At 41.5% G+C, this 144,179-nt stretch overlaps 1 protein-coding gene across 1 annotated transcript; it reads right to left on the reverse strand.

Moving 5' to 3' along the window:
- Window positions 1-17,178: 17,178 nt before the first annotated feature.
- On the reverse strand, window positions 17,179-118,794 carry beta-Man (beta-mannosidase). Its single transcript, XM_068228033.1, has 13 exons — window positions 118,620-118,794; window positions 104,877-105,026; window positions 86,232-86,586; window positions 81,898-82,147; window positions 75,983-76,154; window positions 73,445-73,641; window positions 67,572-67,762; window positions 55,900-56,090; window positions 48,298-48,575; window positions 47,548-47,695; window positions 41,554-41,768; window positions 27,311-27,511; window positions 17,179-17,503 (listed from the first exon to the last, which is right to left on the reverse strand). Exons 1-13 carry the CDS (start codon window positions 118,741-118,743, stop codon window positions 17,264-17,266), a joined length of 2,712 nt encoding a protein of 903 aa, XP_068084134.1. The 5' UTR covers window positions 118,744-118,794; the 3' UTR covers window positions 17,179-17,263.
- Window positions 118,795-144,179: the final 25,385 nt, after the last annotated feature.

Consider the following 144,179-nt stretch of genomic DNA (forward strand, 5'->3'; position numbering starts at 1 on the left):
CGCGATGTCTAATCTTCCGCAGAAACCACAGCATAACACGCAGTGAAACTTTCCAAAAACTTAGCACTTTCTGGAGCTCAGCGAGGATGCCAGTGCTGCTCGTACGCGGTGGTGTCTGCATTTTTCCTGAAGTTCACCTATGGAGCTAAATCCCAGTACGTGACCAAGGATTTCAGACCTTTCCTTGTGTTCATCCAACTATTCAGTTTTGGATGTTCAGCAAAAACCTCGACACTTTTACCTTGTGCGAGGACCAGTTTTCAAACTTTCTGTTTCGAAGTATATTCCTCAGCTGACGGCCAGTTAAATTGCAACCATCGTTGGACGAAATACCTAATAACTTCTCTACAACATGCCTCTCTACTTCAGTATTATGAACTTGATGAAGCTGTTCGTCTTCAACATGAGATAATTTCCTACATATGTTTTAGTGTTGAATGTAAGCTTCCCCTACTTTCAGCAGTCCAGGTTCAAGAAATTTCTTGGGGGCATATAACATGATACTGGGGCAGTCATGAAGGAAACCAATTCTCCCCTTGACAACTCCTCGTAGAATCTCATCAACATCGTCTAGAAATGTTGTCTTAATTTTAGACAGGGTAGATTTCGTAGGGGATAAACCAGACCAAGCCATATGTATTCATTCATTATTGAGATTTTGTGATCAGCTTTCAATAATGCAGAACTACATAAGTGGGAACATTATTCTGAATATTTTAAATAACTGATTATTCATTAAGAACAAATTCATCACAGAAACTTACACCAAGGTGTTGATGGATTCTGAGTGATGTGTGAAAGAATGGTATACAAAACTGCTTACAGTTATTACATCCAGAGAAGCAAAACTCCCTTTTTTCACATAATGTATTCTTAGATAGATTGACTTTAAGGCTGGGTAGGCAAGTTAATTTTCTGCTAAATCAATAAGAGCTGTAACGCTGATTTCACCTCTCGCAATTAGGGCCAAATTATTAGCAAATACAACTGAAGACAGGTTATTGAAGTCACTGCACAAGGAGAAGCTATAATTACTTGCCACTTCAGAATCGGTCAGTTCTTTCAATACCCCATCGATTGTTAAATTAAAGAGTGTGAGTTTAGTCACAGTGATTTTCTTAGTATTATTAGGATGGACTTCAATTTGAATTCCGTTGTTTGAGAGTAGCTCATAAATTAATGATTTTAAGTTGTTGGGTACACCACACTCAGATGGTGATTTCCTGATGTGATACAGACTGATGGAGTCAAATGCCTTGCTTACAGCCACAAATGTAATACAAAAATCTCTCTTTTCATGTTTTGCTCTTTGAAGACAGCCATTCACCAAGGAGGTATTGACATGCGTACCAGGTACCAATTCATCAAACGTGTTTAAATATATGTTAATTTTTTCATAATGTTCAATGTATTGTTGAAATGTTTATTATGTTTGTTATTCATATGAGCTTTCCCCGAGTTCTACTTGAATAAATTGTCTTTACTTTACAATGCGGTATCCTAAGACTTAAACATTAGAACAGTATTGAGTAAATAGCTGTCCAACTGGGCTGAAATACCAAAGGACATTGAAACCAGCTGGAGTTGATTCAAAACAACTGCACTGGATATGAGAAATCGTCATCAGATAGAAGACAAGCGAGTTAGAAGAACCATTTGGATGACTGACGAAATCCTTGATTTGATGGACCAAGAAAGGCTGGTAAAAACAAGAACTGCGAAAAGTATAAAGTACTCCAGACCAAAGTCCCCCAAATTATTAGGATAAAAACTGAATATATAGGTAATCAGTGTAAGGACATGGAAGACGGTTAATCTAAAGATGCCATTATTAACATGCACAAAAACGGTAAAGAAGCTGCAGGATTACATACCAGGAGGACAAAATGGATTCTTATATAACAATCAAGGAAAGGTCATCATCGAGTATGAAGAAAAACTGAACAGCCGGAAAGTCTATGTGACCGATCTTTTCCATGTTAATAGGGGACCATGTCCTTCTGTTTGTGGTACACACGAAGGACCATTAATAACTTGCCAGGAAGTAGAATATACACTCAGAAACTTCAAAAACATAAAAGCGCCTCGATCTGATGGTATACCTGCAAAAATATTAAAAATTCTTAAAGAAGCCCAATCATTGCTTATCCTGACAGAGCTAAGAAGTCTAGTATACACCAATGAATCAATCCGTTATGAATGGTTGACATCAACTTCCATCCCTACTCCAAAGAAAACAATGCTAAATCTCATGGAGATTACAGCATCATAAGTCTAGTTAGCCATGTTCTCAAAATCTTCCAAAAAGAAGAAGAATATTATATAGCAAATGTGAATCATACATAGGTAGCGCCCAGTTTTGACTCCATAATGGATTTGACACCAGAAAGGCATTACTGGGAATACAGATTTTGGTGCAAAGATGCGTAGATATATCTCTGGATCTATCGTTTATGAAAAAGCTTTCGGCCACGAAAAACATGAAATGTTGCTGTATATCCTACATGATAGTGGCATGGATGGTAGATATCTACCTACGAATTATTGCCAACCTGTATTGTAATCAGACCGCATCAGATAAGGATGATAACACAAACACCTGTGCTATTAAAATAAAGCAAGGAGTGAGACAAGGCTGTATTCTACCTCCAATCCTCTTCAATATCTACTCTGAAAGGGTATTTTCTAAGCACTAGAAGGAAAGTAGGAGGGCATCATTGTTAATAGGACCACAATACGATATTTAGATGTTACTATTCTGCTTGAGAAAAGTGATGAAGATCTACAACTGTGTGGTCGAACACAGTGGTGTAGCAGGTCTGCGTTTAAACACGAAAGAGACCAAAGTAATGGTCATAAGTAAACATGTCATTCAACCTGTTAACTTGACGGTAGCTTGGCGATCTACGGTGGGGGAGGCTGTGTCCTGTGTTTCCTCGGTGCACTTGGCATGCGCTAACTCGCGCGATGTGGCGCGCACCACCACAAGCATAGACCGCTGCTGCCCGGAGCTGTGGCTCTAGATTAGCCCAGTTGTACAGGCCTGATTTAAACTGTGTTAAGGACTCCTAACCATGTTTAGACTGTTCTAATACACAGGTACGGACGGGGGAGTAGGGGTGCTTTCAGTCACAGATTTAGTCCTGTTTCCTTTCTTCCAATTGGTTACACTTAAGATAAACTTAATTCATTTCGAACATCATTGGATTACTGCTTATAAAGTGATTTAATCGAATGTCATTTCCGAGTAAGCTGTGAATAACCTGCCTTAATGAAATGCGTATGCTATTAGAAGTGCATATGTATGGACCTCACTTTGTATTGTTGACCTGCATGTTTCTATACGTCTTACTCTAATCTTTTAAAGATCTATCTGTGGTGAGATATAGCATGGTATGGGCTATAAAAAGTGTGTTACTTTCATCGATCATTCTCAGTCTTTGACTAAATCAAAAGTTTCTGAGGTATAAGTATTGTCATTTATTCTGTAACGAGTCTGTGCAATGAATAGTGAGAAAGTATGACTTATAAGGTCAATTGAAGATTGATATACAATAGCCACTTCAGGCTCTCTGAGGAAGGCAATCGAAACTAACATCGCTCCTGATTTTCCTAGTACACATTTTCAACGGCACCTGGTTTCGAGTAATTAACCATCCTTTGGGCTAAGTACTCAACACATATAGAGGATTTACCATGTAAGCTAAGACTGTCCAAACGGCGCTTTTACTCTCCGAGTCGTAAACTGCAATATTGGCTCGACGGGTACGCGATGTATTTGTTCAGCAATTTTTTTTCTTACAATTTCGGGAAGTGTCTGCAGACAGACTGATCAGTGCTGGTCTGTTTTTTCCTAGCTCTCAAGATCTAACAGTGTGTGAATTTTTCTTGTGGGGTAAAATGAAAGGAAAAGTGTATCAAACAAATCCTCACACATTGGAGGAACCGAAAAAAATTGTGAATGAAATCAGAAACGTTACAGTGGCAGAACTCACACGCATCAGACAGAATGCGGTCACCAGATACAGTGCCTGTATAATGCAGGAATGACGACACTTCCATCACCTTTTATAAGGTAACATTCCATATAATATTTGTTCCGAGGTATCTGTGGAACAGCAGAGGTGAAAGAAGGTGCGGGCTGGAATAGGTCTCAACTACAAAGTTCGAAAGATGGATTAAAATTTCAACAAAGGTTATACTTTCAAAATTTAACAATGGTGACATAGAATTTGAAAACTTAACAAATCAACAACAAGTCAAAAACAGATACAAAGAATTTACAAGTGTTAGGGGATAGTTACAAGGTCTGGGCTTCGAGTCCCACAATCACAATCCTTGAGCTATTAGCCCAACTTTACCATGGTACAAAAATCGAACCAAGGGGCAGAAAGCCCCATCATGTCAAGGAGCACTTGCTCCAAATTACAATGTTAAGCCTCCTAGAGGCACACAGAAATCAAATTTAGGAAAGAGCAGACCCGCTCTCAAAAATTCAAGCCTATCAAAGGCCACACGAATTTCACTTCTAATTGCCCTCAAGGCACACATACAATGTTACAGGGGTACCTCGTACCCAATCTACTGGGCCTTCGCAGGAAGGAAAACAAAACGGGTTAAGTAGATGGCCCAAAATACAAAATTGAATGGAGGCGATAACTTGCACTCCTACACAAGTTTTTGTCTTAAAACCTATGTGGCGCTAGGCCGATAATACAGGGGCTAATCCCAAGCTAGGGAGGTGACCCGTATGAGAAAACATTGCTACATTAAAGAAGAGAAGAACGGTTATTAAAACGTAGTCACCTCCATTTCAAAATGAAGGGGAGTTCGAAAGGGTTAAGCACACTCTATCCCCACTTTACAGTAAAAGATATTTGTAGATTTTACATAGACAGAAAAGGAATTTACATTTTAAAAGATGGGTTACATATTAAGGATTCGAACCTTCTCCGAGAGTTAAAACTGCTGAGCTAGCAAGAAATAAAGATGTTAACAGGCCATTACCTTGCTGGAGATCTGTTGCCCGAAGAAAGAGGCGCTTCCCGCCCCCTGCTACATATCCACACACTAAGAAAGATGTTACTGAAGTGGCACCGAGACAAGAAAATCAGCAGTTTTATACCCTCGTGGAAAATTCGAGACCTTTCAGGAATGAGTAGACACACCCCCTCAATTTTATTGGATAGCTAAAAGTTACACATCAACATCGAGAAGAAAGACACTATTGGTCAGAAATTGATTACAAAAATTAGTTATTGCTTAAATTCAAAACAGGCGGAAAGAAAGGATAACTGTTGCCAACCCCCAAACCACAGAACAAAATTTAGTAAAAACAAAACTTATGAATGCTAAATTTCTTCAAGAAAGTTCATTCCTTCGCACCAGAGTGCGCAATCATAGTTTTTAGTAGAGACATCTCGTAGAGAATGTCCACACTTCTTGATCAATTACAAACAAAAACACATCAAAATTCACACAGAGCCATCTTCGGAGAAACTGTTCAGTTAATACAGTTTTTTAAAGTTTAGGCTTTCTCCTGTAGAGGAGTTTCAACTGGCGCAATATTTGAATTAGCGGCGTGGAGGTGTACCGCCCGGTACAATATTGTTTACACGCTTAAAGCAGAGCGGCCGCGCGCGACAGAATTTCGGCCAAGGCAACTACCGTAGCGCAGAGTACAAACCCCGTGTATTCGGTCTTAGTTTATATGGGAGACCTGTATAATTTACATACATTGTGGAATTCAGCAAATACATTTAATAGTAACAATAATCTGACTTACAGTCATAGGCTTGAGAAGTTTCATAATTATGTTCCTTTGTACTCACTGCATTTCCAATTTAGCTTTAAAGGACTATATTTCTCATTATCCATGAGTCTGTGGTGTGTACAATCTGTTTCCTCCTGCCAAATGGGCATCATAAGAATCTCATTTTGGCGACTACATATCGCGCACCTACCTTGCAAGATAACTACAAAGGGATCTCAGCCACGCGTTGCGAGCCACATATGGTAAGGCGCTCGTCCTCTTTGACCAATTTCGTACATTGCAGACCTTCTTTCAGAGAACAAATCGGCCGTCTTCTATTAGCACTAACTGAGGATGGTTACCCACGTGTACTTCTTCTTCTTAAAACAATAGTAAATTTTTGCAATAGAAGTGACGGTACCGGAATTTCCACCATAGAATTTGAGGGCATCTCTCTTGACTCTTGACACTTGTCTATCACAGACTGTAAAAAGTCTTTGTAAAAGAGTGACGATACAGGAAATTCCACAGACGTTCAGACGGTCTTGGATGTGGCAAACCAAGTTGAATGAACATCAAGTATGAAAAGAGTATATAATAGGACATTTACAATATGCTCTTCAATATTCTGTTTGCATTTCTAATCTACCAATGCATGCAAATGTGTGATTTTCAGGATGGAAGATCTCATTGTATGGTATATTGTACAATTTACTGGAACATTATTATAGAAAGCAAAGATACGGACATCTTCATACTGTATACTAGGTGGTCATTCGACTGAGAACTTCCTACGTATAAGTGTCCCGCATGCAGTAATGGTGAATGGAATGCCTAACCGCTGGTTTAACAAGGAGAGCTACAATGTGCTATATATTTCGGATGTGAGACAAATAGCAGTCATTTTACTAAACACGTTCTGTAACAGGGTACATTTTTAAATGCACCAAAGAAGAAGAAAATAAAATTTAATGACTCAATAACATAAAACTCATTTATACTTCTTCTTCTTTATCTGCTTACCTTCCAGGGTCGGTTTTTCCCTCGGACTCAGCGAGGGATCTCACCTCTATCGCCTGAAGGGCAGTGTCCTGGAGTGTCGTGTACCGACCTCCCCAAGACTCGAACCGGCGGACTGTCAGATAAACGACAGCCTGGATTCGACCTCAAGGTATCAAAGGAAATAAGCTAGTGCAAGAATAGTATCTATTAATACGGGACATTTTGTAATGCCAGTATATTTGTATATTAATTATATTTTCATAGTTGAAAAGAAGAAGAAACTTTTCAGTAAGTTAGAATTAGTGGAGTGTGTTAGTCAGGCAGAGGGCTTGCATCACACGCTGCAATAACATGTTGACGGGAGAAGATGTTTGTAATTGGCAAACCAGGGTCTAATAGTCGGTACCGAAGGATTCGGCTCACCGACAATAAGATCAAAGGCAGTGCAGTTGTACTCTAGCATAGACAGAGAGACAAAAGTGCAAGGAAAACGATAGAGATACTAGCACCCAGAGAGCAGCACTAACTGGGACAGAGAGCTCATAACAGCAACTAGAGGGCGCCATCTAGCAGGGCGAATAGCTAGGTAACGCCCATATTCCAACCCCTATTGCAGTGGGAAAGGACTGACCTTTACTTGAAGGAGAGCAGATATAAACCCGAAACCAAGATGGCGAGGGGCTCTTTCACTCGATCAGTCATTCGTATTCACATGACAGTGAAGTACGTAATTACCGTAAGGCAGAATTCGGACTTAGCAAGTAGCAGTAGGCTCATGAAGCAAGCTCCCGTCAGACCAACATAGTCAGAACCTGTAAATGTATTTTGTATATAGTGAGTATAGTCGTCCTGAGCAATAAAGGACAGTTACTTTACTTCGTCTATCAATCGGTAGTTCCGAGACCGAGTTCGGACCTACATTTTACCTCCCTACAGAACCGCTCGGCAGGACAGGTAATACGCCAACATCATCGGCCGGTGACCAACCCACTGGAACGTCTCACAGGACAGGTAGGTCACGACAGACCCAATTTTTGTGTCAGGTTTTGCGGGGTCACGAGTTCGATTCTCGAACAGAGTCAACTCACCGAAATAACGTGAGAAAACCGCGACTTCGCAGAATATTGTCCGTAAGAGAACCGCGACTTCGTAGAAGATTGTCCGTGAGAAAACCGCTACTTCGCAGAAGATTGTCCGAACCGTTCTACGGCGTAGCTGCCGTTCGAGTGCCACGCATGAAGAGGAGCATCACTATCGCAGCCTACTAAGCCAGCCCAGCAGAGAGGTAGCAGTCCAGCAGCAGGCGATGCTACCCGGTGAACGAAGCAGCACTACACCGACTACTCATCCCACCCAGCAGTGGAGCAGTATTGAAGACATAAGTTTAGCTGAATATTAATTCAAATGGCACGACGAAATGGTTCAGTACCAGCAGACCAAGGCACTGAGATACTCGAGGACGAGGAATCAGTAAGTATGAGTGGGCCTTATGTAACAGTAGTAGAAGAACATCGCCTCATTGGACGAGAGTTTGATTGCAGTCAACCAGAGAGATTGCACGAGTTTATAGCAAATGTAGATGCTGCTGTTCGTATGATTAAGGATGAGGATCAAGAGTTACATTTTAATATATGTTAACAAAAATTACGGGCAAGGCTCGAGATAAATTATTGATTAGACGTGATATACTTAATTGGGAGAGATCCAAGCGGGCATTAACGGAATATTATGGCGAACAGGGCACACTGGATTTGTATATATCTCAAATGTTCCAAACAGGACAGGCCCCGCGAAAAACAGTCGCTAATTGGGCACATAAGGTAGAGACATTGTCAGCTTCTTTTAGAGAGGCACAATTAAGAATTACTAGAAAAATATGTGTAGCTAGTTTTGTGCAAGGATTAGCCAATCCTCGAATACAAGCCAGAGTTTAGTCATATAAGGGCATCGCTTTTGAAAAAGCAGTTGCAATCGCACGACAGGAAGAAACTGCAATATTATCAAAGAAGGCACGGGAAGGCCTACAACACAAACGTAGCTCAGGGTTTAGTAAGCGCAGGCCGGAACAGGAACGAAGTGCAGCACCAAAGTGGCATACCAAGCCAACACATGGCGGTGTTAGGGTGGTCTGCTATAACTGTAATAAAGAGGGCCATATAGCAAAAAATTGTAAGAACACAGGAACACAAGGGGCTCACACCGCTCAGACCGCTATATCCAACATAACTACAGGGGGAACAACAGTAAGCTAAAATGTCGTTATTGTGGGGAAGCCAGGGCACATTGAACGTGACTGTAGGAAGAAACAGAGATAAGAAAACCGAGGTACGAGAGACGGTGTGCATGATACGCACCCGGCCAAACACAGGGTCAAGTGAGAACCGAACGTGCTATCGTTGCGGCCGGAAAGGGCATATCCAGGTGAATTTTCGACAAGGTACACGCACTCCGGTGATACGAACGAATAGCCGTAGCTGCTATTCGTGTGGCCCACAGGGCCATATTCAAAGAATTTGCCAGAAATCTCAAGACAAGCTCACGGGCAATAGGGCCATGAAAGGCCACGCTCAAGGTGAACGCATAGGGGAAAGGGCCGTAAACTACCGAGCCCAACGTGAACATTGTGATAGGTGGTCACACCGAACTCAGGACTGTTGGTTCGGAACGGGGGCGGCAGTAAGCACGCCACAAAAGCAATGGAGGCGGCAAACTAGAACGGGCCCGTAGCAAGGGGAAAGTTACGAAGGCCCGCAGACCAAAAGGTCCCAAGAGTTCCGACATGGAGGGCACAGTGATAATCTAGGTTGCGAACCAAGGAAGGCCGTTGAGATTCCTGACAGATACCGAGTCCGTTTTCAGCCTGGTGAAGATACAATTGGTACGCAAGGACAGCCAGTTTGACAGGGGCGAAACAATTGAATTAATAGGTGTAAGTAAAGTAACTAAAGGGATAATTTATATCCAAGGTACTGTACGCTTTGCCATTGGTAATACAAGTCACACATTGCATGTCGTAGGGAGTGACTTTCAATTAACACAGGATGGTATATTTGGACGAAACATCCTGACAGATAGCGTGATTGATTATAAGGAGGGTTATATCACCAGAAGACGGCGATAATATCCTATTAGGGCGCGAGAGACGAAGCTAATCCGTCTCGAACCAAGGGCCCAAAAGGTCGTTGTCATAGAAGTAGACCGAAATCTACCTTTGGGAATTATTGAGAAGGATGAGGTGATACCAGGTGTGTACCTCGCAGGGTGCCTGACCAATCAGAGCACAACGAAGCGGTGGTTAGCATGATGAATACCACTGAACAAGAGGTGACTTTACACAGTCCACGAGTGCACATACAGGAGGTAGATAAGACCTGCCTAGCACAAGTGTGGAAGGTAGAACAGAACAATAGAGTGGCAAACGGAGAACCGGCCACCCAGAAACCCCGATCACAGTGGGTAATAGACTGTCTGCGAATTGGTCACCTCACGCAGATAGATAAAGAATGGATATACGCCATCTGTGCTGAGTACAATGATATATTCCATCTTGAGGGAAACAAACTGACTTACACTGACGTACTACAGCACGAGATCCCTTCGCCCCAGGATCAACCTCCGATTAATGTACGACCATATAGACTTCCTGAAGCACAAAATGGGGAGATACAAGCTCAGATAGACAAGATGCTAAGTGGTGAGATAATCACCTAGCGTATCTGGCTGGAATGCACCTTTGCTCTTAATACCAAAGAAATTAGACGCCTCAGGGAAACAGAAATGGAGGGTTGTGATAGATTTTAGAAAATTGAATGAGATAACGATAGGAACTAGTTATCCCCTCCTATTAATTTCAGAACTATTAGATGCCCTTGGCAAGGCAAGGTATTTTTCAACTCTGGATCTCGCGAGCGGTTATCACCAGGTGCTACTGAAACCTGAAGACAGGTCAAAGACGGCATTCTCTGCGCTAGAGCGCAAGTATGAGTTCAAAAAATGCCAATGGGCTTGAAAGACGCGCCAGCCAGGTTCACGAGGCTGACGAATGCTGTACTTACAGGACTAATAGGTATCAAATGTTTATGTTACCTGGATGACGTCATTGTGTACGGCAGCTCAATCCAGGAGCACAACGCGAAGTTAAGGGATGTATTTCAAAGGCTGAGAGAGAACAAGTTGAAACTCCTGCCGGATAAGTGTGAATTCGTACGAACCGAAGTAGCGTTCCTAGGACATGTAATTACTGATGAAGGTATATTACCAGACTCACGTAAGGTACACGCCATTAGGACTTTCCGAGGCTGACCACTAGCCGCCAGATCAAGCAGTTCTGCGGACTGATTGGGTACTATATGAAATTCATACCTAACAACAGTAAAATCGCGAAACCACTATATCAATTAGTGAAGAAGGACTTTGAAAAATATTTCGTTGTTACCACTGATGCCACCAACGAAACGATTGGGGCAGTCCTGCCACAAGGACCTATCGGGAAAGATCTTCCAAATGCCTATTTAAGTAGAACGCTTAATAAGGCAGAAATGAATTACAGCGTGACTGAGAAAGAATTGTTGGAAATAGTATGGGCAGTGAAATATTTCAGGCCGTACTTGTTTGGGAGATATTTCACTGTTATGACGGACCACAAGCCTTTGAAGTGGGTCCTCAACGTGCAGGATCCATCATCGCGCCTGTTAAAGTTCAGGATGAAGCTAGAAGAATACGACTTCGAAGTCGTATATAAGCAGGGCAAGCGGAACTGCAATGTCGATGGCCTAAGTAGGAATCCCAATGAACCCAAGTGCCAAGCGCAAGTGGTTAACTCGGCTAAGCATAGGAGGCAAAAGTAGAAACTCAGACCTCAGACGAGAGTAGAGAGCAGGTACTGTCTTCAAAACCCGACGACGCTACGGTACAGGGACTTGAAGCAGACGGTAGCGAGGTTTCCTAGGACGCTAACGCAGAGGAAATTTCGCCCTAGAATAGCTAATTTGAAGAAGGGAACGAATTAGACGAAGCCGAAAAGCTAGCCATTCTGAAAGATTGTCATGATTCTCTCGTGGGAAGCCACCAAGGAATAGCGCACACGTACGCCAGGGTACGTGAGCGAATTCAGTGGAATGGCATGAAAGGGGGCATTGAGCGCTATGTACGCACATATCCCTCCTGCCAAAAGAATAGGGGACCAGACCAGACGTCAGGGCCCCCATGGTGATTACGGACACACCTAGCACGGTCTTTCAGAAGATATCCCTAGACGTAGTTTGACCTATTCCGATTACGGAGGCTGGGAACAGGTACATCCTGACATGCCAGGATCAGCTGTCAAAGTACCTCGTTGCGAGTGCCATGTCCAATCAAGAGGCAGAAACAGCGGCAGGGACGCTAATCAATAATGTGGTAAGTATCTATGGGATACCAGAGCAGATTCTTACTAATCAGGGCAGCAATTTCATGAGTGATGTGTTCAAGGCGCTTTGCAAAACGTTGCGCATTCGGAAAACGCATACTTCGGCCTTTAGGCCACAGTTGAACGGTAGTGTAGAAAGATCCCACAAGGTGCTCACAGAGTACCTAAGGCATTATGTCTGCTCAGGGGAGCAAAACGACTGGGACAATTATCTGCCCACAGCTAGCTTTGTGTATAACCCCACGAAGAGCACAAGTACAGGGTACACACCCTATGAATTAATTTTTGGAACGAAACCAAATATTCCAGGTGTGCTGCAAAAGCCACCCGAGATGAGTTACAACGAGCACCAGAACGTGGTGGAGGAGCTTAGGCGAAATCACGAGGCCGCCAGAAATACCTTAATTGAACGAAAAGAATCAGAGAAAGAATACTATCTCAAAAAGCAACATTAGGTCACCTTTCAGGTAGGCGATAAGGTTCTCTTGCGCGAGGACGCACTGCAAAGAGAAAAATCCAGGAAGCTAAGCCCGCCATTCGAGGGTCCTTACGAAATAGTAGAAGTTTCAGGGGTAAATTGCACCCTACAGCTAAACAAAACGGTAAGAAGGATTAAGGTACATAATAACCGTTTGAAACTGTATTTATAGATGACTAAAGTGGGAACTTGGAAGCGAAAGTATCCACAGGTAGAAAAGTAACGAATATCCTGTCTACCTTGCAGATAGACAGAAGATCATGGCGCGAATGCTAGAATTGTTCTCCATCAAAGTAGCAGTGATATCCGTGACGTCACCCCGCTACGGAATAACCGGAGAAGTACTGGATGCCCAGGTGACGCCTTATGGGAACACTCCTGGAACATACTTCGACAATCAGGGTGAGATACGATTATACCATACTGAATGGACACTAGTTACCTATGTGAATCTGCATTTTTTTTTGCTATTTGCTTTACGTCGCACCGACACAGATAGGTCTTATGGCGACGATGGGACAAGGAAGGGCTAGGAGTGGGAAGGAAGCGGCCGTGGCCTTAATTAAGGTACAGCTCCAGCATTTGCCTGGTGTGAAAATGGGAAACCACGGAAAACCATTTCAGGGCTGCCGACAGTGGGGTTCGAACCTACTATCTCCCGAATACTGGATACTGGCCACACTTAAGCGACTGCAGCTATCGAGCTCGGTAATCTGAATTTGAATGATGTATATTCGAATGTCAAAAGACACCTACACTAAACTCAATTAGTATGCACGCAGTTAGAAAGAAGTACTAATTTAACGTGTCAACAGGATGTTAAAATGCTAAGTGCACAGTAAGAGAGAATTAAGGAATCTAAGGAATTAATTACTATGTTTACTAAACCGATATGGGAAACTGATAATATTAGACGAAAGCGAGGATTAATTAACGCAGTAGGTACCATCGCAAAGGCGTTATTTGGAACATTAAGTCAGGAGGATGTGAAAAAATACGAGTCAAAATGTGAATTAGAACAAGAGCAACTCTCAATCATGAAAATTGCAAAAGACCAAATGATAGTAGTAAAATCGACACTGCAATCTATGAACAGCACCATTTATGATGTCACTGCAAACGAACAGAGATTAACCAAGAATATTGCAGAAATTAGATCTTATCTTGTCAATGGCACGCTTCAAATTACAGAAGCAATTAAGCAAGTAGAATTAGAAAATTCAGTAAACAGACATTTAATTGAAATTGAAGGCCTTCTCATACAACTGTATGAGCATTACAGTGTTGTATTGTCAGGTATAATGAACGCACAGGTAGGAGTCATTCAAGTGCAAATTATTTCACCAGATGATATCATTAAGGATTATAAGAAAGCTCAGATATATTTCCATTAAGAATTATCCTTGCCATTTGATTTAAAATCAGCATACGGTTTCTTGATTTACAAAGTAGCCACAGTGGAAGTGTTCGCAAATAAGAATTATTTAAAGTGCATTATAAGGACACCCCTTACAGATAGTGTGACTTACAGTTGTATCACATGATCCCATTCCCCACGTATATGAAAAGAAACCCACACCATTTTGTTTATATTCAAGAGACCAGGGATTGTATCCTTATGGACTAAGAAAAACAAACTTATGTTCATTTAGATAAGGATCAGGTAAAGCAATATAAAATAGTAACGCCCAGTTGGAAATGTGTCATGTTAAAATCCCCATTAATACAGTGTACGCCCAAAGCACTTGTGCGATCAAGTTATTCATTCAAATTAGTCAGATTCCAGACAATTGTGATAAAAGAGTACTCCTCGTTCAACAGCTCATGTGGATGCCTATTAGAGCGAATAGATATATATGTATCCCCAGAAGAAACCAAAGTAACATGTATGTTTAAGGATACCACCAGTGATATGAGGTTAGCAGGATCTGGTATTCTTGTGTTAAGTCCGGGCTGTGCAGTATATGGCCTGCATAGCAAAATACAAGGTGTAGGTGAAGTAAACGCTACACAGAGTAAGGATTTTGTACATGAAGTAACACTGATCATGACTATTGTGAACAGATAGGTAGTGAAATCAAATTAGAACAAATACCTGAAATGAATAAGTTGCCGTTGAATAACCCGTTGAATCACATTGACGATTTAAAATGGGCTACCCATAAGACAGATGAAGTGGAGGAAATGCTGAAACAAAAGGAGGAAGAAATGCAGAGACAATGATTTATCAACATGTTAATGTATATAGATATATTGTGTGGATTGTCATTAGTATCAAAAGTTTAATTTTAGAATGCTATTGTTGTAATTGTTGCTGTCTGAAACTAGGGTTTCCAGCAAAGAGATGGTTCGATGATGCACAGGCTCATTGCCCAAATATTTGTATAAAACAAACGGTCATTACGAAGGGAGACAAGGTTAAGACATCGGACGATGATTTAACTATATTCCAACATCCCAGGCGGATCCGGGGATGTTCGGAGATGCCTGAGGAAATCATGGTATTACATTCCAGGCCTACTGGGAGATGCACTAGTACGCCTGTGAGATCTATAGAAGCAGTAGAAATAAATACAAGTATTGACCAGATTAATGAACAAACTTCCCCTTCACCACAGGATCCTCGATCCTTGCGCACAGGCGACATCAGAGTGTGAACAGTACAGGACAGAAATGGACGCAACGTAGGGTTGCATCCATTTCTTCCCTAAGGGAAAGACGTCATATACCGCCCTCCAAAGGCTCGAGCCGGCGGACTGTCAGATAAACGGCAGCCGGGATTCAATCTCAGGGTATCAAAGGAAATAAGCTAGTGTAAGAATATTAACTATTAATACGGGACATCTTGTAATGAAAGTATATTTGTATATTAATTATATTTTCATAGCTGAAATGAAGAAGAAACATTTCAGTAAGTTAGAATTAGTGGAGAGTGTTAGTCAGGCAGAGGGCTTGCATCACACGCTGCAATAACATGTTTACGGGAGAGGATGTTTGTTATTGGCAAACCAGGGTCTAATAGTCGGTACCGAAGCACTCGGCTCGCCGACAATAAGATCAAAGGCAGTGCAGTTGTACTCTAGCATAGACAGAGAGACAAAAGTGCAAGGAAAAGGATAGAGATACTAGCACCCAGAGAGCAGCACTAACTGGGACAGATAGCTCATAATAGCAACTAGAGGGCACCATCTAGCAGGGCGAATAGCTAGGTAACGCCCATATTCCAACCCCTATCGCAGTGGAAAAGGGCTGACCTTTACTTGAAGGAGAGCAAATATAAACTCGAAACCAAGATGGCGAGGGGCTCTCTCACTCTATCAGTCATTCGTATTCACTTGACAGTGAAACTGTACGTAATTGCCGTAAGGCAGAATTCAGACTTAGCAAGTAGCAGTAGGTTCGTGAAGCTAGCTCCCGTCAGACCAACATAGAATCTGTAAATATAGTTTGTATATAGTGAGTATAGTCGTCCTGAGCAATAAAGGACAGTTACTTTACTTCGTCTATCATTTCGGGAGTTCCGGGACTGAATTCGCACCTATATTTTACCTCCCTACAGAACCACTCGGCAGGACAGGTAATAAGCCAACATCATCGGCCGGTGACCAACCCATTAGAACGTCTCACAAGACAGGTAGGTAACGACTGGAGCTACAGACTCTGGGTCGGGAGACAACTGGGGAGGATGACCAGTACCTCGCCCAGGCGGCCTCACCTGCTATGCTGAACAGGAGCCTTGCGGGGGGATTGGAAGATTGGAAGTGATAGACAAGGAAGAGGGAAGGAAGCGGCCGTGGCTTTAAATTATGTACCACCCCGGCATTTGCCTGGAGGAGAAGTGGGAAACCACGGAAAACCATTTCCAGTTTGGCTGAGGTGGGAATCGAACCCACCTCTACTGAACTGATCTCACGAGGCTGAGTGAACCCCGTTCCAGCCATCGTACCACTTTTCAAACTTCGTGTCAGAGTCGGGAATTGAACCCGGGCCTCCGGGGGTGGTACCTAATGACACTAACCACTACACCACAGAGACGGACACTCATTTATACACGTACTCCCACGCATACCATCTGTGGGCTTCGGCTGCATTCATGCCAGATTCTCCATAGATTAAAATTACGTATTCGTCATTGCTGGACACACCAGTTATTGTCGATATGTTGACAGCAACTGCAGTGCAGCTGTACCAAATACTATTCTACTGCTATGCGTTCGAAAACAAGGCTTATGAATGAAAGGCAGTGCATTAGACGGGTAGCGCTGAGGAGCATGCAGCGAGCGGCCGTCCGGTTGATATCTCTTCATATTCTAACGTAACCTTCCTGCAGTCATTAGTACCCCTGTGAAAATCAGTTATAAGGCATTCCATTCATCACTATTGCATGCGGAATACTTACAAGTAGAAAGTACAGCGCTGACAGGCCACCTGGTATAATCACTCAATATGACTGTGTATAGAAGTGGGTCCAGCTACATCTTCTTGACAGGTACAACAAGTATGTGCAAAAAACACAGTGCAGTAGTAATAACACAGATACAGATTCAAAGAAACTTTATTTACACTGAACAGGTACGTGTATTGACAATATGACTTTATAATGTCTTAAACAATATAACACTCATTAAGCATGCTGCAAGAGCGAATGAACCGTTAGTGAACTGCGGAGCTCGTTCGCCGTAATGTTCGCGCTCCTGGCGAATGGGCGGAAGAGGACGGTCCGGTTAGCGTCTGCCATCAAGAAGCCGTTCTCTGAGAAGGTTCCAGCGATACGAGACGTCTCTAGCCACACGAAGGGTGCAACATGGTCCGTAGTGAGCCGCACGGTAAACACGCCGTCGATAGGACCAGTCACATCAGTTACCTGAAACACACCCAAAATCCTCAGCTAAACTGATTTTGCCTTCTCGTGGTGGTCACTTCCTTATACAATCAACTTATTATTCGTATAATCTGCAAGTTATTCGGTTTATGGGATATTGTGAAACCTTAAAACGTGCATCGCGGATCATATTATTCTTCCACACTTTTGAACTAGGGTTCGTGCAATGTACAAAAATTAAAATATACTGTAGGGTATATCGTTTTTCTCATTTTCGAACTAATATTCGTGCAAGTTTTTAAAAAAAAATGTACTTTAGGGTACATTCTTTTTCCCCACTTCGTACAACCTAAAAAATAATAAATGTACTGTACATCAACTTCGCCACTTCTAAACTAGAATTCGTAAAACTAAGAAATAAAATATGCTGTAACGTGCATTACTTTTCCCACTTTATAACTGGGATTCTGCAACATAAAAATGAAGAGTGTACTTAGTGCACATTAGTTTCCCTGCTTTTGAAATAGGATTCCTTTAACCTAAAAATTACGTTACTTTTTCTCTCCTATGAATTAGGATTCGTGTTGCCTAACACATTTAAAATGCACTGTAGCGTTCGTCGCATTTTCTCACTTTTGAACTACACTTGCTGTAATTTGAATCGTTAAGAAATATAGCGTAGCTATTCAATACAGTATCGAATCCATTGTTATCAGAGTATCGTCACTGTAAAATGTTATCCAAGCTCAGTTAATTAATCAGCCAGTATGGCCTTCAGTTTCATCTCGTCATGACAAAAAACCGTAAGGAAACTATTTTTAAAACTCAACAAAAATTAGAATGTACAAATAAAGTTGAGACTCCACTGTTAAACTGGCAGAAGGTTATGGCATAAGAATACAAACTCTTAGCAGTTTTAAGAAACACGAATCAAATCTGCAGTAGTTTGTGCAAAACAGTGTTTGACCCGTTAATCTATTATGTTTTAAAATTCCCTACTATGTTACCTATACATTTTAAAATAATTAAATTTGTCCATGTTTTTTCCATTTCTCTTTATCCTGAATAACTGGAAGTTTAGTGTACCTTCTCCTTTGTATCCTAAACACCAAAATGAAAATAAATCAAACCCCATTACATCACAGGCATCAGACACCTGTCGTGTGGTCACCATAACAAATTATGCCCCTGAGAGAGCCGCTACCATTTGGAATCATTTGGTTCCTTAATGTTGTCCTCGCAAGACTGACTTGACACAGCAACATTACCTCAAAACAGTTATAAATTCCTGACAGAACCTGGAACCTCTCGAATAACAACTTTTAATGCTAACTATTAGACCAGACCAGTCCCTCAATAGGTCTGCAGCTATGAGAACCTTCAAATAGAGAGAACACTAGTACAATTCGATAAGCTATACAATAGATCACAACACATTCATAACACGGATACAGAATGAACAGAACTTGTGGAATAATTAAAACAGTATACGTGTTAACAGTTCGTTTTTGTGCACAAACATAATTTAAGACATTCAGTATTATATACATCTTCTTCGTATTATTTTTCTGCCACTTTTCCTACATCCACTTTTTTTCCACGGATGCAAACTATGTCATACATGTGGGTCTAACTCAGTTTTACGGCTGTATGTTCTCCTGGCACCAATCTTATGTTCAGAAATATATTCAGAATCGCGTGTTTCTGTGGTGGTTAGTAATGTAGTGTTGTGTGTGTAGATGCGGAGGAGTCAGAGTCAGGGAAATTAATCAAACGGGGCTAAAATCCCTGATTCCGAAACCTCTGAACCAAAGGCTTCAAGGCTGACCATTCATCCAAGGATCTGGGCTCAGTATTACATGTCATACACCTTCTTCACGTTACACAGAGTGCGAAATGTATCAATACATATTTAAGGACATTTTAAAATCACACATTAAAAAGTGTGCCTGTAAGGGGAGAAGCAAACTATTACAACAGCTATGGATAATCATGAAACAACACACTATAGGACATTTCGACTGATGCTTTCACGGCCCGTCATGTATATATGGTGAAAAGTTCTATAAAAAGATTTTGGGCACTTGGGCTTATGGGTTTATGGAACACTGATGCCCGGGTGCGTCAACCTCGGTTACGACTTATGGATAGCTTACCAAGGTTAATTTGGATTTCTGTTGCATCAAGCCCGGTTTTGAAATTTGTGACGTTTTACAGTGGTTAAAAGTTAACTGGCTGTGAGCGAGCGGTTAACCGGGGCTTTAAGGCCTACGTAAGCTACATAACCTCACGAGTAAGTTGTATATTACATGCATCAAAATTGTGTCGTGGGTTACGTGAACGAATTGGATCCACGAAATATCACTGTAATATGTGTCTCAAATTGAAGTTACAGTAATAATAGCTTTTTCTCAAATAAAGTGTAAAATCTGCTGTAAATTGAGAAATAGTACGAAATATTTTACTTTCAGAGAATAATACGAACACATACTTTAGTACCTTACAACCGTGTTTTATGCTCCGACGCAGCACTTCCGTATGTGTTTTGTTTGTCTAACACTTTCGTGTGTGATATCTTTGCTCACTGAAGTTGTTTGAATTAATTAAGTGTCATTTTCTTCTAGTTATTCATTCGTTTTTTGTCCTAACTCATTCATTAAGTGGTATACTTATTGATCCAGGGATCATGCTATTTTACTTTCAACAAAAAAAGTAATGTATTTATTGGTCCAGGGATTTTGCTGTTTGAACTGTCAGCGCTAGTCATTTGGACAAAGATAATGAGAATTCACAGTCTTCCTAGCTCGTTGTTTCCACCTAACTAAATCCTTCCCTGCCACTGTAGGCCTATACCTTTCAATACATCAGGCATGTCAAGATCACGTGCTGACTGACAGCTCTGTGTGCACGAGGAACAGCGGTTACTAGAACCAGCATTATTAGACAGCGCAAGCCTGGAGGTTTGTACATGACACTTTCATAACTGCGGTACTCTATACAATACATGTATGTATTCTGTCATATAAAGATGTACATATTTGAATGTGTTCATGTGCGAAACAACATGCTTTGTAATCGCCATGTCTAGCAAAATAAATCATAACTTTACAGGTCGCGATAAGCAATGAAGTGTAAAATAAAAGGCATTTATGTTGTTGTTTTTTAGGGTCTTAGCATGCTCAACTCTCCTATGAGATATTCTGAAGCAGAATAATACCGAATGTTATGTCGTTACTATATCGCTTCCGTAGCAAAACGTCATGCTTTTATAAACGTAGCATCTATTCAAGCAGCCATGTTGATATAGCAGTATGCAAACACACACTAACAAATTACTGTGTCAATCCTTATGCCACAACCTACACAGCAGAATTTTTCAACCATTATATGTAGACCAAAACAGGTAAGTGGAGCTTATCACCACTAGACGCGTTCAGCCCTGAGTCAGCAACGTGGGGAAGTACAAGCCGACTGAGGGTAAACGACTTGCGCCCTCGTGCACAGGCATTTCTAGCACGGGCACTGCGCTTGCGGCAGGCAAACAGTAGACGATCCCCGTAAACTATGAACCGCTGTAAGGACCTTGAAATAAGAACTCATTCTACAGTTAATTCTTCTTCACAAAGCGCTAGCTGACAACGGGGACCATTTCACTACCGGGCCAAAGAACGGAAAAGAACGGACAGCTGAACTGACGTCCGAGCAGCTGATCGTCGGCTCGACCCGACTCCAAGGCCCAATGGAGGAGCAGAGGACAGAAGAAACGCAAGAGGTAAAAGTTTGAGTTTAAAAGACTTCTGGTCCAAGAAAAGGTAAAACATAGGAATGCAATTTGGGCAACGAAATTAATAGTTCACCAGAATACAGTACCTTAGAAGTGCAGAGCGAGAATAACAAGACGTAAGACTAGCAATTTGACAAAGGATTTAAAAAAACTCGAATGACGAATAGGATCTGTCAATATAGAGGTATTTTTGAACAAGATAGGAAACGAACAGGTGAAATTATTTCATTGCCCAAATGTACATTAGTAGCTTTATTGAAAGTTGGATTACACCAGGACATTAAGAACATATTGGACATTTTTTTGCTAGTGGCCTTACGTCGCACCGACACAGATAGGTCTTATGGCGACGATGGGATAGGAAAGGCCTAGAGGTTGAAAGGAAGCGGCCGTAGCCTTAAGTGAGGTACAGCCCCAGCATTTGCCTGGTGTGAAAATGGGAAACCACGGAAAACCATCTTCAGGGCTGCCGACAGTGGGGTTCGAACCCACTATCTCCCGGATGCAAGCTCACAGCCGCGCGCCCCTAACCGCACGGCCAACTCGCCCGGTTTGAAGGATTTTAAACATATAGCAAGACAAGAAGTGCGATTGCTTCTGGTGGAATACTAACCTTAATAAGGCAGAAAATTGAGGACAAAATCGTAATAGTAGAAGAAATACTTTTGGTAAAAACAAAGGCGAACCAGAAGGGAGATGTAAACTTATTCCTTGGTCTTGTCTACAACCCTCTCGAGGGCTCGTCATGTGCAAACAAATATTTTTTTACTGAGTTAGTAATAGGAATTTTCACGAGGACATACGTACTGTGCTGATGTAGTGACGTCAATGCGAGGGTTGCAGATCTAAAACCAGTATACTCGAAAAAGGTAGATGAAGTAGTATTTTTTTTAAAACAGTCAATATAACGGTTATAGTAATTACGGTGAAAAATTACTAGAGCTGCGTGGTTCTGAAGAACTGCATATTTTGAACGCGTGGTGCCCATGAGATGACAGGGCATTTACTGCCTTTTTTAAGATAGTCTGATGCGTTTTTTATCGGGTTGGTTAGTTTCCCTTTAATTTTCCGTTATGTAATTTACGTTTATGTGAACGGCTTTCGTGGTACTCATATTTGCAGTTTTTTGTATTATTATCATTTTTTAAGAGAGTCCTTGCAGGATGTATATTTAGTGATAAATGATCATCTATTTATAGATTGTCTCGAGTGTCGCGGAAGATGCGTAAGTTCAGAAACTTACTACTACTACTACTACTACTACTACTACTACTACTACTACCGCACATTCCAGACTTATAAATTTGCATTTTCCCTATAACTGCATAGCGTTTAGTGGCGTTACTTGAGGATCCAACCAGCCTCTGGGCTGATGACCTAACAGACAGACAGCTCAGAGATTAGGTTACCCCTGTGGGAGATGTTCTTTTCACACATTATTTTAGATTCCAGTTACTTTATTTTCTCTTGTTGACTCAGCTTTTATACTAGGGTTCGGCTGTGTAAATATTTTCTTTCCCTCTTTTGACAAAGGTCTAAGGGCCATTTTCTACAGGATGTTCGGCTGATAAGTACAAATAACCTTACGGAAGTTAGAGATGAATGTCCGCAGTTCGTAATTATTTTTTTTTTTAATTCGGCGAATGTTTTTTCCTATGAAGGAGCTTGAAATAAGTTGCGATACTTGTGAGGTAGGTAGTAGCTTCGTTTCCCCTTCGGCTTATGTAAATGTAAGGGTGTATTCTGCCCGAAGGCAGGTCCGAACCTCCGCAGAGCCGGAGTTTACGTACGGTAGAGTGGCGAGTCCCTTTCCGCTCCTCCATTCCCTTACCCCCAAAAACAGTGCGTGGCAACCGATCCAAATGTTGACCACGCCTAATGTTGCTTAACTTCGGAGATCTCACGGGATCCGATGTTTCAACACGGCTACGACGTATGGCAGTATGCATGTGTAAAATGTGTAAGAAGCAGTTCTAAGTACATTACTGCACTGAGCACTTCACTGCGGCTTCAGGATGTATGCATACGTAAGTTCTATGAAAATGCTCTACGTATAACAAGCAAACGTTTTCACAATGGAAAATATCGCGTAATGTACGTCAGAGATGAATGTCCGCAGTTCGTAAAATATATTTCTTTCTAATTTGGCGAATGTTTTATCCTATGGAGGAGCTTGAAATAAACCGCGATACTTGTGAGGCGACGACGGGTGCGTCATTAACCTGAACTACAAACATGAAGTTTTCAACATTTTCTTTAAATAGGACATTATTTTGACGTCACATGTATTCATATTATGTACCAAGGGGGAAAGAAATTGGCGGTAGGCTGACACTATTGTAACGGCAGCAGAGTTTTGAGGGTTACGTAGACTTATTTATTATAAATACATTTGTTATTCTATACAACTGGCCACGATGTATTTACAACGTCAGATAACCTCCAACAGAGCACGCGAGTCAACACAGCGCCATCTTATAACAGAGTATGAGTATGACGTCACATATTTAGCAAAAAGTTTGCCTTAATTGGAAGCGGTATTTCATAAAAACTACGTTTCAGATATTTATTTATTTATTTATTTATTTATTTATTTATTTATTTATTTATTTATTTATTTATTCAATTATTTATTTATTTTTATTTTTTATTATTATTATTTATTTATTTATTTATTTATTTATTTATTTATTTATTTATTTATTTATTTATTTATTTATTTATTTATTTATTTATTTATTTATTTATTTATTTATTTTTCAACGGGTAGGCCCCTCTTTTATCCGTCAATTGAACCATTAAATATAATCTTAAATGAAATATTCTCGGCGATATACGCGTTCTACCCAAATACTAAAAGCGTCCTAATGTTTTTCCATGCACCCGTCGTCGAGGAACGCAAGTCTACGTTAAAAAGATGTGCAGTTGCCTCCCAAGCACTCTGCACATGACACATTCGTAGGTACAGCAACAAGGAGGTAAGTGCAGGGGCGTAACGGTAAAGTCTGCAAAGCCTTCAATGCAGGCGGGCCCGGGTCTTTAAGGGGCCCCGCAGACTCCTCGCAAATAAATAAAAATAATATAATTCATTTTTGAACGAGCTCTCTCTGTACGAAGTTAATAATAAATTAGGCTTATCAGGAGTGTGATTTTATATTACTCAAACTTTATTTAAGCACTTGTTGATTTATTTTGTAATCGAATAAGTTATTTCATTTTTATTTCGTGTGGCTATTTCTAGCCGAGTGCAGCCCTGGTAAGGCAGACCCTCCGATGAGGGTGGGCGGCATCTGCCATGTGTAAGTAATTGCGTGATTGTGGTGGAGGGTAGTGTTATGTGTGGTATGTGAGTTGCAGGAATGTTGGGGACAGCACAGACACCCAGCCCTAGGTCACTGGAATTGACCAATGAAGGTTAAAATCCCCGACCCGGCCGGGAATCGAACCCGGCACCCTCTGAACCGAAGGCCAGTACGCTGATCATTCAGCCAACGAGTCGGACGAATAAATTATTACAACAGAGACTTCAGTATCAGTTACAGAGTATAGTTCTGTAATTACTGAAAAATAAAACCAATTAAAGTTAAGTTCGAACATCTAAACATCTAACACGGAAGCAGTCAAATAAAACCTATCCAACATTATTTCTTAATAATCTTGATATAACGAATAATCCCTTTGTTATATAACTTGACAATATATTGCATTACTTCTACCTGCTGCAATTACTCTTATATTAGTTATTCTTAGGGTTTTACATTTTATTTGACGGGAGCCCGAATTTTTATTTTGGCAAGCGGGCCCGTGCCACATACGTTCCGCCCCTGAGTATGTGGTGTTAGATATAAACGTGGCTTTATCTTTGACGTCCAACATTTTACATTAAAGGTTGTATATTGCACGTTAATAAGTAGGGCCCGGATGTTTATGCAGTAATAGGTTAGAATGCAAACTTACTGAAGCGAGTAGTAAGTAGAGTCTACCCGCGTGACGGAAAGGCTATAAGGTTTGCATAAATATTAGGAGTTTTGCCCATTAGAATCCCTATAATTTGCGTAACTCCCACTACATTACGTTAGAGCGGGCTAGTCGACCTTTCTTACTAAGTAATTTTGTTACTAAATAATTTTGTTAGTAGGAAATGTCGACTAGCCGCTCTAACGTAATGTAGTGGGAGTAACATAAATTCTAGGGGTTCTAATGGGCCGAAGCCCTCATGTTTATGCAAACCTCATAGCATTACCGTCGTGCGGGTAGATTCTACTTATTACTCGCTTCAGTAAGTTTGCATTCCAACCTATTACTGCATAAACATTAGGACCCTATTAATAAGTAATATGAACTACAAGTTCATTAGTTCATGTTCACTTCCATCTGATTAGGTACAAAATTGCTTTGACCTGTCTGTTCACTACTTCATGGGAAGTCGTGATATTACATCCTACCTTCTGTTATTATCGAATATACCTTATTCGCATTGCATCACGTAAACTAACATCTGCGTTTGTGGATCCGTCATAGAGTGTACGCCCCAGGATTACAATATCATAGGAAATAGTCCCCTTTTTTAATAGCGAAAGAAATTCGCACTTCATTCCGTACGATGTCGGCATATTTGGTGACGCATTTGCGGGGTTACTCGACAAAATGGATACAATCTTAGTGGTAGATCGCCCTACTCAGATCAAGTTTCTCTACCGTCTAGTAGAATAAAACGGAAAGTTGAAATTGACACGCGGGTAACGTAAAAGGTGCCAAATCAAAACTGCTGCTCATATTATTATTATTATTATTATTATTATTATTATTATTATTATTATTATTATTATTATTATTATTATTATTATAGTATATCAGCCACGCCAGACTTAACACAGCTGGAATGTAGGTGTAATTAGTTTTCCTAAAACTACAGTGAGTCAGAAATATGACTACACGTTTTTATAGCATCATGTGAAACAGTAATACGGCTACGTGAAATGACACATTATCACTGGAAAGGCAATTCTTGAAACTGAAGGACAATAGACTATATCACCAATCAGAGTCATTTTGTAGCCTCAAACTGCTCTCAATTTACATCCATGCGTAATCTGCAACGCTTCAAGAAAGACACTAATTGTTTCACAATGCATATCCTTTGGAACAGCTGGAATGTCTTCCTCATTTACCGTTTTTGCCATAAGATGGTTTGGTAATTAACACTTCACTTCACGTGGAACACAATTACATCATAAAAGCGCCATCTGTGGAACTAAGATTTGTTTTCTTATTCGGTTAAAGAGAATTCATGCGGTTCAAACTACCTGTCAGGGCCATCCTGAAGAATTGCTCTCAAAGCACTAGACAAACCGGACGAACTGATACCAAGCTTATGTACATGTTGGCGGTTCGATTTCTGTGGACTATTGGGAAACGCATCTACAATCCTTCTTGATGTTGCTGGATTGTCAGCAGTTATTTTTACCACCCCCACAGCCGCGTGTTTAGTAACATCTTTGATAACGACATAAGCTAAGGCGCATGACTCTTTATCTAAAATTAAAATTGAAATTCCTAGTTTCAAATACCATTCTTCATTTTTCTACGTAATTTTCACTAATACATCAATTTTACTTTCATCGTGAAGTCATATTTCTGACTCACCCTGTACATTAGGTGGTATTTATTTCATGATGGAATATACTGTAATTTCCTTCTGAACATGTGTTCTTTGCTAACTTACAGCAGGATTCATGTGTTATTATTTCTCCATATCGCTTATTATTCTACCGGTACATGTGGGTTCTAAGGAAAATATAACTCCTAGTCTTTTCCTTACTTTCAAATAAAACCAATGAACCGATGAAAATTACTGAAAACTGAATGCCAAGAATTATGAAGATTCTAATGAAGAACGAATTATTCAATTCCTACTCTTTGCTACTTTCGGTGGTATCTGGTAATCATTTCCCTAATTTTATTCACGAATATTATAATAAAGGGCTCGCCTACTAGAAGCATACAGGTAGTGCAGTACACTACAAGAATTATTCCCAAGATCTAGTAATTGTAGTGTAACTTACCGTTATGTTGGGGAGAGAAAGCCCAACAGCGTCCTGGAGTGGCGTGAGGTACAATACATTGTCGAAGCCTATCTGGCTCTCACCGGGTTCATTGGACACTATGCTGAACACAGCATAGCACTGCTCAACATTAGGACAACCAGAAACCTCCAAGAAGCTATCAAGATCCTGCGTGAACACCTCCTCAGACGACTCCGCTTGCTGTTGACAAAAGAATACACATTTAATAAGTTTTATTAAATACTAGGAAATGTACCCGAGCTTCGCTACGGTATTCTACCTTGTACACGGAGTTCTACGTAAGTTACTGCACACACAGTGAGTAAGATTATATTAAATTGCATGTCTCTTAGCGCTATCCGAGAAACAAAGAAGGGAGGACCCCATACGTTGTCTCCGATGTATGGTGCACGTTGGGAAAATGTTGATGATAATGGCAGGCCATATTTCCTACTGTCATTCACAATCGAGTTCGGGAGTTTCTACAATAACGGCAGGCTGACTTGCCAACTGCCATTCACAATAGAGATGGAGAGCTTTCTTTATAATGACAGGCCCCATTTCCTAATGCCAGCCACAATCGAGTTGGAGAGATCTGATTACAACTGAGAAATGCAGCGCTATCTGAAGTATAAAGAATCAAGAATTAAAGTTGAAGATCTCTCCAAATTGAGCAGCGATTAATGTGCTTTGTGAAATGACTCACCGTTTAGAAAGCAGTTACCACGAAACGAAGGTCTAAACCGTCATTAAAATTTCCTCTATATTTCGATATTTTCCGGGGCCTAAAAGTAATACATTTCAACAGCCTGGAATTTTCCCTCAGAGGAAAGAGTGTCCAGTGAGCAAGCGAAATTATGTTCACAACAAAAGTTGTTTAAAATGAAGGGACGTTTCAGATTTAGTCCAGGGATTTTACAGAAAATCAATAGTATAAGAGAAATTAGAAGGAAACTGTTGTGTTTTCCCTATAAAACCCATTCTATTCAGTTATTTTTGAATCATATGCATATCTAAACCTTCTCCTGGATGAGTATACTCCATATATTAAGATTGGTCAAGATATATCCAGCCGTTTCGCCGTGACGGTAAAATAGACGAACAAACAGACACGAAAACTAAAAAAAAAAACACGGATACGGCCTTGAGTTGATCTAAATCGGAAAAATATCTGAAAATTTGGCAAAATGAACGCAACTGCAGACAGCGAACCCACTACAACTTTATTTATATAGATATGCCTGGGCACGTTTATAAGTGCAGACCTTCATTTCGAGATTTACTGCTTTTAAACAGACAGACACTTCCCTTCATATGCAAGAACTGGAAAAGATCCAAAGGAACGCGTGCTGCTTGATCTGGGTATTTCCGACAAAAGAATAGTATTACGTAAAAGTTGCAAAAACTTGACAGTAAGGAGACGAGCTATTCGACTAAGCAGTATGTTTCAATTTCTCAGTGAAGAGATGGCGTGGAATGACATTAGTAAACGAATAAACTTGAGTGGAGTTTTGAAAGGTAGGAAAGATAATAATACGAAGATAAAGCTGGAATTCAAGAGGACAAATTAGGGCAAACATTTATAGGAACAGGAATTAGGGATTGGTCCGCTTCTGTGGTGTAGTGGTTAGTGTGATTAGCTGTCACCCCCGGAGACCCGGGTTCGATCCCCGGCTCTGCCACGAAATTTGAAAAGTGGTACGAGGGCTGGGACGGGGTCCACTCAGCCTCGGGAGGTCAACTGAGTAGAGGTGGGTTCGATTCCACCTCAGCCATCCTGGAATTGGTTTTCCGTGGTTTCCCACTTCTCATCCAGGCAAATGCTGGGATGGTACCTAACCTCAGGCCATGGCCGCTTCCTTCCCTCTTCCTCGTCTATCCCTTCCAATCTTCCCACCCTCCCGCAAGGCCCCTGTTCAGCATAGCAGGTGAGGCCGCCTGGGCGAGGTGCTTGTCATCCTCCCCAATTGTATCCCCTGACCCAGAGTCTGAAGCTCGAGGACACTGCCCTTGAGGCGGTAGAGGTGATATCTCTCGCTTAGTCTGAGGGAAAAACCAACCCTGGACAATAAACAGATAAATAAGAGCAAGAAGAAGAATTAGGGATTGGAATAATTTATCAAGGGAAATGTTCCTTAAATTTCCAAGTTTTTGAAATTATTTTTTAAAGCTAGTTAAACAATTGATAGGGAATCTACCACCTGGGCTACAGACCTAAATACAGATCAATTATGATTGTCTGACAAAGTAAACTAAAAATAAAATTTAAAGCAGCAGCGGGAAAGCCATTTTCAGGACAAATTACCTACAACACACGGCATGAATAAAAAATATTCATTTATTACCTGCGGACCTGTTTATTCATTCGAATGGTGTGAGATATGAAAAGATAGGACGTACTTTTCCATTGTATCCGTACACTCGAAATGTCACAAAAATATGCTTAATTCCCTAAAGTTTCGAATAAAATCCAGCTAAAAAAGGTAACGCAAGATTAGAAATATTGAAACACACAGCGCCGGGCTAGTTGGCCGTGCGGTTAGAGGCGCGCGGCTGTGAGCTTGCATTCGGGGGAGTGGGTTCGGGCTCCGCTGTCGGCAGCCCTGAAGATGGTTTTCCGTGCTTTTCCATTTTTACACCAGGCAAATGGTGGGGCTGAACTTTATTTAAGGCCACGGCCGCTTCCTTCCCACTCCTAGGTTTTTCCTATCCCATCGTTACCATAAGACCTATCTGTGTCGGTGCGACGTAAATCAAGTTGTATTTGTCTTTCTTGAGTTACGATATCATCAAGAACTTCTCGGTCTGACTGACGATACGCTAAGTGAATCGCTACGTTTTTTAATATGTAATAGGTAGGAGTAGTTCAGGAACCCGTTTCGTACTTAACCACATCGATTGATTTTATTTAGCGTACGCCATTTATGGACATAATTACAATTTAATATTAAAGGAGAATATAATTGGCCATTTTGTCGAAAATATTTTTTTTGTCTTTTATGCGGAAACATTATTTGGAATTTGCTGATTAATTCGGTGTATGATTTCTGAAATTTCGTTGTCTGCAAATATGTTTAATTTAATTTAATTTAATTTAATTAGTAGCATAGGGCATTTCTAGGATTTCATAAACCATTGGTTAGTCAAAAATTAATATCTCAAGAACCATGAGGCCTAGAAGGCTGTAGTTTGATTTTAGTTCTAGTGGAAACCCTGCTGTATAAGTTAGTAGGACTGGAATAACACTTGTGATTCTTTTTTAAGTTGTGCATGCGATATTCTGGGTGTTGAGCTGAAGTACTCAGTGAACTTTCATTCCTAACCTCGCTCGCAACCTCTCAACCCGGAACAATATATACCGACGGTATCACAAAATCTTGCTAGAAAAATATACTGCATTTACGAACATTCAGAAACCTTATTCGTCCTATCTGATTCATAATGTGTGTTCCACATCTCGATCTGCAGGAGCAGAGGGGCATCCATAAAAGCTTACGAATCCCCTTTCCCTCCTGTAAAATTCACGATTTCTCCGTGGTAATTCAAATGTCCGACTATTAAGGGACACTCCTGGGCGCAAATGATTATCACTCCGCGATTCATCACTATGTTGACGTTGTGACCTCGCATTGCACTATCTTTCAAAAACCTTCACAATTAACTCACAAAGAAGCACCACTATACTAACCATATTGACAACAGCAATCAAATGAAAATAGTTCATCTTTATTTAGTGACTAGTTTAATTTATATATTAAAAAATGATTATAATACGTAAATACAGGTTATAAGAACTATATAGTACGAAATTACGAAGTATGTATAACTACATCCGAAATAAAAGGTAATGGATTGGTCATCATGACTGATAGGTGACGTTCCTTATTTACTTTATATAGTGGTGTCAACATGAAATACAACTGTCAAGTTCAACCTTACTCCGGCCCGCCTATGAACGTGTTGTTATCTGGAATGTTCATGTGAACGTAGGCAAGCCGACCCTTAAGGGAGAAGGTACACCTTTCGCCAGCTTCAATTTAGAAAAATACAATTTATTATTTCATAGCTCGTCAATAATAAATACTAGTTTAAAAAATATATGTTTAAAATACGTTCATAACCATTAATTAAATTTAGATTTTTAGAAGTCCGAGTAATAACCAGTTAAAATTCATCAACTTTTCATGCGTACTAAGTGGGCTTTACACTATAAGTATGTAGATATTTATAATGTAAACCCCACTTAGCTACTATTTTAAAAGTTCATTTTGTTGAAATGATTCCATAACCTGTATCAACAACATTCTCTAGAAACTCTAACAAAGAAAGTGTTACATTCTTCATACCGAAACCTAACATCCAACCTTTGTGAAATAACCGTAGTACTACGAGAAGATCACATCCAAAATATTCGCTGTCTGTTTCGAATGCAAGGCTCAGAAATAAACCTTTGAATTAAGCATATAAGAAAGTGGAAATTGAGTGATATCAGTCGCTACAGGTTGAATTGTACAGCTCTGACTGTGGGCAAGCCAGCGACGGCAAGGCGAGCAGAAAATGTTTGCTTAATACTTTTTTCGCTATTAAAATGCCCAAATTAGCTTGTCTTGCACAGAAAACATAAAATGAACACTCCTAACTTAGTTCTATTGTTTGCATTTTTTCTCAATGCTAGCACCTTTTTGCAGCTTTTCTTAATGTCAGCACCCTTTTCCACTTGTTTAATACTTTTTTTGGCTCAATTGCCGCATTTTATTCCTGAAGAAATTAAACAAGAAAAGCCGAACATATCGTCTGTAACGCTTGGTTCTATGTAGTTCATTAGATGGTCGGTAGAATTGTAGGCTCCCTATACTGCACTAACTGGGAGCTTAAGTGCGAACCTGGTGATCAGCTTGCCACCCTCCGTCAGCTGCTTATCTGTCGGCCTTGTTAATATTACGTAGGTGACGGTTCAGAATACCCTTTGACTGTGTGTGGTGTCTGCCATTGTCCTAAAAGCAAATTGCTTAGTAATGCACTATTTACTATTACTGTAGTGTCAGTATCAAGTACTCTGAAACGGAAAATGAACCCCGAGAAAATACGTGATACTGCTAAACAGTTTAGTAGTAATGGTATTCAGAGCGACGCGTTAGTTCTGAGGTGCAATGTTTCTGATATATCAATAACAAATTATAACCGAAAAAAATGTAACCAGTCCGCCTCTGTGGTGTAGTGGTTAGCGTGATTAGCTGCCACCCCCGGAGGCCCGGGTTCGATTCCCGGCTCTGCCACGAAATTTGAAAAGTGGTACGAGGGCTGGAACGGGGTCCACTCAGCCTCGGGAGGTCAACTGAGTAGAGGTGGGTTCGATTCCCTCCTCAGCTATCCTGGAAGTGGTTTTCCGTGGTTTCCCACTTCTCCTCCAGGCAAATGCCGGGATGGTACCTAACTTACGGCCACAGCCGCTTCCTTCCCGCTTCCTTGCCTATCCCTTCCAATCTTCCCATCCCTCCACAAGGCCCCTGTTCAGCATAGCAGGTGAGGCCGCCTGGGCGAGGTACTGGTCATACTCCCCAGTTGTATCTCCCGACCAAGAGTCTGAAGCTCCAGGACACTGCCCTTGAGGCGGTAGAGGTGGGATCCCTCGCAAAGTCCGAGGGAAAACCGAACCTGGAGGGTAAACAGATGATGATGAAAAATGTAACCATGTTATGCAGTATATAAAACCCAAACCAAACCCCATGGCGCAACAGCCCCGAAGGGCCATGGCCTACCAAGCGACCGCTGCTCATCCCGACTGCCTACAGATTACGAGGTGTCGTGTGGTCAGCACGACGGATCCTCTCGGCCGTTATTCTGGCTTTCTATACCGGGGCCGCTATCTCACCGTCAGATAGCTCCTCAATTGTTATCACGTAGGCTAAGTGGATCTCGAACCAGCCCTCAGATGCAGGTAAAAATTCCTGACCTGGCCGGGAATCGAACCCGGGGCCTCCGGGCAAGAGGCAGGCGCGTGTGGGCGGTATGCAGCATATAGCTAGGGAAAAACATGAGAAGAATAAGGAGGCTGTATGAAATTTCTTAAATGAATTGTTGTGATGGATATGAAGGAAGAACTGAATGATATTCCAAAGCAGACACTAGAACAGAGCTTAGCCAAAAGCCCTGATGTTAAGGATGTTGCAATAAACAGGTACTTAATATCTACGTAGAATACATTTTATAATGAAAAGTCGTTTTATAAAGAGGGTGTTGAATAAGGGGGACATTTTAATTATTCTCTTAGGATTATGTGTTACTCAATACGGAACCGTCATGAAGTTCAATGTGTGTAATGTGACGTTGAACATTAAGTCTCTGTGTATAAGCGACCGGAGATGCAACCCCACTGAAAATTACATTGAAATGTTAAATGATATATGTTTTGACAGTCTTATGGACATGTGATTTTAATAACATTGTGCCCTTGAACTTGCTTTGGGCAGATTTTTTATACAAGATAACATGAATGAAGAGCCTCCGTGGCTCAGACAGCAGCGCGTCGGCCTCCCACCGCTGGATACCGTGGTTCAAATCCCGGTGACTCCATGTGAAATTTGTGCTGGACAAAGCGGAGGCGGGACAGGTTTTTCTCCGGGTACTCCGGTTTTCCCTGTCATCTTTCATTCCAGCAACACTCTCCATTATCATTTCATAGCATTTATCACTCATTAATAAATCACATTGGGAGTGGCGACCCCATTGTAATAACAGCCTATATATATTTCATTCTTTACATCCTTGACCCGGTCTATGACTGGAAAACAGGTTGTAGCAGTGGCGGCTCGTGACAACATTTTTAGGGGGTTCACAACAATATTTTTGTTCATGTCTCAAATCAGCAAAAATGTTACATAGGTACATAAATCATTTCACCAAAAGTTCCTTGTAGCCTACGGTTCCTTTTTCACAAATAATATGGTAGAACCCCTGTAACCGAGGATAAATTGTATACTAGACTAATCTGTTAGTGTAGAACAAAAGTAAAATTCATAATAACTTTAGTACACTGCGGATATTGAAGGATGCGAGCACTATTCTTGGTTTTTAAATAGCACGAAGTTCACCTGGCACGACGAGAAGCATGGAAATAATGTGTGCCGCATTTACCGGTCGATTTTTTTAAAAATAATTGTTTCCGAATTGACCCCAATAGTCTCCACATTATCTCGGTTAATCAGGGTTCTGCTCTATCACATGTTAATTTTTTCTCGTCTTGAAAATTACAGACAACACTAGCATAGGGAATTCAATACTCGCGTTTTTGTGTGCATGAAACTTTTCATGTTAATTTATTTTTGCACTCAAATGAGCAAGGTCTGTGCACCCAGCTAAATTCCATACACTTCTTTCTTTGTTGAACAATAAACAGGGCAAACAAAAAAGGCGCACTCCTAGACCACCATCTACAGAGCCACCACTTGCATGTTTCGTACATTTCTGTCTTAAACTTACGCCTATAGTCGCGTTTGTCAGTTTTTGTAAGGTTCTCAATAATCAAATCTGGTCTGACCGGTCCAAGCCTTATAATTTCTAACTTACCCTGTTAGGTTAATATTTCTTTCTTAATCTGCTTACCCTCCAGGGTTGGTTTTTCCCTCGGATTCAGCGAGCGATCCCACCTCTACCGCCTTCAAGGGCAGTGTTCTGGAGCGTGAGACATTAGGTCGGGGAATACAACTGGGGAGGATGACCAGTACCTCGCCCAGGCGGCCTCACCTACTATGCTGAACAGGGGCCTTGGTCGGCGATGGGAAAATTGGAAGGGATAGACAAGGAAGACGGAAGGAAGCGGCCATGGCCTTAAGTTAGGTACCATCCCGGCATTTGCCTGGAGAAGAAGTGGAAAACCACTTTGAGGATGGCTGAGGTGGGAATCGAACCCACCTCTACTCAGTTGACCTCCAGAAGCTGAGTGGACCCAGTTCCAGCCCTCGTACCACTCTTCAAATTTCGTGGCAGAGCCGGGAATCGAACCGGGCCTCCGGCGGTAACAGCTAATCACACTAACCACTAGGGCCTACACCACAGAGGCGGACGGTTAATATTTCGCTGGTTAAAATTAACTGAACTGAATTCATTTCCTCTTACACAAAGAATACCATGGTTACAAACCATACAAACAGAGAGGCAAAACACAACACTCAAATAAATTTCAATTGAAAAGATTTTCCAGTCACAAGGTAAAGCAAACTTCTTCCCGCAATTGCGAACACCTGTTCACGAGCTAGAAAATGCCTATTCAGAATTACTAGCGAAATCTGCCGGTAATGTAATGCAATAGTATCTACTGCGGGGCTGTGGCTAACAGTAATAGGGGAGGAGGCGGACCCTTGTGGTCAACTGTAATACTGCCACTGGTTTGAGGATTGCTCAAGACGGCAAAGCACGTACCTTACCGTGCTCCTCGCTAATGGGAATATCAGTGCTTAAACCATGACGTCATCTGCTTTGCGCATGCGTATAGTCTTCAGCACAATAGCGCATTACCCAGTGTGCTCGCTGCACTGTCAGTCAAAACGAACAACTGTCGGTGTAACGGAGCTTCGATATAAGTCGAATGCTTTCGATCGATTGTTGAAATCAGGTCGAAAGAAAGGAAAGTTTTAAATTATCCATGAATGCGTAAAGTTGTATTAAAACTGGGTGTTCACGTGCTCCTGTGCTCCTAAGAGCCCACCGCCACTGGGTTGTAGGTTTTCATTTTCAACATGAATGAATGTTGTATCATTTTATATGATGTAAAATTGATTTGTGTGCTTGTATGAATATTTAAATTTAAAATTTTGTACCTAAAATTTCTAGCTCTACTCATAATTATAGCACAATGGAACGTGGCAAATAACATACATAGATATTTTACAAACATACCTTCTGAAGTGGTGACGATAATAAAATATTTATTCTTACCACAATGAAGAGAAAAATATGTTCTAGAAATAAAAATAAGTTTTGAGTAAGTTTACCGAAAGCTGCCGTAGCTCGATGTGCGACATCGAAGTGAGAGGCCTCGTGACGGGTGCAAGAGAAATAATTCATGTTCTTCGAAGAATTCCGCTCAAAATTAAAACTACCAGAGTCGTTGACGAAGAACGTGGTCCTCAGAGCCTTAAAAGGTTCAATACTGAGAGATCATTCATATAGTCATGAATGTACACCCATGTTCATAAAAACCAGAACACCTTGAAAGACTAAAGATAGGAAGTTCATATTCACAGAACATGTGCATTAGTATGTTCTGACCGAGCTCGATAGCTGCAGTCGCTTAAGTGCGGCCAGTATCCAGTATTCGGGAGATAGTAGGTTCGAACCCCACTGTCGGCAGCCCTGAAGATGGTTTTCCGTGGTTTCTAATTTTCACACCAGGCAAATGCTGGGGCTGTACCTTAATTAAGGCAACGGCCGCTTCCTTCCCACTCCTAGTCCTTTCCTGTCCCATCGTCACCATAAGACGTATATGTGACGGTGCGACGTAAAGCAACTAGCAAAAAAAAAAAGCATGTTCTGAAGAAATGATTAGCATTTGAACCATGTCGCCCTCAGGTTCAAGGTCCACATCGATATTTCGGCGCATCACTACCGACTGGTAAAATGTGCCTGCGGCTCTCGTTGTCGCTATAAACCGAAGGTAATGTATTAGTGTGACTTGAGCAGACGTGCAGGAGGCTTCGCAGTCGTATACGCGAACCGTACAGTCAAATAAGTGCGTTTGAAAGAGGGTGCATTATTGGCATGACAGAACGTGATGCATCCATCCGGGAAATTGCTGCACGTGTGGGACAAAGTGTCGGCAGTGCCACGGGTGAGTACAGAATGGTTCACAGAAGGCCGTAGACACGAAGAGATGGGTCTGGTAGCACCACACAGACCACCCCCCGAGAAGATCGACACCTCACCCGAATGGTATTGCAGGACAGATCTGCGTCCTCCTCGGCTCTGGCGCAACAGTAGAACAATGTAACACACCGTACACTATCAGGAGTAACAGTCCGTCGCTGTTTATTACGGTCTGGGTTACCGGCGCGTCGTCCACTTCTCCGCCTACCTTTGACTATTTTACCCTGCAACTAACAAAAGAACCTGCGCAAAGCACACTTCTCCGCGTATTCTCTCCGAGTGAACGTCTGACATCATAGGGAGTAGTGGAGGGGGTCACATGCTGTCTGGCCACCGTACTGTGCACACCGTGAAGCGCGGTTACACAAGAGTTTCGCTGTCACTTCTGTATCCGTTTTAGCGCTCTTGTTTTTTTTTTTTTTTTTTTTTTTTTTTTGTCAGTTTTATTCGCATTTCTTTCTTTAGTTGTATTAATTATAGCCCTATAATTCCTTCGCGTGTAGCGTGTACTGTATTGATAAATGTTTTTATGTATATAGTGTTGAACAGTGTTACCTAGCGACCTTCAAGGGTCATTACTCATTACGGAACACATTAACCAGGTGAATAAACTAAATTCTTGACTGTGTAAAAAACAGAATTAGAAGTATCGGCAGTTGCGCAACTGGTATGCCAACACACACACACACATCTAAAGCCGCCCAACAGCGAAATAATTGACGGCAGCCCAGTCTTTCAGCTATATAGTGTTGTGTACCATGTTATTCTAGTGAGAGTGTCATTTAAATGTACAGTAGTTATGGCTGCTACTTCTAAGTCTGGTAGCAAATCTAGACAGCCTGTAAGGGGAGAAGCCAGAGAAATAGTATATAACGTAGCTGCTCACTTACGAGAACAGTAAACAGATCATAAACTGAATTATAATGTAGTGGCTTCAACAAGTGAAGCAACAGGGGTTTCAAAGTCACTGTTGAAACATATTTTAGCGGAAGGGAAGAAGTCTATGGCCAAGGGTCGTTTGCATTTTTCTACACCTGATGGCAAGAAAACAGTCCACAAGAAAAGGATCGAAACAGACGACTTCACAAAAGATGTGATACGTCGGAAAATAAGCGAATTTTACGTGATGAAAAAACTGTACCTACACTGGACAAATTGAAGCGTGTGTTAAAATCGGAAAAGATACTTGACTGTAGCAGAGAGTATCTTCGACGGTTATTTTGTGTTGTTCATATTATGTCCTCTGTGTGTACGCTTATTGGAACAGTATACTTTTATTTTTTATTTTTAAAAATGTGGTTTACAGCTTGGGTATTGTAAGTAGTTCCATTTAACTCAATGCTTAATACTTTTGGCCACTTTACATTTACTTTCGTTCTTTTAATTGCATTGCGTTTCCGGCTTTAATGAAAGAATAACCTCAATCGAAGAGCCTGACTGCAGCTACTTGCAGTATGTGTTAACGGCAGCTTGACAGCCGGCATGTCTGACAGCCAGTTGCGCGTGTGCTTGTCCTTGATTCGTCGGGTAACATCGGGATGAACAGGAACAAGCTGCGCGAACCGAAGTAGCCGAGGGTTCTTTTGTTTGCTGTCGGTTAATAATGTGCATAAACATGCTAGACAGCAATGGTGTATAGAACGACATCACTGGGGACGAATCCAGGTTCTGTTTGTTTGAAAATGATGGCCGCATTTTGGCTCGCCGCAGGCAGAGGGAGAGGCATCACACTGAATACATTCGCACAAGACATACAGAGCCAACTCAAGGCCTTATGGTGTGGGGTGCTATTGGGTACAGCCACAAATCACAGTTGGTGCGTGTCCAGGGCACTGTGACCAGTTTGAGTTACGTGAATGACATCCTGCGACCCGTAGCCATACCCTTTCTGCACGACGCTCCAGACGACATATATATATATATATATATATTTGCTAATTGCTTTACGTCGCACCGACACAGATAGGTCTTATGGCGACGATGGGACAGGAAAGGGCTAGGACTGGGAAGGAAACGGCCGTGGCCTTAATTAAGGTACAGCACAAGTGTGCTGGTATGAAAATGGGAAACCACGGTAAACCATTTTTAGGGCTGCCGACTGTGGGGTTCGAACCTACTATCTCCCGAATACTAGATACTGGCCGCACTTAAGCGACTGCAGCTATCGAGCTCGGTACGCCATATTTCAGCAGGACAATTCGCGACCACATGTTGATGCACGAACACGTGCCTTCTTGTTGTCACAGGATGTCAGACTGTTGCCCTGGCCCGCCCGATCACCGGACTTGTCATCAATCGAAAATGAGTGGGATATGGTCAAACGACGGGTGCGGCGTTGGGACCCAATGTTAACCACCAAAGATTAATTGCGGAACCAGATGAATGCAGCATAGATGGCTATACCCCAAGACACAATTCGCACCCTATACGCGTCGATGCCATCACGTATGGAACAAGTCATCAATGCCTGTGGAGGACCCAGTGCCTACTAGGCAACAGGACACATGCTGAACCTAGGTGATTGAAATGCTAATCGTTTCTGTGAACATACTCATGAACATGTTCTGTGAATATGAACTTCCTATCTCTAGTCTGTCAAGGTGTTCTGTTTTTTTATGAACATGAGTGTACTTAGTGTACTTTGTCCTCATGGGCAACCTCCTTATGGGAGCAGTGTTTATTCTCTGAATAAATGTATACATATTTTCCTTAAATATGAAGCAAAAACATCTGCCTGAGGGAGATGAAGGTAAGGTGATGGTGGAGATTATTGCTTTAAGACAGAGTGAAACTAGGTAAATATCCTCTCTCAATCAGAAGTGAAAAAGGAAGAGGTCCAATCCTTGAAAAAATTAGAATTTCTGCAAAGATGGGCGTGTAAATGAAGGATTCCTTGGGCCTCATTAACCTTTTACCGCCGGGGTCAGAAGGGAACTAGAGTTGCCCAACGAAAGTCAGGTAGGAAGAAGAAAACGAGAAGAGTCACGAACCGCCAGACTCAGCTAGATTGCATGCTCGCCACTTCACGCTCATGAGATGCGAGCTCTTGAGGGAGAGAAGGAAGATAATGTAAGATTAAAATGATTACGGAATGAATGGCTTTACATTACGTTATTAAATCTCAAGGACTTCCAAAAAATATTTAATGGTATCTGGAATTAGAATCATGATCACCGTGGTGAAAAGCTGACGACGATGTAACTCAGCTGTCACGCCTGCATGCTATTAAAATAATAATTTCCTCAAATGTGACATCTAGAATAAGAGTGTATCGTCGCGTATAATAACAATATTTCAATCACTGTCCTGTCTGCCAGGGTCGGGAATTTTATCCATAATTGGTTAACTACCCCGGCACGGGGAATGGGTGTATGTGCCGTCTTCCTCATCACGACGCGCAGGTCACCTACGGGAGTCAAATCGAAAGACCTGCACCATGCCTCCCCGGAGACCACGCGCCATTAATCACTGTCCTACAGATCACCCAACACAAACAGCGGTTATGTAAACGAAAGGTATCTACGAAATGTCATTGTAATATTTGTCCCAAATGGAAGATAGCATTTGATTTTACTCAAATTAAGTGTAAAATCTGCGTTAAATTAAGAAATAGTGCGAAATATTTTAGTTGCAGAGAATAATATGGATCCATACTTTACTACCTTACAATTTTTTTTTTTTTTTTTTTTTTTTTTTTTTTTTTTGCTACGTCGCAGCGCTTCCGTATGTGTTCTGTTTGTCTAACGCTTTTGTGTGGGATGTCTTTGCTCAGTGAAGTTGTTTGAATTAATTAGGTTTCCTATTTTTCATGTTGCTCATTCGTTTTGTGTACTAACTCATTCGTTGACATATTTATTGGTCCAGGGATCATGCAGTTTTGCTGTTTGAACTGCCCGTGTTAGTCACATGGACAAAGATAATGAGAATTCACAGACATAGCACTCCCATTCGTCGGTTCTAGCCCTGGACCTCAAGAATGAAACAAAAGACAGCACGAGCAGCGGAATACAACATAAGGGAGTCCTGTCTACAGCCCGTACGTACGTATACATATTGCTCTAGATATTTCACTAGTTCCGACGGTATTTCTTAATTTACCGCAGATTGTTTACTTCATTTGTGTAAAAGTAACTGTTATGTTCCATTTGGGACAAATATTACAATGACATTTCGTAGATACCTTTCGTCTACATAACCCAAACAGCTATTCAGTATCAGTGTCGTCTGGGGACTGTCTTGAGTAGAACCAGTTATGCACACGTCCAGAGAACAGATAACGTGAATTGAAAACCCTTCGGTGAGATAATTTAACTATTCCGTCTTAGGTAAGTGTTTTATTACAGTTTACTAAAGGAATTCAGTAGCTCGGTCAATACACTCACCATTTCGAAGTTTACAAGAGTACGTGGTTGTGGAAGTCCCAACTGGTCCCACCTGCCCACGCTCACCTGGACGGACATAGATATCACCTCGTGAAGCAGATCGTTGACAACAACGACATGTACCGCCTTGTCTACACTGAGGTACGGGGACACAATCACAGGAGCGAAGAACTCACGAGCATAATAATGGAGCATCTTCCACTTGCCCGTCACATCTGAAACAAAAGTAACCCCGTTATATCAACCAACATAAATCTATAGTGAGGGAGAGAGAACCTGCTCAATGAGATACAGCCAACCACCTTGACTCCAATATCTGCAGTACGTGTAATAACTCGTCGTGTTTAACGAAGGAACAATAACATATCTTCTACTGTGAGCTCTTTGGTAAGAAACAAATGGGTAAACAAAATATAGTCTTAACAGAGACATGACATCATTAATTTAATTTAGATTTCTTTGGATTATTCTAGTTTAAATTACTATACGGGAAATATTCTGGGTTCAAATTGCGTTGATCGAAACGCTGCGCCTCTTGCGGATTAACTGAATATGTAGATCAACATTTGAGTTATTTAATTATATGATTTTTATTTCTTGTTTTGAGGCATACTACTTCTAAATATTATAGACCTCGTTTCAGAACTCCCTGTACAGTATATCATATCAAGTTAAACAATGTTCATTATTATTATTATTATTATTATTATTATTATTATTATTATTATTATTATTATTATTATTATTATTATTATTATTATTATTATTATTATTATTAAAGATTGAAAGTCACGTGGTGTAGAACAACTGAAAGCCACAGAGCTAGTTTCAAACACAGGATTGTGGAGGCGTTTAATTAATTCACAGAGGCTTGCAGACTGAACACTGAAAGACATTCCAGTCTATGATGAAGATAATGCATATTATTATTATTATTATTATTATTATTATTATTATTATTATTATTATTATTATTATTATTATTGTACCGGAGGTACACCCTCTCGGTACATTTAAAACGAGCGCCTTTAAGAATGCCATCAGCATCATGTACTTCAAACTGTGTAGTGGAAGAAGTTTGAACGTTTATCGTCAGATATCTCTACTATCTACGTATGTGCAACTTCTGGTGGGAAAAACAATTAATTTTCAAAGAAATTTGTAATTTCGAGGTTTTCAGAATTGAAATGTTGTAAATTCTTCTTTTTTTTTTGTTCTTAGGTTACTAGCACTTCTATCTCTTCCCGCCTGCTTAAAATTTTAGCCGATAAGGAATTTTGTACATTTATTTAATCAACCAATCAAAATTGTGGGTGTGGACAGGGCTTCGGCCCAGAGAATTCTTGAACCTTCCTCTCCGCTATAAAAGCTGGGACCTTTTGGGCCATGATGTCTTTCGATCGCCCCAGTCAAGAGGTTTAGAGTGTGTTCATAGAGGAGGCGTGGAGCTTGCCTCGTCCATCTCCGGAAGGCCTACCAGCTCAAGGTAATGGCAGACATCTTTCAATCATGTAATAGTCTCAGAAAGCTAGTTTGAGGGGAAGGTTTCAAAATCCTATCTTAATGTAATCTTTCAATGTAACTTTTTCAACCAGGTCTAAATACCTTAGTCTTAGGGAATAAAGAGTGTGAAACCTCTTGTATTCCCCTTCAACTTGGTATTGAGGTGACTATGACTTCGTAAACTTTAAATTTCTCCTTTTGTAATGTAAACTGTTTTCTCCATCTAGTCACCTCCGTAGGATAGACTTATCCTCTGTAACTTCGAGCCATAAGCACATAGGGTTTTAAATATTTTCAAGTGAATTTCAAGAGAGTGCAAGTGTTCGCCTTCTAACATTTTGATTTTCGGCCAATAATTTTAACATTTTCTTTTCCACTAAGGCCATGTAGAATGGGTACTTATTGCCCCTGTTAACGTTAACTACTCTTATTCAATTTCCTATTTAAAAGTAACTAAGACTATTGAGCGGATAAGACAGTGTCTACTGTTTCCTATTTGTATCAGTTAGATTGTGCCTTGGAGGGGCTTTAATCTTGTAAATTTTGGAGAGTATTCCTCTGATTAAGTGTGTGGAGCAAAGACGCTCTTCAGTAAATTTTGGAGCTCAGTCTCATAGTGGATTAATTTAATGGACCAGTGGTGCTCTAGTAAAAATTTGTAACTTGCGAGCTTCAAACTGATTTTGTTAAATCGTTGTCTGCTTTTCTAAGATTGTTTCTCGAGCTCAAGAGCAAATCTTTATCCATACAATTGTTATTAGTTATTGTTTAACAAAGTTTAACACCTGAAAAGAAACAAAAACTCAAGGAAAGAAATAACATTTCAAATTTTTGAGTTTAAAATTAAAAAATGATCTTTTCTCTATCCACCTTCTTACACTTCTAAGTTCCACAGGATCCCCGGAACAATTATTATTATTATTATTATTATTATTATTATTATTATTATTATTATTATTATTATTATTATTATTATTATTATTATTATTATACCAGGGGTACACTTACCCCGGCTTGTTAAACTGAGCGCCTTCTCTAAGGCCATCTGTGTAAACAAACTTGAACTTGTGAACTACCGGTACAAGATAATTTGGTCTTCAACTGTTAGATGTATCTACCACCGGTTTAATTGCTCCCTCTAGCGTGATAAACTCTAATTATTTTATGAAGGAATATGCATTTTCGTTGTTTATTAACCTGGTTCTTAGGATTATTTTTATGTATCGATGTTGTCAACACTTCAGCTGGTTCCTTCTCGATCGTAATTAACCTATCAGACTTTTGGATATACCTTCTTTAGCCAGTTAAGTCCGGGGGTGTGTATAGGAATCCCGCCTATGAGTAAAGAGTTCTGGAAGCTTCCCATAAAACTACTATAAAAACAGGGAGCTTTAGGGCCGTATTGTCTTAATTATTCCAGTGATTTGAGTGCGGCGTGTCCCAAGGGAGGCAGAGGCGCGGCCTGCGTGAGGAAGGCCCAGCCACTCAAGGTAATGGCGGACTTTTCATATAGATAGTCTATGTGATAGCTCCTGCGGATTGTGTGAGGGGAAGGTTTCAGCCTCTTTTATTCAATGTAAATTTCTAAATTTGGTAATTTAAATGTGGAATTTTCGGCAAGTCTGAGGACTCTGCTCTATTCCCTTCTGGAAAATTTGTAATGTAAGGGAACAAAGAGTTATTACCTTCTGTCAGTTCCCATTCAAGTTGGCATGGGATGACTGAAGTTTTCTAACCTCTAAATTTCAGATACCGTATTTGGCATTAATGTTTCTCATTTAGTCACCCCGGTGTAGTATAAGATTAGCCTCCGTATCTTTGGGCCATGAGTCCTTTTAGGGTTTTAACTGTATCTATAAGGAGGTCAAGAGTTTCGCCCCTTAGCCTTTTGTTTATAGCCGGTCATGTGCAACCTTTTCCTTTTACACTAAGGCCACTTAGTATAGGCAAATACGCCCCTGTACATGTATTTCTGTACTTAAAGCTTTTCTGGTATTAGTTGCCTTTGGGAACAGTGAACTCTGTAACTGTTGAGCAATAGATAAGCCCACGTCGGGAAAACTGGGTGTAAATACATTAATTGAGGACAACCGATAGGTTGTTAGGTGGAGCTTAAGTGCGCCATAAGAAACTGATGCCTCTGCGAGGCTGGACTATGGTACTTCGGAGCGCAGACTCTTAACTTGTGTAAATGATCGGAGCAAAACATGCTCTTGTAAAATATTGTTCCTGTCAAGAGCAATAAGGCTCTATTATTTGTAAATCAGCAAATTGATAATTATTCCAAGTTTCTTTACCTGATGTTCGGACTTCAAAGTCCCCTATATTGTTAGAGCTGACGAGCTCATTAATATTGGTGTTATTCATTCAGATTTTCTATTTCTCAAATTTTAAACTAGAAAAAAAAGAAAGAAATACAATTTCAAAATTTGTTCTGTCAAGTTCTGCTCTAGTTAATTCCTTGCCCAGCCATTTAACCCTCACACTTCTTGCCCCTATGCGAGCCACGATATTTCCTTAACAACAACAACAACAATTATTATTATTATTATTATTATTATTATTATTATTATTATTATTATTATTATTATTATTATTATTATTATTATTATTCACATTAAGAGAGTATCAAACAATATCACTCAGAAGAGCAACTGTGTATTAAAATATTAATTCCAACGGTTGCTGGTACTGACAGTAGCACCTTGCTCATTCTGTAGCATTCCGATAGTCGCACTCGACAACTACGGCAGATATGAATAAGTTTTGATCACCGCTGCAGAACCGTTGCACAACAAAACAAAACCGAATAGATTTGTAAGTCCTACAAGAAAATATTCTCCGGCAACTTATACCCACTTTCAATAGATTAGTACTATGATTAGTACTAATTTTATCCTTTAATCAACACTGAAATGCTCGTAATAATATTGAGGAAAATGCAATGTGACCTTGTAATAAGTTGTAACGATGATCAAGAGAATTATGTATTTGATGTTATCGAGATAAGAGTGGTCCAACACCAGTTACGACCATCACTGTTCGAGTGAAAGAAAAAAACCATGGCGCAACAGCCACGATAGGCCATAACCTGCCAAGCAACCGCTGCCCAGTCCGAAGCCCTGCAGATTTTAAGGTGTCGTGTGGTCGGCACAACGAATTATCTCAGTCGTTCTTCTTGGTTTTCTACACTGGGGCCGCTATCTCACCGTCAGATAGATCCTTAATTGTAATCACGTAGGCTGACTGGACCTCGAACCAACCCTCAGATCCAGGTGAAACCCCGTGGCTTGTCCGGGAATCGAACCCGGGGCCTCCACGTAACAGGCATGCATGCTCCAGTTCTTGCAATTTCCCCGTTAACGACTGGCAAGATTTTGAAGCTTAGCTGGCTGGCTGTGTTTACGTTCCTTGTCCGCGGGTTTCCAGTATTTCCCCAACTAGAGACACAACGTTGTCAACTCTGAGTTTTAATTACTGCCACTGAGAGCGAGCAGCGAGACTGGACAGAACTGCGTGCAGCTGTGCAACACTGGAGACATGACAAGCGAGTCGGCCTCAGGATCGGCACGCTTTTGAAGGACTCCGAGTAGACTATCACTGACAAGGCAAGCATGTTGTTGGTCACAACAGAGGCGAGTATATACAGTCATAAATCTGGTTCGTATGGGGAGGCGGTGGGGGATTTGAGAGAACTATACGCCTACACCACAGGTCCAGCCACTGTTCGAGTGAGTTCAGAGCAGTGGTTAAAGGTGCATCCTTAATAATGTATCACAGAGCTCCATAGCTGCAGTCGCTTAAGTGAGGCCAGTATGCAGTATCGGGAGATAGTGGGTTCGAACTCCACTGTCGGCAGCCCTGAAGATGGTTTTCCGTGGTTCCCCATTTTCAAACCAGGCAAATGCCGGGGCTGCACCTTAATTAAGGCGAAGGCCTAGGCTTTTCCTATCCCATCGTCGCGTAAGCCCTATCTGTGTCCGTGCGACGTAAATGTATCACAAAGTACAAGTTAAAAGTTTGTTTTTGTCATTTTGAGAACACTGGCGATGGCCACTTTATTTAATGCAATTCCTAAAGATCATCTTCTCATTCAAGGGCAGATGAATTTCACACCAGCCAAATTTAAAATGTCTATCGTTCTCCTGCGAACAACGTTTCCGTTAGCAACTGATATGGCGCATGTGAAATAGACAGTGTGTGGCGCTTTTCACGATATCCGCAACATTGTGCGTTCCCGACCTCAAGTGGGATAGATTCCTAGTGAGAGTATGAAAGGTACCTATGAGAAAGATGGTGTCACGTGATGATAATGAAGAAGAAGACATGTTAAACTTATCTCATACAACTGAATTCGTTTCCCATTGCTCGTAGTGAGAGTCCCTGCATCCCACCGATTTTACCCAATGGTATGCAACTATAGCTCTTGGCTACTTGAATATCAGTAGCTCGACAAATCACAAATTATTATTTTGAGTCATGGCAGCTTACCAATGGAGGACCAACTGGGCGCCTGCCACACGTCGTTGAGCTGCCAGTACAGTGCTCCCATCGTCAAACCTTCACCCGTACTTTCCAGCTTGCTGCGACCTCGTCTGTACGACTCCGTCTCCGCCTTTATACTCATGGCCTGGTTGATCTGTTGAACAAGAGTCAAGCATTAAACACAAATAATGTTAAAATGACCTGCAATTATGAATTTTTATTAGTTTTTATTATTATTATTATTATTATTATTATTATTATTATTATTATTATTATTATTATTATTATTATTATTATTCCTAAAATTCTCTTTCTGTCTGTATATTTCAATTTTTTTTACTAATATGTCGTTCTTATACCATACTAGAAGAACGAACCCGTCGTTGACTGCCTGATTGTCGGCGGTCACTGACTTCTTTTTCTATCCTTCGGTGACGTGTAATTTTTAAGCAGCAACCTTCGCACACTCTGGTGTCCCGTCTGAGTTAACAAGACCTAACAAGAACCGGCCATATACCCAGCCGAACAGCGCTTAGCCGTCGGGAGTGGTGGGGGGTGCTCTGGAACGCTTGATGAATATCCAATAAATTTCAATTACTTCCACTACCACTAAGAACACGATAATCAAGTTATAATACAAACTTCACAAATATAAATATAAGGGATTGATGACCTTGACGTACCAAGGGTCAACATCCATGTTGTATCGGATAAGAAAGACTGAAATTTCCAGTTGTGGCCCGTTGTACAACTCACCTGGCTGTAATAAATGAAAGTGTAGAAGTTCTCAGGTGCCTTCCAGTCGGCTGGCAGTGGTAGGCGCTTGGCCGCAAGAAGAGCTATCTCTTCATTGCCACCAGCATGGTGCTGGCGGCTCCTCATGAGGTCACTGTCAGCACTGCGATCCATTGGCTCTGTCACGTCCATCAGTGACTCAAACATTGGGAATGACTCGTACCCGTACTCGGATGCAAATCTCGGCTTAGGAAACAGGTTCGCGTCCCATCCGTCCAGAACGTAGTTGTAGTAATGAACTGTAGCACAGACAAAATTATGTTATGGATCACAACACAAGAACAGTTCAGCGTCTAACTATCTACTACTATGACTTCCAATATACTTCCAAGAATTAATTCTTTTTACTGACATTACTGTTCCTTCCTCTGACAGTACGCTTCCCAGATATTTGAAATTCTCTACGACTGCCAATGACTCATTATGTAATATTATCACTCCTCTTTCTTGTCAACACTGTTGTAAACAAGATAATGTTTACAAGAACACAACTTATTTGCTTCACACAGATTTCTACAGTATGTACAGGAATAAAACATAAAATTGTCTTGAAGCAAAGTAGATGATTAATCTTGAGAGAGTTTCTGTTTCTATACACTATGTACACTCTGAATGTATTTACACTCACTGCTATCTTGAAAAGATAGTTCTTGGGAAAGATATAGTTCGTGATAGTTGAAAACTATCATTTGCACTAGCATAGATTAGCTAAGAGAGTTCCTTCTAACTTGAAGTGTCTGAGTTCATAAGCTTGTACTAAATGAAAGCTATGTTCACAATTAGAGAATCTAACGTGTGTGTCGGAGCTTGAGTGAGCTTGGGGATGTGTGGCATACAACATCGGGGCTCGACATGGATGAAGGAACGGGGAAGTGGAGTAGTGACCTGAGGTGAAACCTCATAAGAATTCCGTCCACCTGGTCGAGACACATTTTTAAGAGGAGTAGCCTCCGTGTTCGACGTTCAGTGTATTCTGGAGCAGGACACTGGGGAGAATCCTCCTGAGTGACAGACAGGGAGCTCCTTATATACTGCACACGACGTAACAGACACGCGCACTGAAGACTGCGCGTCGAGTCTCGAATGATCGAAGAGAGCGGAGGACATATAACAAACACCATTATTTTACTCTTGTTCTTGCTTATTTTCATACCGAGCTCGATAGCTGCAGTCGCTTAAGTGCGGCCAGTATCCAGTATTCGGGAGATAGTCGGTTCAAATCCCACTGCCGGCAGCCCTGAAGATGGTTTTCCGTGGTTTCCCATTTTCACACCGGGCAAATGCTGGGTCTGTATCTTAATTAAGGCCACAGACGCTTCCTTCCCACTCCTAGCCACTTCATGTCCCATCGTCGCCATAAGACCTATCTGTGTCGGCGCGACGTAAAGCAAATTGCAACAAAAAAAAAAATGCTTATTTTCATACCCCCACTAGTCGAAAACTTTACTCCGTGTACCTAGCCACTCTATACTTGTTTAAATTCTCACCTTGTATCACAATATCATCTGCAAATAATCATGCTCTGATGTTTCCATGCTCCAGTTTGTTTGTTTTTGTTGCATTTTTACCTCTTTATCAATTTCGTCCCATCATAACAATAAACAACAGTGGTGACAGAACACTCCTTTAGTGCAGACTTAAATTCACTGAAAACTAGGCCGTCATCCCAAGCCTTATCTTCACCCCACTCCTGCAGTTCTTGTACAATGCCTGGATAATCGTTATCATTTCAATGAATGAATTAATGAATCGATCATTCTATCTATCTATCTATCTATCACCACTTATTTGCATTTAGGGCAGCCGCCCAGGTGGCAGATACTCTATCAGTTGTTTGCCTAGACTTTTCTTAAATAATTTCAAAAAAGAAAGCAAAGTCATCTCCGTACTGGCCATGAAGGCCCTTGGAGGGGTGGAAGGTAAAGGCTTCCTCTATCCGTAACCTCGGCACTTGATGGTGTAAGTGGTTAGCTCTACGACCGGCCGCCTTCTCCCCCAGGAATTAACCTGGAACTCATTTCTGGTGTAGGCTGAGTAAACCTCAGGGCCATTTGCCCCTACCGAAGTGGAAATCTCGTTTCTTAAATTTTACGACTTCCTGACGGGGATTCGAAACCACGTCCTTCCGGGCGAACCGAGCATGCCAGGAAGCCTCTAAATAATTTCAAAGGATTTGAAAATTAATCGAACATCTACCTTGGTAAATTATTCCAATCCATAACTCCTCCTATGAACGAATACTTGCCCCAATTTTTCCTCTAGAATTCCAACTTTATTTTCACACCATTCCTACTTTTAAAAAGCCAGTTAAGTTTATTGGTCTACTAATGTCATTCCACGCCATCTCTCCACTGACAGCTCGGAAAACAACGCTTAGTCGAGCAGCTCGTCTTCTTTCTCCCAAGTCTTCCCAGCCCAAACTTTGCATCATTTTCATAACGCTACTCTTTTGTCGGAAATCACTCGGAACAAATCGAGCTGCTTTACTTTGCATTTTCCTTTTCAATTCTGGAATCAAGTAATCCTGGTGAGGTTCCCGTACACTGGAACCGTACTCTACTTGTGGTTTGACAAGAAACTTACAAGACCTCCCCTTTACATCTTTACTGCAACGACTAAATACCTTCATAACCACGTGAAGACATCTGTAACCTTTATTTACAATCCCATTTATGCGATTACTCCAATGAAAATCCTTCCTTATATTTACACCATGAAGAACTTTCACCCCGACAGTGCAGTAATTAAAACTGAAAGGGCTCTCTGTGAAACCCACAGCCTGACGTTTCACGCCATTTAGCAACATAACATTGCTTGCTGTCCATCTCACAACATTGTAGAGGTCTTTTTTCAGTCACTCTGTTACTCTATACAGTATAACATCATCCGTAAAAAGCCTTGTCTCTGATTCCATTTCTTTACCTATATTATTTATATATACACTGACTGAGCAAATGTCATGGGATAGCGGAGCACTGATGCGCAGGTGTGTTGTCTGCGCACCACACGCCCTCTGTGCCAGCGGCAGTTGTATAGGAGACATTGTGAGCAGTGGCTGTGCATGTGACAGGTGTAACATGGAACGTCGTCGTGAGCTGACACCGTTCGAACGGGGTATGGTGGTCGGTGCCCGACTGATGGGAAGTGCGATTTCGGAAGTGGTGCGGGAATTCGGCTTCACACGATCAACCGTGTCCAGGGTGTATCGTGAATGATTGAATGCGGGTGTCATCGTCCACAACAGACGAACGACCGGCCGTCCAGCCACCCTCGATGACCGTGACCGGCGACATCTGAGACGGATTGTCAATAGTGACAGACGGGCAACCGTGCAACAAATCACGGCTCAATTCAACACAGGCCGTGCTAGACACGTCTCCCAGTGGACATTCCGTAGGCACATGGGTTCTATGGGGTATGGGAGCCGGTGCCGCACATGGATGCCACTGTTAACCCAACTTCATCGGGCACAACTACGCGCATTTGTCGCCAGTCACCAGGGATGGACACTGGAAAAATAGCGTAACGTGATATGGTCGGACGAATCACGATTTCAACTGCACCATGCCGATGGGAGGCACCGTGTATGGCGCAGACCACATGAAGCGATGGATCCCGTCTGCCTCGAAGGTGTGGTCCAGGGCACTGGTGTCTCTGTTATGGTCTGGGGTGCATTTTTCTAGTATGGAATGGGCCACCTAGTTGTTCTGGAAGAAACTTTGAATGGTACGCGGTATGTTGAGCTGCTCGGAGACCATATCCACCCATTTTTGGCCTTCCAGCGCCCAGACGGTTCTGCGGTGTTTCAAGATGATAACCCGCCACCACATCGCTTCCACGTCGCCCTGGAATGGTTCCAGGAACATGCAGCGGAGGTCCAACGACTGCCATGGCCACCCAGGAGCCCTGATATGAACCCTATCGAGCATATCTGGGATGTCCTGGAATGCAGGCTCCGTGCCATGGATCCTTCACCCACGAACAGACCAGCATTGGCGGCCGCTCTACAAACGATTTGGTGTCAGCTGCGTCCAGAGGACTACCAGCGACTTGTCGACTCACTTCCACGGCGTCTCACTGCAGTTCGCAGGGCCAGAGGAGGCCCCACACGCTATTAGGTAACTATCCCATGACATTCGCTAAGTCAATGTATATGAAACCCTAAAGGTCCAATAATACTGCCTTGAGGAATTCCCCTCTTAACCATCACAGGATCATATAATGCTTTACCTACTCCAGTTATCTGAGTTATCCTCCGTGACTCCTTTCTTTCTCACTGTCCTCCACACTCTTCGTCTTGGCACATTATCATGAGCCTTAGGTCATGCATGACTAATGCCTCAGCTCATACTGAAAATTAAATTAGTAGATGTACCTCACCGCAAACCATATCGCTCTTCCATTTGTTCTTGCACTGTTTTTCTTACTCTGTCTTCCAGTATTCTTTCAAAAACCTTGGCAGCATGGGGCGATAAGAGTTTTCACATTTCTCCCTCTCATATTTTTTTTAAATAGTAGAACTGTTGCAATTTTTCGATTTAAAAACACGTCATTGAATGCAGATAAGCAAGACGTACTATTATCGGTGTAGAAATTAGCGTATTTCCATTTAAGAAAAATAATATTGATATCCCTACATCGTTGATTAATAATGTTATGGAAAACCGGTATCCACCTTATTACGAGCCCCTCATTATCATCTATGTCAGTGAAAACAGGATGCCGATATCTTCAACATTTTAGAACCTTACGTGAATAATGCTGTATACAAGTCAGTGACATGGTTTCGATCGTGTGCGATCACTGGTTGACAGCAACAACATAAAACGTAAAGGTCGTCGGGATCTATGCTACCAAGGAAAGTTTGAGGAAAAATACGAGGGTGAATCAAAAAGTAAATTACAGTAGCTCGCCGAGAGAGCAAGCTGCGTGTCGTGACCGTGACCAATGCGGAGCAAGCTACAGTAACTGCTGACACGTCCGATGGGAAGGTTGGTATGGTAGCCCGTCGTGCTGTGTGTGAAGAGTGGGCTAAGATCAATGGTGCGTCAATTGGATGTTCAGTCCAATCAACTCGGCTTCGTACTGTCAAACGTTGAACCGTTTGCGTAAGGCAATTAAAGAAAAGCGGCGGGGAAAATTGAGTGTCTGTGTGATTTTGTTGCTCGATAACGCAACTTCCCACACGGCCCGCCAAACGTCCGAAATACTCCAGCGATTCAAGTGGGAGATATGGCAACATCCTCCATACAGTCCAGATTTGTCGCCATGCGATTATCATGTGTTCGGTAAGCTGAAAAAGGATCTCGGTGGATGACGATTCCGAAACGATGAGGAGGTGAAAACAGCTGTCTCCAGGTGGTTACATCACGCTGGACGTGATTTCTACACATGCGAAATCGAAACGTTGGATAACCGTTCCGAGTAATGTTTACAGTGTCTTTGGGGACAATGTGGAAAAGTGAACTTATATTGTATCTTGTCATAGCCGTGTTGCCTATGTGTAGGTGGTTTCATAAGTGGCCATAACTTGGAAGTGTAACTTACTTTTTGATTCGCCCTCGTAGATCAACCTTCGTGTGGTCGTCCTCACGGGGTGTCTCTTAAAGCTATTCTGTATCATTTGTAGCTGGTTCAAATTCAATAAAAAGTTAGTTTCTGTGAGCAGTTCTTTCAGCATTCATAAAACTTGGAATGTCAAACAAGGATTGTGTACTCATTGTTATTTGCGACAATGACATAGTTGAATGTAGTAGGTACTTCTACAATTAATCGAATTAAATTTGATAAATAATGCCTATTTGATTCAAAAGTTGAATCCTATCGGATGAACCGTTATTATATATTTAGAAACTGCTGTCACATTTCTAGTGCATATGGCAGTAGAGCTCAACAATGAGCACACCCGCCTTCGTTAGGCAGTGAAATCCCTAGCAAGTAGGCAGACATGCTCGCTCGGAACTCTAATACATAAGCCTGTTTGGACGTCATAGGCACGAGTTCCGTTGCTGCCCAGACTCCGACAATCATGTATACTTACACTGGGAAAACATGAAATCCAACACCAAGAAAACATTAGAGGAATCCAATTTAGGCCAAGCAATTATCTAGGTAACATATTTATGCACAAAGACATGTGACAAGTCTTTAGACTAGAAATAACTTCAGCGTTTGGCCGCACGTACATATGGGAAAGTATTTCTTTCTTTCAATGAAATGTATTAAAATCACTCCAGAAGTCGATTTCCTCCAAACTTACGAGTTGGCACCAACAAAGCTGGAGGTCGACATTCGTTCATTGGCAGATGAAGATGATTGACCACAGTTCTACCATTAAATGCTCCTTTTTGAAGTTTTGTTTTGACTACATTATTATTTTCAATTTGTCTTTTTCTTTTGTTTTTCCCTTTTTGCCGTTAGTGAAATATGAATTCAAATAAACTGTTATTTTTGTATTTATTCTTCCTCAAATGAGTGAGGTTGGCAAACCGGCAAAGAATATCATACAATATAATTTTTTTACAGAGAACAGAGTAAAGAAACCAGCATTGCATTGACAATATAGAGAAAACAAAGAAGCAGCAGATAAATTACTTTGATTGATGTAATTAAGGTGATGCCTCAAGATTGCTATCGAGGTTTTTAATGTTTGTATGCCCCAGCTCACGATAGTCTCATTCGGTACACCAAAGCGTCGTAAGTAGTTTGAATGCTCTTCTTCAAAACAGTTTGTGTCTATTTTTAATTTCACACTTTTATGCAACTGTAAACTAGTGTTTTAAGTGACTCAAATGATTAAACCTTAGTTTCAATTGAATATGAATATTATTTCATACTAGTACCTCTATTCTATTTGCAAAATTATTCTAAAATTGTCTTTTTTTTTTTTTTTTGCTTTACGTCGCATCGACACAGATAGGTCTTATAGCGACGATGGGACAGTGAAGGGCTAGGAGTGGGAAGGAAGCGACCGTGGCCTTAATTAAGGTACACCGAGCTCGATAGCTGCAGTCGCTTAAGTGCGGCCAGTATCCAGTATTCGGGAGATAGTAGGTTCGAACCCCACTGTCGGCAGCCCTGAAAATGGTTTGCCGTAGTTTCCCATTTTCACACCAGGCAAATGCTGGGGCTGTACCTTAATTAAGGCCACGGCCGCTTCCTTCCCACTCCTAGGCTTTTCCTGTCCCATCGTCGCCATAAGACCTATCTGTGTCGGTGCGACGTAAAGCAACTAGCAATAATAATAATAATTAAGGTACAGCCCCAGCATTTGCCTGGTGTGAAAATGGGAAACCACGGAAAACCATTTTCAGGGCTGCCGACAGTGGGGTGTCCTATTATTAAAGTGCGGCCCGCAATCATGCTTAAGGTTTCCAAAATGACCTTCGAAAACCCCTCTTATAGTAGGAACGAGAGTAAGTAAGTTAGCCAATCTTACAAAACACAAGTTTTAAAAGATAAAAGCTTATTCATTGCCTGTTCAAAGCTATGAAAGTGAACAACGAATTCCTACTGTATATAACAGAGTGCAAATCTCATAAGACCATATAATGTTTTACTCACTGTCGCCATAAAGTCTGTTGGATGGATTTTGGGACACATATCCCTCATTCTTGGTCTCCACGCCGTTAGATGGGCTCGATGTGACGTATTCTCTAGTAGGGTCCAGCTCAAGGACGATTGGTTGAATAGTGTCCACATACAACTTCACATAATCGTTCTTATACCGCTCGAAGTCACTACTTGTGCCGTACCTGAAAAGAATAGATAGAGATTTTATACTTAACCATTAGCAGTCTCACTGGTTACGTATCTCTGCTTGTATCTATTCAATTATTATTTTCAGGAAAAGTATGAATGTATTCCTATCTGCCCTTAAGACTAAAATCTTTTATACCATTCCCAAACTTAAGAAAGAAACTTTACATGATTTTTTTTTTTTTTTTTTTTTTTTTTGCTAGTGGTTTTACGTCGCACCGACACAGACAGGTCTTATGGCGACGATCTTTACATGATCACATTAACGTTTGAAATGTAATGTTTGTAGATATGCTTCCTTTATTTACGTCTACTTTCTGTATAGCCCGTCACAGATTACACATATTTACATTAATGTTTGAAACGGAATATTTGTTCTTTATTTATTTCTACTTTCTGTATAGCCCGTCACAGATTAAACACACTTACATTAATGTTTGAAATGGAATGTTTGTAGATATGTTTCCCTTATTTATTTCTACTCGCTGTATAGTACGTGACAGATAAAACACACTGGTGAAGGCCTAGCGTTATATGAGAAGAAAACGGTTTGGAGAAGACATGAGGTGTGACTTTATTTAATGGCTGTTCGTCTTGACAGGATTTTTCTGTTAAGAAAGAAGCCATATTTCCAGTTTGTTAAATGTAACTTAAAACATTTTCAGTCTGTCAAACACGCTATCTTAATATAACAAATTTAAACATATTTTTACACGTATGTTGTAGTGTTGTAAGAAAGACCGGTGTCAAATAGACATTAAGATATTCGCATGAAGTGCTCATCTTATACGTCATCACGGAACACATAGTGAAAAGACGTCACGCAAGTGTCATTTGTAATAGAGATTTTCCACGTGGAGAGAAGCTCAAGAACTTAAAAGATACCTCTACAAACGTTCTAAGGAGAAGCTATAGAAGAACGAAATGTGCACGGTTACGATTTCACAAAGAAGGAATCTCAAACCTCCCTGGGGAAAAATCCTACAAGTGTCAATAGTGTAAAAAGACGTTTTCACGTTGTTGATCTCGAAAGACACGATTGCATCCACTCGGAGGTGAGACTACACAAGAGCACAATATGAACTAATACGTCTTCACGAAACAAACTAGGAAACAATCTATAAAATAATGCTTCTCGGGCCTGCTCACTTGACAAGTTAAACTGAGCGTTGTCCCAGTATTGCAGGAGGCCACAGCCCTTAGGAAATTTACAAGGCTGTTTATTATTGTTTTATTTATTGATTTTATATTGAAATTGTGTGTTTGACAGATTGAATATCCTTCAAGTTACAGGAAACATATTTATTCAAAACTGCTACTTTATCGACGTGATTTTGCCCAATAGTTTGCTTAATGCTTAATTCTGCCGTTCACGCACTATTCTTAGAATAAACGGAGGCCAGTCCAGGTGAGACTGGAAGGTCAGCACGCAGTTTTCTACGTTGCTACAATATGGAGACCCATAAAAGTATTCTCTTAGCAATATGTAACATGGTGAAACCTCCAACACTATTCTTCGTAAGCTATATTCGCAGCCCTCCCAGTCTGATGGTGAGCAGCCGCCATTTGTCAGAAGAGTTCCAATACACGAGCACAACAGCATTTCGTGATGTTGACACGTATCCGAATTATGAGTACATAGGTTTATAATTCTCTAACGAATCGATGTTTCACATCATCAATTAGCATGCGTACTTAGGAGGAAGTTCAGAAGGAAACCACGAGGAAACCACTATGGTAAGTCAGCCACCACAGCGTTGAACAGAATCTGGAGAGACCTATCTATAAGAATACCAAGTTAATATCTGGTACACACTCTCCTCATTACAACGTATGCAACCAAGTCGTGAACAATCAAACAGGCACATAGGAAGAAAACTGAGAGCTTTAAGATGTGGATGTACCAGCGAATTATTCATATCTCTTGGACTAACATCGAACCAAAGTGTCAATATTAGAAGAATTGCGTATCCACGTAAGATTTCTGTAGTGGATCGATCCTGTCAATCTGCGATAGTTCGGATACGTCTCCAGAAGAAACTGGTTGAAGGCAAGGTTAAAGGCAGTAGATGGCGAGGGAGACATTCAATCCAGTGGATGGACCAGATACGGCCCCCGGTAGGCGTATCTTTCTATGTTTTTTTTTTTGCTAGTTGCTTTACGTCGCACCGACACAGATAGGTCTTATGGCGACGATGGGACAGGAAATGGCTAGGAGTGGGAAGGAAGCGGCCGTGGCCTTAATTAAGGTACAGCCCCAGCATTTGCCTGGTGTGAGAATGGGAAACCACGGAAAACCATTTTCAGGGCTGCCGATAGTGGGGTTCGAACCTACTATCTCCCGAATACTGGATACTAGCCGCAATTAAGCGACTGCAGCTATCGAGCTCGGTATATCTTTCTATGAGGTTAGTCACAAGGCGATAGACCGCCAGACCTGGCGTAATCAGATTAGAAGCGTCACAACGTGAAGCATCACTGTGGCCTGTCAAAGTCTGTGTTGAAGACAGTGAACCAATACTTTCAAGGGAGAATATCATTCAACTGTGATTTGCTCTTTCTCACAAAATGAATTTCCAGGAACTCCCTCCGTAAGACTGGTATTACACTATCAAAGAAAATTGTCAGCAAAATTATATAAAGACCGCCTCTGTGACGTAGGCCTAGTGGTTAGTGTGATTATCTGCCACCCCAGGAGGTCCGGGTTCGATTCCCCGCTCTGCCACGAAATTTGAAAAGTGGTACGAGGGCTGGAACGGGGTCCACCCAGCCTCAGGAGATCAACTGAGTAGAGGGGATTTCGATTCACACCGCAGCCATCCTGGAAGTGGTTTTCCGTGGTTTCCCACTTCACCTCCAGGCAAATGTCAGGATGGTACCTAACTTAACCGCCACGGCCACTTCCTTCCCTCTTCCTTGTCTATCCCTTCCAATCTTCCCATCCCCGCACAAGGCCTCCAGGGAGGTAAGACAGCCTGGGCTAGGTGCTGGTCCTCCGTCCCAGTTGTATTCCCAGACCCAAAGTCTCACGCTCCCGGACACTGCCCTTGAGGCGGTAGAGGTAGGATCCCTCGCTTAGTTCTATGGAAAAACAGCCCTAGAGGTTAAACGGATTTTTTTAAAAGAAAGAAAATTGTATAAAATATACGAGTATAAAAGTGTAATGTTTGAACCTCGTGTCGGTAGATTTACTGGCACGTAAAAGAACTCCTGCGGGACTAAATTCCGGCACCTTGGGGTCTCCGAAGACCGTAAAACTAGTTAGTGGGACGTAAAAACAAATAACATTATTATTATTAGAATTCAGTGGCATGTTGTGAGAATTTCCTGTGTGTTGACGTTTCGAAACTGATACAAGCTAAGAGAGGATACAGTTCTTTCGAGTGTTCTATTAACATTTTAGGGGGGGATTTACAAATACAATATTCAATGTATAGGATTATAACAATAGTAATAATAAATTGAACCGTACTGTTCATGGACTAATAGTATAGATTTTAGTATTGGATATTGGGATTACATAAGACCACCCATGAAGTCATTGTCTTCTAGTATACTTCATAAAAGAGTCCAGAAGAAGCGTTCTTGTGTGAAGAGAGCTAGAGCATCATTATGAGAAATCTCCAGAACCTCATTAAAGGGAGTTATGTCCCAAGCCAAGCCTCTTAATGAAGATTGGGGACGCTTCCCGGATCCCGGCAAAACTTACATTAGGAGGGAAGAAAGAATTAAATTAATATCTTTGGTTACGGAAGAGTTGCATTGGATTTGATACAAGTATTGCAACCTGCATAATTTCTGCTTAATTTTGATATGCATTAGGGCTGCAATCATAAATGCATCCGTTAAATAAGGTACTTGACGTGCGTTGTGCGGGAAAACTTCGAGTCGCGGGCGCGCGTATCCTGCACGCGATCAAGCGGCGTGGTTACGCTAAACTGGATTATAAAAACAAGGCCGTCTGGCATATCAGTCTCATTCTTTGACCAGAAGGCTGCTTGAACGAGTCGTCATACTGCGTGTTGGTACTGAGAACAACGCTTTGTCTTCGAGCTGCACATACAACTAGTACTACTGTATCTGCGAGGAAGTAATCAACTTGAATATTCAGCTGAATTCTTGATTTTACCGGTGGTGATATGCTATGATGAGATGAGGTACTGCTTATAAGAGACTGATGAACTAGTAGCTTCATATTTCTGTGAGGTCAAGTTGTAACTGACGTAATGCTAAAATAAATATAGGCTCAGGGTAATTCAGAACTACATGTTATCCGAGTGAAAGGACGGAATAACAGTTAGTGAAGAAACTATAGTGTACCAGGTTTAAAATTCTGAACAAGACTTGGTCAATGTAACGTGTGAGACACGATAGTCGTGGAAACAGGCATCGAGTTTGGACAGTCTGTAATGAATGAATTTGTTTTCAGTTACCCCTGCATCAAGCCAGAACGAGCTTTTACATCATCATTTCGAGGAAGCCACAACCGGAGCTGAAGCCAACACGACAACGGGCATCGATGCAGGAACGTTGGGAGTACCTGATCAGCGCGACGTCGAAGGGGACATCTTCCAACCATCTAAGGAGCTGTACGAAGGAGTCACACAAGAAAGAATGTCTCCAAGTGGTCAACAGTATCTGCTGCAAGCGTCGCAGTATGTCATGATGTGGTAAATTCAGTGGTCCACAGGGAGGGCCGCTCCGTCATGTCATCAATCACATAAGGTCAGAGCTTTCCAATTCTGTTTCAAGCATGTCATTTAAATTTAGATAGGAATAGGGGGGCCGTCAGTCAACAGATTAGTTATGGTAGGAATTTCTTGGTAATAGAGAGCTAGGCCTCAAGCTCGAGCCCCGTACATTAGGGTAGATGATTGTTTGTAGATTCCTTGTGGGTGTGTTTATATTTCCTTTGATAGTATTATATTAGCGTACGTGTTATCTTTATGGGTCAGGTCGAACTCCTTTGGTCATAGTAGTTAGTCTAACAGGCAGGCACTTTTTATTATGTCGCGTTCAGGCATTTGTCTCTGCAGACGTAGATGTGTATAGCTGTGACCAGGATGTAACCCGTAATTCACCTAGCTTCACTGATAGGGCGAGCGAGTCCGTATATTTGAGAGATATGAGCATTATGCATGTAGCTGACTGTATGTATTGATATGAGAAAGCCCAACACAGTTGAGAGTATATTGGATGTATTGGAGATGCCTTATTATGGCCATGTGACTATCGCTTAGTGATTTGTGTTTTTGTAGTACCAAGGTTGAGCCGATGGGAGGCGGAAGTAAGATTTGTGATATTGCTGGTGATATTGAGATGAGGGCGGATAGCCCAGGTGTATTTAAAAGAGGGCTTTTAGCAGCAGATTACGTGAGGTGTTTTTGAAAGGCGAGATTTCTTAGCCTGCAGCCCAGCTGAGCTCGTAAATTATGTGGACTGTCGCTTGTGAAGTGGTCGGAGGGTGAGGGTTGTTGTGCCTGACGTCACAGTCTTGAAACTGGGTTATATTGCCGTCTGCAGCTTGTCGAGTGTGTTAAGGGGAGGAGACGACCTTGATGTTTTGAAAGCAGGGAGAGATTTTTTTAATGTTCTATTTATTCTACGTTAATTTTAACACTGGCCCGTTTGATATTGACACCCTTGGATATGTTGGTTGTGTTCTTTTTATATTGTTTGTATATGAATATTATACGCCTTACTCTTCATGGGACTAGGGTTCATGACCGAGTCAGGACACTGTACATTATGTGGTGATATTTGTTTGCACCGGGGTTCGATGGTACGAGGCATAGTAAATTTGATGGGAATTACTGTTAGAGGTGTATTTTAGCAGATATCCATCTTTCTAGATTTCGTTACTTACACAATTGTAACATGCTTGTTACAGCACCGCTGTTTCGTGAAGGCAGTGAACTGGTTGTCATCGGCTCAACATTATCTTGACCCAAGCATTTTGAAAGCTCTTATATTTGTAAATAGATTCTATTTTATGTAATAAATCCCTGTTTGTTAAACTTTGAATGCAGCGATATTTTCTGTTAGATTTTTTATTTTAATTTAGCTGATTCTTACCTGATTAGTCACATATCCTAGTGTTTTATCTTTATGTTGCCCATTGATCCCCATGTTATCCCTGAGAAGAGCGCTTTTGTCCGGCTGAGTAAGGATGTGTGTTCAGGTAAGACTATGTGCACCAGCTCACGTTTGTGAGAGTTCTTTCACTACTGTACCCAGGGTTCGAGACCGGCTTTCGTTTGGCCGGATCTCTAGGGTCCTGTAGGGCACAAAATGTGGAAAAAATTACCAGAAAGTATTGTTATTTGAAGATCCGCCAGAATTGTGTTCCATTCACTTATGCTCCAGTTCGTCGATCGGTTTCTTTTCACATCTTCATTGTAGGTTTCTGTTGATTTTTTAAATGCCTCGTCTAGTATCGTTCTACCAAAACGCGCTAAAGAAACAATGTGTGCAATACGATTATTGGAACTTTCATGACGCGCGCGAAGAACACGGAAACTATCCATATTATTGGGACCATCTTTGGTCCAGGCGTTGTTTTATTCTTTCATTTGAAAACGTAAACGCGACCAGCAAAGAAGTTTTGATCATTTGTCACTACTGGACAGCCACATTGATTCTGTATACCATAATACCTTAAAACGTATTTTGAAACCTCCGTATACCGAACGAGTTGGCCGTGCGTTTAGGGGCGCGCAGCTGTGAGCCTGCATCCGGGAGATAGTGGGTGCGAACCACACTGTCGGCAGACCTGAAGATGGTTTTCTGTGGTTTCCAATTTTCACATCAGGCAAATGTTGGGGCTGCACCTTAATTAAGGCCACGGCCACTTCCTTCCAACTCTACGCCTTTCCTCTCCCATCGTCGCCGTAAGACCTATCTGTGTCGGTGCGACGTAAAAGCAACTAGCCAATTGTAATAAAAAACAGCAACCTCCATGTGATTTAGTCTTCAAGTCTTTTAACATGGGAGTTGGACTGTCATTCGATAGAATTTTCGTCGCTAAATTTGTATGTATGTATGTATGTATGTTTAGTCCTCAGCCCGAAGGCTGGTTGGATCCTCAACAGCTCCGCCATCAGCTGTCATAGATGGCCTAGGCATCACTGAAAAGGCGTACTAGGGAAATGAGGAGTGAGGTAGTTTCCCGTTGCTTTCCTCACCGAGCCATAAGTTGCTATTACATAGCAGTCTGTCAAGCCCACTCAAACGCATGCACCAACCGACCCTTTGAGCAATATTTTCACACCATTCATAGCAGGGACTGGTTGCAGAAGGAATGGCATTACTAGCATCACTCATACCTCAGTCACTTTCACTTTGTCAAAGCCAAGGATAAAGCTGAGACAGATCAATGAAAGTAACAAGTTTGCTCTAGCTCATACCAGAAGACATAATGCACTGTAAACACTAGGTCCCGCCAGCAAAGGCATTCGCTAAATTTATGTGATGATAAGAAACGAGTTAAGAGGTTCTCTACAACACAGTCACAGTCATAGGGGAATACTTCACCAATAAATTTAGAAAGAAAGAAAAACACAGTTTTTCTTCGTGTCTAATCGGCAAAGAATTCACGACCCCAAGCGCCACATATTCTCACCATGGCAATGAAATGAAACGTAATGAAATGGCGTATGGCTTTTAGTGCCGGGAGTGTCCGAGGACAAGTTCGACTCGCCAGATGCAGTTCTTTTGATGTGACTCCTGTAGGCGACCTGCGCGTCGTGATGAGGATGAAATGATGATGAAGATGACACATACACCCAGCCCCCGTGCCAACGAAATGAACCAATTAAGGGGTGAAAATTCCCAACCCTGCCGGAATTCGAACCCGGGAGCCCTGTAACCAAAGGCCAGCATGCTAACCATTTAGCCATGGAGCCGGACCATGGCACTGAAGATTAATGACACCCATGCTGGGCGGGTTTGCCGTTGAAGCGCTGCCAGCAACATGTGGAACACTGAAGACGTTTCGTGAATGTGCTAAGTATCAGTTCAATTTTTTAGCGCTAGATGGCAATCACATCTTTCTTACATGTGTTATGAGAAGATTGTTGATAGAATATACAAATTGCCGGGCTGAGTGGCTCAGACGGTTAAGGCGCTGGCCTTCTAACCCCTACTTGGCAGGTTCGATCCTGGCTCAGTCCGGTGGTATTTGAAGGTGCTCAAATACGTCAGCCTCGTGTCGGTAGATTTACTGGCACGTAAAAAAAGAACTATTATTATTATTATTATTATTATTATTATTATTATTATTATTATTATTAGAATATACAAATTATATAATGAAGAATATACCGCAACTGTTGGAAATCCCGTGTATACTTACAATTTCTCAGGTGAGTATTTTGTTTATCGAAAAATGGGAAGTTTTTAGGGATGTGTAGAGACAAAGATATTATTGAAATTATACATCTTCCGTGACTTAGACGTTTATTTTGAGTGTTGATTCCGCTAGAGTCATGTATAATTCATAATAAGAGATGCTAATGAAAACCACACGAATTGCAATATTTTGGTGACCCTGCTGTAATGCATGATGCAATGGATTATCACCACTGAAATGTACAAAATGAATATCCATTCGTATTCCTATGTGGTCAGCAAAATACAATAACGTCTTAATATAACCTTTATGGCCATTGGTGTTTTATGATTTATGTAATGCATGGTTTAACCCACAGACTTTACGTTTTCTTTTCTTGTTTCTATTTTAGTAGTGCACATGATGTGACTAACTAATAGTAGGGTCTGTCTAAACAGTACACAATTGGCCTTCATTGTTTGGTGAACTATGATGAAATATTTTATACAGAATAGTGTTTGCGAAGATAACATGTAATAACCTTTTATAATCGTTAACACTTATTTTACAAACGGGGCTGCCTGGCCGAGACCGTAAAGGCGTGCTCGGTTCGCCCGGAAGGACGTGGGTTCGAATCCCTTTCAGGAAGTCGTAAAATTTAAGAAATGAGATTTCCACTTCCGGAGATGCACATGGCCCTGAGGTTCACTCAGCCTACACCAAAAATGAGTGCCAGGTTAATTCCTGGGGGCAAAGGCAGCCCCATCAAGTGCCGATGTTACGGATAGTGGAAGCCTTTACCTTCCACCCCTCCAAGAGCCTTCATGGCCAGTACGGAGATGACTTTGCTTGCGTATTTGACAATAGATCCTGAAGGAATGTCGTTGATAGTGTAATACCAACCTAAAACTTATATTTATTTCATCGCAGTTATTACTGTAGTTCCCGAAAAGCCCGATGCAGTCAGGACAAAGTTTTAGCAGACAGGATATCCAAAGTCTTAGACTAAGTTAATCGGCACGGGCACCATTAAAGTTGCTGTGTACATATACCAGTCTGGTTCCTTGGCCGAATGGTCGGCGTACTGGCCTTCGGTTCTTAGGGCCCCGGATTCAATTCCCGGCAGGATCGAGTGTTAACTGCATATAGTTAATTTGTTTGGTTCTCAGTGTACATCTACATACAACGCATCACACTAAAATCCACCACAGAAACATGCAAAAGCGAATACTTCCCTCCATACAGTGTTGGCGTCAGGAAAGGCACCCGACCGCAAAACCAAGCAAAATGGAAAATGGCCAATTATTAATTTCGTGGCCTGGCACCTACAGTGTAGACAACACAGCGTTCACTTACACAGCACCACGTTGTCCCTCAAAATAGTCGTAGTTGTTCGCTATGCACGTCCGTGAGCTATGATATGGTTGTTGGAATCACTGCTGAAATACAGGGTGTCCGAATAAAACACCAACAACACTTGGGATGTTGTGCGTGAAGGCAAATTGATCTGTTTTCAAGAAGGAACCCATATCCAGAAACGCACGGCTTGGACGCTGTAGCACTTCGAAGTGTGAGATGGGTGTGCGCTCCACATGTCGCCAATAAACCAAACATGAGTAGCACATCGGGCTCATTACAAACGGCGTTCGAGCTGTGCACCTCTTACGCCATTGCAGAGCCTACATCTGCGGTGCTAAGCCTCACACGCCTGGCCCAATACGTCTTTGAGGAATTTCAATCGTTCCGTGGACTCGAGCAATTAGGTCGTCCGTTGACGTTACAGGAGAGTCATACACCATATTCTTGATACTACCTACGTGGAACTGTCTTTCTCTTAGTCGTCTCTCGATGGCCATGAACGTGAAATGATGTCGGGTACGTCTGTTTGGAAAACGTACCTCATATAATCTTTTAGCAGCTCTACCATTGCAGTCCGCTTTGCCAGCGCCCAAACCGTGCATTTCCGGACAGGGGCTCCTTCTTGAAAAACCGATCAGTCCGACATCCCACACAATGTACTAAGCCTTGTGGATGTCTTTTAGGACACCATGTATATTGGCAGGAAGATCCTATAAGAGACACCTGGTAGCAGTAATGATCTCCTCTCGGCGAAATGAAATGTACTCTCACATAATTCTGCTTCCAAGTAAGGACAGAAAAAGAAATCGTATGATGCGAGGTCAGATCACTATAGAGGATTTGTTACCGTATTAGTTCTTGTTGGACAAGAACAGAACAATGTTCACAGGCGCTGACGTGCAGCACCAGTTAGTTCTTCATAGACCACAGCTCAGGACGCTTACGATGAAATGAATCTCCTTGTAGCTCTACTTGTTTGCAATGTTTCCTTTCTGGGATAAATTCCATGTGTACACTTCTCAACTAGCAATAAAATACTCGTATAAAACATTCAAGCATAACCCAGTCTTTTAACCTGCATTTTCGCAGTTTTCCCCTCGTAGTGGTATGGGCGAATTCGGCCTCATGATTTCAAACGTTTCGCTGGTGGATTAGCCTAAATCTGGCAGAACTTGAAATGTTCCCGTTGCTCAAAGTGCGACATTCTCAAGTTCGACCACTCATATTCAATCACCTTTCACAATAGAGATCATACTTCTGCGTACACTGTGTGCACACAACTGCCTCTTGATGGGCCTAATGAAAAACTGTCATGACACTATCTTGTGGTGCAACCTATCCGCTGCAGTGCACCACAGCGAGCCTAGGTGGCTGCACTACGAGGAAGTGTGGTATTAGCTGCCGAATCGAGGCGGTAAATCTATTCACCCAAATTCGCCCAGAAAGACGGGGTTCAATTCCTGGTCAGGAAGTCGAAAATTAAGAAACGTGATTTCCATTTCCGGAGAGGCACTCCAGAAAATTCACTAAGCCTACACCAAAAATAAGTACCAGGTTAATTCATGCGGACAAAGATGACTGGGCATAGAAACGACCACTCTATTTATCAGTGCCGAAGTTAACGAACCTGCAAGTCTTAACCTTCCACGCCCATTTTCACACTGAGTAGCAGATTCTCACTTTCATCTTGACAGGGAACATTTATGGGATATCTTTAATTTATGGGAATTTATGGGAATAGAAGTATTAAAGAAAAATCTGCAAGGTTTAATGAACAAGAAGTACGTACCAGTTGTCACGAAGTGCCGCCTCATTCTCGTTGTTTCCTGCCCAAATCGCCACGCTCGGATGATGCTGCAGTCGTAAAACTTGCTGACGGATCTCCTCCTGAACTGTCTCCAAGAATTCAGGGGACGTTGGGTACATACTGCAGGCAAACATGAGGTCTTGCCAGATGAGGATGCCCATTTCGTCAGCTAGCTGTAAGGGGATGCATACACATAGGCCTATACATTAAGCATTACTTTGACACTATTGCAGTCAACAAACCACTGCCATATATATTTCGTGCGATCGGCTGTCAAGTTTGGTACAGTGAAAAATTGTTCATATGTATATCTTGAAAATGCAGAAATACTGTCAACTATTGTTCTCGGTATCGAACTAAAGTGTAATAAAATGATAGTAATATTATTGTACTGAACGGTGATGATAACATGATCATGGGTTTTGTTTAAGAGACCTTTCTTCTGGAAGATCAACTACTTATAACGGAGTAAACATGAATTCCTCCCGGCCTGTCAAAGAGCCGGTGAATTTGGTAGCCTCGCCGTGATCTTGGGCTATACCACCATACTGACATCATGCAACCTCTAGAACTCAACGTACCCCATATATCTCCTCTAATCAACTATATGCATCTAACGTTGTAATATAAAATCAAAACCCCATGATTCTACATCGATCTGACAAGTTAGTAATTGTGTTCCTTTCGCTTTACTCCTTTCCTCGCCGAGAGGGCTGTTTGGCCGTTGTGTAGAGTGAGTATTTGCTGACAGGAGGCATAACAGGCTGGTCCGAAGTGGAGTTTTCAATCCTTTGGGCAGCTGATTGCCAGATCGAAGAGGAATATGGGGTAGTGTGAAGTTGACGAATCCATGCAGACCTACACTCAATCTGTTTCCTCCAGTACCATAAATTATTGTAGGTTATAATATAATATCTTGTTTTAATTAATTTTCAACTTTGTTACAATATTTCCTTTTCCTTGTCTATTTAACTTGTAACATTAAACTTTTATCTTTAATTTAAAATAAATATGTATTAACTTGTTCACCGTGTTTGATTATCCAGACCAACCCCTGGTACTCTTCCTTCGTGATCTTGTTTCCTACCTAAAAATTATTACTGCTATCGTCATCGCCAACAAATCGTAACCACACAGTTAGTTGATGAACTTTTGTAGAATGGACGAAAATATATGTTCCATCGAACTCTCGTCTCTCAGTCTCACAATAAAATTGATTAGCGTACCGAACTGCAAAATACATGCCATGCCACCACCATCACTCTGTGAAAGAGGGGTGCAAAGACACAGTATACGCAACACATCAACACATTTTTATTGACACAAACAATGCGTCATAGAAGAGTTATATTTTTTTAATGTTACCAAATTTGCTCTTAAATGCTTTCAGTTCTGTATAGGCTTGCCTATAATTACCATCGGTAATACGGTTGAGATACCAGCAAAGTAGCTGCCTCTGTGGATCAGTGGTAGAGTATCAGCCTCCGGATCCCGAAGCAGTCGGATTTTTGCAGGTCGGTAGAAGTACCATTGGACACTCCATACCATACTATGTCGGCATATAAAAGACATCTGGTGACATATTGGGTGTTCACCCGACAAAATGTATTAAGAAACTCAGCCACAGACGCCCAAGAGAGATTGAGTTTACTTTGCTATATAATAGATAACGCTCTTCACGGATGCAGATCGGATATCCGCAAAGTTAGTGTCTTGGCGGATACAAACTGAATGGCAGTGCGAATAATTTTGCTGATAATTTCTGAATAATGACGTTTGTTGATTTTCACTCAGGTATACTCTTGTTTTTGCTTCTGGTTGGCAACCCTTGACATTGGTATAGGAGAATAGTGATATATAGAGCCTTGGGACCATAAAGCCGTAAATTTGACCTAAGGCTAACTGGCCCCAGCCCGCAATTAATGGAAGGAAGGAACAAAGGCCAGTACGTCAGTAGTTGTCGCAAGAGAAAATCCCTCATAAACCTGCGACTGTACACGTACTGGTGCCAGGTGTAAGGTATATTGTATTATGTTAACAGATCTATCCGTTTCAATACCTTGAGTGTAAAACACTGTAGTTGAATATTTGAAGTATCCGCCGATAATAATTTTACGGATGGGGATGCGGGTGCGGATACGAAGCGGATGAGGATATTATTTTGTATATCCGCGCAGGACTCTACTAATAGGCTTATAACAGAGGTGCTCAGCTGGGCGCCCGTTGAGGCTAGCCTAGTGCGGCCGGGCTGGCGTGACGTAAATGCGGGCAGTTTTCGTAGCAAGCATACGTCACAGTGAAGCGAGAGAGTGAAGACACTTTGCAGGGAAGGGAGCGGTAACTTCGACTGTGACTAAGAAGCTCTCCTCCACTACTCACCGAAATGTTGAGTGGAGTATAGTATTTAAAATAAAACGCTATAATGGCAAAAGATATTCCAGTTTCTTCATCTTCTTCTCCTCCTTCTTCTTTCCGATGAGGCCTGCTAAGGACCACGTGCCAATTTCAATTCAGTTCTTCATACTTTGTTGTTTTCTCTTCCGCTCCTTCCAATATTCTTTCATCCTTGCACTACGCTGTTTCCTTCTGTCCTCGGACCACTTCGCACCAGACATCTTGTTCAATCTTCCTTGGAATCCTTTCATACATTCAACCCTCTTTCTAAATCTTTCTCTGTCCATAGTTTCTTCTTCTCTTATATTATTTCTTTCTAAATCTTTTTTTTCTTCTTGAATCCATCTAGTTGTTGCCTCTTTGTCCCAAAAGTACTTGAAAATCCTTTTTGTTCATCTGGAATCATCCATTCTGTAAATATGTCCGAAAAATTGCAATCTTCTTTTTCAAATGGTTTCTGTTATGTTTTCTATATTCCTAATAATAATAATAATAATAATAATAATAATAATAATAATAATAATAATAATAATAATAATAATAATGTCATTTGCTTAACGTCCCACTAACTACTTTTACGGTCTTCGAAGATGCCGAGGTGCCGGAATTTAGTCCCGCAGGAGTTATTTTACGTGCAAGTAAATCTACCGACACGAGGCTGTCGTATTTGAGCACCTTCAAATACCACCGGACTGAGCCAGGATCGAACCTGCCAAGTTGGGGTTAGAAGGCCAGCGCCTTAACCGTCTGAGCCACTCAGCCCGGCATTTCTCTGTTCCTGTATATTTCATCCTTAGATCTTAATTTCCATACTTCTGTTGTTTTCAGAGGGCCTAAGATATGTCTCATGATTCTCCTTTCTAGTACCTCAAGTTTATCTAATATATAGTTTGGTACCAGGCATTCACTTGCATATAAGCATTCCGGTTTCACCACTGTAATGTAGTGCCTTCTTTTTAAGATTTTTAGATAGACACTTTTTGTTATAAAAATTCTTTGTGATACCATATGCTCTTTCCATCTTGTGTACCATTGCTTATACTGCAGATTTGTCTAAACCATTTTCTTGAATTATTTCTTCCAGATATTTGAATTTCGTTACTCTTTCCACTGGACCAATATCTGTTGCCAAACATTTTTGAGCATTCTTGATGTTTGTAATAAATTCTGTTTTCCTGTTTCATTTACATTGCGCTCGATATAAACAGCTTTATTTCGTTATATTTATTAAATCAAAGAAAACTGACACGTCATATTTTTTTGTTACAATGTACAAAGATACAGGGTTTAGGCGTACAAGCTACCATTTACAATTCCTTGGGTGGAAATGACAGTATATCCATTTTTTAAAAGTAAAATTCCTGTTATGCATTAAGCAAGCTACAATATAATTACATAACACAAGAAGTTTACTACTGGACTGTGTTTTAGTGTTGTATGACTTTCCCTGTTCACTGAATTTCTGAAAATAGTATTTTAAACTTAACAGGCATCCGATGACAATAGCTAGCCTCTTAATGGTGAGGGAGTTTCATTATGAGTGAGGATATACACTGACTGACAGAGCAAATGCAACACCAAGAAGGAGTGGTTCGAAAGGGATGAAAGTTGGGGAAAAAAACAGAGACGGCACGGACGAATAATTGATGTTTATTTCAAACCGATATGCAGGTTACACAATGCGCACGGCATCGACTCAGTAGGATGTAGGACCACCGCGAGCGGCGATGCACGCAGAAACACGTCGAGGTACAGAGTCAATAAGAGTGCGGATGGTGTCCTGAGGGATGGTTCTCCATTCTCTGTCAACCATTTGCTACAGTTGGTCGTCCGTACGAGGCTGGGGCAGAGTTTGCAAACGGCGTCCAATGAGATCCCACACGTGTGCGATTGGTGAGAGATCCGGAGAGTACGCTGGCCACGGAAGCATCTGTACACCTCGTAGAGCCTGTTGGGAGATGCGAGCAGTGTGTGGGTGGGCATTATCCTGCTGAAACAGAGCATTGGGCAGCCCCTGAAGGTACGGGAGTGCCACCGGCCGCAGCACATGCTGCACGTAGCGGTGGGCATTTAACGTGCCTTGAATACGCACTAGAGGTGACGTGGAATCATACGCAATAGCGCCCCAAACCATGATGCCGCGTTGTCTAGCGGTAGGGCGCTCCACAGTTACTGCCGGATTTGACCTTTCTCCACGCCGACGCCACACTCGTCTGCGGTGACTATCACTGACAGAACAGAAGCGTGACTCATCGGAGAACACGACGTTCCGCCATTCCCTCATCCAAGTCGCTCTAGCCCGGCACCATGCCAGGCGTGCACGTCTATGCTGTGGAGTCAATGGTAGTCTTCTGAGCGGACGCCGGGAGTGCAGGCCTCCTTCAACCAATCGACGGGAAATTGTTCTGGTCGATATTGGAACAGCCAGGGTGTCTTGCACATGCTGAAGAATGGCGGTTGACGTGGCGTGCGGGGCTGACACCGCTTGGCGGCGGATGCGCCGATCCTCGCGTGCTGACGTCACTCGGGCTGCGCCTGGACCCCTCGCACGTGCCACATGTCCCTGCGCCAACCATCTTCGCCACAGGCGCTGCACCGTGGACACATCCCTATGGGTATCGGCTGCGATTTGACGAAGCGACCAACCTGCCCTTCTCAGCCCGATCACCATACCCCTCGTAAAGTCGTCTGTCTGCTGGAAATGCCTCCGTTGACGGCGGCCTGGCATTCTTAGCTATACACGTGTCCTGTGGCACACGACAACACGTTCTACAATGACTGTCGGCTGAGAAATCACGGTACGAAGTGGGTCATTCGCCAACGCCGTGTCCCATTTATCGTTCGCTACGTGCGCAGCACAGCGGCGCATTTCACATCATGAGCATACCTCAGTGACGTCAGTCTACCCTGCAATTGGCATAAAGTTCTGACCACTCCTTCTTGGTGTTGCATTTGCTTTGTCAGTCAGTGTATATATTTACTATCCAAGATTAAAGTACAACAGTGTAGATGCATCTACCAAATAGATATACAGTATGCCTTCAAATGAATAATCTAACTTTATTCCCATTAAGCATGATTCGATTGTTGGTGAGTTTATCACATAACTTAAACCCACACAACCACAAGCCACACTTTATCCACCTTAACTCCGTATTATATTAGAACTCTTTTTAAAAGCACCTCTTAAAATGTAATAGTGTAATTCACTGGGACGTAAAAACGTAACCAGCGTAAAAGCAATATTATTATTATTATTATTATTATTATTATTATTATTATTATTATTATTATTATTATTATTATTATTATTATTATTATTATTATTATTATTATTATTATTATTACAAGATAAATCTTTATTTTATTCTAGTTAAATATTTTAATTTTATATCTTGTCGTGTGGGCATGATTCAAACATTCAACTTTTCTTGAATCTTGTATAAGTTAGAGGCACGTACCTGATAAAAGAGATCGGACTCGTAGACTCCACCACCCCAAACGCGCAACATATTCATGTTGGTGTCCCTTGCAGATGTCATTAGATGATGTACAGTGTCCGGATCGTAAGATAGCTCAGGTAATACGCTGGCTGGAATCCAATTTGAGCCCTTGGAGAAGATGGCCCGTCCGTTTACGCTGAAGAAGAAAGTACGGCCTGCACATAAAAAAATACATACTTATTACATGGATGGTTCCCCAATTACAATAAACAGAAAAATTTTAATATGTTTTGAGTGTTAAGATTAATGTTACAAAAATTTAAATATAGAAATAACAGTGCAATAACATAACTAGTAAACACAATTATTTAATAATGAAAAGATAACTACTAGATCGCTAAGCATTCTAAATAACTAACAATAATAACACAATAACATACTAAACATATCATCAACCTCAAATCGTATTCATTATTGTAGTTGCAGTGTCGCCGAATAATTATCATTATAATTCAGTGCATTCTAAACATGTCCTTCGACCTTCCTGTCATTTATTCTGTTCCTCTAAGACATCAAACCGTATCTGCAGCTGAGAACTAGAAAAGCAGCTGAAAATCATAAGATTTTTGAGGATATACTGAAGGCAATGGGGTGGAATATAGTACCACGTCTGAAGTAGATACTTATCTGATTACTGTTTGCATGAAGGAGCTATACGAAATTAATGGAGAGTTTCCATAGTAGCCCCAGTGTACAAAGGAAAGGGTAATAAACATTAAGCGGAAAATTACAGGTCAGTCTGGTAGACATGTGTTGCATCTAAGCTCTGGGAAAGCAATTTTTTCTGCTTCTATTAGTCACGTATGCAAAATTACTAATTAATCAATCATCAATGATCTGCATTTAGGGCTGTCGCCCAGGTGGCAGATTCCATATCAGTTGTTTACCTAGCTCTTTCTTAAAGGTTTTCAACGAACTTGGAAATTTATCGAACATTTCCCTTGATAATGTATTCCAGCCCCTTACTCCTCGTCCTATAAATGAATATTAGCCCAAATTTTTCTTCTTGAAATCCAACATCTTCATATTATGATATGTCCTATTTTTAAAAGCTCCGCTCAAGCTTATTCGCTTACTAATGTCATTCCACATCATCTCTCCACTCACAGCTCGAAACATACCACGTAGTCGAGCATATCGTCTCCTTACTCCCAAGTCTTCCCAACCCAAAGTTTACAACATTTTCGTAACACTACTTCTTTGTCGGAAATCGCCCAGAGCAAATCGTGTTGCTTTCCTTTGAATCTTTTCCAGTTCTCGTTTCAAGTATGCCTTATGTGAGTCCTATACACTGGAACCATGCTCTAATTGGCGTCTTACCAGAAACTTGTAAGCCCTCTCCTTTACATTCTTACTAAAACCCCGAAATACTCTCGTAACCATGTGAAGAGATCGGGTTCGAATCCCGCTACTACCCGAAATTTAAAAATGGCAGGAAGGCTGGTATGTGGTTCATGCAGCTCACCTCCATTGGGGGTGTACCTGAAAATAGCTACACCACCTCGAGATGAGGACACGAGTTTACTTTAGCAAATTAATTCCTTATCCATATGTCATTTTTACCTGTCACCGGGAAATAAATCTCTTCAAGTGCAGCTGCTCCAGATGTCACTTAATAAAGTTGAGGCTCTCCTTTGGAACACTGTCTCCTGATATGTGGACGAAATCTACCGAAGAAGGTGTTTACTCGGAAATTGTAATGTCTAATCTCTGAATTCACATCGTCAACCATTTTTACCATTATCTCGGATCTTGAACATAAAAAATTGAGAAAAATACAGTAGGCCTATATTTTTTTTTAATTTTCAAAGTGCCGGCGGACCACCTCAAACATAATCGTGGACCCACTTTGGGAACCTCAGGTATAAATCATATATTACACTACCATAGTACATTCAGGAGATAATCACGCAGGTCAGGTGAGTAGTGTAGTTGGTTACTTGCTTGCCTCATGAACTCAAGGTTTGGGAATCGAATCCCGATACAATCGGTACCCAAGACTTAAGTAGAGAATCGGGATACGGTTCAAAGCTCAATTCCACGTATAATTAAAACGAGTACCCGATAGAACTACAGCAAATAACTAAGTCTGAGCGTTACTCTCATTTTGTCTAAGACCTCATGGACTTACAACTTAAGGAATGAGAAATAGCGACCACGGACTCCCAGCTGAGTCTGGCTGTACTGCTTGTGTTAGGATCGTCGCTTTCACCTTCCCTGTTCGACCTCCCTTGGTCAACTTGCGTTCTATTCCTACCCTGACAGTATTCGTTTTGCCAAGCCTACAGAGCCTTATTTTCGCGATTTTTCTGGGTCATCCATATATTTTACCGATGCCTTCATTATTTGAAGTGTAAGAATTTATATTTTCTTTAATTAGCGTTATGAGTAGAGGGTTATCTCGAGGTATTTCCCCTTAAAACTATAATAATCTTCACTATATCTTACTTTTTAGATATAAGATACTTCCATCGTACTTTGTTGTAAGATATTTACCTTGTTGAGGGTTGCTTTCGTTCACAAGATTCTGCTCCAGCACAATGGTGCGGAAGGCGATTCTTAGGCTCAGTTGACTCGTCTCGGCGCCGTCATTGCTTCTGAAGGCAACAGTCAGATTGAAGAGAGGCTGCCGTCCCATACCGTTCGGCCACCACAGATCCACTTGCTCCTGTACAAGCACATAGCACATTATTATTATTATTATTATTATTATTATTATTATTATTATTATTATTATTATTATTATTATTATTATTATTATTATTATATTGTGTTCTTCTGTAACACCGACAACATTTATTTATGTCTCACACACGTCTGGATTCTGTCAGAACAGCCTTAAAATAAATTAAGGATAGTCTTACGACTTCTTAGAGGTGAATTATAGTGTTGAATCTTTCAAAAGGGAATATCTGAAGCAAACCAGTCGTACATACATACATACATACATACATACATACATACATACATACATACATACATATATACATACATACATACATATCCCACGTCGTTCCATGTATTCGATGGGTTAGCGCATAAAGCCTTACCACCAAAATCTGTTTTTGTATTTCTCTGCTTCTTTTTCTTTTTTCAGTGCTGTCCCAGTCTTGTCCCATTTGCTGAATGTTGTTTCTCACTATATCCCTTGGACTAGGACTTCGGTCGTTCTGGTGGAGTTCGTGCATTTTTCTTGGTAGGTCCTATTCTACCAGCACCCATCTTTCGCATGTGGCCGTACCACTGAAGTAAGTCTCTGAAATCCACATAATGGATTTTATATCTTATTATCATCTTAACTATTGTTATGGCCAGTCTCACATAAGCTGTCTGAATTCTCCTCTCATCATTAAATCTCATCGTCCAAGTTTCTCAGCCATAAGTGAAAACTGGAAAGTAAGAAGATATACTTCTCACTTGCATTTCAGTGGCACTTTCTGGCTCCATATTAAGTCTCGAACAACTCTATAGAATGTTCCTCCAGCTTGAATCTAGTTGCTAATTTCCTTATCCATGGAAGCCGACTCTGATATCATACTTAAAGATATTTGAATTCGTCTGATATTTTAAGGTTTTTACGTGCCTCAAGTAACGTAATTATTTGCTCAACAATCGATAAATAGTACCCGTCCGTCCTCTCAGGATGATTGTCTAGCACTCCGGTTGAGTTTGAGCAACGTCTTGAGTGGCTGATGAGCCCCACTCTAGGGTTGTGGTCCCTTCTACAATTAAGCCAGCGATTCACTGTCCTGCCTGCAGGTCACTCCTAGGCCGCCAAACGCATGCAGGATTGTGAGTTGGTTCGCAGCTTCCTCTGTGCCCTGCGAGAGGTTACAGGACGACCCGGGCAGCCTGCACGGATCCAGCCAACAGGAGCTCTTTTTTCTTTAAAGAGGAAGTCATACTCTTCCGTGTCGACTCAGTTAAATGTAACGTGAAAGCTTTCCAGGCTATTTTCCACACTATTTCATTCCTTGTCTAATAATGTGTTTTTACAGGTATGTTATAGCGTAGATCTGTGTGTTCGACAGACTGGAAGGCGTACATTCAAGCAGGATCGTTAGTAGAGAGGCGTCCTGCAGAAATGAGTGATGGAACGTCAGTGTGTTGGCGGACTGCACCCGAGTGTGTGGTACAAGGTGAAAGTGCGTGGTTTTATTTGCGTGCTTTTGATATTTTACCTGAACAACAGTGGTTTACTGAATTTCATTCAACTGTATAGCAGAGCGTGTCTTTGGGACACTGATTCACCCAACTATTCGAACAGAAATGCCCGGAAAGCAATATATGGGTATGTACGTTCATGATATTGGTTGCAGTGTGCTACGAACTGTTTCATGTTATTGTGGCATGACAATTTGATGGTACTGTGATAGTAGTAGTAGTAGTAGGAGGAGGAAGAGACCTATCGTCCGCGATGACGATGCCAGCGACAGTGAGAGATATGCAGGCCCGCAAAACGCTTTGTACGGAAATAAATAGGGCCTACACGTTGCATGCTTCAGATCGGAAATCACGATACGCCACTCTGTGTACGTCTTTGAAGCGAAGGCATGGTCCTCCTATTAGCCTCACACTTTCACTTAACTCACCATACAAGAAAGCCTTTCATTTTTCCACACAGTCCATGTGCCTGACATGGCCCAGCCATGCGAATGGCTTAGCAGTCACTGGAGACACTGGCACGCTGAAGGACTTCGGTGTTGGGTACTCTGTCCCTCAAAGAAATCTGGAGGATCCTCCGAAGAAAGTGGAGATGAAAGCCATGAGGCCGTTTCTTGTGCCTAACGAGAGTTATCCCGACTTCGCTGCTATTTAAAAAAATAATACAGGTGTTTTAGACCTTCGCATTTACTGTTAGGTTAGCCATAACAGATGCTGATTTTGTAATCCTGTTACTGATCTCGGCATCCAGACACAAGGTGTTGGATTTTGTGGACTCAAGGTAAATGAAGTCGCCAACTACCTTAGGGGGTTTTCATCAATAACAATGGTCGGACGGCCCTATACAGTATATCGACAAGGAACATACCAGTATTTGAATTCGAAGTCATGCGTCGCCGGAAACCTTCAATGTGTCGTGACGTTAAACCGCTAGCAAAAAAAAAAAAAAAAAAAGCATGGTCAGAAGTGCAATGACGAGAACTAATCGAAAGAGATGGCATGCAGTCGAACGTAAACCAGCCTGCTGTGCATTCTATCCTCAACTTGGCTTTCCTTTGTGACAAAGCTGCAGATAGTGCGATAGTATTTTTGTAGGTGCGGAAGAAACACACATCAGAGGATGAATGTGTCCAATTCTTCCATGTGGTGTGAATTTTGAAGACACATATTTTCCAGGAAGGATAATTTGCTCTAAAACGGTACGATTTTTATGCACCGACCAGAGCCGAATAAGGGCAACAATTCCTATCACCACGTCATACCAGCATGATTATGTACGTATACTGTACGAGTGAATAGTTGGCTGCTTTTCCTGAACCCTTAAAAACTATCGTGAAATTCGCCTTCGGTCTTGCTAACGCAAACTTTTGATTACTGTGGCGGGCCATATTTTTCATTCACTGTTCATGGTGCAAGTAACAAGTTTGTTTGGAACATTTTGTGAACATCCATTATGTCTCCTTGTGAAGTGTTGCTAAGCATCTCCCATACATTCACTTTTTGTTATTCTACTGCAGCGCCTCCCAAACGCCCAAAATGTCACCCGTGCAAACTGAGGCGCAGAATTCCTGTGCACAGTGCATCGGTCCCATTCGGCTCGGCTCGGACCAACGCTTCGTCTCTGGGCTATTCGGCTAAGATGGGCTCAACTCGGCTCGGATTTGGAGCGCTACGGAGCAAGTGAGGAAGAGGGAGACAGGCGGAGCAAGTGAGACAGGCGTGGGGAGAGAGAGAGAGAGAGAGAGAGAGCTATTGCTCCAAATCGAGGAGTGGGGATCTGCACGCTGGTCAACCAAGCGAAATCTTTTTTTTTTTTTTTTTTTTTTTTTCACTGTGTACAGAGGTGCATGCACTCTGAGAGACCCTGTTCTACTGTATGCGCGTGCTGAGTCATTACCAGGTAATATTTTGTTTCCACCGTTGTTAGTACTAACGCTTTCGAATTATTCAACTACTGCAGACATTGCGCTTTTCGACCTCGCACTGAAGTAGGTTCTTTGTAAGAAAAATAGACACCAACGTCTTTTTACGTAGGGAAAAGATACTCCTAAAGGTTACAAAAACCTTCGATTAAATTATATAGTTGTGAAATTTGCCAGACATCAGTTTATTGCATATGCCAATAACACTGAAGAGCCTCCGTGGCTCAGGCGACAGGCGCTGGCCTCTCACCACTGGGTTCCGTGGTTCACATCCCAGTCACTCCATGTGAGATTTGTGCTGGACAAAGAGGAGGCGGGACAGGTTTTTCCTTAGAGTACTCCGGTTTCCCCTGTCATCTTTCATTCCAACTACACTCTCCAATATAATTTAATTTCATCTGTCAGTCGTGAATCATTGCCCCAGAGGAGTGCGACACGCTTCGGCAGCCGGCACATTTCCTATCCTCGCCTGACCTAGTCGAATGACTGGAAGCAGGCTATGGATTTTCAGTAACACTGAGTAAATAAAGCGGGTTTCTGAAATGATAAGTCCTCATCAATCCATCCCTCCGGGCCTACCTAGCCGAGGCGGTAAAGGTGTGCTCGGTTCGCCCGGAAGGACGTGGGTTCGAATCCCCGTCAGGAAGTCGTAACATTTAAGAAATGAGATTTCAAGTTCCGGAGGTGCACATGCCCTGAGGTTCACTCAGCATACACCAAAAATGAGTACCAGGTTAATTCCTGGGGGCAAAGGCGGCCGGGCGTAGAGCTAACCACTCTACCCCAACAAGTGCCGATGTTACGGATAGTGGAAGCCTTTACCTTCCACCCCCCCCCCCCCCCCAAGGGCCTGAATGGCCTGTACAGAGATGACTTTGCTTTGCTTAATGCATCCCTCCAAAAATATAGTACGAGATCATCGAATAGATCCGTTTATTTATAAAATTATGTCATATTTCTGAATTTCAGCTGCATCGCACCGCAAAGGTCAGTCTATAATTACACTTATTCAGCCATCACAGACCCTGATGAACATAGGTTTCCTCCACCTCTGCCAATGTAATGCTTCTTTCTTCCGAACTTCCGCAACGTCCAAAAGGTTTAGATCCTTTTCCAGCTCATCTCTTCATCGCAGCTTTGGTCTACCAAGGGGTCTAGGTTTTCTGGTAGTCACTCCTTCACAGCTCTGGGCATTGCCTTTTCCGATATCCTCACCACACGACCAATCCCCTAGACCCGTATGTTCCTCAAGATGTTTGTGATCCGATATACACCCCTAAAACTGAAATCACTATGTGATTTACTCCTTTTCTTTACAAGATGCTTTATGGCGCACCGACACAGATAGGATAGGAAAAGGCTAGGAGTGGTAAGGAAGCGGCCGTGTCCTTAGTTAAGACACAGCCCCAGTATTTGTCTCGTGTGAAAATGGGGAAACCATGGAAAACCTTCTTTCAGGGCTGCCGGCAATGGGGTTCGAGCCCACTATCCCCCGATTACAAGCTAAATATTGTGCAAATATTGTCAAGGAATTCTCGCTCTTCATAACAGATGTGCTGCGGGTCAGTAATTTTCCTAACGGTTTTCGCAGGCGCAACGACGACATCGTGTTTTTCCTCAGCCTTCACTCTCGTCCATCTTTGATAGGCCCAAGGATGTTTCACATTACTTTCCTTCTGAAGATGTGAAGCTTGTCTAGGTCGATCTGCCTAGCTATCCTTGTTTAGGAACCATACAATCGAACGAATGATAGTATTATTATTATCATCCCCCATTCAACTACTCCAACGGAGCACGAATCATCATCAACATCATCATCATCATCATGTATTACTCTAAACATGGCTTTAAGTCCCCTGGTAGAAGAGAAAAGTTGCAGTTACTGACAGTCACGAGGTACAACTTCACTCTTGAGGAATGAGGCAATTTGGACCATCATTACCTTGATGAATTATTGGACAGTACGCCACATTGAGAAAGCAAAGCAGTATTGTTGAAGAGGCTCTCATCTGTTTTTTCTGGGCGGTAAATAACAGTAAATAACCTATGTATCTCTCTTTCGTTTCTTCTTCTTAAACAGAGTCAGGAGCTTTTTGGCCCGAGGTGACGCAAAACTTGCTTTGTGATCATCATCATCGTTTTCTAAGAGGCCCGACATCTCGGTCATCGACCCCAATTAACGTACCTTGCCAGAGCCTCCTTCTGCGCTCTTTCCGTCCTCGACTCATGCATTTAGACATCCTAAAATATCAACTAGTGCATAGTAATATACTTTGGTCAGTTTTCTTATGTCGATAATCTTCGGTGCAGTTTTAAGGAACTTACCGCTGGTAGAGACATGGAGACATTGACGTAGCTATGGCCAAGAGCGTCTGGCCGGAGGGTGATAGGAATCCCCATTGTGACCTCCGTAAATAACAGTAGACGAACTTCTAGATGGCCCTCCACAGATGTCACCCCAAGTCCTGTCTCCAAGAAGGCGCCAATGTTGAGGCGAGGGTTATCTCCGGGTTGAAAGTCCGTCGTCACCGAACGCACCAAAGCGGAGTTAAAGGCCTCGAGTTGCACACTTTTCCTGAATTAAAAAAAACAATTTTAGCATATGTGATACAAAACTAAGCACGTGGATTGGATTGGATTGGATTGGATTGGATTGGATTGGATTGGATTGGATTGGATTGGATTGGATTGGATTGGATTGGATTGGATTGGATTGGATTGGATTGATGCGGACGGACGGACGGACGGACGGACGGACGGACGGACGGACGGACGTATGTATTGAAACCAACTGGTTCATGTCATTGGCATATAATGGTCGTAGTTGGACGAAGGTAATATTATATGAGGTACAGCTTCCATGTGAAGCACGATGTATGTCGCAATCCAGCTTACTAAAATTATGTCTTCAACAGCGCACGTGTGGAGAACAGCGGATATTGCATCAGGAAAAGGGTAATAGAACTTTACGACGGAGATATTAAATTAACTTGGCAGAACTTTCACACCAATGAATCACAAGATAACGCACGAGGGAAGAAATGAGGCAGTAGCAAGGACACCAATGTGAAAGCGCTGTGACATAAGATTAAATTCAGAAGTAGTTATTATTAAAAACAAATAAGACTTTACTGACTTCATGTTAGCTACTGGACTGTCGATTGACTTCATCAGTCGGTCCTTTGCTTTCCGTTTTAGATCGAACGAAAGTTTCCCCTTTGAGAGCCCCTTCAGAAACAAACCCCTGTGTTCCTTATCTGATGACAAATCTTACATCGGCCTAAGTGACCTGTCTGAAAATCTAACTTTCATGCTAATTAGTCTCCTGGAAGAATTCCGTGATGTACTCTCTGCAATACTAGGATGTGCTAAAGAGTTTTCATATCGTAGCATACTGAAAGATGACACGCCTATTAGATCCCTTCCTTGTTTTGAGAACAGAAGGTGACACGGATTCATGTGTGTGTGTGAGTTGTTTTGCTGTGTGCCGTCCGAGACCATTCACTCATGTCGCTTCTTTAACATACCGCTTGAACTGTTCTATTATTTTATCACGTGTTCTGTATATTCATGTCCACCACATTTGCGTGGTATGAATACAAGCTAACAACGCGATTGGCTGGTTTCTGTGTGTTTTGAATGGAGACACTCCGTCTCTCTAAGATGGACCACTTTCTGGTTCGTATTGTCTGTTTGATCTCGAGAGCGGTTGTTTATTTTGTTATGTGCTGTGTGGTTGACGTTCTTATACGTCAGGCCTGTGTGTCCCTGATTTCGGCGACCTAACCTCTATTGTCTCTGTGTGAGCATGGGTAGTTCTGACCCTTGGATCCGTGATTCATTTTGTTTCTAATTTAATTATTCGTTTCACATTGCCGTCATTGGCTTTCTTTACCTATTTTCTAGGTTAATATGTTTTATTCTTTACGGGACGATTTTCTATTTTATCTTAGTTATTTGGCGTGTATACCCTTTTCCCTTTTCTCTTTGTTTTAATTTATGAACTCGATGCACCTTTCCCTCTTCTCCTGTTTTAAGCCCTTTTACTCAACGATCTTGTATTCTCGGGGGATGTGCATTGTTGTGGGGGCGTTATGTCTTACCTTATGAATTGCAAGGTAGTATGTTATGATAATGTGCTGTTTCCCCTTTAACTTATGGTCGTTTAGACCAGATGTTCATAAAAGAAATACTTTGTACCCACTTGAATTTATGTTCATCTAATAGTGGTAGATGCCAAGCCCTTGTACCATACTTAACTTTTCGTCACGTCTTATATCAAGGTAAGAGAGTGAGAGAAGGTGTAATAACTGTGAATCTTGTGTACTTTGATTATGGGTCACGTATAATTAATATAATCTATTTGATTTTTGACCCTCTTGTTTCGCCTATACGAGCTTTTGATTTTCCCTTGGTAATAAAATTATGTTTTGCCCTTATTTTTGTTATATTTTTATTTCTTTGTGTGTCTTATCTATGTAAGAGGCCCGGGTCCAGTTCCTGGCAGTCTTTGCTAGTTTTGACCAAATCCACCGCATTGGGTCTTCGTTTTGTTCATAGTGTCAGACATCTTGGGTCTTTTCTGCAAGTGGTTAATTCTTACCCCTTTGGTGTATTGTGCGAGCAGCAGAGGTGGCAAATGGCAGTTCCAAGAAGCAAGTCCGAACAGCTCTGAAGTTGTCCAAAATAATGAGAACCAGTGCGGTATAAATATACGGCAAGAAGAATATCAAATCTCCAGTCAAGTGCAACTTAAATTCATATACGCGCAACACAACTACTAATATATTGGAGTCATACTCTGGTTTACCCAACACGTCACAATGAGAAAAACAGTGTGCAATCTCGTGGTTAAGCTATTCTTCTTCTTCTTCTTTTTCTACCGCTTATCCCACACCTGTGGGGTCGCGGGTGCGAACTGTGTCGCACATGTGGATTTGGCCCTGTTTTACGGCCGGATGCCCTTCCTGACGCCAACCCTATATGAAGGGATGTAATCACTATTGCGTGTTTCTGTGGTGGTTGGTAGTGTAGTGTGTTGTGTGAATATGAAGAGGAAAGTGTTGGGACAAACACAAACACCCAGTCCCCGGGCTAGAAGAATTAATCAGAGACGATTAAAATCCCCGACCCGGCCGGGAATCGAACCCGGGACCCTCTGAACCGAAGGCCAGTACGCTGACCGTTCAGCCAACGAGTCGGACCGTGGTTAAGCTATTAATATAGGGAAAAATCTTCCACAGTGCCATCTGATGTCTGGGGTGTACTCCGCGAGTGGTGAAGTCTGATGTAATGATAGTGATAACGTTATTGTTTTACGTCCCACTAACTACGTTTAACGGTTTTAGGAGACGCCGAGGTGCTGGAATTTTGTTCCGCAGGAGTTCTCTTACGGGCCAGTAAATCTACCGACACAAGGCTGACGTATTTGACCACCTTCAAATACCACTGGACTGAGCCAGAATCGAACCTGCCGAGTTGGGGTCGGAAGGCCAGCGCCTTAACCATCTGAGGCACGATGTATCGGATCTACTCTGTGAGGGGTGAATTCTTAGGGTAGACATCTTGGGTCTTTTCTACAAGTGGTGAATTCTTACGCCTTTGTTGTATTCTGTGAGTAGTGAATACTGAGTCTTGTATCTGGAAGCTGATATTCTAGTATGCAACAAGATAATTTAATTTAAAGACCAGTATGCATACATATACAGGCTATATTGACGGGAGATATTTCATTGGTGAAAGTAAGTCACTAACAAGAAAACGGCTCTGACCTAAGTAGCAACAGAGGTGGCAAATGGCAGTTCCAAGAAGCAAGTCCGAGCAGCTGTGAAGTCGTCCAAAATAATGAGAACCAGTGCGGGATACGGCAAGAAGATAGCAAATGTCCAGTCAAGTGCAACTTAAATTCAACGCCTAGAGCTTCATTTTATTTACGTGTCAGAGTCGTTTATATTGTAACTTCTGCAAACCTCACGATCTTTAATTTAAATTTCGAAGAATATAATTTGTTTATTATCAAATGCAGTGAATTGTTTAATTCATACAGTAAAGTAAGTAATCCCAAATTCAAGGTGGAAATCATACGACAATATCCTGTGCCAAAACCTATTCCGTGGTAAATAAGTTTATTACCTCACACCTTAGAGAAATCAAGAGTCATGCTCTATTTAATAGTTACTTTTGTTAGTAGCTGGTGCCCATCATCAATTAAAATATTTAAAGTTTTGGTTAATGTGTTGTAATTAAATTAATATTAGTAATAATAAACCGTATTTAATGGCAAATTATAATCATAAATTAGGTGTCAGCATAACCACAGAGAGTCGTTCAAATGTGGAGTAAATAAGCTAATCTGTTGAACGGTTATCAAAAAAACATGTAGGATCTATTGAACAGTTTAATTTGAAATAAATGGTAATCAAAAAATCACTGGTAAGTAAAAAGTTGCATTCAATCAATCTGATTTAAATTTTAAAATTCTGATTTACTTGATTTCTTTCAACAAGAACAACAACAAAAATTACACTTCACTTAATCTATCCTGCATAGCACACACACCAAAAGTTGCGTGTGACAGTAGGAAATAACTAGTTGTCAGCGGAAATACTTCCTATCCTACAGTGCCACACTGATGGCTTTGTTTATGTATCTATACGTACCAGATGCCCACAGAAGGGAAGGCGGGGCCCCAGTCCCACGAGAATGATGCTTGCATCTTACGGAGGTGGTTGACGTGACATTCTCCATTCTGCACGTCAGGAACACATTCCGGAGGCACCACATAGTCCTGAGCTTGCCTCTCGTAACGCCGGAGCGCTGCTAGGATCGGAGACTGGAAGATCACTTTCAGTTGGTTAGCTCCAGCCACGAGATGTTCACGTACCGGGAACACATAACGGCGGAACATGTTGTCGGTGAAGCCGAGGGACACATTGTTCAGGATCACCTGAGCTACGGTGTCCAGACCGTGGAACACTAGCTGAATATTTCGGTGTTGCAATAGGGCATCGTCCACTGCGAACAAACGGTGAGTCATATCAATTAATTAACAAGCAGGTAGTCGGAAAAGTAAAGGACGAAAGAGTGTAATAGCAAGAGACCATTAATAGAATGCTGTAAAATAAAGAATATTAACAATAGAATTAATATGTTTATCGACAATTCGGTGATTATGGGAGTACAAGGACACAACAATAAGAATAGAGAAAAAGGATAAAAACCAATCACATTATTAAACTAGCAAGATACCCGTATTGTAATGACATTTACAGCGGCGAAACTACTTGGAGCCATTTGAGGCAATGCCTACCCTAAGAAATACAATTAAACATGCAGTAAATATCTTAACAAATGTATCTGCTCTTACTGTGTTAAATCAACAATAATCTCTTTTTGATTTGTGTTACATGATGACAGCAGATGATGTGCTTCACTGATCGCCCCGCTAGATGGTGACAGCAGACTACTTGTTCTGACAGGGAGGCAGTCTGTAACTTGTCTCACCCAGGACTTTTTGTTTTGTTTTCCTTCCGTCAGCTTAGTGAACGGCGCAGGGTGGTGGAGGAAAGATAGGTTTACTGCCCGCACTCCACTCACAGCAAGGTCTAGATCCTAGAAAGGCAAGCCTCCTGTGCTATTTGAGAGCGTAGTAACTCCCCGCGCGAAGATGACAATGAAATACCCTATTGTTAAGTGCGTGGTTTTCTTTTGAATTACTGGGCAATCCTGGGCATTATTGGACTGTTAGTTGTGTAAAACGAGACTGACATCGTCCGGTTGAAAATTGCGTTGAAATAATGAGTCTTTTGAACTCTTTAAAACGTAAACTGTTCTCATCTTGGACTTACGAAGAGAAATGTGAAGCTAAAAACAAATGATGTATGCCTAATTTGGTATTGAGTATTTTGACGGTAAAGTAGAGAGAAAATTTCAATTTTCTTGGTATACACGATATTCGTGGTCAACAGCCTGTTCTGAAAGCAAGAAGTTTTTTTGTCATACGTGTGTTTTGCTTGGTGGTGAACAGGAATGGACTTTAAATGGGGTAATTGTTACAAAAAAACTTTCTTAGAAAAGCAGAGAAGCATCAAAAGTAAAATAAACATATTCAGAATGAAGAGAGATTCCGTTTACTGGGGTGCGGGAGGACAGAACATTCTTTATCTGAAGGTGCAAGAATTCAAGCCGTGAAACAAAATAGGCTTGTTGTTGAGAGACTTGTTGACATTGTGTGCTTTCTTGGAAAACAGGAGCTTGGATTTCGAGGTCATTTTGAAGGGGAATACTCGATCAACAGGGGCAATCACCTAGAGTTGTTAGATCTCCTTTCAAAGCAGGAACAGTACATTCGAGATCATCTCCAGTCCACATCGGGCTTTAAAGGCACATGAAGCGAAATACAGAATTAATTCATTGAGTCTGTAACCGTCATAATTCAGGAGACAATCAAAGCAGAGTTAGATTCTTGTTATTTCATTGGTATTCAGGTAGATGAGACCTTAGATGTATCAAACAGATCTCAAGTTAGTGTAACATTCCGGTTCTGCTCAAAACAGGGTCCCACAGAAAGATTCATAGGCTTTTATGATGTTTGATTGATAGACTGCATCAGGCTTATCAGAATTAATTGTCGATATTCTGCGAAAGTGGGAAGTAATTGATAAAGTCGTATGCCAAACATAGGTTGGTGCTCCACAATGGCAGGAAGGCATGGGGGTGTTCTGCATTACGTCAGCAAGTCTGTCCAAGGGCAATATTTCTACACTGTTATTACCACAAGTTAAACCTTGTTCTTCTCCATTGCTCCAAAACAATAAAATCAGTCAGGCTCTTCATTCATAATCTGACAGCATTTCATTCATTTTTAGTAGATCCTCAAAAAGAGCTCGTCTTCTGGAATCCAAACGATTCAGACTTCCACAAGCAATCGCTACCCGTTGGAGCTTTCATTCCAGAGAAGTCCACACAGTATTTTCACACTATGATGATCTAAGACAGGTTTTTGAAGACATTGCAGAGAATAATGAGGGTTGGGATAGTGAGTCGTAAAATTCAGCTGTTGGGTTGCTTGCCACACTCAAGAAGACCCAATTCATTTATTTTCTCTGTCGGTGCGACATAAATACAAAACAGCATCCAGTTTGTTGAGTTGGTGGATCCAACTTTGTTCATAGTTTACAAGGAGAGCTTCCCTGAACTGTCTTATGAACATTTACCCCTTTTTCTTAATATCGAAAGATTGGAAAGGGTTTTTTTTTTTTTTTTTTTTTTTTTTTTTTTCCAAGTTGCTTTACGTCGCACCGACACAGATAGGTCTTATGGCGACGATGGGACAGGAAACGGCTGGAAGTGGAAAGGAAGCGGCCGTAGCCTTATTTAAGGCAAAGCCCCAGCATTTGCCTGGTGTGAAAATGGGAAACCACGGAGCACCATCCTCAGGGAGTCCGACAGTGGGGCTCAAACCCACCATCTTCCGAATACTGGATACTGGCCACACTTAAGCGACTGCAGCTATCGAGCTCAGTCGGAAAATGAATTGATTAACATTTATTCCGATAGAAAAACATTTGTCCCCTCAAAAATTTTGCATTATATTGTCCTCAATGACCTCGAACCAGTGTATGTGGAAGTGTCAAAAATGATTCGTTTAATATTAAAATTTATTGTGACCATGGCTTCCTCTAAAAGGAGTATGAGCACTCTGAAGAGGATAAAAACATACTTGTGTAATTCTATGAATTTCTATAGAGAAAATGCTTGTGAAGGAACTGATGAGTGATCAAGTATTAAAGGACCGTGTGATGGATCATTTTGCAACCAAGAAAACTCGATGTTTGGAACTACTCTACAATAAACTTTAAGGTAAGATTTCCTGCCTACCCATTAATTAACAAATAGCTTCGCCACTGGACATTTATAACTGAATGCTTAATATTTTATATATAAACCGCCAAAATTCGCGATCTGACGGCAAAACTCCTCCCTTTTTTTCAATATTTCTTTCCAGCAATCGATTTTGTACTTCCCGGAATAGCTCCAGGTATTCCGCCCGGTCAGTTGGATCCCTAAATATTTGCCATCTTTTCCTATACGCATCTTTAATAAGGATCAAATCCTTGAGGAGATCCGGCGTGGTGTCGTCTTGGGTGTCTTGGCAGTAGTGAACTCGCGGCCGGACTGCATTCATAGTCATTACCCGGCCAGGTCCAGCGCGGTCCGCACATTTTGACGACGGTCCAGAACATTATTATTATTTTTTTTGCTAGGGGCTTTACGTCGCACCGACACAGATAGGTCTTATGGCGACGATGGGATAGGAAAGGCCTAGGAGTTGGAAGGAAGCGGGCGTGGCCTTAATTAAGGTACAGCCCCAGCATTTGCCTGGTGTGAAAATGGGAAACCACGGAAAACCATCTTCAGGGCTGCCGATAGTGGGATTCGAACCTACTATCTCCCGGATGCAAGCTCACAGCCGCACGCCTCTACGCGCACGGCCAACTCGCCCGGTATTATTATTATTATTATTATTATTGTTATTGTTATTATTATTGTTGTTGTTGTTGTTGTTGATAATGATGATGATGTTCTTATTCATAAGTAGGCTATCTTAAGTCACAGAATATTTGGCAAAAGGGCGTTAAAGTATTGTATTTTTCCAAGCCACGATTGTCTTTTCTATCTACCACAAGATGGCGGCGATAACTTCTCCTCGTGTGATGCTTGTGGTCTAATGGTCTTATGTATTTCTCTAGGGGTCGGGTCTGAAGCGAGATGAATCTTCGTAGCGAGTGTTGTATTTTTTCGGTCTGAGTAGCTCAGACGGCAGAGCGCTGGCCTTCTGAGCCCAACTTGGCAGGTTTGACCGTGGCTCAGTCCGGTGATATTTGAAGGTGCTCAAGTACGTCAGCCTCGTGTCGGTAAATTTACTGGCACGTAAACGAACTCCTACTGGACAAAATTCAAGCACTTGGACGTCTCCGAAAACAGAAGAAGTAGTATATATTAATATATATTTTCGTGTGGCTATTTCTAGCCGAGTGCAGCCCTTGTAAGGCAGACCCTCCGATGAGGGTGGGCGGCATCTGCCATGTGTAGGTAACTGCGTGTTATTGTGGTGGAGGATTGTGTTATGTGTGGTGTGTGAGTTGCAGTGATGTTGGGGACAGCACAAACACCCAGCCCCCGGGCCACTGGAATTAACCAATGAAGGTTAAAATCCCCGGCCCAGCCGGGAATCGAACCCGGGACCCTCTGAACCGAAGGCCAGTACGCTGACCATTCAGCCAACGAGTCGGACAGAAGAAGTAGTTAGTGGGATGTAAAAAACAATGATATTAAAAATACTTTTTCTTACATTTTGCTTTACGTCGCAGAGACACAGATAGGTCTTATAGCGTCGATGGTACAGGAAAGGGCTAGGAGTGGGAAGGAAGCGGCCGTGGCCTTAATTAATGTACAGCCCCCAGCATTTGCCTCGTGTGAAAATAGGAAACCATGGAAAACCATCTTCAGTGCTGCCGACAGTGGGTTTCGAACCCCCTATCTTCCGAATGCAAGCTGACAGCTACTTGACTCAAATCCTGCAGCCACTCGCTCGGTCGTAGCGAGTTTTACGACCGGATGCCCTTTCTGACGTCAAGCTCATCGCAGGAGTTAACGAGATGTAGGCCTAATGATACACGTGATATGCAGGGTGGTCCGTTACGTGAAACGGGTAAATGATCGTTAGAAGGTAAATCACTTGAAAAAAAATTGTATCTCGTGTCGTAGTTTTATCAGCTACTGAGGTTAGCCAATCAGATCGCTTCAAATGGGCGTTGAGAGGCGGTGTTGCTAAATCTGCACGTGGCTTAACACCGGCTTGAGAGCACCAAATCTTATAAAAAGAACTTAGCCAAGGGAGGGATTTGACCACGGACCTCTAAGCTGAGGTTCGCACCATACGGTGACCAAACCAAACCAAACCCCATGGCACTACAGCCCTTGAAGGGACTTGGCCTACTAAGCGACCGCTGCTCAGCCCGAAGGCCTGCAGATTACGAGGTGTCGTGTGGTCAGCGCTACGAATCCTCTCGACCTTCTTGGCTTTCTAGACCGGGGCCGCTATCTCACCGTCAGATATCTCCTCAATTCTAATCACGTAGGGTGAGTGGACATCGAACCAGCCCTCAGGTCCAGGTAAAAATCCCTGACCTGGCCGGGAATCGAACCCGGGGCCTCCGGGTAAGAGGCAGGCACGCTACCCCTAAACCACGGGGCCGGCACCATACGGTGACACCGGCTGGAACTCACGGTGTGCTTGTGTTTGATGCTGATTTCTCGACGTCGCTTATGGAAATATTAGTTAGGTAGCCATGTGGCATGCGTACAGGTGCAACGCAAGCCTTCCTCTAGGCAACCCAGAAATGTGTACCCCTCCCCAACCCCTATAAAGTTTCTAGTACACTACTGTTTTCTCTACATGAGAAAGTACTGTCAACAGTTCTTCCGAAGGGTGGTTGGACGTATTTTTCTACTCTCTCAGTCCGTTTAAAGTCAAAAATGTACTTTCTCTTGGTTCGTTTGAGTAGCATTTTAAGTACATGTACTACCTCACAAAATGCCCAGAGTGCTCTTACAGGACGTACAGGATTTGGAATACTAGCAGCAAACTTGTTTGTTTTATCACGAATTCCAAGATTCAGCCAAGCTTTTCTTATTATGCTGACTTCCATCGCACACAAATCTAACAACTTCACAACTAAACAATTATCTGGATAATTGTCTTAGAGTATATCACCAGGGGTAGAATTTTTGCTTGCATACACTGCGATAGGAAGAAACCAGTATTGCAGGAGTGGAACAAACACAAACACTAGGATTGTATTATGCAGAAACAAACTTTTAACTTGTATATGAACAAGAACAAATCTCATGAAATAAAGTCATGAAAATGAAAAGATATAAAAGAGCATTGACACGGATTTCAACACCTCTAGGGCAATTATCGAAAGACATAGATGAGATATTATTATGCAAATGCAAAGGGATAATGCACAGTTAGTTGTGTGTGTGTGTCAAATCTACATAGGCCTATCCATCAATTTTCAAAGAAGTGCCATTGAATCAAATTTTCTCTTTCAATTTAACCTCATCGAATATCAGGAAAGCTAACGTATTGTTGTCATTGCCATCAGCACTCTCAAATGTTTTAGTTATGGCATTCACTGAATGCATGTTAATGCCATAAGAGTAGGTAAGGCCTTTCAACAAGCTCCGAAGATAAGATGGTGATGGTAAGAGAAGAAGTTCGTCTTGTCTGCAGTGTTTATATCATTCCGGAGACTTTATTTTTAGCAGAAGAGCTTCCAATAACAATTTAATATCATAGCGCATCCCTTTTACATGTTTTACAATTGCTTTTCTTAATAAAATCATCCACTATCACTTTTGTTTCCTGCCGAGTTTGTCAGTGTTAACCTGTGCTGTGAAGAATTTCATCTCCTGGAGTTCCGTAGCAAGCTCAGCATTCTTCCTCTTTTCATTCTTGAATTTATCACTCAAAATGTTGACTTTTCTTTTTAGAAATATTTCCTTGTCAAAAATACAACTGTGTAATTTTTACTGATTTCAGCTGATTTATCGCGCGAGTCCTGTAGTGATGAATGGCAAACACATGGAAAGGGAAGTGTAGCACTTGAAATATCTTTCTGGAATACCCTATCACATGAAAACCTTTTCATTGGAATGTTCCATGATATATACTTTGGAAGATAGGGTAATATGTGTGGCACTGCTGAGAAGTCCCTTTTCCATCGCTGTCTTGGCACTTCTACAACCTCAACGCTAACAGTGAAGTAGTTATATTTCTGAAAAAGTTAATTTGCAAAATATCGGCCACAAATAAAACTTTTGCTGCTTAAAGGAAAATCTTGGCGTGGGATAGCTTTCGACCAATTTGCGGATAAAACCTCATCTTCTGGTGGCGAGAAAAAAGTACTTTTTAATTAGAATTGCGGACGTAACCTTACTTGCAACCTGGAACATAGCAATATGAAGGCATTTTTACACGTTTATTTTAACCGCGTATTCCACACCATACGTTTCTATACGGACGGTAGTATACTTAAAAAGAACCCGGATTAAGAAAACATGAAGAAATGTCACGCACGTAATAAAATGAGCAGTAATTACAAGCTGACTGCCGTATTAAGCACCATGAATAACGACCTAGATTAAGAAAACATGGTGAAATGTCACGCACCTAATAAACGGAGCAATAATTACAATCTGACTGCCGTATTAAGTACCATGAAAGACCCGGATTAAGAAAACGTGAAGAAATGTCACGCACGTAATAAACTGAACAGTAATTACAAGCTGACTGCCGTATTAAGCACCATGAATAACGACCTAGATTAAGAAAACTTGATGAAATGTCACGCACCTAATAAACGGAGCAATAATTACAATCTGACTGCCGTATTAAGCACCATGAATAACGACCTAGATGAAGAAAACATGATGAAATGTCACGCACCTAACAAACTGAGCAATAATTACAAGCGGACTGCCGTATTAAGCAGGGGCGGTGTGTGGTATTGTTGCAGGGTTCCGAAACTCCCAATAAATTTACACTTCATTCGTCGTCTTTTCTTCTAATATTTTAACTTAATAAAACTAATAGGTGTTCGAAAACACGTTAAAATCAACTTTCTTCAGTCGTTCCCTGTACTAATGCTTCGTAACGGACCAACAAACGCTGCTGGCTTCGAATCAAACTCAGGGGGTTTGCTTTTCGTACGGCAACTCCCTAGCGGACAGCGCGGCGCAATGTACCTCAGCAGGGACCAGCCGGAGCCTACATAGTATCAGGTAGCATACTCGCCAGTATTGGTCTCAGGGAGTTGCACGAGACTAGCAAGTCCGCTATCGAGAAACAGTTCCAAATGTTCCCGTCAGATTGCGCCACTCTGCGGAGATTACTTCATTCCTACTTTCTCTCCTCTCGCAAAGGTAATTCATTTCCATTTTTAAATTTACAAATTTATTTACGTTGCAATGACGCAGATAGGTCTTACGGTAACGATGGGATAGGAAAGGGCTAGGAGTTGGAATGAAGTGACAGTGGCTTTATTAAGCCACAGCCACAGCATTTGACTGGTGTGGAAATGCGGAGAACCATCTTCAGGGCTTCCGACGGTGGTGTTCGAACCCACTATACCCCGAATGCAAGCTCACAGGTACGCGACCCTCGCCGCACGGCCAACTTGCCGGGTAATATCTTTACCGCGCCATACCAGACCACCTACAATATTGCCAAAATCTTGCTTCAATGAAAAACAGGACGGCAAATTTTCAATTCAAGTGAGGCAAAAGTAACTGTGCCAGGGTGAGTGGCACAGGCGGTTTAGGCGCTAGCCTTCTGACCCCAACGTGGCAGGTTCGATCCTGGCCCAGTCCGGTGGTATTTTAAGGTGCTCAAATACGTCAGCCACGTGTCAGTAGATTTACTGGTATGTAAAAGAACTCCGGAACCTCGGCGTCTCCAAAAACCGTAAAAAGTCGTTAGTGGGACGTAAAGCCAATAACATTATTATTAAGAGTGACTAAAATTGCCAGATATATTACAGTTTTAGTAGGAATGTAGTTCATTACTTAACGATAATAACGGTAATAGAGTTTCTTGTTAAGCTATAAAAATGTGACACTGAAAATGTTGGTGCAACATCCAGCTTCAGATAGCATCAGTCGCCACTTGTATTAAGAACCATGAATAACGACCGGGATGAAGAAAACCTGAAAAAATGCCATGCACGTAACAAACTGAGCAATAATTACAAGCGGACTGCCGTATTAAGTACCATGAATAACGACCCGGATTAAGAAAACCTGAAAAAACGCCAAGCATGTAACAAACTGAGCAATAAGTACTAGCCGACTGCCGTATTAAGTACCATAAATAACACGTCAAGTTTCGACTGGTAGCGACTGCAGCGCCTTGGGCTTTAACATATGATCGAGATGGAATCGTTACACTTTTTATTTTCCTTATAGTACGGCTCTAGATTCTCAGATCACTATTGAAATAACTAAGTGCTTGCTGTTTCTGGATACGTTTTATATCTGTTGCTAGGTTCATGTATTTGCCAGATTTTATTTGGATCTTGGTTTTCATGTTGTGTGAATGATAGGCCTACATGTGATCTTGGGCAGTTTATCTATGACAATGAGGTCCAGTTTCTTAACCGCCAGGGTCATTAAAGGCTAAAGGGGTTTAGACCCACCAGATTGTCGGACATGAGAGTTTGGAAATGTTATATTATTATTTATATTTTAAATAATTTTAATGAGGCCAAATTTATATCAGAGTACCACTCTCTAGAAGTAATTAATGATATGATATTAGAAAAAGAAGGTATGTTTTGTACGTCCATGCTGACACAGGGGCTAATTCGCTGTCAGTCCTCACAGTGAGTATTGGTTTCTGTTTTGAAGGTCAGTGAACCTTTGAGGGAGTGAAAGTTCCAATGCACTTTAAAATATCAAGCTAGGGGCTAGCTTTGACATGCCCGCAATAAAAAAAAAAGGACAATGTAGACGAAGCTGTAGTGGCGGGTGTTATAGCGATGTTATTGCAAACTCACTTTCTTCTGAACTCATGAAACATGTTCTGGTGATCATTCACCGAGTGAAGCTTTCAGCACGTTTCGACTTGTAGTTTACAGTTCGCTTTTAGCAGTTGCGGAGTGGAGAGCATAAGTTCTGAATAGTTTTTGTTCAACAGTGATTAGTACGTAGCGTTTAGAACAGTGAATAGTTTGCACCGCAGAAGAATTGACGAGCGCAGTTCCTTTATAAATGAGGTAGGCCCTCACTTTTAAAGTATTTTATTATTAGCATGCATTTTGTTTAGCTACTTGCTTTACGTCACACCGACACGGAGAGGTCTTATGACGACGATGGGATAGGAAAGGGCTAGGACTAGGAAGGAAGCGGCCGTGGCCTTAATTAAGGTACAGCCCCAGCATTTGCCTGGTGTGAATATGGGAAACCACGGAAAACAATCTTCAGGGCCGCCGACAGTGGGGTTCGAACCCACTATCTCCCGAATGCAAACTCATAGCTGCACGCCCCTAACCGCACGGCCAACTCGCCCGGTGCATTAGAATCAAGCATGCTTAACTGTACTGATACAGACAATAAAAATGTAATAACAAGGTTTAATATGGGTGTATATACAACAGTAGAAGAAACAAAAACTACATTAATAATAATAGTAACATAATTATAACAATGTAATAATAATAATAATAATAATAATAATTGAGCCACGAGCTGCTACTGTTAACAGCTATTAACGTATTAGTGATGACAGAGGAGTAAGTTCTACTATAACCTATAGCTTTGATTTTCAGCTCGCTCTGTGGATCAATGGTAGAGTGTCGGTCTCCGGATCCCAAGATCGCGGATTCAAAGCAAGAGTGACACTCCATGTCATACAACGTCGACATGTAAAGCATCTCTAGTGACACATTTGGTGTTTATCCGATAAAATCAATTAAAACTCAGCCATAGATCGCCTAAGACAGATTCAGTTTCCTCTGCCGTCTGGTAGAATAAAAAGGAACCTCAAAACTGACGCGTAGGCAGCCTAGATAGGGTCAAATGAAGATGCTTATCCACAGTAGCTGAGGCCATTTTATTATTATTACTATTATTATTATTATTATTATTATTATTATTATTATTATTATTATTATTAATCCACCCATAGGACTACAAATATCATACGAAAAGACCAAGTACTTCGCGAGTAAGCCCGGGAAAGCCCCTTTGACGACAATTTATGGAAGGATTGGAAAAGTTAATCGATCCCGGTATCTCGGCAAATGGGTCGACCCTAATGGTACAGACCAAACCTCCATCTTAGATAGATGTGGCAAACTCAACGCAGCATACCAACTGTCGCAAAATCGTTACAACAAAAAGTGCATTTCGAAGAACGCCAAAGTATGACATTACAAAACTGTTGTCAGACCACAGTTCTCATATGCTGCGGAGACCTTGCTGATGAATAGGAAAGGCACCATGGACGACCTGGACGACAACTGAAAACGGCTAACACTAGCAAGCGACGTAGGCGGCTGAAGTTTTACCGGCACTTACTGAGATTGGACAACGGCAGTCTTTTTTTTTGCTAAGGGCTTTACGTCGCGCCGACACAGATAGGTCTTATGGCGACGATGGGATAGGAAAGGCCTAGGAGTTGGAAGGAAGCGGCCGTGGCCTTAATTAAGGTACAGCCCCAGCATTTGCCTGGTGTGAAAACGGGAAACCACGGAAAACCATTTTCAGGGCTGCCGATAGTGGGATTCGAACCTACTATCTCCCGGATGCAAGCTCACAGCCGCGCGCCTCTACGCGCACGGCCAACTCGCCCGGTCAACGGCAGTCTTACGAAGAGGATCTTCTCACTCATCAAAAGCTACAAGACAAGAAGCAAGTGGCTAAATGAAGTAAAAGGAGACTTAGCTTCCGCTGGGATTCCTGATACTGATGTCTCAGACCGCCCTAAATTTTGTAAATTGGTAAATTCGTCGTCTCCTCTACCAAAGGTTGTTAAACCACGCAAACCTCTTTCACAGGGAAGAAAGGAAAAACTAACAGCAGGGCTTAAGATGTATTGGGAACGAAAGCGAACATCCACAAATAACTAGTCATAAACTGTCTCTAGTGGGCTTAAATCATTTATTATTGATGATGATGATGATGATGATGATGATGATGATGATTGTTGTTAAAAGGGCCTACCATCGAAGGTCATCGCCCCCACTCATTTATTATTATTATTATTATTATTATTATTATTATTATTATTATTATTATTATTATTATTATTATTATTATTATTATTATTATTATTTCCTTGATTTTCAGCTTTAATTTGCAATGTGGCTGTGCATTTCTGAAGCTAGTTCACATTGTTTATACAGTTATCGGCGGATTATTTTAGTTATGTTGTTGTAGGGTCCACTAACATTGACGACCACAAAAGTGGTATTCGAGATGTACTGTATATACAGTACTGTACCTTGTAAAAATCAGTGTTATTCTCGCAGTTAATAAGGCCAGGGAAATGAAGACGTTGTTGTAAGAAGCATGTCACATGTGTATGGTTACAGCAAAGAATAAGTGTGGTCTGAAAGTTGTTTTCTTAAAAGTAAGTATATAAAATATAGGCCTTATGGTTTTATTCCTCTGATACAACATAACTTACGTATTGGTGACCGTCGAGGTGATCTTCAAGAATTTAGGCATGTTTCCGGACACACAACACAAGAACAATGAAAAGGCCAAACAGTCAGTCGAAAAGGTGAGAGTGAAACTGCCTCCATTCTGTGTGGAGAAATCCGAAATGTAGTTTTACCAAGTCGAAGCGCAATTTAACCTGGCAGAAACCACTAATGAGACTACAAAATTTAACTATCTCACGGCTCAACTTGACCTTAAATAGTCGAAAACATCTGGAACTTTATGACATTAAGTGCGCCTAATAATTACGGTATTGCGAAAAGACGACTTTTTTTTTTGCTAGGGGCTTTACGTCGCACCGACACAGATAGGTCTTATGGCGACGATGGGATAGGAAAGGCCTAGGAGTTGGAAGGAAGCGGCCGTGGCCTTAATTAAGGTACAGCCCCAGCATTTGCCTGGTGTGAAAATGGGAAACCACGGAAAACCATTTTCAGGGCTGCCGATAGTGGGATTCGAACCTACTATCTCCCGGATGCAAGCTCACAGCCGCGCGCCTCTACGCGCACGGCCAACTCGCCCGGTAAGACGACTTTTAACAATTTACAAAGAGAGTGAAGAGTGGTTAGTGAGATCGAACTGGGTGACTTAAAACCAACGCAGTTAGTGCGTAAAATTAAAGGTCTTGATGGCGCGGAAAATTCGAACAAAATTCTAAAATATTGTGGCTTTATAAACTACAGCAAGAAATCCGTAGCATCTAAGAAACCGGTATCATAGATGGGTGACATTGATAAACTTGCAGATATCGACGACAGAGTTTGAGAAATTAAGTCTAACAACAGTTTTTATGAGGTTAGGTCAGCTGTTTCGAACACCACTCCAGTCCTTTCATTACATGAAGTTATGGATATGATCTGCTAGTTAGAGGCGCTAGTAAAGTATCGTAATAATTATCGCACAAGATCGCAAAGTAGTAGTAGTCGCAATAGATAAGGATACAAGCCTGATAGAAAATTACAATACTTCCATTTCAGGTTTGGTTCAAAATGTACACCCGAAAAATGTGTAGCGGCTGCGTATGGTGACAGCGATTCTTCTCAAGGTCGCTGTAACTATCGTTTATTCGTTAAGGATCATTATTCAGGGCAAAGGTTTCTGGTTGATAGTGAAGCAGATGTTTCCGACATGCAGCAATAAAAGAATAAGGGAAATAACCATCGGACTTCAAACATTTTACAGCCAACGGATCCCAGATACCAGCATATCCCCAACCGGCCTGAAGGGCATAGCCGGTCTATCCCTGTACTGTTCTAGTCGTCAGGTTCCCCCGTACTTTTTCTGGAACGGGAAACGAGAAACGTTCCTCTCTAGCCACATCGCGAGTATACCCGTACTCGTTACCCGAGCTATGAAAAGGGGGCTAACCGCGAATAATCAGTCAGTGTTTGAGTTCGGCCGTCGGGCTGGGGCTGGCTGTCACCAGTGTCCCACCGGAGTGTGAATGAGGAGTTGTTCTGTCAGTATCGAGCGTCATGTTGGAGTATTGACTGGAGTACTGTATGTGTGCCGACGTGGAGTGAATGACTGGAGCTTGACGGCAGTAGTGTTGTTTGTCGTCTGTATCGCACGGGAGTCCGGGTATCGTTATGTTGAAGCACGGAGTACTATGTGTGTACTGCCTTGGAGTACCGTGTACCGACGTGGAGTGAGTAACTGGAACTTATCGGTAGTAACGCTGATCTGTGCCCCACCATCCCACCATAGTCAGAGAAACATCGCGTACGGAGCGGAATACTGCTTTGGAGTACTGGGAGTATGATTACCGTGGACTTAAGGCCATCGTGGAGGCAGTGTGTAGAACAACTGTTGTGAGTAGAATTAGATCAGTGTTAACTGTCGTGTTGTGAGGAATACCGAGGTGCCAGTTAGCACCGTTGAGTTGTTGCTGTTGTGGGACCGCTGTTTTTTAATTGACTGTGTGGGTGGCGGAATTCTTCTGGAGTCGAACAAATGAACAGCCATCGTGTTTTGCTGGGGTTATCTGCCCTGTGTTCAAAACTTCTGCGTGCAGCTGAATGAGGCAAAGGAGCGCAGCGTGCGAGCGAAAGTTAAAGGTAGCCTGTCAGCAAGGATTATCGCCCGTCCCGGTAGACCACCTTACTAACTTTTAATAAAGAAAAATTATTTCCAGTACAGTACTTCCAAACGGTGCATACAGGTTTACTTGGTGGGGCAACTCTCTGTTATATGCTTTACCTTCTATGTAGGTATTTTACTCTCGTTAATGTTCTCCTAGTATGCAACTTATCTATCCCAAAATTTGTTATTAGTCACTATATGCAACATATTTTGCACTAGTTTTAGAGATACAGAAATACAGATACCTTAGAAATTTAGCTTGAACGTTTTCTGTATCTTTTATAAGTTTTACATGATGGATTCCAGACTATAGATGCATATTCTATTACTGTTCTAACTAGTGAATTGTATACCTGTATAATGGCTTTGATATTTTTGAATTTGTTTATATTTGTCATTAGAAATCCTAGGTTCCTGTAAGCCCTATTTACGGCGTTATTGAAGTGTATATTGAACTGAAGTTTGCTTATAAATATTACTCCTACATCCTTCTTTTCTTCAACTCGTTTTATGAATGGATTTTTGGTTGTCATTTTCTAGTAAAGGTCATTGATTCACATTTCTTAACATTGAATTGAAAGGAATTGTGTTTAATTGCCAGAACCTCCAAAGGCTAGGAGCATATTTTATTCACCAATTCGGTCTGCTGATTGATTTCAAGAACCTAATGCTTATAGATAGTAACACATAAAACTAACCGTTTGTGCCAGTCTAGTCACTCTATGAGAGGCTCATTCGGTTGGCATGTTTAAGGCCACACGACAGTTTACTTCTTCGGCGATGCATAACTACCACCATAAGGTATGCAATTCTATCAGGAGCCTGATCGCAGGTCTTTGTGGATTGTGTGGACTGCATTATGACCGTTATCATGTCCTGGAATGCACAAAACGAGCAAGATCTACAATTGACTATTGTACAACCTAAGTGATCCTCTCATTCTATGCACAATTTGTACGCTTTATTGTTTCAATTTTTAATGATGTACTTTCTGAAATATCAGGTTTCTATGACATTATCCTGAACTGCCACCATAAATCCTTCTGTTTAGGGGTACCTTTAGTTCAGCAGGCACATTTTTAGTTTCTTTGTTTCGGGAAAATTGAGTTCGTAATAATGTTTCTCATTGGGCTACTTTCTCTGCCACTGCCCCGGGTATTATCATCTGCTTCTTTTATTTCATTTTTCGGCAATTCAGTTACACCCTGTTGACTTAAGTACGGTATGCGGCAAAATGAACGGCTCAAATTATTGCTCAACCCTAGCAACAAAGTTTGTTTATTTATTGTATACTAGCAAAACCCGATAGACGTTGTCTTGCCTGTGTACATTTATTTACCTCAACATATACGACATTAATATCGGTCGTTTTCGATTAATTTTACATTTCATCCTCTCCACTTGGGCTGGGAGGGGTGCCCTGCCCCCATACTATTTGATAAAAGCAGAAATGAGTTTTAAGGAACACATTATAATCTTCACATACTGTTGGGTAGGCAAACCGCTGATCGGACTTGACTTGCGGTTTGCTTATCTTCCCCTATTTCATTTTTCTCCCCTTAGTGCCGAACTACCCATCAGATTTCGTTCAAACCCCTTCCTAATCCCTCTCAGATGTAATAAGAACCAACTGTGAAAATTTCAGCGAAATCGGTCCAGTAGTTTTTGAGTCTATTAGCTTCAAACATAGCAACATCCAATTTTTTATATATAGATAATACTGTAGTCGGACATATTGTGAATTCAGTGTGAGGTTGATTTCTCCAAGTATGGTTCTCACAGCAGAGGAGGTGTTTGTCGTGGAACATTATTTCCGGTCATACGGAGTAGAGCGTCAAAATGGGCCGAGCTTGCTTCACGTTAACAAACAGTACGAGGAGCGATTTACTTAGAGGCACCAAATCACACAACAATGTTAGTTGTCGTTGAAAAGTTTCTTCATACGAGATTAGTGTCGTGTCAACGAAAGGGAACAAGAGGGCGCCCAAGAACCGAAACGAAAATGTTGCAAAGTTTAGGTTGGGAAGACATGGGAGAAAGAAGACGAGCTACTTGACTAAGTGGTACGTTCCAAGCTGTCAGTGGAGAGATGGCGTGTAATGTCATTACTAGTTATTTTAAAAGTAGGAAAGATCACAATATGAAGATAAAGTTGGAATTCAAGTGAAAAAACTGGGGCAAATATTCGCTTATAGGAAGGAGAGTTAGGGATTAGAATAATTTACCAAGAGAGATGTTCAACAAATTTCCAAATTATTTGCAATTATATAAGAAAAGACTAGGCAAAAAGCAGATAGGGAATCTGTCACCCGGGCGACTGCCCTAAATGCATATTAGTGGTGACTGATTGAAGGAGTCTTTGATTTTCACGCCCTTCGCCGCCCTTGCTCCTCCTTGACCTCTTTTACGATTTCCCTCTGATTAGTGTTAACATAGGACACTGCCCAATTGTACTTTACCTTAAAACAATAATCACCACTACCACCACTCTTGTGTGAAAAGTATACGTTAAGTTGAGGTAGAAATTTCAAATTTGAAATGTGATTTGTTGGTAGTATATATGCAACCCTGTTGATCAGCTAAGAGAAAAAAGGATATTTGATACTACGCATCTATTATGCCCTAATTGATATTTAAACGTGAGCGAAGTTTGGTGGCCTTGGAACAAACAGTTTCTTAGATATGAACCTACAAATTGAGCTTTTAAACTTGCAGGTTATACGTCAAGGTGTCGTTTATTGCAAGTTTGTCTTAACGCTGTCTAGCACTCATACAACAATCAATCAATCACTACTGATCTGCATTTAGGGCAGTCGCCCAGGTGGCAGATTCCCTATCTGTTTTTTCCTAGCCTTTTCTTAAATGATTGCAAAGAAATTGGAAATTTATTGAGCATCTCCCTTGGTGAGTTATTCCAACCCCTCACTCCCATTCCTATAAACGAATATTTGCCCCAATTTGTCCTCTTTAATTCCAAATTTATCTTCATATTGTGATCTTTCCTACTTTTAAAGACACCATCCAAACTTATTCGTCTACTGATGTCCTCCCACGCCATCTCTCCACTGACAGCTTGGAACATATCACTTAGTCGAGCAGCTCGTCTCCTTTCTACCAAGTCTTCCCAGCCCAAACTTTGCAACATTTTTGTAACGGTACTCTTTTGTCGGAAATCGCTCAGAACAAACCGAGCTGCTTTTCTTTGGATTTTTTCCAGTTCCTGAATCAAGTAATCCTGGTAAGGGTCCCATACACTGGAACCATACTCAAGTTGAGGTCTAATTGTAATTGTAAGGTAAAATCAAATATTTAACATTTGAATTATCTGAAAATATGGCTTCCTGAACAATGCACAATAGGATTAACTGTGAGAAACAAGATAAAATTTGGAAATTATAATTAAGACGACGATGATGATGATGATGGTGATGATGATGATGATGATGCGCAGTTACCTCATTAACACTATAATCTCTCCAAATTCTGCTGATCAGTTCCAGTAGTCGCGTTCTTTACATTGTAACAATAATAATAATATCCGTTAACATCACTATAACTCGCCTATCTTTAATGTTTCCATTGACGTTCTTCGTTCTACGCTTTAATATCTGTTATCTCAAGCGAACTACCTCGAAGAATGGGGTCATCGGCTGAAGGAATGAAAGGGAGATCCATAATAGGTACGGAAACTAAAAATTATAATACAGTCGTAATCAAAATAGTACAAGATATAGCCAAGAGACGGCAGACAGGAAGAGTGCCTGAGTGGAATCTAAGGAATCTAGCTCGAGCAAGTGGAAGCAATGTAAGATTCCACCGCAACTACATGTTGACCACTCACATCCAACAAGCTGTGCACATCTGAGTTGTAAGAGTGATTCAAAGCTTTTAATATGCCATAAAGAAAGTAATTAAAAACAATTGCTTACCATCGAACGAACGAGTGTAAGTCCAATTGTCCAGACTGACCCATCGATATTCCTTGTCGTTATAACGGTAAAAGAGGTCCTGGTTAAGAACGTTGGCCGTACGCAGGTCCGTGTAAATTCCTCCAGGGACACGGGCAGCTGCCTTCACACCTGAAACAAACAACACAATATACAATCAAGAGTTACCTCTAGCCATTTCAGGAGATTCTAATACTTTAAGCTGAATTCTACAGCCGAATAGAGGACCACATTATAAAACAATTGCTGTGGAAATCTGTTAAGGCCACCTATTTTAATAGTGTCCGGCTCCATGGCTAAATGGTTAGCGTGCTGGCCTTTGGTCACAGGGATCCCGGGATCGATTCCCCGCAGAGTCGGGAATTTTAACCAACATTGGTTAATTTCGCTGGCACTGGGGCTGGGTGTATGTGTCGTCTTCATCATCATTTCATCCTCATCACGAGGCGCAGGTCGCCTGCGGAAGTCAAATCAAAAGACCTGCACCTGGCGAGCCGAACATTTCCTCGGACACTCCCGGCACTAAGGTGGTGAGTGGTGGTGATTATTGTTTCAAGAGGAAGTACAAGTAGGCAACCATCCTCTAGATAACACTAATCAGAGAGAAAAATGGAAGGGGTCCGGTACTTCGAAAAATTAAGCTATCGGCCAAAGGAAGACAAGGGCCACGAAGGGCGTAAAATGAAAGACTCCCTAGCCCTCGCAAGCGTCGGGGTCGGAAAAGAACAAGAGTTGACCAAGAGAGGTCGGATAGAATAGGTAAAAGTGAGAAGCCTGGCACAAGTAAGTGGAAGCAATGCCAGGACTCAGCTAAGGGCCCCGTGGTTGCCAACCCACGCTCCAAAGTTCAGAGCCCCTGGGGCTCCCGGCGCTAAAAGCCATTTCATTTTATTTTAATAGTAACTGTACTGTAGAAATGTCTAAATACGACAAAACTCTTCAAGACGTTTTTTTAAGGAACCAGGCAAAATGTACGACGTAAACAGGAAAACGATTTAGGGGAATTGATTCCCAAACATTGCGCCACTGTAGTAACTTCGTTCTGTCTTACATTTTAGCATCTGATCACTCACATGAAAGTTCAGTGCTGCTGCATTCACTACTGACTGTCAGGCAATACAAGATATTGGGAATGGAGCATTGGATTGTGAATTAGCTACATACTTTTTGTTTCGGTGCTCTATAGCTCAAACTATTGACGACAATGTTACTGTGGATAGAAAGGCTATATTACAATCAACGGTTCAGGAAGTCAACCAACTTACCGGAACTTAGACCCCACTCAGAAAAAAGACAAATAAAAATATAGAACTTCTTACGTGGAACGTTAATCCGATGTAATTTATCCGCAAAAGTGCATTTACCAAGAAAATTTAAACAAGAACTGTTTGGGAAAGAGGTTCAAAGGATTGGAAAAGAAGTATTGAGCGGACTGGGGTTTTTTCTTTTTTTTTCTTTTTTCGATTTGTTGTACGTCGCACCGACACAGATAGGTCTTATGGCGACCATGGGGTAGGAAAGGCCTAGAAGTGGGAAGGAAGCGTCCTTGGCCTTAATTAAGGTACAGCCCAAGCATGCATCTGGTGTGGAAATGGGTAACCACGGAAAACCATCTTCAGGGCTGCCGACAGTGGGGTTCGAAACCACTATCTCCCGGATGCAAGCTCACAGCTGCGTGCTCCTAACCGCACGCCCAACTCGCCCGATTAAGCGGAATAGTGCATAAAGGGTCTTAGCGAAATTGTTATTGATTTTAGTTTTTTTGCTATTTTGCTTTACGTCGCACCGACACAGATAGGTCTTACGGCGACGATGGGACGGGAAAGGCCTAGGAATGGGAAGGAAGCGGCCGTGGACTTAATTAAGGTACAGTCCCAGCATTTGCCTGGTGTGAAAATGGGAAACCACGGAAAACCATCTTCAGGACTGCCGACAGTGGGATCCGAACCCACTATCTCCCGGATGCGAGCTCACAGCTGCGCACTCCTAACCGCACGGCCAACTCGCCCGGTGATCTTTAATATACAGGGCCAGTCCATAAGAATGCCCGCCTCAAATATATCCAGACCCGTTAAAGATATCGCCATTCTGCTTTCATATTCTTTTTTTTTTTTTTTTTTTTTTTTGCTATGGGCTTTACGTCGCACCGACACAGATAGGTCTTATGGCGACGATGGGATAGGAAAGGCCTAGGAGTTGGAAGGAAGCGGCCGTGGCCTTAATCTAGGTACAGCCCCAGCATTTGCCTGGTGTGAAAATGGGAAACCACGGAAAACCATTTTCAGGGCTGCCGATAGTGGGATTCGAACCTACTATCTCCCGGATGCAAGCTCACAGCCGCGCGCCTCTACACGCACGGCCAACTCGCCCGGTCTTTCATATTCTTAACACCGAGCTCGATAGCTGCAGTCGCTTAAGTGCAGCCAGTATCCAGTATTCGGGAGATAGTAGGTTCGAACCCCACTGTCGGCAGCCCTGAAAATGGTTTTACGTGGTTTCCCATTTTCACACCAGGCAAATGCTGGGGCTGTACCTTAATTAAGGCCACGGCCGCTTCCTTCCCACTCCTAGCCCTATCCTGTCCCCTCGTCGCCATAAGACCTATCAGTGTCGGTGCGACGTAAAGCAACTAGCAAACAAAAACATATTCTTAAATGATATTCTGTGGAGATTTTAATAACAGAGATAGTGATTCCAACTTCGTTTTCTAATGGAACTATAGGCCTACATATTTAGTAGGTACACCAACACGGCAGTGTTAAGTTGGGCAAATTTAGGGATACACATATTTCAAAATAAAATGATTACTTCGGGAGCAAATAAGTATTCCAAACTATACTCTTCTAAATGCGACACGCATGATGGATATTATTTAGCAACAGGAAGTTGTGTTGTGTCACAACGTATTGATAGTCTCACCGTTATACTGTACTTAAATAGAGTGCGATCCATTACATGATTAGGACACAGTCATTGTAACGGTAGCTGACTGAAAACAGGAGAGGGGTAATTTGTTCTCTTCTGCAGTTATGACAGTATGTATGTTTAGTCCTCAGCCCAAAGGCTGGTTGGATCCTCAACAGCTCCGCCATCAGCTGTCATAGATGGCCTAGGCATCACTGAAGAGGTGTACCAGGGAAATGAGGAGTGATGTAGTTTCCCGTTGCTTTCCTCGCCGAGCCAGAAGTTGCTATTACATATCCGTCTGCCAAGTCCACTGAAATGCATGCACCAACTGACCCTATTAGCAACATTTTCACATCATTCATAGCAGGGACTGGATGCATAAGGAATGGCATTACTAGCATCACTCATACCTCGTCCACTTTCATATTGTCAAAGCCAAGGATAAAGCTGAGACAGATCAGTGAAAGGAACAGTACGGAAACATTTTAAAGTTTTTGACATGAGAAGTCCTGTTGTTGTTGTTGTTGGTTCATTTTGTTTTTACTTTACTTTATTATCATACTGCTGTAAGTGATCGTTGCCACCGAGATATTTCCCAATTGCGAGTATTTACCGAACGAGTTAGCCGTGCGGTTAGGGTCGCGTAGCTGTGAGCTTGCATCCGGGAGAAGGTGGGTTCGAATCCTACCGTCGGCAACGCTGGAGTAGCTCGGACGGTAGAGTGCTGGCCTTCTGGGCCCAACTTGGCAGGTTCGATCCTGGCTCTGTCCGGTAGTATTTGAAGGTGCTCAAATACGTCAACCTCGTGTCGGTAGATTTACTGGCACGTAAAAGAACTCCGGTTGGTACTTCAGCGTCTCCGAAAACTGTAAGAGTAGTTAGCGGGACGACAAATCAAAAACGTTACTATTCAGTAGCCCTGAAGACGATTTTTCGTGGCTTCCCATTTTCACACAAGGACTGTACCTTGAGTAGGACCGCGGCTACTTCCTTCCCAATCCCATCCCTTCCCCGTCCTTGTTTGGCCGAAAACATTCAATGTCTTAGTGCGATGTTAAACCACTAGCAAAAAAAGAAAAGAGAAGGAAAGAAACAGTGAATGCGTAGCGAGGTAGCATTTTTCTACAGTTGTCCCCAATACACGACATCTTATAAGTAGGTTGTGTGATTTGTACCAATTCACCACAACCTCCTGCTGCTGAGTAACATCCAACATGCGTGCCACTTTTGGAACAGTATTTGCTGCCGAAGGAGTGATAGTGCGTTGAAAATCGCTACATCGCTGAATTTGTTTCATTTTACCCTGCAGTGCTGGCGAATGAAACCTGTATAGATCCATTTAAATAAACAAGATGGTATCGATATTTCCTTTGTTAAATACCATGTACTGTTTACTGTTTTTATAAAGAAGAGGGAAGAAGGAAGTCAGCTCCCGGACAAAACTATCTTTACATCGGTCTGTTTTCATACCAACCTTGTTTTACGGGAGCGAAGGCTGGGTGGACTCAGGATATCTTATTCATAAGTTAGAAGTAACAGACATGAAAGTAGCGAGAACTATTGCTGGTACAAACCGGTGGGAACAATGGCAGGAGGATACCCGGAATGAGGAGATAAAGGCTAAGTTAGGAATGAACTCGATGGATGAAGCTGTACGCATAAACCGGCTTCGGTGGTGGGGTCATGTGAGGTGAATGGAGGAGGATAGGTTACCTAGGAGAATAATGGACTCTGTTATGGAGGGTAAGAAAAGTGGAAGGAGACCAAGACGACGATGGTTAGACTCGGTTTCTAACGATTTTAAGATAATAGGTATAGAACTAAATGAGGCCACAGCACTAGTTGCAAATGGGATTGTGGCGATGTTTAGTAAATTCACAGAGGCTTGCAGACTGAACGCTAAAAGGTATAGCGGTCTATAATGATGTATGTATGTATGTATGTATGTATGTATGTATGTATGTATGTATGTATGTATGTATGTATGTATGTATGTATGTATGTATGTATGTTTTAATCAAAACAAAACGCTAATACCTGAGACGATAAATGCATAAATAGTAAGATCGTCACATAGAAAATGAAGATTCACGCCTCAATAATTTGAGTTTCACGTAAAATTACAGTTCCCGTGGCAATGATTGATATCGACAGTCACATAAATCTGTAAGTTGCTTAATGTCTTAATAATAATAATAATAATAATAATAATAATAATAATAATAATAATAATAATTTCTCACTAACTATCTTTCCTGGTTTGGAGACGCCGAAGTACCAGAATTTTGTCCCACAGGAGTTCTTCGGCATGCCAATAAATGTACCGACACGAGACTGAGGTACTCGAGCACCTTCAACCACCATCAGGCTGAGTCGGAATCGAACCCGCCAAGTTGGATTCAGGTGGCCAGCACTCTACCATCTGAACTACTCAGCGCAGCTTGCTTTTCCTTCTCACGTTATAGGAAATACAATATAAGCTATCGCTCAGTATATCGAACTATTCTTAGCACAGCTATTAGTATATTAGGTTCATGTGAAATAACTGCATTTTATTTATTTATTTATTTATTTATTTATTTATTTATTTATTTATTTATTTATTTATTTATTTATTTAGCGTATGATGCATCAGATATTTATACAAATATACACATGCCACATACACAGAGTGACTCAGAACGCTTAATATGTTATGCGGAAAGACAAACGTTGGACGTAAAGTTTGATAACGCTTTGGATACGGCGATTGGTGTGCGTCCCACATTCTGTCACGAGACCTCCACCAGTTTAACAAGAGCATCAAGTCGTGCATTACATTACAAAAGGGATTCGAACTATGGACCTCCAACTTGATTACAGAGCCTACATCGGCGGTGCAAAGACTGGTTCACATGTTCAAAAACGAGTGGCTGTGAGCTCCGTATCTCAGTCGCTGCGATCAGGTCCTTCTTTGATGATACAGGAGTTTCGTAGACCACTCTTGATAGCAAATAACAGACCCCTCGCGCTACCGGTCCCGAGAGGAATTTGGCCTACCAAGCGACCGCGCTCAGCCCCAAGGCCTGGAGATTATGAGGTGACGCGTGGTCAGAGTAACGGATCCTCTCGCCCTTTATTTTGTCTTTTAAATACAGAGCCGCAATCATACCATCACATAGCTCTTCAATTGCAATCATTAGTACGAGTGGACCAGATGAAGGTAAAAATTCGAGAATCGAGCCCGGGGCCAAAAGGAAAGAGACAGGTACGCTTCCCCTACACCACGGGACTAGGCACCTCAAACAATGTCTTTGACCATGTGCACCAATCTCTGGGCCGAAGATGTAAACTCCGTAATCAAGTTGGTCAACAATTCGAACTTCTTAATTTACTGCTCTGGTTGGGTTCGTGGATGTTTCTTCACAAAATGTCACCATGTCCAAAGCGATGCCCCACAGCATTCGTTCTGAGCCACGCTGAATAACTTATACCAAGAGAACAAAGTTGGTTGCCTTGGGAGTGGAAAGAGCTGAATGATTTCGAATTATTAGGGGTTTTTTTTTTTTAATTTGCTTTATGTCGCACCGTCACAGATAGGTCATATGCCGACGATGGGATAGGGAATGTCTAGGAGTGGGAAGGAAGTGGCCGGGACCTTCATTAAGGTACAGCCACAGCATTTGTCTGGTGTGAAAATAGGAAACCACGGAAAACCATCTTCAGGGCTGCCGACAGTGGGGTTCGAACCCACTATCTCCCGGATGCAAGCTCACAGCTGCGTGTCCCTAACCGCACGGCCAACTCGCCCGGTGAATTATTAGATACTGCTTTTGTTCAGTAATTTAATGTCTCACAAAGTCAGATAGGTTTTCAGCGACGTTGGGATAGGAAAGATCTTGGAGTAGGCTTTAACTGAGGTACAGCTCCAGCATTTGCCTCCAGCCCGAAAACCGGTTTTATACGGAACAGCTGTCATAGATAGATTCGACGTCACTCGTGAGGCGTACAAGGGAAATGAAGAATGAGATAATATCCCGTTGCTTTCCATACTGTAGCCAGACAGCACTGTTACATAGCAGTCTGCCAAGCTAACTGAAATGCATATACCAATCGACCTTATTAGCGACATTTTCACACCATTCATAACAGGAACTGGCTGCATAAAGAACGGCATTGCTAGCATTGCTCATATCATACTGTCAAAGCCAAGGTTGAGACAGGTCCATGAAAGTAACAAATTTTTTCGGTCCATGCCAAAAGACATAACGCACTGCAAACACTATGTCTCGTCAGCAAAGGCAGTGAAAATTAGGAAACCACGGAAAACTATCTTCAGGGCAACCGATGGTGGCGTTCAAGCCCATCTTCCGAAAGTAAACTTACAGCTGCACGGCACGTACCACGTAGCAAATTATCTCCGTCATTTAAAGTTTCAGGTGGTACGTTGAGTACTCACCCCAAGGCTGGTTCGTTCCTTAACAGTTCCACCATCTGCTGCCATAGATGACCTAGGCGTTAATCTTCTTCTACCGCTTTTCCTACACCAATGGAGTCGCGGGTGCGAACCTTGTCGCACATGTGGATTTGTCTCTGTTTTACGGGCGGATGCCCTCCGGCCGCCAATATTCAGGGACAAGAAATATTTCAGTACATGAATTTGGCAGGTGGTGACAACCCCAAACACTGTTGCCAGCTCAGCGGATTTTCCGCTAAATTTGGCGGAATTTTAAATGGAACATCGGATAAAATTTCCTTTTAGTGGACAGTGGAATTTTTGACGGATTTTCAAACTTCTGTTAACGGTTTTCAGCGGTAATATTTCATATTTTATCGTAAGGAGAAACAATAATATACTGTAGAACTTACTATAAATATGCTATACTTGCTGAATAGAACTTACCATCATCCTTTGCTGCTGCAATCGTCACTGAAATCATGGTGAAGTGGGTGTGTTGTGTTTGATACCGTGTTTCTATGCCGAAAGGAAAGGTACAGCAAAATAAGATGGCTGTCTATTCAAGTCGCAAGAAATCGTGTCCTTTCCAAATGACTTGAGTTAATGACCCATTTTAAAGTAACAAAGTCAAATGAAAAGTGATTCACTGCCAAACAGTGATATCTTTAATAAACTTTATGTTGTTTTCCTGAAACCCTCTTTGTCAAAACGTTGGAAAATCAATAAATCATTCCAGTCGAACTCTGCAGACCATATCGCCAGAAGAATTGTTCCGGGATACTACGGTGGTATTTTGACAGCAGATATTAGTAAATATATCTTGGTTATGAAAACAATGAAATCTGTGATGAAAGTGAAAAACCTTTCGAAATAGATCTGAAAATGTAAAAGTGTCTTGCTGGTGAGCTGCAAAGTCGACGGAAAATTTCTTTGGCTTCTCTGAAAGAGTGCTAAAGAGTTAGGATATTGGTCTAATGCTGTTTTTAAAAGAGCTCTCAGCCAATTACATTAGGTAAAAAATTCTTGTCTATCGCTATGGTTTACCATTCGAGCATGATTGAAACGAGTGAACAAGTGTTGCAGTGATCATGATTAGCATCAGATATTTCGAAAAGGAATGGTATCGTATCAAGGTTTCTTATGAAACCACAGGAGAGGAGATGATGAAACCCTGTTCTAAAACTGGCGAATGTCGAGTTAATTCTTTATACAAAATGTTGGTATATGCTATTTTGATTTAATTCAAAATTTAGAGGAATTTAGCGGGTTTTAAACTAAAATTTAGCGGATAAAATATTTTTCGGTTGGCAACACTGACCCCGAAACCACCTCAGTATAGCCCATGAAGGCCCTTGAGGAGTGGAAGGTAAAAGCTTCCAGTATCCGTAACCTCTCCACTTGGTGTGGTAGAGTGATTAGCTCTTCGTCCTCAGGAATTAACCTATTACTCATGTTGGGCGTAGGCTGGGTGAACCTCACTGCCATATGCATCTCGTTTCAAAACATTTCAACTTCCTGACCGAGAATCGAAACTAGTCCTTCCGGATGAACCGAGTTTACCTTCAGCACTTCGACTAAGTAGTCCTCGGTAGGTGGTGACAGACATACACTTATCCCTCAATGACAAACTTCAATAATCGCTTATTTACGTTTAGTGCCCGATAAGAACGTTACGCTATCTCTTTAAATAAATATGTCAGGAATGTCGAGTCATCTTCATGTCTTATAGGCTAATTAGTGATATTGTGATTTACCGTTGTAGGTTACGGTACACATAATTCATTACATATTGTAATTCAATTGTATGGTCTCAGGTACCACGTGCTGGCGTTTTGACATGATGCCATTTAGGTTAACAGCGTGTCAATATGAACGCTCTGTTTTACTCCACCACAGAGGTCGGCTAACATTCCTTATAAAGGACCAAACATTACACTCTGCGGGCCAAGAGGAAAACTCGAGGATCTTTTAGGTAGGTCTATCTAAAATAACAACAAAAACAAGTGTTCGCAAATTTAGTGATAAAGGTGTACCATAATACAAAGTAGACTACACCGTACGAGTTCGCCGTGTGGTTAGGGGCGCACAGCTGTGAGCTTGCATCCGGGAGATAGTGGGTTCCAAACCCTCCGTCGACAGCCCTGAGGATGGTTTTCCGTGGTTTCCCATTTTCACACCAGGCAAATGCTGGGGCTTTACCTTAATTGAGGCCACGGCCACTTCCTTCCAACTCCTAGGCCTTTCCTATCCCATCGTCGCCATAAGATCTGTCTGTGTCGGTGCGAGGTAGAACAAATTGTAAAGTAGACTACAACTATTGTTTGAAACAGCTTTACTAATGAGATGGATGAAATTGCTTCTTCTTTTTTTAGGTAACATTTCACCAAATTCGGAGTCAAAGTTAGTACTCCCAATCATCAAAATTGATTGCTAATGCCCATCTGTTAATGCTGTCCTGTACTTATGTTTTACATATTGTCCAGCTCCATGGCAAAATGGTTAGTGTGCTGGCCTTTGGTCATAGAGGTCCCGGGTTCGATTCCCGACAGCGTAAGGAATTTTAATCATAATTGGTTAATTCCCCTGGCACGGGGGACTGGGTGTATGTGCCGTCTTCATCATCATGTCATCCTCATCACGACACGCAGATCGCCTACGGCCGTCAAATGAAAAGACCTGCACCAGGCCTCACCGAAGGCCACACGGCATTTCATTGCAATTCATTTTTGCATACTTCATCTTTGAATATGTCTTTTCACCCAAGTGGCTACTACCAAATACATAGATAAACCCCCGAGCAAATGATCTTAGTTCACCATATTCATCACTTACTGTAGAAGACGCTTATAGAATTCTGTCAGTTTCTTCGCTTGGAAAAACGTAGGAAGTTTTGAATACAGCTCCATAGACATTGAAATAGTAATTTCATACCATTTTCGCTCTTCGTGATATCATGAAATATTACCCCACTTTTAAATTTTTAAGTATTTGGAAATAGGGAAAGAAGCGACGGGCCCTAGATTGCCGACCCCTGCTCCACCTAATGGCAGAGAAACCGGAATTCTATCGGATGACCTACTGATGAGTTTTAATTAATTTTGCCGGGTAAACACCAAAGCCGGCCTCGCAATCCAGGTGTAGCGTGCCTGCCTCTCTCGCGAAGGCCCCGGGTTCGATTCACAGCCTAGAAAGTACAGCTAGACAGATCAAGTATACCTACTGTGCATCCCATACAGATGGTGTCTAAGCATAGCCACAGACTACTTTATAATGCAGGTGACGGCTCTGTCTTCCAGTTCCTTTCCCAGTTTGTATTTCATCCTCCATGTTACAAACGTCCTCGGAATGGCTTCGCGCCCAGAAAGGTGGTGGTGGCGGTGGTGGTGGTGATTATTGTTTTAAGAGGAAGTACAACTGGGCAACCATCCTCCGCACCCAGAAAGAGACCTGTCCCAATAATCTGCTTGAGATTGTAGGTCTGCAGGAAAAATAAATTCTAGTGTTGAAACCGTCACATACAACCAGTTCTCGAACCAAAGGAATTTAACCAATTAAGTATAAAACCCCCGACCTTGATAGAAAATCGAATCCCGGAACCCCTTGGACCAAAGGCTATCACGCTAACCATGGAGCCGGACACTCCTCTACTGAATCAGCTTTTCCCTATTTGTGCTCTGGTGGACGGTACTTCAACAATGAAGAATAGCCTAATATTTGTGAAAAATGGCCTTTGGTGGATGTTAATAAATCTTTTTTTTTTCTTTACGTCGCACCGACACAGATACGTCTTATGGCGACGATGGGACAGGAAAGGGCTAGGAGTGGGAAGGAAGCGGCCGTGGCCTTAATTAAGGTACAGCCCCAGCATTTTCCTGGTGTGAAAATGAGAAACCACGGAAAACCATTTTCAGGGCTGCCGACAGTGGGGTTCGAATCTACTATCTCCCGAATACTGGATACTGGCCGCACTTAAGCGACTGCAGCTATCGAGCTCGGTTTAATAAATCCTTGCGATTCCTACTTTAAAAGAGGAACTGGCTATAACGAAGATATTTTACCACGAAAATGATTTGCTCTTGTTTCTTTATGAAAATAAGGACAGAAACCCTGCTACTGTACTGAATTTAGTTGAACAAAATAAAAATTGGATATAAAAATGAAACTGATGGGCATTTAAGTCGAAATGTTTGGATCGTCGAAGAGGATACGGACAGTGTCTACGATTAGCAAAATTGTTAATTTTTTTTTTTTTATCAAGTGCTATAGAATTTAAGAGATATATGGCTGAATGATCAGCGTAGTAGCCTTTGTGTTAGTTGACCCTGGTTCGATTCCTGGTCATGCCGGGGAATTTAGCCGCATCGAATCTTGTGACTCGGGGGGGGGGGCTAGTGTTTGTAATTGTCTTAGTATACACCTCTTCATTCACACACAACACATCACATTACTGGTTATGGATACACTCCTGCACAAAGTGTTGGCGTCAGGAAGGACATCCGGCCGTAAAACTAGCCCAAATCTACACACAGATCGCACTGGCAATCCCACCACGGTATGGGAAAGTGGTAGAAGAAGTAATATACAGTATTTTAACACGCCAGAGAGTCGAAATGTTATCCTACAGGAATTCTTTAAATTTTCGGAAGTCAACGGCACGTAAAAGTCGCATATAAATCCCTCAAATGCCACGAACCTCAGGTAGGATCGAACTCGCGATCTTGGGAACTTAAGTAGAACGACCGTTCAAATGCCCCACTGAGGGAGAACAAGATCAGAACAGAATTGCATTCTCGAACTGAGTTTGCTTGGGTTCGAAACCCACTGTCAGCAGCCCTGAAGATGGTTATCCGTAGTTTCCCCATCTTCACACCTGGTAAATGCCGGGCCTTTACCTTAATTAAGGCCACGGACTCTACCTTCCAAGTACTGCCCCTCTCCTTCACCAACACGTCGAAAACCTTAACAAGTTAATGCGACGTTCAAAACCAAAAAAGTGTGCACTTCGTTTTCATTTTCAGTTTAGGTTTTTACAGATGAAGCTGCGTGTTCACATATTCCTTTTGTATGCTCGGATAAAATTATTGAATTACTTTTCTTTTTTATATACTCTATGATACTCTATTTCTGGTGAGATACTGCGTGTGCGCAAATGCACTTTGTCTTCTGGTATGGGCTAGAACAAGTTTGTTGCTTTAAATTGTTTGCTTCAGTCTCATCGTTGGCTTTGCTAATATGGAAGTAACACCATTTCCAATACTGTCAGTCGCTGTTTTGAACGGCGTGACAACGTTGCTCATAATGTAGGTTGGTGTATACATTTCAGTGAGCTCAGCAGACTGATAATGTAAAAGCACATTCTGCCTCGGTGAGGAAAGCACCGGAACCGAGCTGGCTGCGTAGCTGTCAGCTTGCATTTAGCAGAAAGCGGGTTCGAACCCCAATATGGTTTTCCGTAATTTCCTATTTTCAAACTAAACAAAGGCTGAGGGTGAGCCTAAATTGAGGCCACCTCCTCTTTCTTCCTAGTCCTAGCCCTTTCGTATGTCATCATTGCCGAAAATCTATGCGGTCATTTCCCCCGTAGGCTTAAGGTTCTTGAATGAAACCTAAGCTATCTATGGCAGCTGATGGTGGATCTGTTTGAGGATCGAACCAGCCTTAAGGTTTTTTTTGCTTTACGTCGCACCGACACAGATATGTCTTATGGTGACGATGGGATAGGAATTGGAAGGAAGCGGCCGTGGGCTTAATTAAGGTACAGCCCCGGCATTTGCCTGGTGAGAAAATATGAAACCACGGAAAACCATCTTCAGGGCTGCCGACAGTGGGGCTCGAACCCACTATCTCCCGATTACTGGATACTGGCCGCACTTAAGCAACTGCAGCTATCGAGCTCAATGCCTTAAGTTTGAGGACTTAACACACATACATATATACACACACATACATACATACATACATACATACATACATACATACATACATGCTTACTGTACACACGAGTGAATTGGCCGTGTGGTTCGTGTCGCGAAGCCGTAAGTTTGCATTCGGGAGATGGTTGGTTCGATTCAACCTTGGCAGCCCGGAAGATGGTTTTCCGTATTTTGCCATGGCCGCTACGTTTCCCACCCTAGCCCTGGCCCATCCTTGCGTCGGTGGAAACGTTCAACGTTCAACCATCAGCAAAACCTACATACGATTAATTTGTCTTTTAAATGAAAATACGGACTTATGTTGAGTATGAAAGGCGAGGGGATTCCCAGTGACTCATTCCACCAATTCGAGCATTGAATAAGTTCTCCTTACGTATTCTACAGATCTCTTTTACAAGACTTAGAAGCAGAGAGCAGAGTCAGTATACTGTTATATAGTTTACTTACTGTTATTGGTATTACGTACGGTCCACGTGCCGTCCAGAGCGTCGCTGTCCAAGCTGATAGAGATGTGTCCCGCCACCAGACCCACTACTGCTGCCAGCACAACCAGACCGCTCCACTGTCCCATGATTTCTGATGTCAGCTGTGCATCAGCTCTCCACACAGGCGACCTTGAGCCTGCGCGACACTCCAGTGAACTGCCCAATTGTCGTCATATATATATATTAGTTCTCAAGTGCATTATTTAATCTCAAGTGTTTACGTTTGCCTCCTCTATCAACAATTCTAGTGCAAATAATCATCCTCACTGCGTATCGCCTATAATTATCAGCTAACATTGTTTTCATTGTGATTCTTGGTAAGGATAACAGCAGAGTTTGAAGAATGGGAATACGTAAATGTCCCTCTTTCTTATTTTAATCTAAAGGTTTCTCATTTCTGTGATTATTCCCATCCCAACAAGGAATATAAACATATTATTTGTATAAGCTGTACCCAGCAACTCGCACTACGTATCATCATTCGTATGTCACATGACTCATAGGAATTATGTCACAGCAAGTGTCGTACTATCTTTGTCTGGCTCCATGACTGATCAGCGTAGAAGCCTTCGGTTCAGAGGGTCTAAGGTTCGACTCCCGGTGGGGCCAAGGATCTTAATTGCATATATGTTAATTACTATGCCGTGGATAATTTGTACTTGTGTTTGTAATCTAATCTTTATATATACAAAAAAGGAAGAGTATCTGACCGTAAAACTGAGCCAAATCACATGAAGTGCCGGTCTTAACACATTGTAGAAAAGGCCAGGAAGAAATGTCTTACCTTCCTTCCAAAAGGTACAGGCTAACAATATTTCTTCTATGTAACAAAGGGCTGGTCCGCCTCTGTGGTGTAGTGGTTAGTGCGATTAGCTGCCACCCCCAGAGGTCCGGGTTCGATTCCCGGCTCTGCCAAGAAATTTGAAAAGTGGTACGAGGGCTGGAACGGGGTTCACTCAGCCTCGGGAGGTCAACTGAGTAGAGGTGGGTTCGATTCCCACCTCAGCCATCCTAGAAGTGGTTTTCCGTGGTTTCCCACTTCTCCTCCAGGCAAATACCGGGATGGTACCTAACTTAAGGCCACGGCAGCTTCCTTCCCTCTTCCTTGCCTGTCCCATCCAATTTTCCCATCCTTCCACAAGGCCCCTGTTCAGCATAACAGGTGAAGCCACCTGGGCGAGGTACTGATCATTCTCCCCAGTTGTATCCCCTGACCCAAAATTCTGAAACTCTAGGACACTGCCTTGAGGCGATATAGGTGGGATCCCTCGCTGAGTCCGAGGGAAAAACCGACCCTGGAGGGTAAACAGATTAAGAAGAAGAACAAAGGGCTGACATTTGTTCGTGTTGTTGCTTGAAGCGGCTTGTGATGCCTTGATTATAAGTCTCGTGTACTTCAATCAGTCGACATTGATCTGCATTTAGGGCAGTCGTCCAGCTTGCAGATTACCTTTCAGTTGTTTACCTAGTCTTTTCTTAGACAGTTTCAAAGACTATGGAAATTTATCGAACATCTCCCTTGGTAAATTATTCCCTAATTCCTCTTCCTATGAACAAATATTTGCCCCAAATTGTCCTCTTGAATTCCAATGTTATCTACATTCCACGCAATTTCTCCACTGTCAGCTTGGAACATACCGCTTATGTTAAGCGATAAACTTCATGTCCATGATCCATATTGATCGTTATCTGACTTCACTGGGGGAGGAAACAAGTCTTTCCTTCTTAAACAGGCGCACCCTACCAATACAACGCACATCGGCATGTTAAGTTCCATCCGTAACCTGTGTTAACAGAGGCTTGGGTAGGATGGAAGCAACCGTATCTAAATCTTAGGTACGAAACCAGCATTTTTCTGGAGTTGAAGTCTACAGGGAGGTAAAGAGAAAGAGTGGAATTTGTGCCACTTTTTTTTTTTTTTTTTTTTTTCATATGTAACCTTAAGCTGAGTGGACTTCGTCCCAGTCCTAGTGTGTGACAAGTAAATTTTTGTGACCATCCAAATTATTCAATTCATATAATGTTCGCGGGTGGCCAGTACACAGGACAGAACAGGGAAACACAAGAATCCCCCAATAATAGAACAGTCACATAAAATGCCTGTCTGACAGCTGGAATAGAGCCGCATTCTATATGTTCCAAAGACGTCCTCGGGGCTCGCCTAAGCGTCGGGAGGAAAATGGAATATAAGACGAGCAGAGAGACAAACCAGGTCTGGTTCATTCCTCCAGCTCGGGGACAGGAATAGACATCTTGATTTACACGCAACACAACACGATCCATATCGTGGCCTACGTTATTAAAACGCCGGGATATGCTGCGCAGCGACTGGGTAACACTGGAGTTCAGAGTTCTGCACACTAGGATCGCTTTGTATCACCTTACAAATGAGCGTACTATATGAATTTATTCTAGAGACGAGAGTATGCATTCTTTTTATTGATAGTTACAACTTTCAAGTTTCTCAGTCATATTTACAATCTCACCAGTTCATGAACAAGCAGTCACCCATTTCAGCATTTTTCTGCTGAGAGGCTTATTGTGAATCTGCAAAACTTTCATTCCTGTTCGTGCGATTAAAGGCTAGGTTGTCCAGAAATGGTTTCACGATTTTTTTTCAGAAAAATAATCGAAAGTTCAGTTTTACAGAAGAATAATCGGAAGTTTAGAGTCCTTGAATTTGTCGCGCTTAACTGTTTGAAAGAACTTGTATATTAATAAAAATTGTACAGTTTGTGAGCAAGTTCTTCCAAGGCAGATACTGGACGGTACGGGACATGAACTGCATAACGCTACAAGTTACGGTACCTCAGCCCTCCGCGATCTTGAAAGCGTATGAGGCTGAGGACCGGGCTTTCACTCGCAAGAAGAGAAATAGGTAGTAAACAACCTTCACAGCTAGTATTTCCTTCTGCTACGCGCATCAGCCTGCTACCATTGCTACCGATATGTTGGACATAGTAGCTGGAGATTCTGAAGAAAAACCAACTTATTAAAAGTAGGCTACTTGTCTTTTAATGAAAACACACTGCAATGAAAACAAATGTGTAAGTTAAGAATTTACCTTCAGCGGTGTTTTCAATTATAGTAAGGGCGTGTTAGCATAACGCTACAAATGATGTTTTACGGTACCTCAGCCTTCCGCGATCTTGAAAGCGTATGAGGCTGAGGACCAGGCTTTCACTCGCCTAGCTGTACCTGTTAGTTGTTTGTGTTGAGGAAAGTCTGTGAATACTGAAGGAACGGAATTAGGCAGAAGAAACCTTCTGGTTGTGCTCTCACTAAAATTGGATTCTCTAAAATGCCTACTACAAATCGCTGACCTTTCCGAAGGAGTTCACACAGTACCAGGTTTATCACTTAGACTATTTCCTAATTCTGGATTAACAGGAAACGTGTGAAACGAAATGGATTTACATTTTTCCTCATGAAATGTACAAATCGAAACACTGCAGTAAACCTTTTTACTAAAATGCTCATTAAAACAACCACTATTTGCAATGTCACTTGAGGTTTTTTTAATAGTCATACCGCTACAAATAAACTTCAGACACAAAAACTACAATAATAAATCTTCAGATATGCACAACTATTAAGCACATTCAGATTTTCAAAATAATAATTACACGTGATCCATCACTTGAAAATAAAGAACAGGAAGGCCACTCAGCTTCGTCTATGTTCTATAACTACTGTGCAATTAGATCATTAAATTAAATAAATAATTAAATTAAAAACAAAAAATGCATACCTAAACAAAGTAGTATTTACGCGTGCTCTATCGTCACAAATTAAGAACATAAAGTCCATTGAATTTCTCCTGCGCTTCAAAACCACTATAGAATGTCAGTTTTTGCTTTGCTGTTTTGAGAAACTGCCTAAAACATTGTACAAAGCATCTATCTTCGGTCTGCGCATAGTGAAATAAGCCCATTTCTAGCTATACTGAGGTGAACTTGTTTTTCCTGTTGGTTACGTCCAAAGAACAAGACGGTAAATATCATTAGGGTTCCTGGAAGATGTTAGCTGCTGCACTATATGAATTGTCCATTGCCAGACGTCTATCATACCACCACATCTTGTTAGTCTGTGGATTTGTGTGTTAATATTTGGAATCTCACATTTTTTTACAAAATGGTGACTGGACCAAGTTGTGGCGAATTTTTATCTCCTCGGTTGGTATGGCGTCTTGGATGGCTATTTATGCTGAACTTCTCCAGTCTGCAGCGATCTCGTGAGTTTTGAACTGCTTCCAGATATTTTTCCAGTTTTTTTTTGGGGGGGGGGGGAATTTTTACATGATCTGTGGTGTGACAAACGACGGTTTAAAATACGGTTGTAGATGATTTTCGTGCGCTGTTGATTCACATAAGGATAGAAGGATTCAATAGTATGCAGTAGTGTACTTGTTTGAAGTCTGAGGTGACGTCCAAAAGCAGCCTACATGTCATTTATATTTCCAAGTCCGTTTTTTGCCATTAGAATTTATCTCAGAAGCAGAGAGCGGAGACTGTTATGAGCGCTAGGCCTCCTTGGTCAACTGGTCTTCTTAGCTGATTTCTTGATATGCGATAGATATATCCTCGCCATTAACAGGATGTGTGAAACGAAATGGATTTACATTTTCCCTCATGAAATGTACAAAACGGAACACTGCAATAAAACTTTTTTACTAATATACTATCATTAAAACAACCACTATTTGCAATGTCAGTCGAGTTTTTTTCTTAAAAAGTCATGCTACAAATAAACTCATTCCAAGTTCCACCCGTTGCACATATTTCTCTGAAATAGGAAGGACCTGAGCCGCGTACCATACTTGAGATGCGTCGTCATTGTGTTTCTGACAGTGTTGATGACTGTAGTCCAATTCTTTTCGACTGTCTCCTTAAAATTACCCGTAAATTTCAGACCGAGAATTTTTATTTCTTGTTTTACAGGGATTTCAGTAATTGTTATGTGTTTTGGCCAGGTACCGAGTGGTAACAAGACAGATTTCACTTTCGCGTTGGCGGCTCTTTTGTACACAGATATTATTCCAATCAGCTGATCCGCTTGGGCTCGGTTCCATAGTAAATGTGTTATGTCGTCAACGTACGCTCGTATGGTAAACATCTTGTGCGGATTTGGTACATCTTTTAGGACGGGAAGGACAGCTTGAATGAAGGGTTCTACACTTACGGCGAAGAGGATCATAGATAGGGGACATCCCGGTCGCACCGACTTTCGTATTGGAATAGGTTTAGAGAAATGGCCATTTAAGGGTATTCTGGAATGAGCATGAGTGTGTAGATGTCTAATGAGACTACTTGTTGACTGTGGAATACCAAATTTGTGAGAATCGTGAACAAATAACCATGGTGAACTCTATCAAAGGCCTTTCCAAAGTCAAGAGTAAGTATTACTGCGTGATTATCTGGGTAGTGTTCACATAATAACATAGCATCTTTAATTGTTCGGAGATTAAAAGTGATTTTCTTGTTCGGAATGGTACACGTCCGCCCTAGCTGAAGGACGGCTTCCAGGGCGGACGTAACCTGTTGGCGAGAATTTTCATAAATAATTTGTAGTCTGCATTTAGTAAGGTTATAGGACAATAGCCTGATAAATTTGAGGGCACTGACACTTTCGGAATGAGAATTATTATGCCTTCGCTGAATCCAGTTGATTCTTCTGAGATGTTTAATAGAATTTTCGTTAATTCTAGGAGCGTATCTTTAATGACGGACCAGTACTTTTTGTAGAAGGTATTGCTGAGGCCGTATGGGCCGGGAGCTGTTCTGTCATTTGCTGTGCGCAGGGCCTTAAAAACTTCCTCGGTGATCGCATGGATCAGCTGCTGTTTTCCTTCCTCAGACAAACGTTTATCTAAGTTAGGATATTATGGACATTATTTTGTTTTGGTCGGGTATAGATAGCTCACCTTCATTACATGCTTTCTGGAAGAATGTTTCGACTTCAGTAATGCAGTCTCTTGTAGTGGTAAGAATCCTATTGTCATCTGTATCCAGCGAGTGAATATCTTTATTTTTCGCGTTATTCTCTTCGGAGGCAAGGTATAATTGTGCTTTCTCGTGTATGACTCATGTTGCAGGGGAGCGCATGATTGCTCCTCGTAGAACAGTTTCCTGAATTGAGGTGATTCGGTGTTTTACTGCGGTCAAATGATTTGATACGTCATTTCCGGCTTGCTGACGGGTGACAAGATCGTTAAGAATCACGTAATAAGAATACGGCGTCTGTTGATAGCCTTTTCTACTCCCTTAGGTTTGAAAAAGCTCTGAATAGGTGGCTTACCGAGCTCGATAGCTGCAATCGCTTAAGTGCGGCCAGTACCCAGTATTCGGGAGATAGTAGGTTCGAACTCCACTGTCGGCAGCCCTGAAAATGGTTTTCCGTGGTTTCCCATTTTCACACCAGGCAAATACTGGGGATGTACCTTAATTAAGGCCACGGCCGCTTCTTTACCACTCCTAGCCCTTCCCTGTCCCAGCGTCGCCATAAAGATCTATCTGTGTCGGTGCGACGTAAAGCAAGTAGCAAAAAAAAAAAAAAAAAAAATAGCTGGCTTAAACTTGTATAGCCAAGACTTGATCGAAATGTGTCCACCTCTTCGCACTCTAGTTTCCAGATCATTCCATACGAGGCAAAATTAATTTTGTAAATTTTCGTCAAATAATGAGCTGTTTATTTTCCAGTAACCCCTTCCCATTTGTTCCGCACATCTGTGCCCCTCAGTCTACATCACTAATGCATGATGATCGCTGAATGACGGAACATTAACATTTATTATCTGCGCACTTTTTATCGATAATTTGTGTGCGGGTTTGAGGAGTAAGGAGGGAGCAATTCCGGTTCCGTAAGTACTGCCAACTGAATGGAAATGAAATCTGAATTGAATCGATAATATGATCGATCGATATGAATTTTGCTAAACCTTTGTTATTTTAAGCCAACAACTGTGTCACACACACACATTATATAACATTATATAACATTTCTCTTTGCGATTCTTATTCCTAGAGTGAATTCTATAGTTTGGCTTTGCTGTGTAAATAACAACAGTACTAGTACGTAAAGTGTACGCCAGATGTCGCACAGCGATGCATAGCGATTCATAGTTTGTGTTTCAAAGGTTGCCAGTACGAATCTCGAAGATTGCCGAGGTCGACCAATTCAGCACTAGGGTGTAAATCTATCCGGAAAAGGTGCGCAGATAATACTGCTCGGATGTGATTCGTTGATTATTTACATAAAATCGGTCGATACGTGAAGCAGCCGTACCTCTGAAGAAAGTATATTCGACTCTGTTACCATGAATAACTTCCCACACATCACAAAGTCTAAGTTCTCGATATACTCGCCCTAATTCCAGAAAGAGACGGAATTAATAATAATAATAATAATAATAATAATAATAATAATAATAATAATAATAATGTTTAATGTTATTTGCTTTACGTCCCACTAACTACTTTTACGGCTTTTCGGAGACGCCGAGGTACCGGAATTTAGTCCCGCAGGAGTTCTTTTACGTGCCAGTAAATCTACCGACACGAGGCTGTCGTATTTGAGCACCTTCAAATACCACCGGACTGAGCCAGGATCGAACCTGCCAAGTTGGGGTCAGAAGGCCAGCGCCTCAACCGTCTGAGCCACTCAGCCCGGCGAGATGGAATTCACCTGTCTGATCTTTTGTATTTAATACACAGTTGAAATCACCTCCGAAAATAATGTTATAATTATGATGCAGAAAATGAGGCAATTCCTTCTGAATGAAATCTTTCCTTTCTTGGCATCTGTGTGTTCCTGAGTGTAGATATATATTAATCATCTTCGGTAAGTGTGGATGATATTCTTCCACTCGGGTGACAGTCGCTGAGTTTGATAGTTATCCCTGCTCTATAGACTATGGCGGTTCCTCTTAAATTTTCCTCTGCATTGATGATATAATTGTATTGAGGTCCAAGAAAAGCTAAGTTCGTAACGTTAACCTCTTGCAAGAAAACTACGTCTAAATCATAATCTTTAATAAATTCTTTTAGCAATACGTGCTTGGTCTGACTTCGTAGGCAGTTCACATTCAGAATACCGTAGTAGCTAACTACTGACATCACAGCTGAGATGACATAGATGTTGATTCCCATAGGGAACCTGAAATATTTATCCCGAATGAGTAAATTTATAATACCAATGTAAATAGCCTACGCAGTGGCCTCCACGGTATGCACTAGCCATGCGTCCTGGTGGGTGTACTATTTACCAACTGATGAGCCCAACTTAGCACACTGGGGCTAAACGCTGGCAACTAGGATAGAGTTAGCTGGAAAATTTATAATGACCAATAACGGACCATTTATATTGGTATATCACAGCTAAGGTTACCATGAAAAATACATTAGCGGCTTCCATACTCGTTTGGCGTTATCGGACAGCACGTAGGCTAATAATATACTTCAGATTATGTCTGCGGAAGACATTTACTTAATTTTGTTACTTTCTTCCTCCAATTCCCTCGTCCGGTCTTTTTAATCTTTAAGCTCTTTGACTAACTGCATAGTTGGATTTTGATGGGGTGGTTTCCATTTCCATTGAACTACTTTCTTCATCGCCTTATTTACTTGTGTATTTTGCGGAATGTGTCTGCAATGTGTTGTGGTGTCATTTTTAAGCCAGTCATTTCATTGTTAGGTGTCGGGAACTGTTCGCTGACAGATTCACAAGGTTTAATATGTTTCTGTGAGGGTGGCTCTGATAGTACCTGTACATCTTTTAACTTTTGGAGGTCGATGAGCTTAGCGATTTTTCTATTGAAAAATCTCTAGCGTAAACAGGTTCTGTTGTCTCCTCAAGGTGGTTGTGTGCTGTCGTGTCTACTTGTGTCTTTTCCCCTTCTGTGTTCATTTCTGCCTGTTGTGCGGACGGTGTGTTTACATGTGATAGTGGTGTATCAGCTGATCGTGTTTCCACATCTGGAAAATCTGGGTAGTTGTGTTGATGTGAGAGGCATTATCCGCACACTTTATGTTGGTGCATTTACACCCTAGTACTGAATCGGTCGACCTCGGCGATCTTCGAGATTCGTACTGGCAACCTTTGAAACACAAACTATGAATCGCTTACGCATCGTTGTGCGACATCTGGCGTACACTTTACGTACTAGTACTGTTGTTGTTTACACAACAAAGCCAAAGTATAGAATTCATGCTAGGAACAAGATTCGCATCCAGAAATGTTTTATAATGTTATATAATGTGTATGTGACATAGTTGTTGGCTTAAGATGATAACGGTTTAGAAACTTCGTATCGATCGATCATATTCTCGATTCAATTCAGATTTCATTTTCCTTCGGTTGGTAGCACTATCGATACCGGGTCACCTCCCTCCTTACTCCTCAACCCCGTACACAAATGCACCAACATAAAGTGTGCGGACTATATGCGTTGCGTCGGTAACTTCCCTGAGGCTGAAGTCAAGTTCGCCCAGGTTGGTGTTTAAACTGGTAAATGTCGCGTTAGACACTTCACTACGGTAATGGCCTATCTTAGTGCAACTGGCAATGGTTGGTGGTTGGTTATCATAACTGACTAATGCCTTATTTCCTGCTACTGTATGTCTACGTGGGAAGGGATATGTTTTTGAACATGATACGTACTGCACGTATACCATTGTTCACCTTATATCCACGTTTCATCACTTACTGAAAGTATAATCTCGTATTTACGTAAAACGTCTGAAATGTGCCCATGACATGTTTCAGTGGGGAGAATGAAAACTCTCACAAGTTTGATCCCTAGGCCGGCCGAATCAACAATTATTTTGCTACGATAACCATTGCTATGAACAAAATATTGCTCACCTGTATAGTTCTTGAGAAGATGATCAACTGTCTCTTGACCCCTGCACGATGAAAAATTATGTTGAGCTGCAATGTTTCAATGTCCGGTTCATCCAGTTTCAAATTTTCAGAAATCCACTCGTAGATTTCGTTGGGGGCTGGTTTTGGAATATCCCGTTCTGTGAATGTGATGACGATTGTATTTTTCCTTTCAGCTATAATCTTTCCGTAATACCTAAGCGTATAATACGCAGAACACTTAAATCAAACAGGCTTTCCCCCACTTCGCTGTAAGGCTCCATACGTGTACACATTTGCTCGAGATGCGTATTGCTCGTGCTAAGGCTTACGCGGAACTAAATGGAACTGAAGTTAAAAATATGCTAATACAACGCGATCCTAGCGGTAACCGGAGGAACTACATGAAGCATCACTTTTAATGCAGAACTGCTACCATTCCCCGGCTGTTGCCTACGAGCACGGCCGACTGGATGCCTCGCCGCACTCCCCTACGAGATATACAAGGCCGGGAAATGTGCGGTAGTTGCGCTAGTTTCAACGAGCTTCTCGTTGGGTAGTTCTGAGTATAAAAACCGTCCCCAACCTGGTTCTCAGTAGTGCCGCCAGATGTCTCTACATCGTGTTGTAGTTTGCATGTGCTGTTGTGTATTAAGATGGAGAGAGTTCCCTGTAATACATTCTAGATTTCACGTAGTGTTAGTGTGCAGATGAGCTACAAGTAAGTTCCATATGAGTTATAAAATATGTTTTATTGTTGTGTACCGAATTGCAAATCCAATTCTTCAAAGGAAAGAGAGTTTTCAGGTTTCATTTAAGAAAAGGCTAGGAAAACAACAGATAGGGAATCTGCCACCTGGGCGACTGCCCTAAATGCAGATCAGTAGAGATTGATCGCAATTGATTGATTCATTCATTTTTAAAAGAGAAATGGAGAATTGCTATTATGAGATGGCGGTTTGGCATTAATTAGGTGCCCTTTGGTCACCGAGGATATCATCCAATGTCTGTAATTTACATTTGAAAGAATGAACCCTCAGTCTACGTTGGTTATCCCTGCTAAAAGCAAGATATAGCAAGATATAGCAGATATCTTGGATTCAGGAGGTCAAATAGACTGCATCGCGATTGACCTATCTAAAGCATTTGATAAGGTGGATCATGGGAGACTACTGGCAAAAATGAGTGAAATTGGACAAGACAAAAGATTGACTGAATGGGTTACTATATTTCTAGAAAATAGAGCGCAGATAATTAGAGTAGGTGAAGCTTTATCTGACCCTGTAATAATTAAGAGGGGAATTCCTCAAGGCAGTATTATTGAACCTTTATGTTTCCTCATATAATATATAAATGATATGAGTAAAGAAGTGGAATCAGAGGTAAGGCTTTTTTCGGATGATGTTATCCCGTATAGAGTAATAAAAAGTTGCAAGATTGTGAGCAACTGCTACATGACCTCAAAAATGTTATGAGATGGACAGCAAGGAATGGTATGATGATAAACGGGGTTAAAAGTCAGGTTGTGAATTTCACAAGTAGGAAACGTCCTCTCAGTTTTAATTACTGCGTTGTTGGAGTGAAAGCTCCTTTTGGGGATCATTGTAAGTATCTAGGTGTTAATATAAGGAAAGATCTTCATTTGGGCAATCACATAAATATGATTGTAAATAAAGGGTACAGATCTCTGCACATGGTTATGAGGGTGTTTAGGGGTTGTAGTAAGGATGTAAAGGAGAGGACATGTAAGTCTCTGGTAAGACCCCAACTAGAGTATGGTTCCAGTGTATAGGACCCTCACCAGGATTACTTGATTCAAGAACTGGAAAATCCAAAGGAAAGCAGCTTGATTTGTTCTGGGTGATTTCCGACAAAAGAGTAGCGTTACAAAAATGTTGTAAAGTTCGGGCTGGGAAGAATTGGGAGAAAGAAGACGAGCAGCTCGAATAAGTGGTATGTTCCGAGCTGACAGCGGAGAGAAGGCGTGGAATGACATTAGTAGATGAATAAGTTTGAGTGGCGTCTTTAAAAGTAGGAAAGATCACAATATGAAGATAAAACTGGAATTCAAGGGGACAAATTGGGGCAAATATTCATTTATAGGAATGGGAGTTAGGGATTGGAATAACTTACCAAGAAATTTCTAATTTCTGCTAGGAAAACAACAGATAGGGAATCTGCCACCTGGGCGACGGCCTTAAATGTAGATCGGTATTGATTGAATGATGATAAAAACAGGGAGTCACACCTGTAATCAAACGTAGAAATATACCAATTCAGAAACCAAAGGCTTACATTTGTAACACCAAATAAAGTAAGAAGACGGTGTTCCACAGATAACGATTGTGGAATAGTAATGTCTCCGCCGGATTACACAAGTAACACAAATACAATACAAATTCCAGTCTCTGTCCCACTTGCTGGCCATAAATCCAGCACACCAAAAGCGAAGTATATCCTGAAAAGGAAATCAGATTATCTGCTGAGACAAATAGTACACAAGCTAAGAAATAGCACCCTCGAAGAAAGTTGATAAATCAACATTTTGACGAAAAAATAATAAAATAAGGAAAGAATGGTGGAAATGGAAAAATGAAAGCATTGAACAAATAGTTTATAGGAAGAAGTTTCTAAGATATGAAGAAATGATTTTAAATATTTCTTTCCTTTGGTGAAGAAAATCACTAATAGGCTATGGATTCATGAGATCACTTCACTGCCCCAGACCACCACACCACAAGACTCTTAAGAATTATGTTGGCTATTCAAACGGGGAAACTGTAATAACGCTCCATTACGAAGCCATGAACGTGACATGCGTGGGGAAAAAGTTAGGATTCCTTATCATAGATGAAATGGCTATCAAACCCAGAGTACACTACGACCGTATCTTGACCGATTTCTAGGATACTTCAATGATGAACTTGAAGAATAAAGCCTTGGTGACAGGATTTTAAACAGGCTACTTTACTCTTTCTTTCGAGGGCTCTCGAAATCTATTTGGATTCCCCTGGCTTCCCATTTCACTCGCCAATTAACGGGTACACAAATGCACAAATTTACTTTGAAGGTATTGTCTGAATTTGGGAAATACATGTTTTTTTTTGTTTTTTGTTTTTCAAATTTTGCGGTTGATAACTGACAACACTATACTCTACTAATGACAATCCACTGATGTGATTCCTTAGGACGCAAGATCGTGGAGCATTACACTACCCCTCAAGAAAATTAGTTTACTTACCGCAAAATACTTTGAATTTTACCCGCCATTCCTTATATTATCTAGACAATGTGATTTTTTAAACGTCTTCGAAGAAATTGGCACATATGTGGCCATTGCATTTTATGGTAATAATTCCTCTATGAATGGGTTTACAATCATACAAACTGCACAAATGCGTAAATTGGGTGTGTAATCTCTAAGTATCAAAATCCTATGACAAACTGTTGATTTTTTTAATTTCCTACCATTCAAATATTTATCAACAAAATGAAGACAAAATAATTTGTCCCCGAAGAGGAACTTAACTTTGCGTTGTTCCAAAATTCATTGAGGCATTTCAATGTAATGAGTGTGATCAGAGAGCACGGGCTGAAAATGTCATGACAAAACGCTTGAAAGCAATTCTCGACAATGAAGCTCGTAAATGTACGGACGCACATCACATGGGAAAAGCAAATAAGTTCGGGAAAGGCCTTTAAGCCGGAAAATTTTGAAAATGTGAATCATAAGAGCAATGTCCTTTCAATTTAATACTTCTGGTACTAGACTGACTATTTATTGCATTTAACTTTGCTAAAATAATTCTATATCTTGCTTTTCATAGCGTAAAATAACTCTAAATCCTATATACTGTAGATGATCTTCACTTGTTGGTTTTTTGTTTTGTTTACGTCCTTGAAAACAATATGTTCCGTCCATTTAATACGCCGGGCTGAGTGGCTGAGACGGTTGAGGAGCTGGTCCTCTGACCACAACTTGGCAGGTTCGATCCTGGCCCAGTCAGGTGGTATGTTAAGGTGCTCAAATACATCGGCCTCGTGTCGGTAAATTTACTGACAACTCCACCTCGCGTCTCCGAAAACCGTAAAAGTAGTTAGTGAGACGTAAAACAAATAACATTATTATTATTAATATAGTTCAGGCGAGGTACATGGCACAATGTTGAGACCTCTAGCGGACACTCATAAAATTACTTGCGCCCCGCAATTCTATCTCTCCACTTCCCGGCCTTGTATATCTCGTAAGCAGTCCGACCCCGTGGTGTAGGGGGGCAAAGTGTACGCCCATAGGCAACTACAATTACAAGCCGGAGTCATGTAAGTTTGGCAACGTCCAGTGGAGGCCAAGATGAAAGCGCGGGATCTATGAGTGTATGTTGATGTCAAGTGAACTTCGTCTCGTGTTTCGTTTAATTTTTCACGAATATGTTCGAGTACATATAACAAGATAAGTGATAGAATAAGCATACGTAGAACCTATTATCGAAATAATGTGAAGGCTAACCAGGGCCGAATAGCTTGGACTGTAGAGCTGGCTTTCTAAGCCCAGCTCAGTCCGGTGGCATTTGGAGGTGCTTAAATACGCCGGCCTCGTGTCGGTAGATTTACTGGCACGTTAAAGAATTCATCCGGGACAAAATTCCGGCATCTCGGCGTCTCCCAAAAACCGTAAAAGTAGTTAGTGGGACGTTAAATCAATAACGTTATTATTTCTGATGGTGCTGACTGAATTTGGCTTATTAGTAAAATGTATCGTGTATTTGCAGATGCCCAGAAAATGTTATGTTCCCATGTATCGTAACAACTATAGAATTAAAAAGGGTTTTGTTACCTCGTTTAGTTTTCCTTCAGACGAGGAATTAAAACAAAAACTGATTTGTCATTTTAAACGGGATAATTGGGAACCTGGGAAGGATTCAGTCGTATGCATAAAACATGTCACACGCGAAAGTTTTTCAACAGGGGATAAAATTTGAGATAGTAAAGTCAACGTAACTATACTACCACCTAAACCTAATGAGCTTCTTCCTGATGCATGTCCAATTATTTTCTCAAATTTGCCAAAATATTTGTTATCAAAAAGTGTTAAAGAAAGATCCTGAAGGTAGGAGGCTGGAAATGTAGAGTAGGGTAAACAAAAAGATGGATGATATGCCAAATGTAACCCATTTACTGAGAATTCACCAAGATGTGAATGTCACTGTATATGTTAAGTTATCAGGTATAGGTAAAATAAATGACATGTTTAGCAAATGGTAAAATATCAAAGTGTTCTCAACTAAATGCATATTCATTAAATTATATTAGAACTAGTTCTTGTAGTGTTAGTGTTAAATGTGTACAAATAAATGTATGAAAATGCTTCACAATCTCGTAGAGTATCGTGAGTAAGCAGTGAAAGCACGCTCTTTGTCTTGCCTGGTATGTTTAAGGGAACAATTCGAACTTTGCACTAAAAGGGCCGGGCTGAGTGGCTCGGACGGTTGAGGCGCTGGGCTTCTGACCCCAACTTGGCAGTTTCGATCCTGGCTCAGTCCAGTAGTATTTGAAGGTGTTCAAATACGTCGGTCTCGTGTCGGTAGATTTACTGGCACGTAAAAGAACTCCTGAGGGACTAAATTCCGGCACCTTAGCGTCTCCAAAGACCGTAAAAGTAGTTAGTGGGAAGTAAAGCAAATATTATTACCTATTATTATTTGCACTAAAAGGAAAAAGAGTTAGGCCCTACTCAAAAAATTTCATTTGGAACTGTGAAAGCAAATTATTTACTGTCAAGAAACTTTCAAAGTGATAACTTAGAAAGAAGGTTTAGTCAGTACTTACAGCTTATTGTTTGTAACTACAATGTTACTGCACCTCAAGTCCTAGAAAGTGAGATGAAAATTAGGATTAAGGGTTGTACTGAATAATTAGCGATTTAAACGAAATAAACCACCTCTTTATTGACAATCGCCATTACATCCAAAGCATAAACAACAATTCTCTTCTCCCTGATCTTACAACACACACATCGATCTCCTATATATCGATAGTACAATACATCACTCTTTTTTTTTTTACTTTAAATCGTAGTCTGACAAAAATCCCGAGGGTTTCCTCTCCCGTTGACTTCGTCTCGGTCCCGATTCTTGGCTCCCTTCTTCTTCTTTCTTCTCTGGTTGATATCCTTCTTCTTCTGGTTCCTCTGGTTGCTCTTTCACACTCTCCGACTCGTCCTCAGACAACAGCTCATGAAAAGGCCGGAAGAAGGTAGAGTTGCGAGTTATTTGTCTACCATCCGAAGTCTCTACTGTCACAGCGTTGCCATTCTTCTTGACGACTTTCAAAGGTGTGGGTCCAAATGTGGTTGAACATTTGTTTACTTTGGGGGTTACGCATCAATACATTGTCATCCTCTGATAATTTATTTTCTCGGGCCCCACATATAATGTCCGCGTATTCTCCCTTTTTAAACTTTTGAATAAGGTCTCGTTCCACCACCTCTTCTAATATTTTTTCTGTTTTGTATGGGGCCAGACCGGGAATTTTGTCCCTCAATTTTCTGTTAAAAAATAACTCCGCCGGACTAACCCCTGTAGTCTGGTGCTCATGGTTCCGGTACATCAGTAAGTACTTGTTTAGTTCTAACTCCCAATCTAATTTCATGGCATTGGCAATCTGTGGTCGTTGAGTTATCCCTGGGTTCAGTCTTTCCACTGTGCCATCTGCTTGTGGGTGTAACGAGGTAACTCTGTGGTGATGAATTCCACACTGCTGCAGGTAATTTTCCGTCTCTGCGCTGACGAAGTTCGTGCCGTTATCTGTTGAAAGAACCTCAGGATACCCAATCTTGCAAAAATACTATCTAGGGCATTTATTATGCTTTTAGAGTCAGTACTACTTAGTTTTGTCACTTCCATGAAACGGCTAAAATAATCTATCACGATCAATAGTTGTACCCCATTGGGGAAAGGACCCAGAATATCAGCAGCTATTCGTTTCCAAGGCTTTTTAGGAATTACTGTCGGAGATATTCTTTCGGGCTTCTCGGGTTTACTGGTAATCTGACAACCCAGACATGTTCTCACTGTCCGTTCCGCTGCTTTGTCCATTCCAGGCCACCATACTTTAGATCTGAGTCTGTTTTTCATTTCCAAAATTCCCGGATGACCCTCGTGTGCCAAACTAAGGAACCTAGTTTGTAAACTTTTAGGAATTACCAACTTAGTTTCTTTCAGTAATATATTGTCCATGACGCATAATTGCGACATCATAGCCCGAAATGGAAGGAGGTCAACGTCATTACGATCCCAACACCCTGTTTGTAAATGTGACCGGACCTTTTTAGAGTGGGATCAATTTTTGAAGCTTCATCTATTTCTTCCAAAGATAATGCAACTGGTGCCAAATACGTAGCCAAGTGCATCAGATAATTGTCCTTCTTGGCTTCACCGATTGAATTCACACTGAACCGTGATAAAGGATCTGCTATGTTATTTTCCCCTTTACATACTTGGAAGTCAAAAGATTGGAGTCTTAGAAGCCAACGTTCAATTCTCGCGCAGGGTTTAGGCCCAACAATTACCTCTAGTGGTTTATGGTCCGTATACAGGCAAAACTGCCTACCCGTCAAGAAAATCCTTAGACGCTCACACGCCCAGACAATCCCAAGTGCTTCTTTCTCCGTCTGAGAGTACCTTTGTTCGTCATCCGACAGGCTGCCACTAACGTAGCAAATTATGCGTGGGATCCCTTCATTGTTCCGTTGTATCAGCACCGCACCAAGTCCTTTTGGGCCAGCGTCTGCCATCACTATCGTTTCATCCTTGGGGTTGAAATATCCTAAAACTGAACTACATGTAAGTACATTTTTTATTAAAAGCCTCTTGGTGTACTTGTTTCCAAACAAACTGTGCAGATTTATGTGTAAGCTGTCGCAGTGGTTCTGGCATGTTTGATATGTTCGGAATAAATCTACTTACATAGTTCAGTAGGCCTAGAAAACCTCCCAGCTCTTCTGCAATTCTTCAGAGCCGCCACCCTGTCTTCGGTAGGCCTAATGCCATTAGCTGATATTATGTGACCCAAGAACTTAATTGAAGTTTTACCATATTCACACTTTTCCTCATTCAGTTCAATACCGTGCTCGCGAAAAACTTCAAGAACCTTTTTTAATCTTAAATCATGTATTTCTTTAGTTTACCCATACACCAAAATGTCATCAATAAATACGTAAACTCCTTGGAATCTTGTTCCTTATCAGATGCTCCATTATCTTTTGGCACTCAGGAGCTGCCCGATTCAAACCAAACATTAGCCGCTTGAACCTATATACGCCTAAATGTGTGCTAAATGTGGTAATCTCCCGTGAGTCTGGATGCTACTCCACATGATGAAAAGCTGACCTAACATCCAACTCTGAAAAGTATTTGCTTTCACTAATTTCAAGGTGTAGGTCTTCCATGGTTGGTAAGGGATGTCTAGCCTTTAGTACAGCTTTATTTGCCATTCGCATATCGACACACAATCTAACGCTGTAACCTTTTGGAATTGGTACAAGAGGGGAAACCCGTCTTGACGGTCCTTCAACCTTTTCAATTATGTCATTTTGCTCCAGCTCAAGGATACGTTCTGCTATTTTTTGTTTCAATACCAATGGAACCCTCCGCAGAGGTTGAATAACTGGTGGGACTTTCGGATCGATTGGTAATTCAAGCTGAAAATTCTTTATTTTGCCCACCCTCGATGTGTCAGAAACCACCGTCTGGTTAACGTGCTCAGAAATTTGTAATATTCCTAGTTTTGTAGCCGAGGAACGTCCCAAAATAGGTGGTCCCCTACCTTTAATAACTACAACAGTGGCACTATTTTTTCTACTGGAATGCGTTATGTCCGCCTCGAACTCTCCTAAAATATCCAACGGATCGGTTCTACCATAAGTGAAAAGTCTTTTCGAACTATTTAGTAATTTCACTTTATCGGTTACCTGCTTCCTTTTAAATTCCTTCCAAGTTTCTTGGTCAATAACAGCGCAAGTAGATCCTGAGTCAATAATAAAAACGAAGGGTACCCCTGACAGTAGACAAGTGGTCTTCCCCGTTGTCTCCCGTTTTTTTCTTCTTTTTTTTTTCGTCATTTGTAAGAAAGGTGTGGTCTAAATCACTACTACATCCAGGGCCGACTTCATATATGACGTTGCCCACGTAAAAAACTTCGTCATCAACAGCTGACTCCCCCGATTCTAACATATATGTCCTTTTTGTTCTACAACACTTCTGATAGTACCCCGTTAAATTACAAGCCTGGTAAACTTTGTTTCTCGCAGGGCACTGGTGGTCACTAGCTAAGCGATTTGTTTCCCCGCAGCGATAACATTTCCTTTCTCCTCTATTTTGATAACTATTATAACTAGTTTTCAGCGGAGCACCAGTGTTTTTGCTACTTGGAAATAGTTCTTTGTGAAATCCCATATTTCTTCCTATTCGACATACTATACACCTCTTGGTCAGAACCGTCGTCCTTACTAAAATGTGATGTCTGTATGTTTATCATTTCGTGAGCACGTCCAATGTCAACCAAATCGTCTGCTGTGACAGAGGATTTCTCCAATATTCTCTTTCTGACTTCAGCTGATTTGCAACCCTCTACAAACTGGTCACAAATAAACATGTCCTCCAATTCTTTTTTGTTGTGGTATCTTTAAAGCCTTCTCCACCCGAATGTAGGTAAATTGCCTGTTTTCTAGCAGAATCTGTTATTCCTTTTGCGGCAATATACAATTCGACTGGTGACATCTCCATTTACATCGAAAATTGGTATAGGCCTAGTGCTGTTTCTTTCCATTCTTCTGAAGGTTTAGTTTACGGATTTAATCAACGACTGCGCTAATGTACTGAATAATTAGCGATTTAAACGAAACAAACAACCTTTTATTGACAGTCGCCATTACATCCAAAGCATAAACAACAATTCTCTTCTCCCTGATCTTACAACACACACATCGATCTCCTATATATCGATAGTACAGTACAAGGGTGTTCTAGGGTTGCGGTGGTGGTGATGGTATGGAAAAGTGAGGTTTGGCTGTAGCCAATTATAAATGTCTGATTTCATCAATATGGGGTCAATATGGACGTAATAAACAAGTTACTCACATTTATCATGTGAATTTTTTTGATGGTATTTTGAGATGTCAGGCGCATTATGCCATACATTTCTCGGTATACACTAAGGACAATATCCAGAAGGATAAGCTGTGACACTTGTTTAGGTAACCTGCAGAGTAATGAAACTATCTATCTATATTTTGAAGAACTTCAGAGAGGTGGGTTAGTGGTGCCATCACATTATATTGTGTGTGTCTGCAGAACAGTGGTATACGAAGACCACCTGGGTTGTGAAAATTATAAAGCATTCCTGTTTTCTCTATCCTGAGCTGCTATAGGAAGTGATGACAATCAACAGTTCTGGTTTGAACGCCGTCATTGTGGGCGGGACAATAATGGTGCGATAGACTGTTTATTGTCTACATTTTCCAATGTCGTGTTAAACAAGTGCTGAAAGCAGATGAAGAACACGAGTTATGTCAGCATTGAGGATAAAAACACTAAGCAGAGAAAGCTGTCAACGTTCCACAGTAATCGAGCTTGTGAGTACTGTTCTTAAAGTGTTTTGATCTTATACATGTAAAGTGTGTATTTCTAACTTCAGTGAATGCATTTACTGATGTGTGTGTTTCTTGGTACCATTTTACGAAGAATGTGCATTTATCAGTATCATTGTGTTGGTCTAAATATAGTGAATATGGGTGAAGTCATTCAAAATCGGACACGCCCCTTTTTCTCTCGGCCTCAGCTTGACAAATAGATACAGCTTTGCCAAGCGTACCTTCCGGCTTTAACTGTAAATGGCTCTGGTACTCCTGTCACCCGGCGGCCCCGACTTCGATTCCCGCCCGGGTCAGGGGTTTTTAATTGCAATGATTAATATCCCTGGCCTGGGGACTGAGTGTCTGTAACGTCCTTAATCCTCCTTTCCTCACACACAACATTCCACACTACCCCTATTCCAATTACACGCAGGTTCATACAATATGGTGCCAGTAGGGGCAAAAGATCCACATGGGTCGACGATCCGAACAAATAGCAAATATATATGTATCATAAGCAATGCCCCGTTCTTGTATATAGCGTAGGCCAGTGGTATTCAAACGTTTTGGTTGGCGAACCCCCAATATCCAATTGTTTTACCGTCGTACCCCGGAAGTACGAGTATATTGTGATTATACTAGAAATAACAAATGATTATTGCTGGACACCAAATAATACCAACTATAATAATAATAATAATAATAACCTTCCGCAGTTTATCCCGCTTGCTCTCGGGGGTATAGTGCGCATTGGTATCACCCAAATATCACTATAAAATTTGTCGCAAATGGAACATAATAATTGCTTTTACACATATCAAGTGAAAAATCCCTGGGAAATTAAGAAATATTTTATTTTTGGAGAATATTATGTATACGTACTTTACCACTTTACAAGTACTATACATTTGGTGTTGCGCTCACAGTGACACACGTATGTCTTTTCTTACACTTTCAACGATTTCCTGTGTGATATCTGTGTTCACTGAAGTTCTTTGCTTTCGTTTCATTGCTTCACTTGTCAAACATCATCATTTCATGAATTGTATCGCGATATGCAATATTTAATAGGCGACAAAATGTTATGGCCAATGTACATAAGAAAAATTCAGTGGACTAGTACTTTCGTTCGAACAGAAATAAAAATATTTATTGGTCCAGGGATCATGCTATTTTTCTGTTGACCTCCATTTTGCTGTTTGAACTGGCCGCTCTAGTCATATGGACAAAGATAATGAGAATCTACAGACATAGCACTCCCATTCCACGGTGCTAGCCCTGGACCTGAAGAAAGTAACAAAAGACGGCATCAGCAGCGCGGGTACGTCATAAACCAGTCCTGTCTACAAGCCTAAAGTATGTTTTCATATTTCTCAAATAACGACGGTATTTCTTAATTTGCCAGGGATTTTTCACTTGATATGTGTAAAAGCAATTATTATGTTCCATTTGTGACAAATTTTACAGTGATATTTGGGTGATACCAATGCGCATCGTACCCGCTCTCGGTCCCTGTTCGCTCTGAGTCATGAAAGATTTGTGGCCGGAGATTTAAGGTTGCAGGGTTTTCAACTGAAAAGCCCACCCTAACAACACCAGGAATTAACTCATGGGCGCCGGGATGACAGGTAAGCCGCTACTCCACCCTTTTCCCAAATAATCACAGTAATGTACTGTAGTCTATATAAATCGTTGCTGGGCAAAGGAAACCAAAACTGAGCGGTCAGCAATGGCTGGAGAACTGTTCCTGGCATTTTCATTGCTTAACGACAATCTGGTTATTCGACCAATGGAGCTTTCTGTTCCCTTCTTAGGCAACGAGGCAAACCTTCACAAGACAGATGGAGAAATGTGGTTTTCTGATGAGTGGAATTGCGAAGTTTTCATAGCCTAGCAACGATGTATATACGAGTATAATTATTAAAATGCAACAATTACGATTGTACTATACATCGGTACACTGCTAATGAAGAAAAAATGAAGTGAATGAGTGGATAAAGCATATTTACGTACCTAGTGAAAGGAAGGTATAAATTGACACGTATTTTAGAATGAATAGTTCGGAAAGGGAACTCTGTGTAGTGGTAGAAAAAAAGCTAAATCAAAACAAGATTTTATTGAAAATGAGCTGACTCAACTCATTTCTGAACTGTTCACTGAAAACAATTACAAGCTACAATAAATTTGCATACCCCTTGAGACGACTCCACGTACCCCTAGTGGTACGCCACGGCCGACTTGATGCGTCGCTCTAGCTAGTTCCTGCCTTGACAATCGCGTCCACGCACTGTAATCGGAGTAGTTTCATAGCTCGACACGCTGCGCTGGTAGAAATGCATACTCCTCTATGGAATAGGTATTGACTTTGATTTCCCATTTATCTTAATTTAGATATAGAGAATGTTACATAGGTTAATACTGTGAAAATGATTAATCCTAAAGGTTACTTTCGTTGATATTTAACAAAATAATATCGTGAAATGAAACTTCGGAGAGATGGAGTAGTCCAGCTGAACGTTCTGATATGACTTTGATTGCCGATTTATCGTAATTTTGAGGAATGAAGGAGTATGATACAATGACTAATGCTGTTAAAATTAGTAATCCTAAATGCTACCTTCGTTGATATTTGCCAAAATAACGTCAAAAAACGAAACTGTGGAGAGATGGAATAGTCCAACTGACGTGTCTTAACTGTGAGGAATAATAGCAACTACTTTTATTATCCATAGCATTTAGATACATATCAGAAATTATCACAATGCTTATGTCTTCTGATGATAATCTTGAGATTAAGAGTCATTGTTCAATTACAGTTTTAAAATTCTGTTGCTGTTAAGAAGGGTGCGTGGTCAAAACATAAAAGTATTATTTTTCAGCTTAAATATTCGATGTATGGATAACATACATATCTCGACTCAAACATGTTTAAATTTTAATTTAAATATATATAGTTTCAGATGACATTTCACTCATGCCTTGCACTATAATTTTAAATAAAAATTCAGTGAGAGAAAAGTATTTTCAGTAAATACTTGGTAAACTGGTTATTACACAGCTAACACTTAGCTTCATACATTGGCCTTACTCTCATAACAGTAATGGTCCCTACTTGTCAGTGTTTAAATATTAAAATTCAAGTCATCTTGGATAAAAGTGTGTTGTGTTGCTGTCATGTGACAAATATGACTCCACCTAAAGGATTATTTAATGAAAGAAAATGTATGGGTAATAAATGCCCGAATATAGAAACGAAAAACTAAGACGAAAGTTCTAATCCAAGGGTGGTTGTAGGGAGCTATAAAACTGGTGTTTCAGACATCCTTGTGCTTTTAATGTCATTTCTGCTTCAGGCATGTCTTCACTTTATGTTAGTTGTTCTACACTGAAAGTGACATTTGAAAAATTGCAGGTACCTTCCTTATTGGCTGTTGAACAGCTTCCATCAGGATTTTGAAAATGATAAGCAGCTTCAGCTCTTGCGTTTCTTGGCTGATGGTGGTGCGGTTATAGTAACTTTTCTTCTATGACTTTTGGAACTAGTCACCTTATAACTAGGACAATTAGGGAATACTGTTGGTACAGAACATTCTTTAGTATTCTACTTTTGCCTGCAAATGAATAATCATGTTCCTTGAAATGAAATGAAATGAAATGAAATGAAATGAAATGAAATGAAATGGCGTAATGCTTTTAGTGTCAGGAGTGTCCGAGAACATGTTCGGCTTGCCAGGTGCAGGTCTTTTGATTTGACTCCCGTAGGCGACCTGCACGTCATGCTGAGGATGAAATGATGATGAAAACGACACATACACCCAGCCCCCGTACCAGAGAAATTAACAAATGATGGTTAAAATTCCTGACCCTGCCGGGAATCGAACCCGGGGCCCCTGTCGCCAGAGGCCAGCACGCTAACCATTTAGTCCTGGAGGACACAGACAACGTAAGAAGCAGAATTAGTGTTAGCAACAAAGTTATCGCGAGAAATTGCTTTCAGCCACTCCTTAAATTTGTCTTGATCTACAGGAAAATCGTGAAATTCCCTTTGTTCTTTTTCCTGATCGAAGTAAAAAATGCACACAGCAATACATGTTCGAATATTTCTAAACACAATTAAAGGAAAACAAAACACTACACTACACAATTAAAAACCGAACTAGCGCATACATTAGAATTCTTGTTAAGGACGAAGTTACGGTGACAAATCACTTTGAGCCACTCATTACATTTGTTCTTATTTGCAGAATATTTCTGTTCAAGTACAAAAGAGCACACAACAATATCACATATTCCAAGATTTGTAAACACTATTTAAACATTCAAATTACCGCACAACACAATAAAAAGTAAACTACTTAGCGCATAACTATCAACTCTCAATAACAAGTCAACTAAACCCTCTGACGAACACATTACCAACACTTACGACAGCAAAAATATATAAATGAAACTGGAAATGTGGTAATTTGCGGTATACAGCTTCATGTCAGTGACTTAGGTGGCCAGCGCTCCAGCGGCATTATGGTGAAACTTTCCAATTACAGCTTTATTCTGGGCTTCACAAGCCGTTGCCTACGAGATACATAAGGCCGGGAAATACAACACACTAGACTCGGCTTCGAGATACTTCCGACAAGCGCCGCAAGAGTTCTCTTTACTGAACTGTCTCGCCCGTTCATTACAACACTTTCCAGTACGATAACCAATAAAAATTCATTAAAACTAGCAATTTCACAAGACACCAAACAGATGTGAGATAAAAAAATTGACCAAGAGCAATTGTATGACTTACTTTCTACAACTTATTTCTCACATTTTGTTTAAGCGAAATAACTAATTCACGAAATAAGCAGAGAAGTCTATTAGCGAGTTTGTCACTTCTTCCCGTTTTCTCTAATTCTGGCTCAGTGTATCCGATAAACTGATCAAGGTTTCACCATCTTATAAATTATTAGCTCTCCTACATTTTCCTCCACACATCTGATGTTTCGACATTCGTATTGAAGCCGCTGTTTGGAGAGCGATGTTATGCCC

This window comes from Anabrus simplex, chromosome 1, assembly GCF_040414725.1.
Source record: "Anabrus simplex isolate iqAnaSimp1 chromosome 1, ASM4041472v1, whole genome shotgun sequence".
Lineage (NCBI taxonomy): Eukaryota > Metazoa > Arthropoda > Insecta > Orthoptera > Tettigoniidae > Anabrus > Anabrus simplex.

What these genes read in the sequence shown, in the direction of transcription:
- beta-Man (XM_068228033.1), bottom strand. Translation starts at nt 118,743, where the DNA reads ATGGGACAGTGGAGCGGTCTGGTTGTGCTGGCAGCAGTAGTGGGTCTG. An exon ending in CGAAAGCAACCCTCAACAAG is followed by an intron (nt 73,642 to 75,982) that starts GTAAATATCTTA and finishes TTTTATGTGCAG; the next exon opens with GCCGTACTTTCTTCTTCAGC. An exon ending in TTTCTCTCCCCAACATAACG is followed by an intron (nt 17,504 to 27,310) that starts GTAAGTTACACT and finishes GGTGTGTTTCAG; the next exon opens with GTAACTGATGTGACTGGTCC.